General features: G+C 58.8%; 2 protein-coding genes across 13 annotated transcripts; one reads left to right on the top strand and one right to left on the bottom strand.

Annotated features, from left to right (window-relative positions):
* Positions 1-7,191: 7,191 nt before the first annotated feature.
* LETM1 (leucine zipper and EF-hand containing transmembrane protein 1) lies at positions 7,192-50,944 on the top strand. Of its 3 annotated transcripts, XM_066384782.1 has the most exons (15): positions 7,193-7,453; positions 12,072-12,132; positions 20,138-20,588; positions 33,444-33,587; positions 34,056-34,193; positions 34,845-35,048; positions 36,570-36,689; positions 40,694-40,825; positions 41,131-41,274; positions 41,888-42,019; positions 45,961-46,095; positions 48,587-48,777; positions 49,508-49,646; positions 50,246-50,416; positions 50,508-50,944. In XM_066384782.1, exons 1-14 carry the CDS (start codon positions 7,375-7,377, stop codon positions 50,393-50,395), a joined length of 2,220 nt encoding a protein of 739 aa, XP_066240879.1. In that variant the 5' UTR covers positions 7,193-7,374; the 3' UTR covers positions 50,396-50,416; positions 50,508-50,944. The 3 variants fall into 3 exon arrangements, with proteins under 3 accessions (XP_066240880.1, XP_066240879.1, XP_066240878.1); XM_066384783.1 differs by having other exon boundaries at positions 7,192-7,453; positions 41,891-42,019; positions 50,246-50,944; XM_066384781.1 differs by having other exon boundaries at positions 50,246-50,944.
* Positions 50,945-56,883: 5,939 nt separating this feature from the next.
* On the bottom strand, positions 56,884-75,368 carry FGFR3 (fibroblast growth factor receptor 3). Of its 10 annotated transcripts, none has more exons than XM_066383891.1 (18): positions 75,155-75,368; positions 74,569-74,779; positions 67,430-67,699; positions 67,060-67,113; positions 64,275-64,444; positions 64,067-64,190; positions 63,799-63,989; positions 61,869-62,013; positions 61,222-61,409; positions 60,868-61,016; positions 60,330-60,451; positions 60,093-60,203; positions 59,768-59,958; positions 59,534-59,656; positions 59,387-59,457; positions 59,023-59,160; positions 58,750-58,855; positions 56,884-58,650 (listed from the first exon to the last, which is right to left on the bottom strand). In XM_066383891.1, the coding sequence occupies exons 2-18, from the start codon at positions 74,675-74,677 to the stop codon at positions 58,504-58,506; spliced, it is 2,409 nt and encodes an 802-aa protein (XP_066239988.1). In that variant the 5' UTR covers positions 74,678-74,779; positions 75,155-75,368; the 3' UTR covers positions 56,884-58,503. The 10 variants fall into 10 exon arrangements, with proteins under 10 accessions (XP_066239988.1, XP_066239985.1, XP_066239984.1 ...); XM_066383888.1 differs by having other exon boundaries at positions 64,275-64,447; positions 75,155-75,367; XM_066383887.1 differs by lacking the exon at positions 61,869-62,013 and adding an exon at positions 62,681-62,831 and having other exon boundaries at positions 75,155-75,367.
* Positions 75,369-121,896: the final 46,528 nt, after the last annotated feature.

The following is a 121,896-nucleotide window of genomic DNA, read 5'->3' as shown; positions in this document are numbered from 1 at the left end:
CATGCAACGAAAAACTAATGATTGATGCTTCTCATCTCTCTGTTCCTGTCTGTCTGTCCCTGTCTATCCCTCTCTCTGACTCTCTATCTGTAAAAAAAAAATATATATATATATATATTCTAAAAAGCAGATCTGACTGAGGCTTCCACTGCAGGCTATAACAGAGAGGTCCAACCCAGCTCCGTCTCCCAGTGTAAGCAACTGTAACAGGGACAAAACTGATGAGGCAGTGTTTTCAGGGGTTGGGAACACAAAGTGACCCTAATGAAGGGAACTTTTTGAGGTTGACTTGACCACCCCAGCTCTCAATGTTTGGACAGTCTGATGGCATGGGGAGAAAGAGTCCACCAGGGCATGATGTACGGCTGAGCTGAGAGGGCCAGTGACAGAGCTGGCATTGGTGGGGAGGGCACTGAAGGAGTGTGCAGAGGGGAGTCCAACATGCCCGCCATCCTTGGCTTAGGACTGGGCTGGACATACTTAGGGTGAGGCCCTGGGTTCACCAGAGACAAGTAGTACCTGGGAGCTGTGGCCTGGTCTGCGTGGAGACCTTGTTCAGCCCCGCCCCCTGCCTCCCAGTCCCTGGCACAGTGTTGAGACTATGTATCCTTGCCCTGGGCCTGGGGCCAGCCATATCCTAGGGCAAAACATTCTCTACACCAGTGGTTTTTAACCTTTTCACACTTGGAGACCAGTGAAAATAGAATTATTTCAGGGTCTGCTGAAGCAGAAATCACTCTGAACATAAGTGAATTTGACTAAGATCATTGGGTCTATAATCTTCATACAACATCAGGATGGTTAACTCTTGCAGACTGGCACAGATTTTCTGGCAGATGGAACAGCAGTTGAAAAACACTGCTCTAGACATATTCTGTTATCTACTGCTGGGTATTGTGTAGTGGTTCAAAAGTGCAATAAATAGACCCTAGCCAGGTAACTCAGGCCAGTTAGAGTGCCATCCTGATAAGCTAAGGTTGTGGGGACCTGGTATTCCTGGTCAGGGCACATACAAGAATCAACCAATGAATGCATAAATAAGTGGAACAACAAATTGATGCTTCTCTCTCCCTTCCTATCTCTCTAAAATCAATAAATACATTTAAAACAAAAATTTTTTAAGAATGGTAAACATTGGCCCTGGCCGGTTAGCTCAGTGATAGAGTGTTGACCTGGCGTGTGGAAGTCCTGGGTTTGATTCCCGGGCCAGGGCACACAGGAAAAGCACCTATCTGCTTCTCCACCCTTTCCCCTCTCTTCTCTCTCTCTCTCTCTCTTTCTCTCTCTCTCTTCCCCTCCCACAGCCAAGGCTCCACTGGAGCAAAGTTGGCTCGGGCTCTGAGGACGGCTGCATGGCCTCCGCCTCAGGTGCTAGAATGGAGCAACACCCCAGAAGGGGAGAGCATCGTCCCCTGGTGGGCATGCCGGGTGGATCCCGGTCGGGTGCATGTGGGAGTTTGTCTCTCCCTCGCCACTTCTCACTTCAGAAAAAAAATTTTAAAAATGAATAAAAAATTAAAGAATGGTAGACATTGGTCATCATCACACACAATTTCTTTGGTCAGGAATTCCAGAGTGGGTGAGTGGAACAGATCTGGCTGGAGGTCTCCTGTGGGGTAGTGGACAAGATGTTACCCAGGGCCTGACCAGGCAGTGGCGCAGTGGATAGAGCATCGGACTGGGATGCTGAGGACCCAGGTTCGAGACCCCAAGGTCGCCAGCTTGAGCACGGGCTCATCTGGTTTGAGCAAAAGCTCAGCAGCTTGGACCCAAGGTTGCTGGCTCGAGCAAGGGGTTACTCGGTCTGCTGAAGGCCTGCGGTCAAGGCACATATGAGAAAGCCATCAACGAACAACTAACGTGTCGCAATGCGCAACGAAAAACTAATGATTGATGCTTCTCATCTCTCTCTCCGTTCCTGTCTGTCTATCCCTCTCTCTGACTCTCTCTCTGTCTCTGTAAAAAAAAAAAAAAAAAAAAAAGATGTTACCCAGGGATGCCATCACCTAAAGACTGGGGCTATGCATGGGCTACCAAGATGGTTTACTCAAGTGTCGCTGGTCTCTGCCAGCAATCCTCTCTATAGGCAGCTGGGATGTCCTCCTAACACAAATCGTACATGACCTTCCATAGTCACCCCATTTACACAATGGACAACAGTTGAGAGAAACAGAGTGTGATGTCTTGGCAGCAGGACCACCCCAGTTAGGGAGGTTAGAGAGTCAGATTAGAGGTGAGGTTAGGGGCCAAGTTAGGACATCGAGTTAGGGGCTCAGGTTAGGCAATCAGGCTAGGCTAGGGGATTGGGTCAGGAGTCAGCTTAGGGGGTCAGAGTGCCAGAAGCAGACCCAGCAGGGCTTTGAGCTGCATTTCAGCCATGTTCAGGTATAGAGCAGGTGGACTTGGATTAGGCCAGGCTGGGGGGTTTGCCCGAAAATATGATAAAGGAAAGGAAGAAATGCTTGCGATACATACATCTAAAGACCTGTATCCAGAATAAACAGAGAACTCCTAACAAATCAGTAAGGAAAAGGCAGATGGCCCATTAGAGTACTGGACAAAAACTAGCCTGCCATGAGTGCTTCGCAAGAGGTACAAATGATCAAGGATATATGAAGAACTGCTTCAAAATTCATAGGCACAAGAGGAAGGTAGAATAAACCACAATAAGCCCCACATCTTCCAGAATGACCTTCATGATAACCACAAAAACCAAGGACTGATGGGCATTCTGTGTGACGCACTCCTCTGCTGGTGGTGGGGTAGGCTCCTCGAACCACTCTGGAGAACTATTTGTCAGCTGCTCCCAATGTTGAACTTCAGCACACCCTGACCAGCAAGTCTACTCCTGTCAAAGGCATACATTTCTGACACAAATACCATGTGCAACAATGTTAACAGCAACATTATTCATAGTGGCCCAAAATAGCAGATCCCTCAACCACAACACTGATAAATTGTGGGTCTCTCAACCACAACACTGATAAATTGTGGTTATTCATATAATAGAATACTGCATAGCAAGGGAAAAACAACTCATGTCACCCACAACACTTGTGAATTTTTTTTTAATATACATAGCTTGTAAATTGATAAACATAATAATAAGTAAAAAGTAGGCAGATTTAAAAAGCATAGACTCGCCCTGGCCGGTTGGCTCAGCGGTAGAGCGTCGGCCTAGCGTGCGGAGGACCCGGGTTCGATTCCCGGCCAGGGCACACAGGAGAAGCGCCCATTTGCTTCTCCACCCCTCTGCCGCGCCTTCCTCTCTGTCTCTCTCTTCCCCTCCCGCAGCCAAGGCTCCATTGGAGCAAAGATGGCCCGGGCGCTGAGGATGGCTCTGTGGCCTCTGCCTCAGGCGCTAGAGTGGCTCTGGTTGCAACATGGCGACGCCCAGGATGGGCAGAGCATCGTCCCCTGGTGGGCAGAGCGTCGCCCCTGGTGGGCGTGCCGGGTGGATCCCGGTCGGGCGCATGCGGGAGTCTGTCTGACTGTCTCTCCCTGTTTCCAGCTTCAGAAAAATGAAAAAAAAAAAAAAAAGCATAGACTATTTGATTCTATTTAAATCAAGTGAGAAAAGGGCAAAACTGATTTTTTTTTTAATTTATTTTTATTTATTCATTTTAGAGAGGAGAGAGAGAGAGACAGAGAGAGAGAGGAGAGAGAGACAGGGGGGAGGAGCTGGAAGCATCAACTCCCATATGTGCCTTGACCAGGCAAGCCCAGGGTTTCAAACCGGCAACCTCAGCATTTCCAGGTCGACACTTTATCCACTGCGCCACCACAGGTCAGGCCGCAAAACTGATTTTTGGCAGTTGAAGCCAGAGTAGAGGCTACGTCTGAGGTGATGTCCTGGGGGCAGGCAGTCTTCTGCCTTGATTGGAGTAGGGGCTGCCTGGGTGTGGACATGGGAAAACAGTTTCTGACTATGGTGAGGACTTGGCCAGGTCATTTCACTTAAATGCAAAAAAGTAAAATTAAAACGTAATTTGAATTTAAAAATGAAACCGTTCATTTTACTTTATTATAGTGACAAGAGGGGAGACAGAGAGACAGACCCCCGCATGTGCTCCACCGGGATCTACCAGCAAGCTTCCCTGGGGGGGGGGATGCTCTGCCTATCTGGGGCCCTTGCTGATCATCTGAGCTATTTTTAGGGCCTGAGGCAGAGGCTCCGCAGGAGCCAGCCTCAGGGCCAGAGGCCAACTTGCTCAAACTAATTGAGCCATGGCTGCAGGAGAGGAAGAGAAAAAGACAGAAGAGAGAAGGGGAGACATGGAGAAGATGGTCGCTTCTCCTGTGTCCTGACCAGGAATCAAACTGGGGACATCCACATGCCGGATGATGCTTTACCACTGAGCCAACTGGCCAGAGCTGAACACTGTTCATTTTTATTTTATTATTTATTTATTTATTTTTAGAGAGGAGAGAGAATGAGAGAGAGAAGGGGGAGGGAGGAGCAGGAAGCATCAACTCCCATATGTGCCTTGACCAGGTAAGCCCAGGGTTTCTTTGTGTTTTTTTTTTAGCCCAGGGTTTTGAACCGGCCGACCTCAGTGTTCCAGGTTGAAGCTTTATCCACTGCGCCACCACAGGCACACTGTTCATTTTAAAGGTTAACAAAATCCTCTAATCTACCTAGGCTGCAGGAACTCACAGATGGCACTCAAAAGCTGTGGCTAGAGCACCCCTACCCCTCTATGAAGACCCTATTTTTCTTTTTTTAAAGATCTTTTAATTTGTGTATCTTTGATTGTTACTGATAATGAGCATCTGTTTAAATGTTTATTGAACACTTGTATAGCTTTGTGAAATTCAAGTTAGACCAGGGACCTTTCTATTTTTTATTTTAGATTATTTTTTATTTATTTATTCATTTTAGAGACAGGAGACAGAGAGAGACAGAGAGACAGAGACAGAGAGAGAAGGGAGGGAGGAGCAGAAAGCATCAACTCCCATATGTGCCTTGACCAGGGAAACCCGGGGTTTCGAACCGGCAACCTCAGTGTTTCAGGTTGATGCTTTTACCCACTGCGCCACCGCAGGTCAGGCACCCTATTTTTTACCTTTCCCTACCACTTCATGGGGCTGGGTCAGTGGAGAGTCATCCTAAGGGCAGCTGAGCAGTGTACAGCTTTCCTTCCATCTACAGCCTCAAGTAATACAGAGCGGGAGGGGGCTTTCCTCCCCCCTCCCCAACCAATGTTTTTCTTCTTTTTTTTTTTTTTTTGTATTTTTCCGAAGCTGGAAACCGGGAGAGACAGTCAGACAGACTCCCGCATGCGCCCGACCGGGATCCACCCGGCACGCCCACCAGGGGGCGACGCTCTGCCCACCAGGGGGCGATGCTCTGCCCCTCCCGGGGGTCTCTCTGTTGCGACCAGAGCCACTCTAGCGCCTGGGGCAGAGGCCAAGCAGCCAGACCCAGCACCCGGGCCATCCTTGCTCCAATGGAGCCTCGCTGCGGGAGGGAAAGAGACAGACAGAGAGGAGGGAGAGGGGGAGGGGTGGAGAAGCAGATGGGCGCTTCTCCTGTGTGCCCTGGCCGGTTGGCTCAGTGGTAGAGCGTCGGCCTGGCGTGCAGAAGTCCCGGGTTCAATTCCCGGCCAGGGCCCCAACCAATGTTTTTCAAAGTCCTGTAAACAGACATGCCAGTCCATCCACCCATGAAAGCCTCATGCTCTGCCCTGTCTGGGGCCAGCCGGCACCCCTCCACGTCCTCAGGGACCAGCTTTGATTCGTACCTGCCCCTCTGTCAGCTACTGGACCTAGGGCAAGCATACCTCTATACTTTTGGGCAGTTAAATGCCAGTCCTGTCTGACACTGAGTGCCTGCCCACTCTCGTTCAGGCCCCATATTCAGTACAGGGAAAAGGACTGTCCTTCCTTTATCACCCCTGCCCTCCTGGCGGGGGGGGGGGGGAGGGTCGGGGGGGGGCGAGGAGAGGATCGGTAGGAAAGGAACCTGGCTCTACCGGTTTGTTAGCAGTGAAGGCCTCCGTTTCTGGCATATGTGCTTAGATTAGATGAACTCAAAACTTGATGTCTATAGCGCTCACTGCCCAATGCCAACAATAGGTTATTTCGTGTCATTTTTCAAAGCGCTTCGCACTAACTGACTCCACCTTTTCCCAACTGGGATGGGGACACCAGGCTAATCCCGGTCCAGCACCTGGCAGCTCCGGTTCAGGAAAATCACCGCAGGCAGGCGACTTCTCTTCTTCCAGATGGTGACTGTGAAAGCTGGGGTAGCCTCCTGGGTGACGTGCCCGTCAACCGGCTTCTAAAGAACAGGGAGCCTGCTGGGATCAGGAGTTCCACGCTCCCGCAGCCAGAGCACAGACGTGCGCCGTGTGTGCACTGCAGGACCCTCATGACCGTGCGGTGTCCCGGGATTCTGTCGGCGGACAAGACTGACAGGTGGACGGGCGGGAAGGACGGAAAAGCCTTCTTGGGCACAGGGCCTGGGAGGAGCCAAGGCTGAGGGGTAGGAAGCTGTGCGGGAGTCCGAGGAAAGGGTCTCGTGCGACAGTGTTAGTTTAGGATGCAGACCCACGGGAGGGGCCTGCGGTGGAAGCCCGGGTTCCACGGCTCCCTGCGGGACCTCGTCGGTCCACACGCGACCGCTGCAAGGGGGACCTCATCTTAAGGAAGGGGAGAGTGGAGCTCAGAGGTCACGCTGCCGGGTCTCGCTCGTGAGCAGGCGCCGGAGATCCACGCGGCGGTCCGCGGGTTTGTCCGGTCCCCCCCACCGAAGACGGGGGATGGGCAGGCCAGGGCGGAACACACAACGCCCGCCGGGCGGCGGACACGGCGTGCGAGGTCGGCGCGGGCCGCCGCCGCCGCCGCCTTGGACCCAGGGGCTCCTGGGGACTGCGCGCGCTTGCCGAGGACGGAAGCGAGCCGCCCGCAGAAAGACGCGGCGGCTCCAGCACCGGGCGGGCCGTGTGCTCGCGTCCAAAAGCCCGCCACGCATGCGCCTGAGCCCGAGCCCCTCAACCTGCGCCGCCCGCACGCCGGGCGCAGGCGCAGCGAGAACCAGAAATCCGCAGGCACGCGGGGCCGGGCCGCGGGGCACGCCGGGACTGGTAGTCGGCCGCGGGGCACGCCGGGACCGTCCTCACCTGGCCGGCTGCGCGCCCGACGGGCCCAATGGGAGCGGCGCCCGGCCGCCACGCCCCGCCGGACGTCTGTGCCGGGACATGGCCGCCGCCGGTGCCGGGTCCTTGAGCTGAGAGCCCGCCGCCGGGAGCCAACCGCTGCCCACAACCGTCCGCGCGGGCAGGCCGAGGCGCCGCCGGTGGGCGAGGAGCCGCGGCTGAAGAGCAGCAGGAGGAGGCACGGCAGGAGGCAGGAGGCCGGCGGCCCGGGCGCATGGCGTCCATCTTACTGAGGAGCTGCCGCGGCCGGGGGCCCGCCCGCCTCCCGGGGCCCCGCGCCGCTGCCCGGAGGGGTGAGCGCTCCGCCGTCGGCGCAGGGAGGGCCGGGAGGGGGCCCGGGACGGGCGAGGCGGCTCCAGGCGGTGAGCGTGGCGCTCGGGCGCAGCCCGGGCTGGGGTCACGCCGGGCCGCAGCGGCCTTGGCCGGCCCTGCCCTGTGCCCTGCCCCTGCGCCGCGCCTGGCGGGCCGGCTGCCGGGCGTGGCGGGCGCCCGGGGCCGTGGGTGCCGCGCGAGCTCGGTACAGCCGGCACGGCGGCGGCCGGTGACTCGCGGCGCGGTGACCTTAGGCGCCCTGCCCGCCAGCGCGCCGTTGGCAGCGGGTTGGGAAAGTTTGGAAGGGAGCGCGCCGGCGGCCAGCCCAGCGACGCTCTCCGCGCCCCGCTCGTGGTTAAGCGCCGTGGAACGTGGCGTCCATCACGAGGACCGTGGTTGAGTCCTTGGGTCACTTCCCGGGCTCCTGGGGGCGAGGAGGACCTGCGGGCTTTGCAGGGCGTCCGTGGGGCCGACGTGGTGTCTCCCCTGGGCGTCTGCAGAGAGCGTCCCCACCCAGGCCTTGCTCTCTGCGTGGCCTCGGCCAGGTCCATTTGTATACATAGTCTCCGTGACCCCTATCTGTGACATGGGAGTTACACATAATGCTGGACTCTTAGGGGTCCACCTAGGTGGAGCGCCTCGCCATCTTACAATACATGAACCTTTCTTTTATTTTCTTTCTTCTTTTTTTTTTGTATTTTTCTGAAGTTGGAAACAGGGAGGCAGTCAGACAGACTCCTGCATGCGCCCCACTGGGATCCACCCGGCATGCCCACCAGGGGGCGATGCTCTGCCCCTCCGGGGCATCGCTCTATTGCGACCAGAGCCACTCTAGAGCCTGGGGCAGAGGCCAAGGAGCCATCCCCAGCACCCCGGCCAAGTTTGCTCCAATGGAGCCTCGGCTGTGGGAGGGGAAGAGAGAGACAGAGAGGAAGGAGAGGGGGAAGGGTGGAGAAGCAGATGGGTGCTTCTCCTGTGTGCCCTGGCCGGGAATCAACCCAGGACTCCTGCACGCCAGGCTGACGCTCTACCACTGAGCCAATCGGCCAGGGCCACAATACATGAACCTTTCTGAGTTTGTTTCTGATTTGTAAGAGTGGGGTCAAGACAAAACTTGCCCTGTAGACTGAGAGCTTCAGGTAAAATCATCTATTTTGAGGTGCCTTACAGTTTTGACCAAGGTACTCCAAGAAATGTGAATCTTGTAATTTTTAACAGTAAGGGCTGCTTGGCTGCGTAGACCTTTGGAGTGGTGGGAAGGGAATTGGCAGCAAGAACTCCCTTGAATGTCTGGTGTCCAGCCCAGCCAAAGTTTAGTTTTTCGCTTTACTGTGACGGTTATACTTTAGCTTCTTCACATTTCCATAGCATGTTTACAGTTTGAAGTTAACTGAATTTTTTTTTTTGTAGTTGCATCATGTCGGGAATACTAATGTTTCCTGTGGTGTGGTCTCTGTTACATGAACACAAGGGGGTGAGAGTGGGTCAGACAGTCTGCTTGCTGCAGGACCAACAGGGACTCCAGAGCCCTGAACCCTGAGAAAGGACACTCCCAGCTGTGTGCTGTGGCCCTTTTTTGGAGTACATTCCCAGTATTATTAATATCTGACATCAATATGATTCTTTGTTACAGTTACTAAACCAACATGGATACATTGTTATTAACTGAGGTCCAGGATGCATTTAGTTTCCCTTTATTCTGATACTTTTTTTTTCCTGTTACATACTTTCCTCTTATTCTACTTAATACTTTTTTTCTGATGTTCCAGGATCCAAGCCAGAATGCCATATTGCATTTAGTCCCTTTTCCTTTTAGTTCCCTTTTGACTGTGACAGTTCTGTGGAAGACTGGTCAGCTATATTGTAGTCTTCTCCTCCATGGGGATTTGTCCGATGTTTCCACATGCTTAGACTGAGGCTGTGTGTTTTGGGGAGGAGACCACAGAGGTAAAGTGTCCTCATCACATCCTATCTAGGGTGTCTGCTATCAGTGTGATTTATGGCAGTCATGAGACCTTGATCACTGGGCTGAGGTGGTGTCTGTCAGGTTCCTCCACCCTACAGTGACTCTCTTTGCACAACCTGTTCTTGGGAGAAAGTGTGTGCAGTGTGTACTCAGGAGTGAGCTGGGGCTTCCTCAAGGTGGGCTGATCAAAGGGCTGGGGCTTCCTCAAGGTAGGCTGCTCAGATTCACCAGGGCTGGATGTGCGAGCAGCAGCCTGTCAGGGGAGATTCCCAAGCGGGGGGACTCAGGGAGAAGCAGGCTGCAAGTCTTGGAGCTGTTGAATGAGGTGCCCATGTACCTGCTGGTGGGGTGTACCCACAGGTATTCAGGTCCCAAGGGCCCAAGGAGGAGCTGAAGGGGGGGTAGAGAGAATTCTGCCTGGAGCAGCTGGCGGGGAGAATTGAGAGCTGAGAGTGTGATCTCCTGGAAGGCAGGTGAGGAAAGGTATGGGATGTGAAGACGTGCATGTGGTCTCTGTCTCTCTCCCCAGTTCCTGCCAGAGCTCCAGAAGCCCTTGTAGTTTCCTGAGTGATCAGGATGTCTCATGATTTATAGTGAGCCCCTTTCTCTCTAACCTGAGTTTATGCTAGTGAGGTACCGGTGATAGCATCTGGACCTTTCAGCCCCACTCCCAACCCCCAGGTTGGAGTTAGAGACTGGAGATTGAGTTCAGTCATCAGTGGTCGAAGGTATGATCAGTCGTGTCGTTGTAATGAAGATAAAAACTCTTGAATAGGGAGGAGGGGGCTTCTGGGTTGGTGGTACTTACTGACCCCATAGAGATAGAAGCTCTTGCATTCAGGACTCTTCTGGACCTTGAGCTATGCAGCTCTTCACCTGGATGTTCATCTGTGTCCTTTGTAATGAACTGTAATAATGTGTAGATGCAGAGCACTTTCTTGAGTTCTGTGTCGTTCTAGCACAGGGTTCATAGGAACTCCTGCATTTGTAGTTGGCAGAGTGTGGGCAGCCTGGGGACTCTAACTGCAACTAACATGTGAAGTGGGGGCAGTGGAACATGTGGGATTGAGCCGTAAACTGTGGGTCTGCACTAACTCCTGGTAGGTCAGAACTGAATGGTCGACACCTAGCTGCTGTGGGAGAGTTGGTTGTTGGGAAAAAGACACACACACAAGAAGAGGGCTTCCAGAAGAGAGAGCTGCCCATGGACCCCCTCCTTGCTGTGAAGGGGAGGGAGGAGAGGACAGAACCCTGGAGCCCACCCTGGGGTTTCCTCAGAAGGACGCCTTAGAGTGCAGTGAGCATAGGAAGAGGGTGTGCAGGTTCATACCTCTGAGATATGGGGCACACCGGGAGCCCTGGGAGCGGTGGCAGCTGCTCTGCCTGCTGGGGTGCATGTGCAGGGTCAGAAGCCATTTCTGAGCCAACCTGAGGTGATGGGCTGGCCCAGGCAGGGGCGTGGTAATAGGCATGGGCCAGGGGGAGAGGCTTCTGTTAGGGAGACAATGGTGGCAGGGGGCTCCTTAGCTGGAGTGCTGTGTTCTTTACCATGTGCTTTTTAATTTTAACTGAAAACCTAACATTTGAAACATAAAAGGTTATTTTATGAATCATGGTGACTGAGCTTATGAACTCAGCTCCCAAATTAAAACTAGGCTGATAGCCATATACAAGGTCCTAAATTTAATGCTTGATGGGAATAGCCTTCTGCAAAAGAAAGTGAGATTTGCCTGTGTTGACGCTAGCCTCCTATTGAATTACATAAGTGACAACTGTAAGTCTGTGTCCCAGACGGTCCACTAGGAGCGGCTTGCATCTGCCTTGCCTGGTCTGCTCAGAGGGTGCCAGGAGTGGTCTGTCGCCCGCCCTGTCCATCTTCTCTGCCCTGCTGGCTCCCAGAATTGGCTGTCAGCAACCCAGACCTTTCTGGGCACTCCAGCTGCCTGAAAGCCTTCCTGTGCCAGTTCGCCTTCCCAGGCTCACTGCTTGGCACCCCGTCAGGGTCAGGATCAGTCTTGTCCTCACAGGCCGTCTCCCAGCACAGGGTTTGATCTCAGGTAGGCCCAAAGCTTAGGCATATGTATGAACCCTGAGTTTATGCTTATGGGTGCACTAGAATAAGTTAGAGAAAGGGACAAAAATACATCAAAATCCTAAAATTATGCTATATGCTCATCAATATTGTTTAAGCAAGAAATGGTTTACTCTTGGCATTTGTTTTTCTAGCAGTTCTTAGCCTTAGCGTGGGGCTGCCTGTGTTGGTTGTCATGTGCACCCTGGCCTCTGCCCACCAGAGCCAAGCTGGAGCAAGGGGGAAGTGGTCTCACCTGGGGGGACCTGCAGGCTGGACTCCCTGGGCCCTTGGCTGGCGGAGACTGGTGTCCTCATGTGGATGCAAGGAGCCATGGACTGACGCAGGCTCTCCTTTCCGCTAGGGCCACCCCAAGACACGTGTGTCCCTCCCTGAGGCTGGCCCTCCCCCTGACAGCACTCTGAAACCCTCCAGCTGGCCAGCAGGCCCCCAGCGACTCCCCTTACCAGAGGGAGGCTCTCTCTCTGACTCGGAAAGAGTGTCAGCCCAAAGTGCCTGGTTTGAGACTGATTCTCTTGTTTTTCCTTTGTTTTTGTCATAGGTAGTCTGGGCGATCACGCTTGTCTCAGTTGTGCCAAGACCGTGGGGTTGATAAGCCGCGTGTAAGTAAATGAACGTTGCTGTCTGTCGTGAGTGCCAAGTGAGGGACGGTGACTCTCCGTTTGGGGAGCTCACAGCTCCTACTTTGCAGTTCTTTGTTTTTGCTTCTTTTAAGTCTTTGTCTTTTTTTTCTTTATTTTTTGTATTTTTCTGAAGTTGGAAACAGGGAGGCAGTCAGACAGACTCCCACATGCGCCTGACTGGGATCCACCTGGCATGCCCACCAGGGGGCGATGCTCTGCCCATCTGGGGCGTCGCTCTGTTGCAACCAGAGCCATTCTAGCGCCTGGGGCAGAGGCCACAGAGCCATCCTCAGCGACCAGGCAATCTTTGCTCCAATGGAGCCTCAGCTGCGGGAGGGGAAGAGAGAGACAGAGAGGAAGGAGAGGGGGAGGGGTGGAGAAGCAGATGGGCGCTTCTCCTGTGTGCCCTGGCCAGGAATCGAACTTGGGACTCCCACACGCCAGGCCGTCGATCTACCACTGAGCCAACCGTGTCTTTTCATTTTGAAATATGTAACTATGCCCTGGCCAGACAGCTCAGTTGGTTGGAGCATCATCCTGAAGCACAGAAGTTGCCGGTTTGATCCTTAGTCAGGGCACATACAGGAACAGATCCATATTCCTGTTTCTCTATCTCTCCCTTCCTCTCTCCAAAATCAATTAAATATATATATAAAAAATTGGTGAATCTGTGAAAATAAATGAACACTCATAATCCCAGTGCCTGTCACAAATATTATCAGCATTTTGGTATATTTCTTTTTTTTTTTTGTCATTGGAAATACCTTCAATAACAGTTTTATTGTTTTCTGTCAGGTATTATTTAATATTTTTTCATCAATATTTTAAAACTCTTTCTTATAAGGTATATTTCTTCTGTTCCTTTTTCTTGTCTGTCTCTTTTTACAACACTCAGTGATAGCCACAGTCTGCATGTAGTGGCCTGTCATGTATTTGCAGAAAGACGTGGGCTGTGGCAGGCAGCATTGTTGGTGCTGGGCTCTGTCAGTGAACACCAGAACAGACCCTGCCTCTCACACACAGTCCTTCAGGGAGACTCATGTTGAGTACTGGCCGTGGGGCTCACCCCCGCCAAGTTCTGAGGACACATCTGGAATAAGGTGAAGTTAGCCCTTCCCTTTGGTGAGAGAGGTCCATGGTACTGCTCTGAGGCTGGAGGGCTTCCTGGAGGGAGTGGCATCCGCCCTCTGTGAGGTCCACTGCCCCGTACAGACTTGGATTTCTCTCAGGGCTGCTGTGCTCTCCCACTTGCCGTACTCTCTGCCCAGCATCCCTGAGTAGTGTCCTTCTGATGCCCCTCACCTGCCTGTGGTGGGATGCCCAGACCTCTGTCCTGGCACCTGCCAGACCAGAGTACTTTTCTCCTTTCCACCATCCTTGATTCTTTCTTTTCGAGGGTGTAGGACCTCCTATCTGAGTCTGCTGACTGGCCCCTCGCAGCCCCTTGCCATGGAGCTGTGGGGTCTCTTGGGTTTTCTTACTCATTTGCAATTGTTAATTTGTCACCCCATCTTGGGTATAAAGCTTTTCTGGAGGGTGCTTTTTGGAACAGATTTAATTGTCTAAAAACTACACAAGTCATACCTGAAAACTTGCTTGTTGTTAAAGCAAAACACACTCAAGCTTATTTCCCATTGCATTGTAAGGCTCTACACGGCACTCATGTGAGCAGCCGGCCCGAGGGGACTTCTACGCGGTGCAAGTATGTCTGGTGGAGTCTGGGAAGGGCAACTTTTGTTGGGACACACGAAGCCTGTTAGAAGCCCCTCTTAGCAGCAGCCTCTATGGCCCCTCTTTGTTGCCAGAGTGCTTTATTTTTTAATATTTATTTTATTGATTTTAGAGAGAGGGAGAGAGAAAGAAGCTGGATCATCAGTTTGTTCCTGTGTGTGCCTTGACCGGGATTGAACTGACAACCTCTGACCCACTGAGCCATCCAGCCAGAGCAGCTCCTGGCTCTTGACGTTGATCTCAGTTTGTTTTTTTTTTTTTTTTTTTTTTTTTTTTAACAGAGAGAGAGAGTCAGAGAGAGGGACAGACAGACAGGAACAGAGAGAGATGAGAAGCATCATTCATCAGTTTTTTTTTTTGTTTGTTTTTCATTTTTCTGAAGCTGGAAACAGGGAGAGACAGTCAGACAGACTCCCGCATGCGCCCAACCGGGATCCACCCGGCACGCCCACCAGGGGCGAAGCTCTGCCCACCAGGGGGCGATGCTCTGCCCATCCTGGGCGTCGCCATGTTGCGACCAGAGCCACTCTAGCGCCTGAGGCAGAGGCCACAGAGCCATCCCCAGCGCCCAGGCCATCTTTGCTGCAATGGAGCCTTGGCTGCGGGAGAGGAAGAGAGAGACAGAGAGGAAAGCGCGGCGGAGGGGTGGAGAAGCAAATGGGCACTTCTCCTATGTGCCCTGGCCGGGAATCGAACCCGGGTCCTCCGCACACTAGGCCGACGCTCTACCGCTGAGCCAACCGGCCAGGGCCCATTCATCAGTTTTTTGTTGTGGCACTTTAGTTGTTCATTGATTGCTTTCTCATGTGTGCCTTGACCGTAGGCCTTCAGCAGACCGAGTAACCCCTTGCTCAAGCCAGCGACCTTGGGTCCAAGCTGGTGAGCTTTGTTCAAACCAGATGAGCCCTCGCTCAAGCTGGCGACCTCGGGGTCTCGAACCTGGGTCCTCCGCATCCCAATCCAACGCTCTATCCACTGCGCCACCACCTGGTCAGGCTCAGATGGGTTTTTATAGTCATACACTGAGGTCATGAAATCTTTTTATGAAGTGGAGCCATTGATGTATGAGCATAGGACAGCTTTATTCTTGGCCTTTCTAGATCTCATTCTGAAGTGAACTTTGTAACCTGCAGGTGGCATTTCACACGCCTGGGGCCTTTGGGTGGCTGGAAGCAGCGCAGCCCAGTGACCCGAGGGGACGGTCCTGGTCTGGTTTTAGAGCACTATGGCTAAGATGGGCTAGGGGGCTGCTGTGTGCTTAGGTTCACCTGCAGTCAACAACCCCAGGTGTGGGGGCAGCAGCAGCACGATCAGGGACCCCAAAGTTTGCAGGACCAGTGTCCTGTCTCCCTGCATACAGTATCTGTTCTTTTTTTTTTTTTTACAGGGACAGAGAGAGAGTCAGAGAGAGGGATAGATAGGGACAGACAGGAATGGAGAGAGATGAGCATCAATCATTAGTTTTTCGTTGTGACACCTTAGTTGTTCATTGATTGCTTTCTCATATGTGCCTTGACCATGGGCCTTCAGCAGACTGAGTAACCTTTTGCTTGAGCCAGTGACCTTGAGTCCAAGCTGGTGAGCTTTGCTCAAACCAGATAAGCCTGCGCTCAAGCTGGTGACCTCGGGGTCCCGAACCTGGGTCCTCCACATCCCAGTCCGACGCTCTATCCACTGCGCCACCGCCTGGTCAGGTAGCATCTGTTCTTGATGGTCTGCCATTTGTGTCTGCCATTTGCCTTAGTGAGTTCTCCAGCCAGCTTTCCGGGGACAAGGCCCCCTAGTTGAACTTGAGAATTATTTCAGTTTTGAAATGGTCTTTTTGGGATTGTAACTGGAATGTCATTAAACCCATAAAATCATTAGGGAATATTACTTCTTTTTTTTTAAGATTTTATTTATTGAGTTTACATAGAGAGAAGGGGGGGGGCAAGAAGCATTAACTCATAGTTGCTTCACTTTAGTTGTTTATTGATTGTTTGTCGTATGTGCCTTGACCCAGCAAGCCCAGGGTTTGAATCAGCGACTTCAGCATTCCAAGTTGATGGCTTTATCCACTGCACCACCATAGGTCAGGTGGGAATATTAACTTTTATTTAAGTCACATAAAGTGTTCCCAGGTGTAAATTTTTTTTTTTTTTGTATTTTTCCGAAGTTGGAAACGGGGAGGCAGTCAGACAGACTCCCGCATGTGCCCGACCGGGATCCACCCGGCATGCCCACCAGGGGGCAGTGCTCTGCCCATCTTGGGGCATCGCTCTGCCACAACCAGAGTCATTCTAGCGCCTGAGGCAGAGGCCACAGAGCCATCCTCAGCGCCCGGGCAAACTTTGCTCCAGTGGAGCCTTGGCTGCGGGAGGGGAAGAGAGAGACAGAGAGGAAGGAGAGGGGGAGGGGTGGAGAAGCAGATGGGTGCTTCTCCTGTGTGCCCTGGCTGGGAATCGAACCCGGGACTCCTGCACGCCAGGCCGACGCTCTACCACTGAGCCAACCGACCAGGGCCCAGGTGTAAATTATTTATTAAGACCTTTTCTCTGCCTACCTGTGGTGGCACAGTGGATAGAGTGTTGACCTGGAATGCTGAGGTTGCCAGTGTGAAACCCTGGGCTCATCGGCTTGAGCACAGGCTGGCCAGCTTGAGCGTGGGGTCACTGGCTTGAGACCACTGGGTCAGGGTACATATGAGAAGCAATCAATGAACAACTAAAGTGACACAACTATGAGTTGATGCTTCTCATCTCTCTCTTTTTCCCCTTCCTTTCTGTTTTTCTCTCTCCCTCTCCCTTTCTCTTCATATGCATGTGCAAAAAAAACCCAAAAAACCTCATGTCAATCTCAGCATCCAAAAATTAATAACTTTTTCCAATGATTTAAGAGTGGGGGGGAGGAGGGGGAGAGAAATAAAAGCATTGGCTCATTGTTGCACTTAGTTTTTACATTTAGTTGTGCACTCATTGGTTGCTTGTATGTGCCCTGACTGGGGATCAAATCTGCGACCTCGGTGCACCAGGACTGCTCTATCCATTGTGCAACCCTACCAGGGCCCAACAGTTTATTTTTCATTTTGATCATACAGTATAAGAGATCTTGAGTCACACAGATAAGTAATTGCAAGTGGTGACCATTTGTATTAGTTGTTTTGTGATTTCAGTCTTCAGTTCAAATGGTCTAGAGTCTAGACCCCTGAAGTGTGGACAGTTTCTGGTCCAGGACAACATTAGTAGGACATTCCCTAGCTACTCTTGACCTTTTTTTTTAATCACAGAAGTGAAGGCAGAGAGGAAGCACCCCAAACTTTGTGTAAGCAGTCAGACAGGAAAGCAGTGGTTTTGAAACCTCACTTAGTGGAAAAGTCCGAGTGAGGGGAGGCTGTTTGTATCCTAACATCTTAGTGTGGCCGCTCACAAGATTGGGTACGGAACTGTTAACGTGTTGGTGATGGGTGCTTTCTGCACACGCTTCTGCTGGATGCTTCTGCTGGATGTCGCAGGGCCTCGTGGGCTCCAGGGGAGGCAGAGGTGCGGTGGGCAGGGGCTCCAGTTCCCCAGGTGAGGCAAGCGTGGTTTCACCTCTTTTCTCTGGGCAGAGAGGTGTTTTGCACTTCTAGAGTCATCCCTCCAAGTCACAGTGCTGCTGGCATCACATCGCCCTGCTGGTGTCGTGTCCCAGAAAAACGAGGGCATGTTAAGGCTTGGCATCCTCTGGCCCAGCTTGTGGCATTTTCACAGCTGTTTACAGTCAGGAGGTGTGGGGGCGGAGAGCAGTCTGGGTGCCCCCCTCCCTGTGCCTGCTGTCCAGGGCTGTGCTGCTGACACTGAGTGCTGCTCCTCGCCAGGTGCTGCTCGCTCTTCTTCCTGGAGGGATGGCAAGATGTGGGGTTGACAGACGCAGGAGTCGGCATCCTAAAGTAAAACAAGCAACTCATGGGGGTTCCCAGGCTTTTGAATGTGACTGGAAGGGCCTTCCTCTGGGGAGCATGTGTTCTTGTTGACATGTTCCTTTTGCCCAGAGGTTTTTTCCCCACCTGGAAGGTGATTAAAATGGGGAGGGGCATCAGGAGCAGGTTTGATGACTGGCTGGTGGGAGGCTGAGCCGCTGGCCCCTGCAGTGAGGGATTAGTGCTGCTCAGGACGCTGGGTGCTCTGGTGGGTTGGGGTAGAAAGGTCAGCCTTCTCAATGATGCCGTCTTTCCCGCCTGCCTCTGGAAAGGTGGCAGAGCCCAGATTGGTTTTGGTTAGATGGGAAATTTTTTAAATAACAAATTACAATTTTATGCTTTTGAAAATAGCTAACTCTCTTCTGGCTAGAGTATCATTAGCAATCTCTGATGCACTTGAAGGCAGCCGGTCCAGGGCCTCACAGCCCTTGCTGGGCACACTGTGCTTCTCAACTCGGTCTGTCTTCACATGTCTGTGCCTGTTAGCTGCCCTTTGTGACTGCTGATGTCGTGTCCTCTCATGGAAGCCACTCGCTGGATACTTGAGCTTAATGAAGCTAGGAGTGGTTGATCTCTCCATGTGCACACTGTCCTTGCTGAACCGAGAGGTCAGGGTGGGGCACAGAGGCCTAGGCCATGGCCAGAATCTCACAGCTGCAGGTCATCGAGGGGCGACCGGAGCCTTAGCAGCTCTGGGGTGCTCCTTGCAGCCTGTTCCTCGAGCACTGTGACTGTCAGGACAGGGAGGATTTGAGGGACCCTCCGTGGGACAAGACTGGCCCCTGTGAAAGTAGGAGCAGGGGCTCAGAACAGAAGAGAGGCGGCAGGGGTTGGTCAGTGGGGGGCCAGCGGTGCCCTGTGCCCTGTGTCAGCTGTACCTGCCCACCACAGGCTGTGAGCTTGTCTTTCAGCATCCCCACCTGTAAAAGGAGCAGCTGCACTAGCCGTTCCCCAGCTTTCTTAAGCCTGTTGGCACCTTCTCAGTTAGTTTGATGGGGCAGTAATAATAGCTTCCACTTCTGTGCTGGGTGTTGTGCGCCAGATCTTGTTCAGGGTATTTCATATATATTAGCACCACAGTTACAGAGGACGTTCCCAAAGCACAGAGAGGTTAAGTTACTTGCCTAAGGTCACACAACAATAAATACGGAGCTGAATTTGAACTGGGACAGGCAGCTCTAGAGTTCAGGTCCACACTGCCAGTGTCAAGCCAGGTGCGGAGAATTGACAAGTGGGAAGAAGCTGGGTGTGCCTCTGAAGTAAGGTGGAGGCTGCAGCCACCTAGAGGTAGATTTGTGCATGAGCAGGGCAAGGTTTCTGGGTACAGGGAGATGCGTATGACTGGAACTGAAAGAGGATTGTATGGGTCAGTTGTCCCAGTTCTGAGTTATGGATGGTGTCCATTTTCACTGCAGTCAGGAGAGGGTACGAACCCAGAGGTGTGCCAGGCTCGGCTAGGCACCGAGAGCTGTTGGCAGCACGGTCCATGCTTCACACTCAGGCTGTAGTGGCCCTCCTTAGAATTCTATTTTGGTGGGGACAAAGGATGCAGCTGCATGGGGTTCAGAAGAGCAGACTGGCCTGCTCTGGCTGCTGGTGGCCTGGGCAGCCCTGTGCGCCTCACCGTGTGGGCAGAGAGGGCTGTGAGGTGCTTACTTACAGAAGCCGGTGGCTTCCCACTGGGCCTGACAGGACTCCTGGTCCAGTGGAAGACAGAGTGTGTGGGATGGATTCGAGCGTGGCAGGGGCTAGCAGGACAGGACTGCAGGTCAGGGGCTTGAGCAGTCTCAGGGGGGCGGCCTGTGTGCTGGGTGGGGAGCAGGGGAGCAGTGCAGAGCGCAGTGAGCAGTGAGGCTTCAGGGTTACTTGTTGGTTTTTGCTGTTTTGCAAAGATGCCTTCGGGCAGCTGCTTCACAGGTCTGGGTCACTGTTGATTTGAGCATCCTCCCTGATTTTCAGGACTTGCTCAAGAATTGCATGTCTTTGTAGAAAGTCACCAGTTAGGGGAGAGGACCTACCTGCTCTGTAACCCACCCCCAAACTCTCAAAGTCTGTGTGAACCGGCCTGGGAGACCCACCCAGAGTTGGGTCTGTTTCCAGGTCAAGCTTCTGCTGGCTGCGTTTGTGTCCAACCTGCCCATTTGAGGCCCTCAGCCCCTGCTGCTCTGGGACGTGGGCCGGCTCCTTCACTGGATCCCGGAGTGTTTTACGGGCATCAGGAAGTGGTGGGGACTTTGTTTTATGTGCTGGGAAGATTGGGTGTGTGGTTGAGATAAGGTGGGAGGTTAGAAACATCGCTATTTTCTCTTTTTCCAGGCATGTTCCATTGGGTAGCTGCGCTGCCATCTACCCCACACACCTTCCCTTTGGACGCGATCCCCTGGGTTGCTGGACTCCGAGGCTAGAGCGCGCATGTGCGGTGTCCCGAGGGCCGTGGGCCCCGGCTGTGGCGGGTCTCCTGGTCACTGGGCCTCGATTCCTGCCCTCACGCTGCTGGCACTCCTCGCCCCCGCTGGGCGACGACTCCTTGGTGGAGAAGTCGCTCAAGTCCTTAAAAGACAAGAACAAGAAGCTGGAGGAGGGAGGCCCTGTGTACAGCCCCCCAGCGGAGGTGGCCGTGAAGAAGTCCCTGGGGCAGAGGGTCCTGGACGAGCTGAAGCACTACTACCACGGCTTCCGGCTGCTCTGGATCGACACCAAGATCGCGGCGCGCATGCTCTGGCGCATCCTCAACGGGCACAGCCTGACCCGCCGCGAGCGCAGGCAGGTAATGCGCCTTCCCCGTCTCAGAAGGCCCGCCCGCGGAGGTTTGCAGGACACGTGCGCGTGCTCTCTGGGTGCTTGCGGGTGGTCCCCGGTCTTCTGGCTCCTTTTTTTTTTTTTTTTTTTTTGTATTTTCTGAAGTTGGAAACGGGGAGGCAGTCAGACAGACTCCCGCTTGCGCCCGACCGGGATCCACCCAGCATGCCCACCAGGGGATGATGCTCTGCCCATCTTGGGGCGTCGCTCTGCCACAACCAGAGCCATTCTAGCGCCTGAGGCAGAGGCCACAGAGCCATCCTCAGCGCCCGGGCCAACTTTGCTCCCATGGAGTCTCGGCTGCGGGAGGGGAAGAGAAAGACAGAGAGGAAGGAGAGGTGAGGGGTGGAGAAGCAGATGGGTGCTTCTCCTGTGTGCCCTGGCCGGGAATCGAATCCGGGACTCCTGCACGCCAGGCCGGCGGTCTACCACTGAGCCAACCGGCCAGGGCTCTTCTGGCTTCTTTTACTGTTTACAGGACCCTGTCTGCTGAACTGTATGTGTTTGCGGGGGAACTGCCGTCTGTCTCATCGCTTTCCGTTTCGTTGGGGCTGTGCATTTGCCTTGGTTTGTTTTTATTACTGTTTGGGGTCTGCCTCCCTGACCCTGAGGTTCCACGTCTGTCATCAGTTGCAGAACCTTCCGGCTCACTGCTCACTGCGGTGGGCTCTGGGGAGTTTCTGGTTAGGCATTTAGTATACCACTCCTTAAAGAACTCTTTCTGGTTTCCAAGTGCTCGGACCTTCTGGTCTCTCTTACTTGGTCCATGAAATAACAAACTTGAACTGTTTTTCTTTATCCTTCCCTCTTTGCTTTTTTTTTTTAATTGGCTTTTTTAGAGAGAGGGAGGAAGGGAGGGGGAGAGAGAGAGAGAGAGAGAGAGAAACTAATATTAATTTGTTGTTCCACATATCTGCGTTTATTTGTTGATTCCTGTATGTGCCCTGACCAGGGATGGAACGCACGATCTTGGCATATCCAGATGATGGTCCAACCAAGATACCCAGCCAGGGCTTCTCTCTTTTCCTCTTTTCTGGGCCCCAGGGGACAAGGGACAGCTTCAAGCTCTCAGTGCCCTAAAATCCTCCAAGGAGAGGCACAGAAATGGCCCTTCTCCCAAAGTTGACTACCAGAAGATTCCTTCATGAAAAAATGGGACTTGACCACATCTTGGGAATTAGTTGTTACCTGTGAGGGTGACTGGCTTCTGATTTCATACTTGTTCTCAAGAAGTTCATTGAGAACATAGGTTGTATTTAACTGGCTAGAATTTTCTTTTGTGTGTGTGTGTGTGTGTGTGTATTTTTCTGAAGCTGGAAACGGGGAGAGACAGCCAGACAGACTCCCGCATGCGCCCGACTGGGATCCACCCGGCACGCCCACCAGGGGTGAAGCTCTGCCCACCAGGGGGCGACGCTCTGCCCCTCCGGGGCGTCGCTCTGCGGCGACCAGAGCCACTCGAGCACCTGGGGCAGAGGCCAAGGAGCCATCCCCAGCACCCGGGCCATCTTTGCTCCAATGGAGCCTCGGCTGCAGGAGGGGAAGAGAGAGACAGAGAGGAAGGAGGGGGTGGGGGTGGAGAAGCAAATGGGCGCCTCTCCTATGCGCCCTGGCCGGGAATCGAACCCGGGTCCCCCGCACGCCAGGCCGACGCTCTACTGCTGAGCCAACCGGCCAGGGCCTAGAATTTTCTAAAGGATGCTCTTTTAGAAGGGTGCAGATTGGTAATTTGTTTTTTTTGTTTGTTTGTTTGTTTTGTATTTTTCTGAAGCTAGAAACCGGGAGAGAGTCAGACAGACTCCTGCATGCGCCTGACCGGGATCCACCCGGCACGCCCACCAGGGGGCGACGCTGTGCCCACCAGGGGGCGATGCTCTGGCCCTCCGGGGCCTCGCTCTGTTGCGACCAGAGCCACTCCAGCGCCTGGGGCAGAGGCCAAGGAGCCATCCCCAGCGCCCAGGCCATCTTTGCTTCAATGGAGCCTCGCTGCGGGAGGGGAAGAGAGAGACAGAGAGGAAGGAGAGGGGAGGTGTGGAGAAGCAGATGGGCGCTTCTCTTGTGTGCCCTGGCCAGGAATCAAACCCGGGACTTCTGCACACCAGGCCGACGCTCTACCACTGAGCCAACCGGCCAGGGCCCAGATTGGTAATTTGAAGGAAGAACAGTTGGATTAGAATTTCAGAATCATCCTATCCATGTTCACTGATTATAATGCACCTTTTCATTTGGATAATTACAGAATAATACTTGATGACTCAGACTTCCTCTGCCTCTCCCTATACTGTTCTACTGTAAAAGTGACAGGCTTTTTGCTACTTCACTGAGGACAATATGAGCCAATAAGGAGACAAAAAGTTGGAGCACCTGTGAGTCCGGGGGCAAGGTCCCAGCATAGACGCGAGGCTGGTACTGGTGGCTTGGTTTGGGACTTAAAATGTACATTTGCACAAAATGCTAGCGGTCCTGATAACTATAGGGAAATGACTCGTTATTTTATTATTTTTTTAAAGATTTTATTTACTGATTTTATTTATTTTTTATTTTTTATTTTATTTTATTTTTATTTTTTTATTTATTCATTTTTAGAGAGGAGAGAGAGACAGAGAGGGAGAGAGAGGAGAGAGAGACAGAGAGGGAGAAGGGGGGAGGAGCTGGAAGCATCAACTCCCATATGTGCCTTGACCAGGCAAGCCCAGGGTTTCGAACCGGCGACCTCAGTATTTCCAGGTCGACGCTTTATCCACTGCACCACCACAGGTCAGGCCTATTTACTGATTTTAGAAAGAAGAGAAAGAGAAAGAGGGAAGGGGGAGGATTGGAAAGCTTCAATTTATAGTACATAGTTGGTTCTTTTTCTTTTTAATAAATAAATTTTTATTAATTTTAATGGGGTGACATCAATAAATCAGGGTACATATATTCAAAGAAAACATGTCCAGGTTATCTTGTCATTCAATTATGTTGCATACCCATCACCCAAAGTCAGATTGTCCTCCGTTACCTTCTATCTAGTTTTCTTTGTGCCTCTCCCCCTCCCCCCACCTCTCTCCCTCCCCCCCCCCATAACTACCACACTCTTGTCCATGTCTCTTAGTCTCGTTTTTTCTTTTTTTTTTTGTTTTTTGGGTTTTTTTTTTTGTATTTTTCTGAAGCTGGAAACGGGGAGAGACAGTCAGACAGACTCCCGCATGCGCCCGACCGGGATCCACCCGGCACGCCCACCAGGGCGACGCTCTGCCCCTCCCGGGCGTCGCTCTGTTGCGACCAGAGCCACTCTAGTGCCTGGGGCAGAGGCCAAGGAGCCATCCTCAGCGCCCAGGCCATCTTTGCTCCAATGGAGCTTTGGCTGCGGGAGGGGAAGAGAGAGACAGAGAGGAAGGAGAGGGGGAGGGGTGGAGAAGCAGATGGGCGCTTCTCCTGTGTGCCCTGGCCGGGAATCGAACCCGGGACTTCCGCACGCCAGGCCGACGCTCTACTACTGAGCCAACCGGCCAGGGCCAAGTCTCGTTTTTATGTCTCACCAATGTATGGAATCATGCAGTTCTTGTTTTTTTCTGATTTACTTATTTCACTTCGGATAATGTTATCAAGATCCCACCATTTTGTTGTAGATGATCCGATGTCATCATTTCTTATGGCTGAGTAGTATTCCATAGTGTGTATGTGCCACATCTTCTTTATCCAGTCTTCTCTATTTTTTTTTTTAAATTTTATTATTATTATTTTTTTTTATAGAGACAGAGAGAGGGATAGATAGGGACAGACAGACAGGAACGGAGAGAGATGAGAAGCATCAATCATCAGGGTTTTTTTGTTTTTTTTTTTTTTAATTTTATTTATTTATTTTTTATTTATTTTTTAAAGAGACAGAGAGTGAGTCAGAGAGAGGGATAGACAGGGACAGACAGACAGGAACGGAGAGAGATGAGAAGCATCAATCATCAGGGGTTTTTTTAAATTTTTTTTTGTTTTTCTTTTTTTTAAAAAAAAAACTGAAGCTGGAAACGGGGAGAGACAGTCAGACAGACTCCCGCATGCGCCCAACCGGGATCCACCTGGCACGCCCACCAGGGGCGATGCTCTGCCCACCAGGGGGCGATGCTCTGCCCCTCCGGGGCGTCACTCCGCAGCGACCAGAGCCACTCTAGCGCCTGGGGCAGAGGCCAAGGAGCCATCCCCAGCGCCCGGGCCATCCCTGCTCCAATGGAGCCTTGGCTGCGGGAGGGGAAGAGAGAGACAGAGAGGAAGGAGAGGGGGAGGGGTGGAGAAGCAGATGGGCGCTTCTCCTGTGTGACCTGGCTGGGAATCGAACCCTGGTCCCCCGCACGCCAGGCCGACGCTTCACCACTGAGCCAACCAGCCAGGGCCAATCATTAGTTTTTTATTGTGCATTGCAACACCTTTACATTTTTTTTTTTTTACATTTTTTTTTCTCACACACTCGCTCTACATTTTTTTTTTTTTTTTTACAGAGACAGAGAGAGAGTCAGAGAGAGGGATAGATAGGTACAGACAGACAGGAACGGAGAGAGATGAGAAGCATCAATCATCAGGGGTTTTTTTGTTTTTTAATTTTTATTTATTTATTTTTTACAGAGACAGAGAGTGAGTCAGAGAGAGGGATAGACAGGGACAGACCTTGGGTTCAAGCTGGTGGGCTTTTCCTCAAACCAGATGAGCCCGCGCTCAAGCTGGCAACCTCGGGGTCTCAAACCTGGGTCTTCCGCATCCCAGTCCGACGCTCTATCCACTGCGCCACCGCCTGGTCAGGCTCTATTTTTTTTGTTTTTTTACAGTGATTAAAGCCTTTAAGCAATCTCTTGACCAATACAGCAAGAATCCATAAAAGAGTAGTGTCCTTGGCCTGATATGTGGTAGTGCAGTGGATCAAGCGTCAACCTGGAAACGCTGAGGTTGCCGGTTCAAAAAATCCTGGGCTTGCCTGGTCAAGGCACTAATGGGAGTTGATGCTTCCTGCTCCTCCCCCTTCTCTCTCTCTCTCTCTCTTTCTCTCTTCTCTCTCTCTCTCTTACTTTCTCTACCCTCTCTATAATGAATAAATTTTTAAAAAATCTTAAAAAAAAAAGAGTAGTGTCCTTAACATGTTCACTAAGTCCAAGTTGGCACCAACACCATTCCAAATCCCTGCAAATGCAACCCAACCACAGTTCAGTCTGTTAGGAGCTGTCACAAGGAGAGGAGTCCAGGAAAAGTCCACATCCAGGAAAAGTCCGCATGGCACTGGAATTGTTGTCACCATTCTATACTTTGCAGCTTATGTCCAAGTCCCAATGACCGCTGCTTCTAGCTGGTAATGATTTAGGTAGAGTGGAAAAGCCATCTGCAGCATGCGTGGAGATCGAGCTTCTGGGTTTTTTTTGCCTGGAGAGATGAGACCAGGGTGCTTTTCCCTGGAGCTCTGCGACTGTGGCGTGGTAAAGAGAACCTTGGGATACACTAAGCTGGGTGGCAAAGGTAAATTCATGATAGAAGTTGGCAAAAGGGGGAAAGAGAGCTCTAAATTAGGAGTAGGTCCCAGCCCAAAATATGAGTGGGGCATTGAGGTAGGAGGAATAAAGGAAACACTATATATTAAACAAAGCAGCAGAAAATAGGACTATCAACACCCACAACAGTGATCTTCGAGGGAAGAATAAAAAACCTGACTATTCAGGCAAGACATAGTTAAGTGGCCCTTGTGCAAATGAGATCAGTTTACCTGCTTCTTTTTTTTTTTTTCATTTTTCTGAAGCTGGAAACAGGGAGAGACAGTCAGACAGACTCCCGCATGCGCCCGACCGGGATCCACCCGGCACACCCACCAGGGGCGGTGCTCTGCCCCCCAGGGGGCGATGCTCTGCCCATCCTGGGCGTCGCCATATTGCGACCAGAGCCACTCTAGCGCCTGAGGCAGAGGCCACAGAGCCATGCCCAGCGCCCGGGCCATCTTTGCTCCAATGGAGCCTTGGCTGCGGGAGGGGAAGAGAGAGACAGAGAGGAAAGCATGGCGGAGGGGTGGAGAAGCAAATGGGCGCTTCTCCTATGTGCCCTGGCCGGGAATCGAACCCGGGTCCTCCGCACGCTAGGCCGACGCTCTACCGCTGAGCCAATCTTCTCATTTTTCTGAAGCTGGAAATGGGGAGAGACAGTCAGACAGACTCCCGCATGCGCCCGACCGGGATCCACCCGGCACGCCCACCATGGGGCGACGCTCTGCCCACCAGGGGGCGATGCTCTGCCCATCCTGGGCGTCGCCATGTTGCGACCAGAGCCACTCTAGCGCCTGAGGCAGAGGCCACAGAGCCATCCCCAGCGCCCGGGCCATCTTTGCTCCAATGGAGCCCTGGCTGCGGGAGGGGAAGAGAGAGACAGAGAGGAAAGCGCGGCGGAGGGGTGGAGAAGCAAATGGGCGCTTCTCCTGTGTGCCCTGGCCGGGAATCGAACCCGGGTCCTCCGCACGCTAGGCCGACGCTCTACCGCTGAGCCAACCGGCCAGGGCTTACCTGCTTCTTGGAAGAAATACCCTAGGCTCGTCCACAGTGTTGTAGATGGGGCCGATGGCCCTGGGCACCTTCAGCCTTCAGTGGCAAACCCCAGCATTCTGAGCAAGGTTAGGTCATAGGTGGCTGGAGCAGGGCTGGAAGAGACTGAACCCTCCCTTAGAGGAGCAAGGGGAAAGCCTACCTTCCAGTGTCCCTTTTTCCTCACACAGAGGCATGTAAGTCTGGCAGGCTTTAGCTCAATGACCTTTCTTTCCACTATTGAAGCAGGACCCAGATGGCATCCTATGAGACCCCTTTGGGGCGTTGGAGCCTTTAAAAAGGGGCATAACCTAAAAGCTGGTAGTTCACCTGATCTCTATTGGGCTTTTTCTGCCTCTTGGTACCTTAAAAGCCATGCTCAGAAGATCTCGCTGAGGGGTTTGAGGATCCCCATCCGCCTATATAAACCTTTTCCATATATCTGGAGCTATTTGGAAAAAGACAAAACAGTGTTATTAGCTGGATCAAATAAAAGAGGGTAGAAGTTTGCAGGAGAAAAAGATTTGGCGTCTCCTGTTCATCAGCATTCAAAAGAAATTTAAATTTTTTTAAGTAAAAAGCATGATATGGTAGACCCAAAGGAGTTCCAGGATATGACTCCCCCCTTTTAAATTTTTTTAAATTGACTTTAAAATATTTGCTGGGTACACTTTAATAATACCTTGACTTTAAAGATTGTAAGAAATACCCATAATTCGAAAGGTTTGACAAAATACAGTAAATCCTTTTGCTACATATGCAGGAGCATTGTCAGTTTAATCAGTTTAGGAAATCCAATAATAGAAAATGCATACAGACAATGAGCTATAACATGCTTAGCAGCCTCTCCTGTCCTAGCAGAGGCTACCATAAATCCAGAATAAGTATCCACTGTAACGTGGACATAGGGCTGTTTGCCAAATGAAGGTATATGAGTAACATCCATTTGCCAAAGTTGTCCTGGTAGGAGTCCTTGAGGGTTAACTCCAAATGAAGGGACAGATTGTAGTATAGGACCCCTTGGACAGGATTTCCCAATCTGCCATGCTGCTTCCTGAGAAAGTTGAAACTGTTTACACAGGGCTGCAGTGTTCTGATGATGAATAGTATGAGACTGAATTGCTCGATCTGTCATGGTTGCTCCAAATAATTTTCTTTTGGGTAGCTTGATCAACAAGGGCAATCCCTTGTGCTAAAGCTCCAGGGAGCATGGAGTGAGCTCGAGTATGTCCTATAAAACATGGAGCTCTGTGTTGACATACAAGTCTTTGAAGAAGGAGGAACTGCTGAAATAGTTCATCAGCTGTTGTCCCTAAGACAGCAAGCAGTCTTTTTTTTTTTTTTTTTTTTTACAGAGGCAGAGATAGACAGGGACAGACAGACAGGAACGGAGAGAGATGAGAAGCATCAATCATCAGTTTCTCGTTGCGCGTTGCGACTTCTTAGTTGTTCATTGATTGCTTTCTCACATGTGCCTTGACCGCGGGCCTTCAGCAGACCGAGTAACCCCCTGCTGGAGCCAGCGACCTTGGGTCTAAGCTGGTGAGCTCTTTGCTCAAGCCAGATGAGCCCGCGCTCAAGCTGGCGACCTCGGGGTCTCGAACCTGGGTCCTTCCGCATCCCAGTCCGATGCTCTATCCACTGCGCCACCACCTGGTCAGGCCAGCAAGCAGTCTTTATAGTGGAAACACCATAGGTAAATATTTGCTGTCTGTATATAGATTAAAGGAGGAATATGGCAAATGCTGAAAAGCCATGATAATGGCATATAATTCTAGTCTTTGAGCTGATTTTAAGTTGACTGTTTCAGTATAAAGTTGTCCATTGATTTGCAAAAGCGATTTGCCATTTAGTGGAAGTTTCCCAGAGCCATTGTTGTTGATCCTTTGAAAAAAGGAACAACAATAATTTTGAGGCTCAAAACCTATAAGCTGTAAGGGTCGCCTATGCCCCTTGATAATCCAGGAGGCGACAAGATCAGAATATGGAAGTGTATTCCATGGGCTATTAGATGGTTCAATGTGCCCAAGCTGTAGCTGCTCTTGTACCAATTGAGCAGCTGCCCTAAGTTTCTCCTGAGAAAGGGGCCATTGGTCTACCCATACAGGATTATCTGATTTCCAAGTAATTGGGTCTGCACAATGCATTATTGGGGTAGCAGGAGCTACCAAGGACCCTATGCTAAATTTTGATATCCTAATTCACACCTTCTGGTATTGGGTGCCACTTCTATGGGGGTGAGAATTCCTCGCTGTTCTTTCCCTAGTCCCTTGGTGGGCAAAAATCCCCGATCAAGCATCTGAGTACTGACTAAACCATTAGAACTGACAAGCAACACTCCTGTATTTTTCAAAACATCTCCACCCCACAAATTAACTGGCCATGCCTGACCTGTGGTGGCGCAGTGGATAAAGCGTCGACCTGAAAATGCTGAGGTTGCCGGTTCGAAACCCTGGGCTTGCCTGGTCAAGGCACATATGGGAGTTGATGCTTCCTGCTCCTCCCCCTTTCTCTCTCTCTGTCTCTTCCTCTTCTCTCTCCAAAATGAATAAATAAAATCTAAAAAACTATTCTAAAAAAATAAAAAAATTAGTTTGTAATCCACTTTGGTTCTGGGAGGTAGATGTTGGTACGTCCATCTACTCCAGCGCCATCTTGTCTTCCCATAGTTGGTTCTCATATGTGCCTTGATAGGACAAGCTTGGGGTTTTGAACTGGCGACCTCAGCATTCTGGGTTGATGCTTCATCCACTGCGCCCCCACAGGTCAGGCGAGGCGTCACTTTTTAAATTATGATATTTTACAAAAGCAAAGATAAAACCACTCTAGAGATATTAAAAATATAAAGCTTATGTATTGTTTACATGGAAAATACATTTGAAATATGAATTTTTATGTAACTGTTGGATGCTTGCTCATGCTCTAGAGAAGGAAGTGTTTGGATTGCTGTGGAACAGAAGCTTTTGGGGAGTCGTTTGTGCCTTGACACTGGGACTGGGAATTCCAGTATTCAGTGCAAGGAGGGTCTCCGTCCCCCAGATGCTCCCTCGACACAGGAGACCTGGCTTCCGCACCGAAGTGCTTTATAGGGACAGGGCAAAGGTGTTAGAGCACACAGTACCGCTCAGTGAAGTCACAGCCTGCCCAAACTGTGTGCAACAAGTGGCTGTTGGCGGAGGGGGGGGGGGTAGACTGTCCCATCCTAAGCCGTAGTTCTTGCCTGAGTTAGCGAGTTTTCTTTCAGACACCGTAGGACAATGTGCAGCTGAAGGCTGACTTCCCGTAGAGAAGGTATAGTTGGAGGGTCATGGGAGCTCAGGTCTCTGCCTCCCACAGCACCACCTGTGCTGGTGGTCTCTCTCCAGGGCCCTCCCTTCAGGGTGGTCCCTGTGGAGCTTGCTCAAGGTGCTGCAGTGGAGGGTTGGCCCCACCCCATGCAGTGGTCTTCCTAGGACGAAGCACACTGTTGAACGTCACTGTGTAGCTTCTTTCTGAGTCCTCCGTGCAGAATCTGGTCTTTGTGACTTTGTGTGCGGCTTTGTTAAATGGCTCTCATCTGATCCTTGATCCTTCCTGCTGTTGAACCTTCTGCCTCTTTTTAATTTGGTGACCAGGCCTAGCAGCAGCAATGCTCTGTTAGCAGTGAGCATCCCTGGCCTCCAGCCCTGGGCTGCTAGCCACCTCATGAAGAGGAACCGGGGCCCCTTGAAAACAGAGCTGATCCAGGGCTGGGACATCAGGGCTCCAGGGTGAGCCCGTGCCGGAAAACGAGGGCATGAGACTGACCGTTGGGCTGGCCAGTGGGCAGTAAAACGGGACATTTTTTATTTCTACCAGCAATATTGTGTGCTTTCATATTATTTGACACTGTTATAGATGAAATTTTTGTATTGTGGTAAAATACACAATCTAAATTTTACTATTTTAACAGTTTTTTAAAATTGTCTGATTTTAGAGAAACCAAAGGGGAGGGAGGAGAGAAGCACTCATTTGTTGTTCCACTTAGCTGTCTGTTCATTGGTCGCTTCCTCTCTGCCCCCTGACTGGGGATCAAACCTACAACCTTGGTGTTTGGGGACAACACTCGAGCCAACTGAGCTAACCAGCCAGGGCCATTTTAACCATTATTACGTACATGGTTCTGTGGCATTGAAGTCCATTCCTGGTGTGTAACCATCATCACATCCATCTCCAGAACTCTTTCCATCTTTCCAGACGGACCCTCTGTCCCCATTAGACAGCAGCTCCCTCCCCAGCTCCTGGCCGTTGTCCTTTTTTTTGGCCTCTGAATCTGACCACTGTAGTGACCTGTAAGTGGAGCCGTACAGTGTTTTTCTTGCTGTGAATGGCTCGTTTCATCGAGGACATGTGCTCCGGGCTCATCCGCGTTGTAGCAGGTGCCAGTCTCCTTCCTGAAGAGGCTGAGTCCTGGTCCACTGTGCGCATGCACCACATTCCGGTCATCCATTGCCCCGTCCTAGACACTGAATGTTCCCATCTTATGGCTACTGGAGGGAAATGGAGTTTTTAAAATTTCAGTTTCTAACTGTTGATTGGTAGTACATAGAAATGCAATTGACTTTATGTATTGATTTTTTATCTTGCAGACTTACCAAACTCACTTATTAGTTCTGACATCTTTTTTGTAAATGTCTTTAGTTTTTATTAGCAGTGAATTTTGTCAAATGAGTTTTCTACATCTAATATCTAGATGATCATAGGGTTTTCTTTTATTTTTTAAAGTTTTCTTGGTTATTAAATGGCTGAGATTGTCAGAAAAGAGAAGAAAGTAAGACCCAGCAATACGCCTTAAATGTAAGGACACATGGGTTAAAGTAGAAGAACGGAGAAAGCTAAGTGGTGCTACCACTGGTTGAAAGAAAGCTGGTGTGGCCACATGAACATCAAGGAGGTCCCAGAGCAGGAATTACAGGTGGTAAAGGGGCCGGGCGTCCAGAGGACAGAGTGTGCTGAAGGTTATGCAGCTAACAAGCCAGACGTGAAGGAGCTTGTTGTCTGGTTCCATGGATGAGAAACGTCCCAAAAAGGCAAGTTTATAGAAATAGATCAAATCAGCATTGACTCGGGCCCAGAGTGGGCACGGAAGTGAGCTACAAACGGACACGGTCGACCTTTGTGGCATGGCAGAGCTGTTCTGAAACTGGATTTTGGTGGCGGTCTCATAATCTATAAATTTACCAAAAATCATTGAATTATATACACTTAAAACAGGTGAATGTCATGGTATGTAAATTAAATCTCAATGGACCTGTTAAAACATGTTAATGTAGAGATGTCAGAAACAGGCACCAAGTTGAAGTGTCTTTTTGTAGCCAAATCTGGGGGCCATTTGAGCATAAAAATAAAAACAGGAATAAATTGTAAACAAATGAAGATGTAGGAGTCCGTTTTGATAACAGTATAAAAACGAGTGTGTGAGAAAAGAAAGCCAGGTTGCTGGGTGGGAAGGTAGGCTTGAGTTTGGAAGTCCGGTTTGGGTTTGGGGGCATCAGGGCAGAGGCTGGCCTGGGGAGACCATAGACGAGGGGTCTGGGGAGAAAGAGGGTGCTGGTGTGTCTCTGCGAGTGTCTCCTCACATCTCTCATCCTGACCCCACCCCGGAAGGGCAGCCTGGGAAGTATCCCCCACTCCCAGCCATGGAGAGACATTTCCAGACATGACGTCGCTCTTCCAGAGGGCGGTGGATTAGTCTCAGTAGACACGTGGTGAGGACGCAGCGCGGAGGGCAGTATCTGTCCTCTGAGCCGCTGCAGTTTTAGTGGGAGCACTGGGTAGTAACGAGGGAGGAGAAGGCTTTGCTGCCTGGGACCCAGCCACCCTCGCTCCCTGTCCCCAGGGGTTCTGAAAGATGTCCTCAAGTTGCTGTTTCTTGAGTGGCATCAGCCATAGCATGTTTACACTGCTGAGGCACGAGTGTTTTCCTAATGGCTGCTGAGGAGTGCAGTCCTGATCTACCCATCTTAGGAAAGCCAGGCACACGCAGTGTTTGGGGGTGGGTGGTGTGGCCACAGCCTTCCCTGCAGCGACCATCAGTCCTCAGCTGTCGCTTGCCCGGCGAGGCTAGGCCAGCCCATGAGCAGGTCTGTGTCTGCCTCAGCTGTTCCTGGCAGCACCCAGTGGTGAGTGCCGCTCCGCACCCGGAGTCACCCAGCCTGCTTTCCTGACGGTCGCGGCAGAAAGCAATGGCCCTTGAGAGGTGTCTGCGGAGCCCGCTGGGGCCTGGAGCTCCCAGGTGTGTAGGACGTGCCACCAGTGACCTCTGACCACACTGCTCTTTGCAGTTTCTCCGGATCTGCGCCGACCTTTTCCGCCTGGTGCCCTTCCTGGTCTTTGTGGTGGTGCCCTTCATGGAGTTCCTGCTGCCCGTGGTTGTGAAACTCTTCCCCAACATGCTGCCGTCCACGTTCGAGACTCAGTCCATCAAGGTGACAGGGCAGTGCCTCAGACGTTCGATGCTTTGACATGTTGTGTTCCTTCACGATTGTCATGCTGCACTAGATGTTGGGGTTCGGGTCTGTTCCTCTTAAATGTGTTTGAAAACGTGGTTTCTCGACCCTTGTCTGCAAGCCTGGGCTGAAACCATTTGCGGGGGTGGGATCCGGATCAGCCCCCAGCTGTGCGAGCCCTGCCTGTTTTGGACAGGGCCTACGTGTGTATGAGACCAGGAACCGGGGGAGGAGGTTTCAGGGTGCTTCCCGTAGGGGTGCTTCCCGTAGGGGGTTCTGGGTGGAGAGTGCAGCCCTGTCTCTGCCCCGCAGGAGGGGGTTCTGGGTGGAGAGTGCAGCCCTGTCTCTGCCCCGCAGGAGGGGGTTCTGGGTGGAGAGTGCAGCCCTGTCTCTGCCCCGCAGGAGGGGGTTCTGGGTGGAGAGTGCAGCCCTGTCTCTGCCCCGCAGGAGGAGAGGCTGAAGAAGGAGCTGCGGGTCAAGCTGGAGCTCGCCAAGTTTCTTCAGGACACCATCGAGGAGATGGCCTTGAAGAACAAGGCAGCCAAGGGGAACGCCACCAAAGACTTCTCCGTGTTTTTCCAGAAGGTGCCCTGATGCTGCGGAGCCCCTGCGGCCTCAGCCCACTGGTCCCGAGTGCTGGTTAGAGCCTCGGGCCACCTGCGTACCTGGGGAGTGGTCCTCACTGCCATTGTCCCTTTTACACTGCAGCAACAGGGGGCGCCCCAGGCAGGCGGGGGCTGCCACGGCTTCATAGGGCTCCCTGGTGTTGGGTGAGCCTCTGTCCCAAGAACTCGAACCTGCTGGCACTCGGTTGCTTGTCTGTCTGTCACTTTGCAGCAGCCCCGGGGGAGGGAGAGTTTGGCAGATGAGGAACAAAACCCTGCAGTTGTGACAAGTTGGGGGGCTGGGGGAGGAGAGGATGGAGCACAGGCGGCTGCACAGCCACTCCCGCAGTCGGGGTGGGGTGGGGTGGGGTGGGGGGCATGGGCAGGGCCTCCTGCCCAGCAGCAGCACAGGCCACCTCGGGGGGTGCAGTCTGAGGCCACTCTGAGCGAGGGTCTGGAGGAGCAGGTGCTCCCACCTCTTCGTGCACCTCTAGTCTTGTCTTCGTCGTCTTCGTTTCCTTGTTTGGGGGAGACGCCCTGGGCCATGGAGGGGGTGGAGTGGTGTGTGTGGGCGCGCGCATGCTGGGAACAGGCCCTCACTGTGGGTAACCTCTTAGCATTGCTCCTGCAGATCCGAGAGACTGGGGAGAGGCCCAGCAATGAGGAAATCCTGCGTTTTTCCAAACTGTTTGAGGACGAGCTGACCCTGGATAACCTCACGCGGCCACAGCTGGTGGCGCTGTGCAAGCTGCTGGAGCTGCAGTCCATGGGCACCAACAACTTCCTGCGCTTCCAGCTCACCATGCGGCTGCGCTCCATCAAGGCTGATGACAAGGTGTGTCGGGTGGCCTCCTGGTGGGGCCTGGGCCATCCTGAGCAGCAGGTGGTTCAGTGCAGGCTTCTCTGTGAAGAGCATTTGCATGAGAGGCCCCTGGGTAGAAATGGCTGCTAGGCTGTTTTGTTTTGTTTTTGTTTTTTCCATTGATGGAGGAGGGGAGGGAAAGAGAAAGAGCATCAACTCCTTCCACTTAGTTCCATTTAGTCGTGCACTCATTGATTGCTTCTCGTACATGCCCCGACCAGGGGTCAAACGTACGAACGACCTGATGTGTCGGGACAACACTTTATCCAGTGAGCCATCTGGCCAGGACCAGCTGGGCTCTTTCATTTAAAATTTGAGGCCAGTTAGCCTCCAGGAGCCCTTCTTAGTAAGTTTACGTTTTCTCGGGGCTTACACACAGAAGGAAGACCCCCTGGAGACAGTAGAGAGGTCCCAGTGGGATTTATATAACCCCACGCAGGAAATGGGGACCAGAAAGTAAACAAAAAGCTGCTTTTTCGTAAGAACTCCAAACTGGGAACAGCCCAGATGTCCTTCAGTGGACAAATGGTTCAACCAGGACGTGCATGCCAGGCGGTGCTAGCACAAAAGCCAGTGACATACTGATGCATGTCACATCCTGCGTGGACGGAACGCCATGGGACCCTAGAGTTGCATGCTGTGCAGCTGCACTCACGCTCAGCGTCAGGTGACAGGGAAGTGAAGACCGGAGGTGAGGTCATCTGCTGGGTGTGCAGGCTGCCAGCCTCGGCTGGCCTGGTGTCACCTGGTGGTGGGTTTGTACTGCACTCTGAGCTGTCACCCTGGGAGAGCTCTGCTTTTGTTACCACTGCCTGTCTATTTTACCATCACCTCAAGATACAAAGCTCAATTAAGAAAGCAGGAGGGGTACTGTCTCCCTCAGGACCACTGTGAGGGGGAGGGGCCGGCTGAGGTGAGAGAGTGGGGACGGCTGAGCAGCCACTGCTGTCTCTTGTCTCCTCTCCTCACTCCTCGTTCCTTGCACAGCGTCCTGATGCCATGTTCGTGTCCTCTGTCTCAGCCTCCTTTCTGCTTGTCCCTCTTTTTCCTCAGGTCTGGGGGAGCTTTGGCCGAAGTTAAGAGACATCTTGGGAGCCTCAGGCTCACTCTGCTCTCTGCCATTCCCTTCCGTCAGGGAGACACGGAAAAGGCTCGGGTTGGGGGGCTGTGGGACAGGGACAGTACTGGGACCCAGCAGGCAAGGCAGTCTCTGCGCCCCTCCTGGCCGGGCCTGGGCGGAGGCACACTTCTTTGAAACTAGTCTTGGGGTTGGTCCTGGCTCTTATGTGCTTCCCCCAGTCCCCCTCCATTAGATGGTTCCTGTCCTTGCAAATCCAGAATGGGGTCTTGGTGGGGCTGGTTTATCTGTTACCTGGCAAAGCATGTTAGGGAAGTGGCCTATAATTCGACACTTAGTTCCCAGGTGTGTGGCCATAAATACCGTAGGCCTCCAGTGGCCTTTCAAAGCAATGATGAGTTGACTTTCTTTTCCAGCTGATTGCTGAGGAGGGTGTGGACAGCCTTAATGTCAAAGAGCTGCAGGCGGCGTGTCGGGCGCGGGGCATGCGGGCTCTGGGTGTCACGGAAGACCGCCTGCGGGACCAGCTGAAGCAGGTGCGTGGTTGCGGGGCCAGCTGGCCACGTGTGTGGTCTGAGGGCCTTTTCCTTCTGAACCACTCGTTTGGAGAGTCCTGCACGGAAACCTGCAGGGGGCAGCTCACTGCTGAGTGGTGGGCTCACGGATGTCGGCTGTCCTGTAGCTTAGAGGAGACAGCAAGTCCTGTAGATGCATGGGCAGCGGCAGCCCCCGTTTGTCGGGGACCTGGACAGGGCGTATCTGACCCGGTTCTGTGCCCGTGTCCACCTCCTGTGAGGGTGGCTTGTGGTTGATGTTAATGTTCTTTCTGTCTTTTCCTGGTCATCTGTTGACAGCTGAGGACTAGGTTAGAACTCCCTTTGAGCTTGGGCATGTCTCTTACCACAGTCAGGATTTCAGGGCCCCCTGCCCTCTGCAGCAGCTCAGATGGCATCAGACCTCAGAAAGGCGGCATTCTCGGGGATTTGCCTTTCCCATCAGAAGGTGCACAGTGTGCCAGGGGCCAGAGGGTCCTCCTCCCAACACCAGTGCTGCTGGCACCCTCCCCAGGGTCGTCTGAAGGTCTGCGTGGAGGCGCCCGTGTCATAGCAGGTCCTCTGACACAGATACGCGCTGTCACACAGTGTGTCCTCGCCCTTGTCTTCCCTGTGCTCCCTGCCAGGCCCTGCTCCGTCTGCCGAGTGTGCCGGCTGCCTGGCTGGCTCCTGCATTTGTGTGGCTCGAGGTGTGGTACCAGTGTCCTCACCTCTTCCTTCCTCAGCTGTCTCCTCAGCCTTCCTCCCTAGTCCTCAGTTCCTTCTTCTTTTTTTCCAAACGAGAGGAGAGGAAGCAGAGAGACAGACTCCCACATGCACCCGGACTGGGACCCACCCAGCAACCCCCATCCGGGGCCATGCTCGCAACCAAGCTACACTGCTCACAAAAATGAGGGGGCCAGGGGACACGCAGGTACCCCAGGACTCTCAGCCTTTGTACAGCGCATGTTCACCAATGAAATAAAAGTTGGTTTGCATCTTATTTGCATAATCAAATAACTTCCTTTGACTTGTCATTTGCTTTCTGATGTTCTTGTTTAATAAAAGAAAATCAAATGCTTTTTTTTTATTGCTTCATATTCATTTTGAGATATCCCCTAGTTTTTGTGAGCAGTCTATTTTGAGCACTTGAGGCAGAGGCTCCACAGAGCCTCCCTCAGAGCCCAGCGCTGAAGCGCTCAAATCCTTGGAGCCATGCTGCAGGAGAGGAAGAAAGGGAGGGGAGGTGGAGGGGTGGAGAAGCAGATAGGCGCCTCTCCTGTGTGCTCTGGGAATTGAACCGGGACTTCCACACGCAGGGCCAACGCTCTACCACTGAGCCAACCGGCCAGGGATCTTCAGTTCCTTCTTATCTCACCTTTTGTCCAGTTGTCAGGGTTCCTCTTGTCAGTCTGTAGTCAACCATTTTATACCTACCGCCCACTTTTTAAATTTTATTTATTTATATATTTATTACAGAGACAGAGAGTGAGTCAGAGAGAGGGATAGACAGGGACAGACAGACAGGAACAGAGAGAGATGAGAAGCATCAATCATTAGTTTTTCGTTGCGACACCTTAGTTGTTCATTGATTGCTTTCTCATATGTGCCTTGACCGTGGGCCTTCAGCAGACTGAGTGACTCCTTGCACCAGCTAGCAACCTTGGGTTCAAGCTGGTGGGTTTTTGCTCAAACCAGATGAGCCCGCGCTCAAGCTGGTGACCTCGGGATCTCGAACCTGGGTCCTCTGCATCCCCGTCCAACGCTCTATCCACTGCGCCACCACCTGGTCAGGCCCTACCGCCCACTTTTGTATCTCTGTTAGTAGTAAAATTTTCTAACCGCCCACTGGTTCCACAGTATTAGTGATTTATAAAGTAGGGAAGTAACTTTACTTTATAAAATTTATAAAGCAGCCTGACCAGGCAGTGGCGCAGTGGATAGAGCATCAGACTGGGATGCGGAGGACTCAGGTTCCAGACCCCAAGGTTGCCAGCTTGAGCGTGGGCTCATCTGGTTTGAGCAAAGCTCACCAGCTTGGACCCAAGGTCGCTGGCTTGAGCAAGGGGTTACTTGGTCTGCTATAGCCCCACAATCAAGGCACATATGAGAAAACAATCAATGAACAACTAAGGTGTCGCAATGAAAAACTGATGATTGATGCTTCTATCTCTCTCTGTTCCTGTCTCTCTGTCCCTGTCTATCCCTCTCTCTGTCTCTGTAAAAAAAAAGAAAAATATAGCCTGACCTGTGGTGGCGCAGTGGATAAAGTGTCGACCTAGAAATGCTGAGGTCGCCGGTTCGAAACCCTGGGCTTGCCTGGTCAAGGCACATATGGGAGTTGATGCTTCCAGCTCCTCCCCCCTTCTCTCTCTCTCTCTCTCTCTCTCTCTCTCTCCTCTCTCTCTCTCTCTCTCTCTCTCTGTCTCTCCCTCTCCTCTCTAAAAATGAATAAATAAAAATAAAAAATAAATAAAATAAATAAAATAAATATATGTATACACACATATATATAAAGCGGAGTTACAGCAAGTTAAATCATATAATAACAATTACTTACCAAGTACTTTATGTCGGATTTTCACTAAGTTTGGCAGAATAAATCTTTATAAAACAACTTATTATAGGTAAATCTATCTTTTTCTTTCTTTCTTTTTTTTTTTTTTTTTTTTGGTATTTTTCTGAAGCTGGAAACGGGGAGAGACAGTCAGACAGACTCCCGCATGCGCCCGACCGGGATCCACCCGGCATGCCCACCAGGGGCGACGCTCTGCCCACCAGGGGGCGACACTCTGCCCACCAGGGGGCGTCGCTCTGCCGCGACCAGAGCCACTCTAGCACCTGGGGCAGAGGCCAAGGAGCCATCCCCCAGCGCCCAGGCCATCTTTGCTCCAATGGAGCCTTGGCTGCGGGAGGGGAAGAGAGAGACAGAGAGGAAGGAGGGGGGGTGGAGAAGCAGATGGGCGCTTCTCCTATGTGCCCTGGCCGGGAATCGAACCTGGGTCCCCCACACGCCAGGCCGACGCTCTACCACTGAGCCAACCGGCCAGGGCCTCTTTCTTTTTCTTTTTTTGTATTTTTCTGAAGTTGGAAACGGGGAGGCAGTCAGACTCCCTGCATGCACCCGACCGGGATCCACCCGGCACACCCACCAGGGGGCAATGCTCTGCCCATCTGGGGCGTCGCTCTGTTGCAACCAGAGCCATTCCAGCACCTGAGGCAGAGGCCATGGAGCCATCCTCAGCGCCCGGGAAAACTTTGCTCCAATGGAGCCTTGGCTGCAGGAGGGGAAGAGAGAGACAGAGAGGAAGGAGAGGGGGAGGGGTGGAGAAGCAGATGGGCGCTTCTCCTGTGTGCCCTGGCCGGGAATCGAACCCAGGACTCCTGCACACCAGGCCAACGCTCTACCACTAAGCCAACCGGCCAGGGCTAAATCTATCTTTTTATTTATACTTTGGTTGCTCGCTACCACCCATCCTGAAAGCTGGAACACCCCCTAGTGGGTAGCAGGGACCAGGTTGACAAGCACTGGGTTAGAAGTTATCTCTGTCACTAACGTAGTCTAAAGCTGTGCTAGCCCGTAGTAGCTGTGGAAACTGTGGATGTTGAGTGAATTCACAAACACCCCTTTGGGTTTTTGTGCCATCTTGAAGTGAAGACTGCTGGCAGTGAGCCTGGTCTCACCCAGTGTCTCACACACCCTGAACTGGGCTGCTGGAGCAGTAATTCAGAGTCCTCTGGTGTCCCGTGTGCAGCAACTGGTAGACATCCAGTCACAGAACACAGTAAATGGACCTTTCAGAGCTCAAGGAGGATGCATCTCAGCGGCACAAGGACCCATCTACTCAAGTCCTGTGGTGGCTGCTGCCACCAGTTCCCTCCTCCTCCTCCCCCCCAACCGGATCAGAACAGGGACCAAAGTTCCAGGGCCAGAGCCACGTCCAGGTCACAGGTGTGGACAGGACAAGGCCAGCAGGTAAGTCTAGGTCTTGAACTCCCAATTCCAGTGGCTGGAGCTGCACCTGCACCAGGAGATCCCGACATCACTGCTCATCCTGTCCCGGGCCCTGTACCTCCCGGACACCCTGTCCCCTGCTGACCAGCTCAAGTCCACGCTGCAGACCCTCCCAGAGATTGTGGTACGTGTTGTGGGAGGTCCTTCTGCCACTCACTCTGTAAGGGGCCTCACACTTCTGAGGTCAGGGACAGCAGAGCCTCCCACCCCTTTGCCTCCCCCGTCTCTAGGGTCTGTCCTTTCTCTGAGTAGCGGTGGCTCCTGTGAGACATGCGGAAGGTGACCCTCAGGGTCCTCGTGGTGTTTCTCAGCAGTCGGGGGCTGAAGCGGTGTGTCCCGTGCCCTTCCGAAGGCAGAGATGGGGCAGGGCGTTGTGTGGGCGCACCTGGGCAGCCCCTGGGCTCACTCCCAGGTGTGCCTTCTCTGAAGGCCAAGGAAGCGCAGATGAAGGTGGCCGAGGTGGAGGGCGAGCAGGTGGACAACAAGGCGAAGCTGGAGGCCACGCTGCAGGAGGAGGCGGCCATCCGGCAGGAGCACCAGGAGAAGGAGCTACAGAGGCTCTCTCAGGCCACGGTAAGGGCTGGCGGGCGCTGGGTATAGCCAAGGGCGTTCGGCTCCGGCTTCTGCAGAAGCTGCCTCAGGGGCAGTGCCCAGGGCTCTGCAGGGCATGCCCAGAGGGGCCAGGGGACAGAGCTGGCTGGGGCTCCCTTGGTTTGGGTGCTGATCAGCCAGTGGGGTCATCTCAGCCCCTGGCCCGGGCTGTGGCTGTGTCCCTGTCCCAGCTCCTGACGTGTCCACAGGCGTTTATTCTGCACTTTCCAGAGAACTTCACGTAGTGGTCAGGGGAGGACTACAGAGGACAGGAGATGCTATGGCTACTTGTGGAGGCCTCAGGAACCCGGGGGCCTTGGAGCACAGCTGTATACAGCTGCTGGGCTCTGTAAATCTTCTGAACCACCCGTTTGGAGAGGTGCACAGGCACCTACAGAAGGCAGTTCCCCGCTGCTTAGTGGTGGGCTCTTACAGATCTCCACTGTCCTGCAGCGGCTGTGCTTCCCGTGCTGTGCTCTGGCCCGTGCTGGGCTCCCCGTGCTGTGCTCCCCGTGCTGGGCTCTGGCCCGTGGCACAGTAGTGCTGGTGTGGGCGCCCCGGGAAGGCTGCTGAGCTGGCCCTGCCTGTCTTCCAGAAGGAAGTGACTCCAGAAGTGGTGGAAGCTGCCCCAGGGAGGCCGGTGGCTGAGCTGCAGCCAGAAGTGCCTGACGTGATCCTGCCGTCAGAGGTCCTGAAGGACACTGCCCCTGTCCTGGAAGGCCTGAAGGTACTCAGCGCCTGCGCACACCAGGGGGGAGGCAGCACGGAGCTGAGCAGCAGTGAGCACGGGCCAGCTCGTCGGCAGGGCTCCCGGGGCAGTGGTGCTCCTGGGAGCCCTGGCATGAGAGCAGTGCCCGCGGCTCTGGAAGGGGACTGAGGCGGCTGTTCCGGGGTGCCCGGGCCCTTGGCACTCTGAGTGGCAAGGCGCCCACACAGAAGGCGGGTCTCCAGCCCCGTGTCTGCTGAGTGGGGCAGTGAGAGGAGCCTGTGTGGTCACTCTGCAGAGGCCCGTTTCTGTCACCTCTGGGGTCCTGGGCTTGGGCAGCATCAGCACCCCAACCTGTGGTGTGCTGACTCTGAGTGGCTCTGCTGCCCTGGCACAGCCTGCTCCCCAAGTGGGCCCCTTTGTCTGGAGCTCCCGGGGGCCCTGGAGCAGGGAGTGCCTGCATGCAGCAGCTTCCCGGTGCACTGTGGGGGGGATGTCCACCGCAGACGGCCCTGCTCAGGAGCTGAAGGGGGCGGGGGGCCGACCTGTGTTGGGGACTTCAGGCAAGGCCACGAAGGCCGTCTGGGAGGATGGGCTGTGTCCGGAGGGGGTGCTGAGGGCTGGGTGGATGAGGCCTGCTGGACAGCACAAGGTCATCGGGCAGGAGCAGCTGTGGCACAGAGGAGGGAGGAAAACCGAAGGGCGGGGGCGGGGGGGGGGCGGGAGATGGTGGGAGATCCAGACTGCTCACGACAAGACACAGCGCACCCGACTGGGGCTTTTGCAGTTGATGGGCTGTGACCTGCAGAGGCAGCATGTTGGGGACAGTGGAGTGGTGAGTGGCTTGGGCTCTCCAGAGCCTTCTGGGCTGCTTTTGGACATTGCTGTGGCTTGGAACAGGCCAGGGAGGCCTTCTGCTTCACTCAGCTGATGGACTTGAACCTGGGAGAGGTATGGGCCACTCCTGGGACATGGCTCAAGGGACAAATGGAAACAAACACATGGTTACGAGTGTATTGGGGCCAGAAGGAAGGGGGGGGAAGGCCCAGGAGCCTGAGCTGGAAGGAAGGGGGTCCTGGGAGGTCAGTGGAGCTGGACTCAAAAGGCGACCAGGGGCCCTGGCCGGTTGGCTCAGTGGTAGAGCGTTGGCCTGGCGTGCAGAAGTCCTGGGTTCGATTCCCGGCCAGGGCACACAGGAGAAGCACCCATCTGCTTCTCCACCCCTCCCCCTCTCCTTCCTCTCTGTCTCTCTCTTCCCCTCCCGCAGCCGAGGCTCCATTGGAGCAAAGATGGCCCGGGCGCTGGGGATGGCTCCTTGGCCTCTGCCTCAGGCGCTAGAGTGGCTCTGGAGGGACAGAGCATCGCCCCCTGGTGGGCAGAGCATCGCCCCCTGGTGGGCGTGCCGGGTGGATCCCGGTCGGGCACATGCAGGAGTCTGTCTGACTGTCTCTCCCTGTTTTTAGCTTCAGAAAAGTACAAAAAAAAAAAAAAAGCGACCAGGGAGGGTAGAGGGATTGAGATGCAGGTTCTTTTTTTTTTTTTTAAAGACACAGAAAGGGGAGGAGGAGAGAGGAGAAGCATTACCTTATAGTTGATTTACTTTAATTGTTTATTGGTTGCCTCTCATACGTACCTTGACAGGAGGGGGGTCTCAAGCTGAGCAAGTGACCCCTTGCTTGGGCAGTGACCTTCGGATCATGTCCGTGTTTCTGCACTCAAGCTGGTGGCCTTGCAGTTTCAGACTGGGGCCCTCCGCATCCTGGGTCAACGCTTGACCCATTGCACCACCACTGGTTAGGCAAGGGTCATTTTTAAGGGGGGGTGGCGGTGGGGCAGGGACAGGTGAGTAGGGGTGAGACTAGCTGGGCCCATGAAGCGGGATGTAGGAGAAGGGGCAGCTGGTTGTCCTCATTAAGACGGACGCATTCCATTTCTGTTGGTTCAAAAGACAGTAAGAGGCCCTGGCCAGTTGGCTCAGCGGTAGAGCATCGGTCTGTCATGTGGATGTCACAGGTTTGATTCCCAGCCATGGCACACAGGAGAAGTGCCCATCTGCTTCTCCACTCCTCCCCCTCTCCTTTCTCTCTGTCTCTCTCTTCCCCTTCCACAGCCGAGGCTCCATTGGAGCAAAGATGGCCCAGGTGCTGGGGATGGCTCTGTGGCCTCTGCCTCAGGCGCTAGAATGACTCTGGTTGCAACAGAGCAACACCCCAGATGGGCAGAGCATCACCCCCTGGTGGGCATGCCGGGTGGACCCCGGTCGGGCGCTTGCAGGAGTCTGTCTGCCTTTCCTCCTTTCACTTCAGGAAAAAAAAAAACAAAGAAAAGAAAGTAAACACTCAAGGGCAAGCTTAGGAAGTAAGGGTTGTCAAAGATGTGTTAGCAGGAAGTACAGACGTTTGAAAATGACAGTTGAAGAGCTAGAGCTCATTGAGAAGATGCTGTAAAGCAGGGAAACCACGCGCCCTGCCCCCGTGGGCCCTGCAGACATGGGCCTTGCCAGGGTAGAGAAGCCGAGTAGCGCTGCCCCAGTCAGGAAGTGCAGTTGGTGCCTGAAAAGCTTCCCACAGAGGGTGCCTCAGGCCCACCTGGCTTCCCAGGCAGAGGAAGCGGCGAGTCCACCTGTGCAGAGGAACCCTGTCCGGTGCTGCGGAGTCCTGGCAGGGAGCTGGGTGAGGGGCCCCCAGCTTTTTCTGAGATGAGCATCACCGGAGGCCAGAACTAGACGATGGGGAGCATGTTCTGGGAGCTCAGGGGTAAAATCTCAACAGCCTTAGCAGACCCAGTACAGCTATTCTGTAACAAGAAGCGGGCCTCATGATTTTGCGGGGGTTTTCAGGGAGAAAAAAACCTTGTCATTACCGTATCAGCACAACCATTCCCATGGGTGCAGAGCAAGCACAGGCGGCACCTGCAGTGGCTCACGGGCACAGCCATCGCCCTCACCACCTGTCCTTAGCGGAGGGCCTGGGGAGGACAGCAGGGTGAAGGGAAAGGAAAAGCGTGCAGACCAGAAAGGAGGAAGCAAAGCCATCTGAAAGCATGCATCTTTTGTAGTAATGAAGAATCAGAGATGGCCATCTCAAAGCATGCCGTTTACAGGAGTATGCAGAAGATGAACTATTTGGGGACAGATGTAAAAACAGATATGCTGCCCTGCCCAGATAGCTCGGTTAGTTAGAGCGTCATCCTGAAGCTCAGAGATTGCCGGTCGATCCTTGGTCAGGGCACATGCAGGAACAGATTGATGTTCTGGTCTCTCTCTCTCTTTTTCCCTAAAACCAGTAAAATGAACATAAACAAAGAGACAGTAGACACACAAGGCTTGTACCCAGTGCTGTGAAGTGCTGTGTAGGTGAGGCAGGGCCAGGTGAAGGGAGGTTTCTGCACCTGCAGGTGCCGGGACTCGGGAAGGTGCTTGGTCTCCATCTGCCCTGTAGTTTCAAGGTCAGCAAGATGCTAGCAAGCTCTCCCGTTGGCGTTCCCCAAGATCCTCTAATATTTACATGGAAATTCAAAGGATCTAGAACAGCCCAGACAGTGATGAGCCAATTTGGTGTCTGCACTGGATGGGAGACTACCCCGCAGTTAAGGGACACACACGGTATCTTGGCGTCAGGGAGTGAGAGAAGGCGGACGAAATTCTTTTTGTGTGAAACTCCAGCATGACTACCTTAAAAAAAAAACAACTCCAGCATGACTAGTCTCGAGACAAGGCAAGTCAGGGTAGGAGGGAGGGGTCACAGGGCACGAGGAAGCATTGGGTGACAGATACTTTTCTCTTGGGTGGTGACAGTCTCACGAGTGTCTACGTGTCAGGTGCACCCACAGGGGCACTCCTGTAGGGAAGAGCGAGGACGGGTCCTGTACAGGCTGCCTGAGACCCCGCCACATGCTGTGACCGGGATGCACACTGGATGATTCCCCTTCACCTGGGTGTTTCCTCTTTGTTTCCTCCCCAGGAAGAGGAAATAACCAAGGAGGAAATCGACATCCTCAGTGACGCCTGTTCAAAACTGAAGGAGCAGAAGTCGTCCCTGACGAAGGAGAAGGAGGAGCTGGAGCTGCTGAAGGGAGACGTGCAGGACTACAGCGAGGTGTGGGCGGGGCGTGGGCTGGGGGTGGGGCTATGGGTGTGGGGCGGGGCTTTGGACAGGGAGTGGTTGTGGGCTTGTGGGCGGGGCTGTGGGCATGGGCACGGTGGGGTTTGCTCCAGAGGCAGTGGTGGTTTCCACCAGCCCCATGGTCTCCAATTATACCGCCATCAAATATTTGATAAGCGAAAGAGTTGAGTATAACACCCAACGGTATTTGGAGAGAGAAAAGTAGATTCTGAGTAAGTTTCATTCAGTGATTCTGCCAGCCAGTGAAGCTGGTCACTTTTTCCTGGAAGCTGGCCGTTGGCTCTGCAGATGCCAAGCTTATGTTCTTATTTCTGAACACGTGAAGGTGTGAGGTGAAGAATCTGGTCAGTTGATAAGTGAAACCTTTTTGCTCCTCATTTCCCAAAAAAGACTTCTTTTCTCTAGTAGTGTTTACTGATTTTTTTAAGCCTTTGAGTAGTACGAACATTCATGTACATCCTTGTGCCTCTTGCGCATCCAGAGTATGATGATTTATTTTAAAAATGTGTAAGGCAACATTAAACAAAAGCAAACGTATGTTCTTCTTGTTCCCATAAATGGGTTATCAAACAAACATGATTTTAAGTTAATAAAACTGTAACTAATTTCGTTCTTTGGGGGAAAACACCACTCCTGGGTATCAACGACCATGAAAAAAACTTCACAACTCAAAGGATTGAGGAAAACAAGTCTTTTTTACTTATCAGTATTATTTCCTAACCTGTGTTGGAGAACTGTGTTTTTACAGCTCTGTTGGGAAAAAATGACTAATTTTAAAATTGGTAAAAGTAATTTGCCATTTTTTAAAACTCTCTCCTGGCAGCCCTCATGCTCTTGGGTTCTGACAGAAATCTGGGGTGTATCCTAGAATCTATGTAAACACAATTAAATTTTAAAAAAGTCAAAAAAATAATAAAAGCACGCTTAGACTTTGAAAAAGAAAAAAAAGAAATCTGGGGTGTATCATAAACAGCCTTTCCTGCTCCTCCCCACCCCACCCCCACCCTGTCCTGCCCGCTCTGCCCCTGGGAAGGGCTGGCGTGGGATTTAAGAGGACACTCGCCATCCTTGGTTCTGTCATCCAGTTACTTCCTCTTTCGGCAGAGGAGTTAAGTGGAGGTTCGGTGCAGACTGTTCCTCTGCTGCAGACAAGGTGGAGTTTGCAGAGGCCAGAGCCCTCTGTGTGCTGGAGGCTGACAGCCTCTGCTCTGCGCACAGGCCGCGCGCGTCCCCTTCGGGATGCTGACAGCACGGCGCTGCCCCGTGGCGGTGGCAGCCTCTGCTCTGCGCACAGGCCACACAGGCCGCGCGCGTCCCCTTCGGGATGCTGGCAACACGGCGCTGCCCCGTGGCGGCGGCAGCCTCTGCTCTGCGCACAGGCCACACAGGCCGCGCGCGTCCCCTTCGGGATGCTGACAGCACGGCGCTGCCCCGTGGCGGCGGCAGCCTCTGCTCTGCGCACAGGCCACACAGGCCGCGCGCGTCCCCTTCGGGATGCTGGCAGCACGGCGCTGCCCCGTGGCGGCGGCAGCCTCTGCTCTGCGCACAGGCCACACAGGCCGCGCGCGTCCCCTTCGGGATGCTGACAGCACGGCGCTGCCCCGTGGCGGCGGCAGCCTCTGCTCTGCGCACAGGCCACACAGGCCGCGCGCGTCCCCTTCGGGATGCTGACAGCACGGCGCTGCCCCGTGGCGGTGGCAGCCTCTGCTCTGCGCACAGGCCGCGCGCGTCCCCTTCGGGATACTGACAGCACGGCGCTGCCCCATGGCGGCGGCAGCCTCTGCTCTGCGCACAGGCCGCGCGCGTCCCCTTCGGGATGCTGACAGCACGGCGCTGCCCCTTGGCGGCAGCAGCCTCTGCTCTGCGCACAGGCCGCGCGCGTCCCCTTCGGGATGCTGGCAACACGGCGCTGCCCCGTGGCGGCGGCAGCCTCTGCTCTGCGCACAGGCCACACAGGCCGCGCGCGTCCCCTTCGGGATACTGACAGCACGGCGCTGCCCCGTGGCGGCGGCAGCCTCTGCTCTGCGCACAGGCCGCGCTCGTCCCCTTCGGGATGCTGGCAACACGGCGCTGCCCCGTGGCGGCGGCAGCCTCTGCTCTGCGCACAGGCCACACAGGCCGCGCGCGTCCCCTTCGGGATGCTGACAGCACGGCGCTGCCCCTTGGCGGCGGCAGCCTCTGCTCTGCGCACAGGCCGCGCGCGTCCCCTTCGGGATGCTGGCAACACGGCGCTGCCCCGTGGCGGCGGCAGCCTCTGCTCTGCGCACAGGCCACACAGGCCGCGCGCGTCCCCTTCGGGATGCTGACAGCACGGCGCTGCCCCGTGGCGGTGGCAGCCTCTGCTCTGCGCACAGGCCGCGCGCGTCCCCTTCGGGAGGCTGGTCTGGATGAATCGCTTTACAGGATAAACGTTACTGTAAGTTTTTTTAAGACAGCCTTTTTATGAACAATTTGATTTCATTAGGACTTGCAAGAGATTAAGAAGGAGCTTTCAAAGACTGGCAAAGAGATGGAGGTGGAGGAGTCCAAAGCCAGCAAGAGGCTGACCAAGAGGGTGCAGCAGATGATCGGGCAGATCGATGGGCTGCTTGCGCAGCTGGAGGCAGACCAGGAGGCCGGCAAGCTGGACCCGGCTGCCCCCAGCTTGCCCACAGGGTGAGTGCGGGTGCCAACGCCAGGGCCGAGGACAGGACGGCCCAGCACCACTGGCTCCAGCGTGTTTGCAGCCTCGGTGCCCAACTGTCCCTGCCCTTTGACCCAGCGGTTCCAGCCAGAAACCCAGCCTCATGTCAGTCTCCCTTCTCCATGAGCCTCCCTGGTAGTGCTCTGTCCTCTCCCTGTGTGCCCACATGGCGCCACTGTCCCTCAGCCACCTGTCCACCACAGCCCACCCTCCCTCCAGGCTGCTGGTCTGCTCACAGCGACTCTGGATGCCATGCCTCTCCCCTCTTCCCCCTGTACTTCCCCACCCTCCAGCCTCAGCTACACTCGGCCCCGTCTTCTTGAGCCCCCTGCACACACAGGCACTCAGTAATGATGCCCAGAATAAAACTGCCCCACCAGGTGGTGGTGGCTGACCCTTGGCACCCCCAGGACCATGCTCGGTGCTGTCCTTAGTTTGGAGGACGCCCCCAGACGAGGTCAGCGCCCCCCCCTGGGTTGACCTGCTGTGCTCTGTGAGCCTACCTGCCCTCACTGGTCAGAAGGCTGACCCCAGCGCACACAGACCTGAGGAGCACCCCCCAGGGAGCATGGAGCTTCAGGGAGGAGTGTACATGCTGAACCTGGGCGGAGGACTGGCTTCTGTGTCCCAGCTGGCTGGGCATCCCTGTAGGAAGGGGCAGGCTGGCCTAGGAGCCACTTGCATGCTCTTCTTCCCACCCAGGGAGACTGTTATCAGCGTCACCGAGCTCATCAGCGCCATGAAGCAGATCAAGGACATTCCAGAAAACAAGCTCAAGAGCCTAGTGTCGGCACTGGACGAGAACAAGGACGGCAAGATCAACATTGACGACCTTTTCAAGGTGGGTGTGGGGTCCTGGCCAGGGTTACTGGCCAGGTGTCAGGCTGAGCAGACCCCTGGGGAGGAGGTGTGCCAGGCAGTCCTAGGAGTCGGGTGTGGGGAGCCTCCTGAGGCCTGGGAGGTGTCACCAGGGGTGCCACTCGGGTCCCTGCTACTGGAGGTGGGGCAGCCCAGGAGTCCTGGAGAGGGAGCCCACCTCCGTGAGGAAGGCCATGCTCTGACCTTTCTGAGACGAGTGCTTTTACACATTGTCCTGACGGCTTCCAATCTGCCCAGCCAGCTACAAGAACATGGGCCAACTTGGCTCCGAGTGGGCGGGTGCTTTTCGGAGGCTGGGTGGGGGGTGTCAATCTGTGCCACTGCCCCTTCCCTGCCACCCGCCTTGGTGTGGACAGCAGCCCTATGTCTGCGCCCAGCACACCCTGCACTGTGGCCAGGGCAGGCCCCCAGCCCTGATAGGGACTTATGCCTGTAGCCTGGGGGTGGGGGTCTGGCACTCTGAGGACCAGGGCAGTGAAGGATCCCACAGGTCCCTGGTGGGACAGTGGAGCCATCTCATCCTAAACATCCCTGAGTCCCTGTCCTTCCCTGTGTGCGTAGGTGATCGAGCTGGTGGACAAAGAGGACGTTCACATCTCCACCAGCCAGGTGGCCGAGATCGTGGCGACACTGGAGAAAGAGGAGAAGGTGGAGGAGAAGGAGAAGGCCAAGGAGAAGGCCGAGAAGGAGGCCGCCGAGGTGAAGGGGTAGTCGCCGCCCTCCCGACGCGAGGTGATGCTTAGTGACACGTCTGATGTTTTGTCTGGAATAAATCAGAAACTTCCACCACAAAGTAATTTTTAATTTTCATCATTCCATGAAGAGTCAGTCGGTCTGGCATCCCGAGCCCCCCAGGGAATCGTGTCTGCGTCCCGGCCGACACAATCGGGCCTGCGCCTTGGCGGTGTCCGGGAGGAGAGAGGACCAGCGCGTGGACTCCCAGCAGGCCCCCCGCTCAGGAGAAGACTCTGGTCTGCGGACTTAGGTGCCTGGTGTGGGTGTCAGTGGAGTCGATGGTGCACCTTTCCAGGCCCCGTGTGACCGCTCCGTGGCCTCTGCAGGACCCCGCTGTGGCGGAGCGTCCGTGTGTCATGGCCTTCCTGTTCTGTGTGTCAACCCTTTCTTGATTTACCTTTGATTTTCACTTAATTCTTTAACCAACTAATAAGTACAGAATTGTCACCCACCAGCGTCGGCCTGACCGCGCTGAGCCCCGATGTAAAGCGTGGCATGTGTCACTAATGAAGCCCTGGAAACGGAGCATTTGAGTGATTATTGTGCTGCTGTGGCTCTGAGCGTGTTTCCTGATGCGGTTGTTGGCGCCTTGTGGGCCCTGGGTGATCAGAGCAGGCATCCCTGCGTGCGTCCAGCAGTGGGCCTGGCCCTGGGACCATGGGACGTCACCTGTTCAGTGCTGCAGCACCGGGCCTGCGTGTGCTCACAGCTCTTCCCTGGCCCAGCCCCTCCGGGAGGAACAGGCTGGTGGCCACACCTGATCCTGTGCTGAGTCTCCCCCTGGTGCGGGCCGTAGGCTCTGCGTACAGTCCTGTGTCTAGTGGTCTCAGTACCTGGCCCTCGGCCTGTGCATGGGGTGGGCAGAGCCAGGTGTGCTGTGGCCTCAACTTTGTCTGACTCACCCTGCAAAGGCAAAATGTTCTTTTAGAGGAATCCAGACATAGAAATTGGAAGACAGGAGTAGATTGGTCAGATTAGCTAAAAAGAGAGGGGGAGGACTCCAAAGTGATAGCTTCTACTTGAAAATTTTCCTATGCCACTGAAGCAGACACTTGATACAACATAGGAATAAAATTTATTTATTTTATTTTATTTTTTCATTTTTCTGAAGCTGGAAACGGGGAGGCAGTCAGACAGACTCCCGCATGCGCCCGACCAGGATCCACCCAGCATGCCCACCAGGGGGCGATGTTCTGCTCCTCTGGGGAGTAGCTCTGTTGCATCCAGAGCCATTCAAGTGCCTGAGGCAGAGGCCACAGAGCCATCCTCAGCGCCCAGGCAATCTTTGCTCCAATGGAGCCTTGGCTGTGGGAGGGGAAGAGAGAGACAGAGAGGAAGGAGAGGGGGAGGGGTGGAGAAGCAGATGGGCACTTCTCCTGTGTGCCCTGGCCGGGAATCGAACCCTGGACTCCTGCACGCCAGGCCGACGCTCTACCGCTGAGCCAACCAGTCAGGGCTGGAATAAAATTTTTTACTCTCAGATCTAAACCTTTGTATTGTACAGTGACAGCTGGGTTCTAAAGTTTGTTTTTTTAGTTGTTTGAGCAGTACACGCTGGAGGCTTCCTTAGTATTATGAGTTGTCTCGTGTTCTCGAGGCTGGTGTTCAGCTATAAAGCGCGCTTGTCTGTGAGCTTGGCCACTGTGTCTGTAGGTGGTGGTCTTTCTGGGGCCCTGTCGGCTGCACCCGGCTCCTGTCCCCGTCCTCGCTGCCCTGCCGGGTGCCCTGCATTCCCCTCTGCAGCCATCTCGCTCTGGAACCACCCTTCCAGGTTGTCCGCTACTTCGAAAAGAAACAGCTCACGCCAGTTCTCAGGGCTTCGTGCGCAAGCTGCTAGCAGGAGCCATTTAGTTTCTGCGGGCAGTGGTCTATGACAGCCCCTTCTGTTTGTGTTTGCTTTTTTTTTTCTTTGTATTTTTCTGAAGTGAGAATCAGGGAGGCAGAGAGACAGACTCCCCCATGCGCCCGACCGGGATGCACCCGGCATGCCCACCAGGGGGTGATGCTCTGCCCACTGGACATTGCTTTTTTGCAACCAGAGCCATTCCAGCGCCTGAGGCAGAGGCCAAGGAGCCATCCTCAGCGCCCAGGCCATCTTTGCTCCAATGGAGCCTTGGCTGCGAGAGGGGAAGAGAGAGACAGAGAGGAAGGAGAGGGGGAGGGGTGAAGCAGATGGGCGCTTTTCCTGTGTGCCCTGACCGGGAATCGAACCCGGGACTTCCACACGCTCACTGACGCTCTATGGCTGAGCCAACCAGCCAGGGCTGTGTTTGCTTTTACTCTCCCGAACTCATCGCTGCTGAAGCTCTTGTGCAGGTGCAGGGGTAGCAGATGGTGGGTCTAGAAGCCAGTCTCGCGGACCAGGTGTGGAAGAGGGGCTGTGTGTGGGCTGTCCGCGCGCTCAGCCTCCTGCCCTGTCGGGAGTCCGTGTCTGACTGTGACACGCACACTCAGCCCTGGCCCCCTCCCCCAGCCTTTTTGAGCAGAGGTTCCGGCAGGTGGCACCTGGGCTCTGCAGTCACTTTGCAGCATCAGAATCATTGTGGAGGGCCTGACCTGGGGTGGCGCAGTGGATAAAGTGTCAACCTGGGAACACTGAGGTCGCTGGTTCAAGACCCTGGGCTTGCCTGGCCAAGGCACATATAAGAGCTGATGCTTTCTGCTCCTCTCCCTTCTCTCTCTCTCTCTCTCTGTCTGTCTCTCTAAAAAAAAACTGAATAAAGTTAAAAATAAAATATTAACAACAACAAAAAAGAATCATTGCGGAGGACCTCCAGGCAGTGGTTCTCACAGCAGGCCTGGGCCCGGCAGTGTAACCCACTGGACCCTGGGCACTCACTGTTTCCATGTGTCCTTCAGGGTCCCTGGGTTTATACGTCTGAGCATCTTTTTTAGAAATAATGTTTTTATTGAAATACCGAATTGATGTTCCTGTAACAGCTCAAAGTAAGATTTTTAAACGAGGTGACACAAGAAGAGAGGTAGACAATGTCACAGACCACAGTGGTTGCAGGTCTGCCTTTGTGACAGCTGTGTGGCCCAGGGCCTGGTTCTGCCTTGTACCTGAAGGGGTTGGCGAGTGGGCCATGGGTTTGCACAAGCTCTGCCTTGGGTGCCCCCCTTGTTCTGCAACAGTGTACCCCGTCTGGTCCCTGTGCTGGCGATGAGACACCCTTCCTGGTGTATGGAGAGGATTGAATAAAGCATTATCTTGATGATCTGTTGCCACATGATGATTATTTGTCCAGGTTGGTGAGGTGGTCACTGCCTCACAGGCTTGTTTTCACCCATCCCTCAGGTGATGCCTTGGACTTGGGGGTCACCCAGGAGAGCACAGTTGGGGGCTTACCGGGGTGGATCCTGCATGTGGGAGTTAGTCTCTCTGCCTCCCCTCCCCTCACTAAAAAAAAAAAAAAAAAAGCAAAGAGCCCTTGCCATCTCGGTTAGGAACATCCACCGGAAACACCAAGGTTGTGGATTTGATCCCTAGTCAGGGCATAACCAATGAGTGCACGGCTGAGTGGAACAACAAATGAATGCTTCCCTTCCCCCTCCCTTCTCTCCTTTCCTCTCTCTGTCTCTATAAGTCAATAAAAATTAAACCCTGGCCAGATAGCTCCGTTGGTTAGAGCATCGTCCTGGACCACGGAGGTTGTCGGTTTGATTCCTTGGTTAGGGCACATACAGGAACATCTCGATGTTTCTGTCTCTCCCGGCCTTTCTCTCAAAAACAACAAAGACAGTGGGGAGAACTGATTGTAAACCAAAGACCGTAGCCAGTTTCCTACTGTAAAACTCGGGAATTAAAAGGAGTTAGGTATTGCCCTGTCTTCTCAGAAGGAAATCAGTCCACGAGGCAGCTCCGTGCAGAAATCTCAGCTGATGGGGCAGGGGAGCTGGTCCCGCCCACCCTGCCCTGCAGCCCGCTGCACGCTGGTCTTGGGGCCGGTCTGGGGGCAGGAGCTGGCGTGAGGGCGAAGGCCTCGCGCCAGGCACTGCCCTTTCCCCAGAAGAGCCACCGGCCTGTGCAGGAGACACAGGGCATCCCCGCAAGTGCCGGGAGAGGGAGGGAGGGAGAGAGAGGGTGGGCCGCTGCTGCCCCAGACCCGACGCTAAGGGGAGGCAGCTGGTGGCATCCTGATTTAAAACATTCTCAACTGCGGAGGGCGATTGGGGACAGACATTCAACTTGCAGTTTTACGTGTGGAAGCCACCTGAAGGCCACTCAGGCCAGAGGCCAGGTGAGCCCTCTTAGGCAGTGAGGGGAAGGGCGAGGGCGGGGCCGCGGAGAAGGAGCCAGACAGGTAGGGCAGGCTGAGGGCGGTCGCTGGGGGCGGAGCCTCTGGAGGAGGTGGGGCCTGGCAGGTGAGGGGCGGGGTCGTGGAGGTGGAGCTGGGAAGGTGGGGCGGGTGAAGGGGGTCGCTGGGGGCGGAGCCTCTGGAGGTGGGGCCTGGCAGGTGAGGGGCAGGGTCGTGGAGGTGGGGCCGGAAAGGTGGAGCGGATAAGGGAGGTGGCTGGGGGCGGAGCCTGGCAGGTGAGGAGCGGGGTCGTGGACGTGGAGCCAGCAAGGTGGGGCGGGGTGCAGGGGACAACTGAAGGCGGGGCCTCTGAAGGAGGTGGGGCTTGGCTGGTAAGGGGCGGGGCCGAGGAGCCAGACTGATAGGGCGGGGTGAGGAGGGTCACTGGGGGCGGAGCCTCGGGAAGTGGGTACTGGCAGTTAACAGGCGGGGCCGCGGAGGAGCCAGACTGGGGTGGACCCAGGACGGTAGCGCAGGGTGAGGGGGTGGAGCCTCGGGAGGGAATGGGGCGGAGCCAGGGCGGTAGGGCGGGGTGAGGGTGGCTGGGGCGGGGCCTCAGGAGGAGGTGGGGCCGCGGAGGTGGAGCCGGCTTGGTGGGAACAGGGTAAGCTGGGAGGACCCAGCAGCCTGTGCCCGCCTATCCTGTGTCCCGAGCGGGCGGTGAGGACGCAGTCCGGCTGACGATAGAGGGCGTCCCTGCTTCGCCATCGGCTCGCTTCCTAGCTCGGGCACTCGGCCTCCCTCACCATCCAGACACGTCGCCGCGAATCTCCAGTGCACTGGACACAAATATGGGGTCTCTAGCAGGTTGGGGGTTGAGGGTCGAGGCTTTGGGGGACAATGCCAGAGTGCTTCCCTGAGTGGGGTCAAAGTATTGGGCCACCCCTGGCACCTGGAACCAAGATAGATGTGTTGCACACAGCTAAAAGGGCAGTAACTTGCTTACAAGTTAAAGTTCACCCAGTCCAGGGGCTCCCCCGATGCGTCCCTCATGATAGCAAGATGTGAGGGGGGACAAGGAAGGAAGGATACCGGGTTACAACGCAGGGGTGTCTGGGCCAGCCAGACCTGGGTCATGCCGAGTTCCAGGATCTGTGAAGTCTGCCTGCCCCCAATTCACCCTAGGCTTCCCACGTGACCTTGGCACTGCAGCCTCCTGCAGAAGCCTTCCTAGACTTACTCCCCATCACTGCCATGTGGTACCACGCTGTGTCCTCTCCTGCCCAAAGTCACAGGACTTTTTTTTTTTTTGGTGGTAGAGACAGTGTCAGAGAGAGGGACAGATAGGGACAGACAGGGAGAGATGAGAAACATCAATTCCTTATTGCGGCTCTAGTTGTTCATGGATTTCTCGCAGACCGAGTGACCCCTTGATCGAGCCAGTGACCCTGGGCTCAAGCTGGCAACCTCAGGGTTTTGAACCTGGGTCCTCCACATCCCAGTCTGATGCTCTATCCACTGCACCACCACCTGGTCAGGCTCCAAGTCATAGGACTTGGAGAGTGCAGGAGCACAGGTGGAACCCAAGGAGTGGGCACCATTCCTGAGGGTGGTGGGCAGGAAGCCAGCCAGGAGCAGGAGTGTTGCCACCAGCACAGATAGCAGTCTCCCAGTCTGGTTGCATCAGGGCACTAGGGGAAAACTGCTTACATGTGGCTCCTTGTGGGCCCCACCTAGAAACCTCCCCCTGCCCAGCTGACTGGGTGAGCAGACGCCAGGGGTTGGGGTGAGAAGGGGAGGGGGCCTCAGAACCAGATGCAGGTGTCTAGATGCCCATGGTGGTCTTGCTGCTATCTCAAATGCATCCCCTGCCATTGGGGACCTAAGACCCCGGTAGCGAAAACCATCGCTGACACTGAGGTACTTCCCTGCCAAGTGTTAGGCCTCGTGTAGCTGGGACACATTGGACTACCCTCACCCTGGCTTTGCCCAAGGCTGGTCCTATCTGAGCCAGAGACCTGTACTGGAAACTCCTGGAGAGAATGTGACAGAGGCATTCAGCCCAGTCCTGGGGCCACCCAGCCTTGGCTGTTCCGGCAACAGCTGGTCACCCCCCCCCTCCCTTCAGAGCTACAGCTCTCAGAACCTGTCCCAGGTGGGCAGTGATGATGCGAAGCTGCTTGGAATTGCAGAAGGGCAGGAGATAAGGAAGCTTGGAGCAGGATCTGAACTGAATCACTGTTTATTTTGGGGGGAGCACATCTGCCAGTTTGGGGCGACACCTTTGGCCCTCACAAGGCTGGGGGGGGGGGGGGCTGAGAACAGACCACCCTGGGCCCCTGCCAGGCCTGCTGCCGACAAGCAGAGAGCAGACGCCCGAATTTGGGGCGTTAACAGTACAGAAAGTAACAAAACTGAATTCACGGCTTTCTCTCCCAAGCTTTGAAAGGTAGCAGTCCAGGCTATAAAAGTCTAGAAGCATTGCGTAAGAAGTGTTAAATCTACAGCAAATACATCTTGTAAAAACTCAATAAATTATATATATAGATAGATATAAACTTGTAACATCTAATAACATCTGAACCTGCCTGCCGTGCAAGGCTGGCCCCCCTGGAAATGTCTCCCTGCCCAGAGCACATGGCAATTAGAACTTGTATGAAAATACCAGCTTGCTTTGAAGTCCAAAAAAATAAATCTCCCAAAAGAAAAATCCTATAATAATCGAATTCCCCTGCAAAAGAAGGCCATAGGAAAAAAAATATATATCCTCACTGGAGGAGTCACCTCACACTCTTAATGACCCTTTGGGTGTGAGGGGCTGCTCTGGCCTTGGGGGTGTGGGCTGGGGGGGTGCCCAGCACCGGGCACACCCTGGGCAACCCCTCTCAACGAAGCATAAACATTCTCAGCTGTTAATAAGTTAAGACAAGCCACAGCCATGTGGCAGGCTAAACACTCCAGCTTTGTAGCGGGCGCAGAGACGGGTCTGGGGTCCATAAATATCTTTACAAATATACAGGTCCAGGGACAATTTTTAAAACAAAACTGTGGTGCCAGGAAAGCCCCTCCATCCTCTGGTGGTTTCTGTGTCTGTCTCAGCCACAGGGTGCCCCCCCACCCCTGCTAGGCCCCCAGGGCCCTGGGCCTCAGTTGCCCCAGCCTTTCTTCTTCCATATAGTTCTTTATATATGTGTGTGTATATCATACACAGCATCTATTTATGTACATGTACACTCATCTCTGGAATAAACCTTTCGGATAGAGGTTAAAGGCTCCCGCCTTCAGATACCCGTAATTTCAGTCTCTGAGGGACAGGGTGGCAGGTGGGGGGGGGCCTGGAGGTGGAGGCTGTGCTAACACTCACCCCCCCCCCCCAGGCGCAAGGTGCCACTTGTGTGGGAGGCACGCCACATGGGGGCTTCCCGGCAGGCTCAGCTTGGGCACTTGAGAGGAGGCTAGAGCCTGGAGCTGCTCCCTATGGGGCGACAGTGAGGGACAGGAAAGCCTGGGGAGGGCCCACAGGAGGAGCCCTCTTACATTCTACATTCCGTCCTCCTGGTGCTGCTGCTACAGGTAGTCAGGAGGTCATTGTACAGCAGGCGGCACCCCGGGGACCCCGTACCAGGGCTTTGGAGCCTCTCCCTCTCTCTCTCTCTCTCTCACACACACACACACACGCACGCACACACAGATGCAAAGTCATCCATCTGTCCATCCATCTGTGTCAGGTCTTAAGCCTGGGCTGCTGGGCCCCAGTGGTCGCCGGCACACCCAGGGCAACATGGTGGGCTGAGGCCTCCTCTCACATTGACATTGGCGGGGGCTTGGCCTGCAAGCTGTGGCCCTTCACGTCTGCAGGCTCCCGCTGCTGGGTGGGGCCGGGGGCAGCAGGTCATGGGCAAACACAGAGTCGTCCCCCGAGGAGCTGGAGCTGGGGGTGTCCTGGCCGCCCGGTGAGTACTGCTCAAAGGGCACCGACAGGTCCAGGTACTCCTGCAGGCGGGTGGTGACCGGGGCTGAGCCCTCTGTGTGCCCTCCGCACCCCCTTCCCTGGGGCCCATCCCACTGTGGGCGGGAGGGGCCAACACTCACGTCGGTGGACGTCACAGTGAGGATGCGGTCCAGGTCCTCCACCAGCTGCTTGAAGGTGGGTCTCTGCGAGGGCACGGCGTGCCAGCACTCTCGCATGATCATGTACCTTGGAGGGGGGCACTTGGTAAGGCACCAGCCCGGTGCCACCCATGCCCAGCCTGTGCCAGTGTCCCCACCTCCCCCTCCCCGGCTCAGGGCAGCGAGCAGAGGGCCCCGTAAGAACCACCGCCACAGACAGACGCCGGGAGGTTGGCCAAGGGCACGTGCACTCACAGGTCATGTGTGCAGTTGGCCGGCTTGTCCATGCGGTGACCTTCCTTCAGCAGCTTGAAAAGCTCCTCCACAGGGATGCCGGGGTACGGCGAGCCCCCCAGTGTGAAGATCTCCCAGAGCAGGACACCGAAGGACCAGCTGGGGACAGAGGGACACACAGCACATTGGGCTCCCGCCTGTTACGAACAGACCCCACTGATGTGAACACGTTGGGTTGAACCCAGGGTGAGGTGTCCAGGACAAGAGGCTGTTAGGGCTCCAGTTGGGAACCGTGGAAACTCCCTGGACCCACCTGGGGCTGGCCTGGGCCCCTCGCAGCACCCCACCCTACCCGCCCCCACCCGAGGTCTGGAGGGCCACGTACACATCGCTCTGATGGGTGTAGACTCGGTCAAATAAGGCCTCGGGCGCCATCCACTTCACGGGCAGCCGGCCCTGAGGAGAAGCGGGCATGTTGGCTACCAGGTGCCCTCCAGGCTGGAAGCCCCCACTCGCCCAGGGCTGGACTCACATTGGTGGTCTTTTTGTAGTAGTCAAGATTGTGCACGTCACGAGCCAAGCCGAAGTCTGCGATCTTCATCACCTTGTCTTCGGTCACCAGCACGTTGCGGGCTGCCAGATCCCTGTGGATGCACTGGGGGGGGGGGGGGGGCAGAGGCCGGGGCTGAGGCTCCCGCCTGGGCCTCCCACCCCGCTCTGTGCATGGCCCTGGCAGGACAGAGGCCCCTGCTCCCCCCCCCCTCACCTTCTGCGAGGCCAGGTACTCCATGCCCCGCGCCACCTGGTAGGCACAGGACACCAGGTCCTTGAAGGTGAGCTGCTCCTCGGGCAGCTTGCAGGTGTCGAAGGAGTAGTCTGTGCCCGGGGGCCGCCTGGCTCGCAGGTACTCCCGCAAGTTGCCCTTGGCCGCGTACTCCACAAGCACATACAGGGGCCCTGTGGGCAAGGCACTCAGCAGGGATGCCCTCCACCTGTCAGTCACCCGCTCTGCACGCACCCTCCACCTGTCAGTCACCCGCTCTGCACGCACCCACCGCCCTGCACGCACCCACCGCCCTGTGTGCACCCACCGCCCTGCGTGCAGGCGCCCAGCAGGTTGATGATGTTCTTGTGCTTCCCAATCATCTTCATCATCTCCATCTCTGACACCAGGTCGGAGAGGTCCTTGTCTGTGGCATCATCTGCACAGGGACAGAGAGCGTGTCGGGCAGGGACAGAGGGCGTGTTGGGCAGGGACAGAGGGCATGTCAGGCAGTGCAAGCCCCCAGCCGCCCAGCCCAGGCTACCCTGCCACTGGACTCCCTCACCTTTCAGCATCTTCACAGCCACAGTGACAGGCTTGGTGGCCCGGTCCTTGTCAATGCCGATGGCCTCCGCCATGACCACCTGGCCGAAGCAGCCCTCCCCAAGGGGCTTGCCCAGGGTCAGCCTGGCAACAGAAGCAGAGACAATGAGCACTCCTGTCACTCAAAGCCCTGCCCCCCAGGCACCTTTGGAGGCCCAGTGCCACCACCTCCCGGAAGACCTCCATACTTGCTCCCAAAATCCTGCTCATGAGGATAAAGAACATTGCCCCTCTAGCCTCTGGCCCTCTGTCATGCCCTCCAAACAGAGCACCTTGAAGTGGTGGGTCCTCACCCACTGTCCCAACCTCAGGAACCTCTTTCCCTGCTTGGCCTCCTCTACCAGGCTTACATTCAACAGTCACTTTGATTCCTGCCTGACTCTCTGAACCCATCATGTCTCTAAATGATGTCCTCCTGGCCTAGGGACCCCACCCTGGAGGTGCCCCCACCCTTGTCAGGCCAGGACCCCAGCATCGAGTGTCCCCTCACCACCACTGACCGGGCTCGGGGTAGCTCCCACTTGGGGTCTGCAGGCAGCTCAAGCTCAGAGACGTTGGCCAGGGTGGGGCCCTCCCCTGAGGACAGCCGGGCAATTCGCACCAGCGGCGTGTTGGAGTTCATGGAGGAGTTGGACTCCAAGGACACCTGCTTGGGTCGTCAGAGGCAGGTTGGTGCCACAGGGCCACACAATGCGGGGGTGGGGGTGGGGGTGCAGCCCCGGGGATGGCCACCCTCTGCTGAGATGGGAGTCACCGGGCCTCACACACAACAGTGTGTCCATGAGCTTAGAAGCCCAGAGGAGTGGGTCATGGGGGTCCAGGCAGCTAAGAATCTGGTATCTACTTTCTGTTACCTGTCGCTTCAGCGGGAAGCGGGAGACCTTGTGCACGGCGGGCGCCAGGCCCTTCTTGGGGGGACTGTGCAGGCGGCAGAGTGTCACGGCGGCCACCACCAGGATGAAGAGCAGGAAGCCCACCCCGTAGCTGAGGACGCCTGCGTACACGCTGCCAGCCTCGCCCGCCTCCACCAGCTCCTCCTCGGCTGCAAAGACACGGGCATTGGGGCCTGGCCCAGCCACAAGGGAGCCCCCACGGGCCCAAGGCCACCCGGAGCCGCAGGCACAGTGGGAGCAGGGAAGGATGCTCAGCCCCTGGTAGGGGTGCTGAGGCCCTGATGCCCGGCGTGGAGAGGGTCCTGTGGTCAGAAATGCCCAAGAGAAGGAGCCCAGCGGAGCCAGCAGCACCCACACCCGCCACCCAGGGAAATGCCAAAGCTGCCACATAGGCTTCTGGGGGCCCCATGGGGGTTGGGGGGGCTCCATGGAGGCCCCTTTGGGCCAGGCAAGGGCCAGCTGACCTTGATCCCATCCCAGGCACAGGGCCTGGTATGGAGCACAGTGGCCATGAGCCGCGGGGTCCCCCATCTGTCCCTGGCGGCTTTGGCATGTCCCAAGCCAGCGACCCGAGGACAGGTGCAGTGAGCAGCAGCAGGAGCCAGTACCTGGCAGCACCACCAGCCACGCAGAGTGATGGGAAAACCCGATAGAATTGCCCGCCAGACATGTGTACTCCCCCGCGTCCTCAAAGGTGACATTGCGCAAGGACAGAACCTCTAGCTCCTTGTCGGTGGTGTTAGCGCCCGCCGTCTACAAAGAGAGAACAGAGCGCGATAGGCAAGTGCCAGCACCCCCCACGGGCACCAGAGCCCGAGTCCACAAGGCGGCGACGATCCAGCCAGGCTGCAAAGAAAACGCTGCCACCGCCACCACCACGGCCACGGCCACGGCCACCGCGGCCAAGGGTCCTCCGCACTGTGCGTCCACACCGAGCCCGAAGCCAGTCCCTTCACCGGCGAGTCCTCTGTCCCAGGTGAGCGCCAGGCGTGTGGCCAGCAGCGCGGCCAGCAGCGTGCGGGGTTAGCGCGGACACTGGCGGGGGGTGGAGTGGGGGGACAGACAGGCGGGCAGACGGACGGACAGACAGATCAACAGGAAGTGAGCAGGCAGCAGAGCCAGGGGCCAGAGAGACAGGAGAAAAGCAGATGCCCAAAGACAGAGGGGCACAGCCCCTGCCGGGCAGGGGGCTTTCTGGGGGTGGTGGTGGCGCGGTTGCAGGCAGGGTCAGTGGGCCACGGGGCTCAAGGTGGGCGGTCACAGGAAGGCCAGAGGCACCAGAGTCGCAGAGCTGACTGCGTGTGGAGCGGAGCGAGCAGCAGGGTGGGGCGCGAGCAGGACGGGGCGTGCAGCGGGCGCATGGCCAGGGCGTCGGAGCTGGAGCTCGGCGTGCCAGGCAGGCGTGGGACAGAGTTGTTACCTGCTCGGGGCCCGTGAACACGCAGCCAAAAGGCCTTCTCAGACACGCCTATGAAATTGGAGGCTCGACAGAGGTACTCGCCCCCGTCGCGCTCGGACACATTGGCCAGGCGGAGGCGCGCGTCGGCCTCCACACTCTCACTGATCCAGGACTGCGGGGACAAGAGACCCGGCTCAGGCATGCCCGCGGCAGCCCAGCCGGGCACCGACTGGCTGCGCCGGAGTGGCCCTGGTCCAGGTCCAAACCCCGCAAGGTGGGCAGTCCCAGATCCCGAGGCTCCAAGGCAGAAGTGGGAGACCCCCCGCCAAGGATCGAATGGGGCTGTGCTAGCCAGGAAGGCTGCCTGGAGGAGGCGTGTAGGCGCCTTACGGAAGTCGATTGTGGTTTCACAGGACGCGCCCCTGTATCCACCCTCCCCCGCCGGGAGCACAGCCCTGGCAGGCACCCCAGAGAGGCCCTCAGGGGGCTGGTGCTCGGCCTGCTGTGAGCCATGGGCAGCTCACGTGCTGACCAGGGTGCAGAGACACCGCGCAGCGGGGCCCACTGGGTCTCTCCCAGTTGGGTCTGGCCTCCTGCTCTCAGCCTGAGCCCCTGCTCCCCACCCCCACCGGCCTGTCTTGTCTCTAAACAGATGTTTCTCTTTGGGCTGCTCGTGTCGCAATCGTCCCCACTCGGGTGGCCCCCACCCTGGGGCCATGGGAACAAAGCTGAGGCTGTCCTGCCCCAAGGCCGAGAGAGGCAGGCTGGGTGGCAAACTACTCCGCGCACACACACAGACGACGCCAAATCCCCCCCCAAATGCTCCGGCTCAGGGAGCACACTGGCAGCCCCCCAGCCCCAGAGGCTGCTGGGCAAACTCAGCTGCCGTCTGCTGGTGGGGGCTTCAGCTGAGCCCCCCTCTGCCATCTGGAAGCCTGCCTCCAGGGCAGAGACCCACCCTGAGAGCAGACCGGGGACACTGAGGACTCACGGGAGGGTGAGCTGGGACTCAGCCCCCACCTCCTGGGCAGGGCGGGGCCGAGCCACCACTGATGCAACAGCCCCGGAGCCCAACCACGGCCCCCCGGCCTACGACACCCCCTCGACCCCTGCTCCCTGCAGCCGGGGGCGGCGCCCACCTTGAGCACGGTGACGTAGGGCGTGCCGTCGGGCCCCACTTTGCTGCCGTTCACCTCCACGTGCTTGAGCCACTGAATGTGGGGCTGGGCGTCGCTGTACACTTTGCAGTGAAACTCCACGTCGCTGCCCAGCACCGCCGTCTGGTTGGCCGGCAGCCCCGCCTGCAGGATGGGCCGGTGCGGAGAGCGCTCTGGGGGCAGACGGGGGGGCTTAGGGGCGGCCCGGAGTGCCCCCCCTCGACACCCACCTGGCAGCCCCGGGCCTCACCCAGCACGTCCAGGGTGTAGGTCTGCCGGATGCTGCCGAACTTGTTCTGCACGACACACGTGTAGTTGCCGCGGTCCGAAGGCACCACACTCTCCATGACCAGGCTCCACTGCTGGTGGCGCAGCTGCGGACGGGCACGGCTTGGGTGAGTGGGCGGCAGACACGGCCCATCGGAGCCCCGAGGCCCAGCCCCACCCGGTGGGCCCACCTTGATGCCCCCGATGCGGTGTTCACCCCGGAACTCCTTGCCGTTCTTCAGCCAGGAGATGGACGGGGTGGGGTTGCCGGCGGCAGGGCAGCGGAAGCGAACGGTGTTGGCGGCAGGCACAGCGAGCAGCTTCTTGTCCATCCGCTCGGGCCGTGTCCAGTAAGGGGCCCCTGCTGGCAAGGGGCATAGGAAGACCACAACCAAGGTGAGAGGCGGAGGTCCACTGCCCACCCCTGCAGACTCAGTTTCCCTCTGCAGGGCGTTGGCCTTGCAAGGACACCTGCCTGGGCTGAGTGAGGCTCCCAACAGACTCGACACCCCCTCGTAGCATTCTGTTTTTTAGAGAGAGAGTGACAGGAAGAGAGACAGATGAGCAGCATGAACTCAGTCGCATCATTTTAATTGTTCATTGCTTGTGCGTGCCTTGATGGGGTTGGGGACTCAAGCCGAGCCAGGAACCCCGTGCTCAAGCCAGCAACCTTGGGCTTCAAGCCAGCAACCTTTGGACTCAAGCCAGCGACCACGGGGTCATGTTTATGACCCCATACTCAAGCCAATGATGAGTCCGCACTCAAGCCAGTAACCTTGGAGTTTCAAAAACTGGGGACCTCAGTGTCCCAGGTCGACACTCTATCCATTATGCCACCACAAGTCAGGCATCTTTCATCTTCCAGCATTCTCAAGGCCAAGCCACGTGTCCCCTCCCCTTCCTGTCCACTTCCCCCAGGGTGCCACACACTGGCCAGGGAGCCTTCAGGACAGAAAGTGTCTCCTAGGGGAACACCCACCCACCCGGCTGGCAGAGGAGCCAGGCCAGCCCAGGTCAGGCGGCTAGCTGATGGAGTGGCAGGCACCAGGAGGCGAGGTACAGCCTCCTGTAGAACCAGCCGGGTGCCTGCCAGAGTCTGCGAGACCCCAGGCCGCTCTCTGCCTCGCTCGCTCCCGGGCCTGGAGGGCGGGGGGGGGGCCCTAACACGGCAGACAGACTGGTTTTTCTCCTTCTCTGGGGCCAGGTGGGGGCTGCATTCCTGCTGGGGGGAGGCTAGGCAGGTGCCCCCAGGGAGGAAGGCACCCCTCCTGGAGAGCCTGCTTGCCCCCCACACACACCCACCGCACAGGAGGGCACTGAGGCTCAGACGGGGGGCAGTGTGGACAGACGCTGGGGTCTGGGAGGCGGAGGCCAGGGGAGACCCAGGCCCCGCGGGCTGTGAGACAGTGACCCCAGCGTCCCTGAGCCCAGCCTGAGATGACCAGGACATCCGGGGCACCAGAAGTATGCTGTCCGGAGAGGGGCAGAGGGGGTCACGGGGCAGGGAGTGCGGCTGTGACCCTCCTAGTGGACAAAGGTTAGAAGGGATCTGAGATCTGAGAAGGAAGCAGGAGCCGTTCCTGCCTCCGTCCTGGGACCCATCCCCGAGGCAGAGCCACCAGCAGAGCAACACGTGGCCTTCCCAAGCCCCACCAGCAGAGCAACACTGGCCTTCCCAAGCCCCACCAGCAGAGCAACGCATGGCCTTCCCAAGCCCCACCAGCAGAGCAACGCGTGGCCTTCCCAAGCCCCACCAGCAGAGCAACGCGTGGCCTTCCCAAGCCCCACCAGCAGAGCAACGCGTGGCCTTCCCAAGCCCCACCAGCAGAGCAACGCGTGGCCTTCCCAAGCCCCACCAGCAGAGCAACACTGGCCTTCCCAAGCCCCACCAGCAGAGCAACGCGTGGCCTTCCCAAGCCCCACCAGCAGAGCAACACTGGCCTTCCCAAGCCCCACCAGCAGAGCAACGCGTGCCCTTCCCAAGCCCCACCAGCAGAGCAACGCGTGGCCTTCCCAAGCCCCACCAGCAGAGCAACACTGGCCTTCCCAAGCCCCACCAGCAGAGCAACACTGGCCTTCCCAAGCCCCACCAGCAGAGCAACACTGGCCTTCCCAAGCCCCACCAGCAGAGCAACGCATGGCCTTCCCAAGCCCCACCAGCAGAGCAACGCGTGGCCTTCCCAAGCCCCACCAGCAGAGCAACACTGGCCTTCCCAAGCCCCACCAGCAGAGCAACACTGGCCTTCCCAAGCCCCACCAGCAGAGCAACACTGGCCTTCCCAAGCCCCACCTCTCTAGGGGGCCGCCCAGCTCCATCCCTGGCTGGCTCCTGCTCACCTCCTTGCCCGCTAGACCCCAGAGGGCCCCCGTCCCCCATCTCTTGGTATTTCAAACTCATCTCCAAAAAACCAGGCACCCACGCCCCCTATGCAACCCTCCACGGTTAGGCAAAGTCCACCTGCCATTGTCCCAAGCCGAAGTATCCAGGTGCTGTCACCCCAACTGGACTCACACCCACAGCCTGTCACCAGGAACGTGGGCAGCACCCCCTTTATAGTAAATGTGTCCAAATCTGGAATCCCTGATGCCCTTGGGCCACCGTCCTCTCCCAGCCGGGCCGTCTGGTCTCCCACTGCCCTGAAGCCCTCGGTCCCCTGGCCCCACAGCAGCCCGCGACACCCTGCCCTGGTGTACTAACCCCTGGGGTGCACCCCCCCACCCACCGGCCTCAGAATAATCTGCAACACTGTGCGCCCCCCCCCACAACCAACCTGCCACCCCGAGGCTCAGACACAGGCACCCAGTGCCAACTCACACGAAGGGGACCCCTCAACCATGACCAAGAAGTGGTCTCCAGGCCTGGTCTCTCATCTGCCCAAGGAGCAAGTACCCCAGACCTGGGGGCGGCCGGGCCTGTCAGCAGGGAAGCAGGTCCCGGACCCCGGCCACCCCCATGAGCCTGGAATCTGGTCTCACCTGTGTCTTCTGCCTCGTCCTCCCCATCTTCGTCATCTCCCGAGGATGGAGCATCTGCAGGGCAGGGAAGAGGGGACATGGAGGAGAGCCCCTGCCTGCCACCCACAAAGTGGGGGGGTGGTGGAGGAGGGGGGCCGTGCTCAGCACCCACACAAGCGAGAACGTGGAGGAGGACCCGTGTCCAGCACCACGTCCAAGCATGGTCAGCTCCTCCTTTCCTGTTTGTCTCTGGCCTGCCTAGGAGGCCCAGGGTGGGAGGAGTTGTCCCACACACAGTGTCACTGGGAGGTGCCCTCCTCTCCACTTAGACTTAAGTGACCACTCAGACGCGCTGCCCAAGCCCCAGCCCCCCCAGGAGGCAGGCGCCCACCTGTCACGCGCACGGTGAAGTGGCACAGAGCATGCTGCGTGAGCCTGTGCCGGCAGCTGTAGGCCCCGGAGTCCTCGTGGGAGGCGTTGAGCACCTGCAGCCGCTGCGGCCCCACCAGGACTCGGTCCGAGGGTGCCAGCCCTGCCCCGTCCTTAACCCAGACAGTGGGTCCTGTGGGACCACCTGCAGGCGAGTGGCAGCTCAGCTCCACGGTGTCCCCACTGCCAAAGACCAGCTGCTCCTGCTGGCTGGGCTCAGGTCCCGGGACCGCTGTGGGCAAGATGAACGACCGTGAGGCCGGTGCCCCCAAACCAAGAACACTGGGCGTTCAAAACGCCAGGAGACACAATGGCACCCCGTGGTTCACAGACACGCCCATGCGGGCTATGGGGAGGGGACCTGGAGCAGGGGACTGGGCAGGGGTCCAGGGTGAGTCTGGCTGATGGAAGGATTTGTACCCTGAGTCTGGGGTCCTGCAAACCGCCCTGTGAAGGGCTGGGGCAGCGTTTTCCTCCTCGGCCCCAGGGACAACTCTGCCGGTGTAGCGCTTACAAACCTAATACATAACGACCAGGTGTGGCTTCGCCCCAAAACTTGACTGATAGATACTAAAAATTTCAATCTCCAAGTATCATAAGTCTTCATGCTTGGGGTTTCCTCCACCATTTAGATACATAAAACCCATTCTTCACTTTGGAGTGAAGTGACCCAGGACCCCTGTTTCACGATGACAACACAGGTTTTGGGGTGGAGATGTCCGAGGAGAGGCCCCCAGAGTCAGACCTCAGAGCCCGCCTCACCACACCGGTGGCGGCCCAGTTCCCAGGAGGCCAAGAAGGCCTGAGACCCAGGGATACACCACTGGCCAGGCTGACCACCATCGCCTGTCCACTCTGCCAGGGACAGACAATGCCCAACACAGGCAGGCAGCCCGGGCTTAGGGCCCAGGACAGGGCTGGGTGGTCCCACTGCACAGGCCTCCTTTCCCACCCAGCTGGGTGGGCAGCTCTGTTACTTGTCATTCTGCCGACGCATGGCCTAGATTCGAGGGCCCAGCTGCCCCTCCGGCCATCCCGGTCCCTGGCTCCCCGGACAGGCCCAATTCTGCCCACCCACCTCAGGTGTCCTCAGAAGCCCTGTGCCCACTAGGAGGATGTCCGAAGTGTCCAGAGTCTGTGTGTCTCAGAATCCCACAGTCTGAGGGTACCTGGCTTGACCTCCAGCCCCCCAGTCCTGGCCACTGTGTCCTGTGGGGACCACCCAGGGCCAGGAGCTGACGGAGGCTGCCCACCAGAAGGCTGAAAGCAGGCTGGTGCGGTAGCCTCAGCCCCAGGCCCCAGCCCAAGGGCAATAGCAGTTGGTTCCGGTTTGGTCTGGGCAGCCAGGCAGGTCAAGCCATCAGCACAAGTATTCGTTTCAACCTGGTCCAGCCATGCCGGGCAGCCCTCCGCCATGGTGGGAGTGGGGGGTCGACCCCTGACCTGCCTACCATCATCCCAGGTGGGCGCCTGCATAGGCCAGGGACTCCCAGACCAGATCAGAGACCCTAGAAGAGTCTTCCTTACCCCCTACAAGATCCAATACACCAGGCCAACTCGGAGCCACAGGGACCCTGGGGAGACCCAGCAGCAGCTTGAGGGGTCGTGTCAGGAAGGGGGACGTGGACAGGCACAAGGGGGTGCTATGACCGCTAGGATCTGGAGATCCCTGGCGAGCAGGCTCCACTCAAGTAGCCCCAAAAAGGGTCTTTTTTTTCTTTTTACAGAGACAGAGAGAGAGTCAGAAAGAGGAATAGATAGGGACAGACAGACAGGAAGGGAGAGAGATGAGAAGCATCAATCATTAGTTTTTCGTTGCGCATTGCAACGCCTTAGTTGTTCACTGATTGCTTTCTCATATGTGCCTTGACCATGAGGCTACAGCAGACCGAGTAACCCCTTGCTGGAGCCAGCGACCTTGGGTCCAAGCTGGTGAGCTTTGTGCTCAAGCCGGCGACCTCGGGGCCTCGAACCTGGGTCCTCCACATCCCAGTCCGACGCTCTATCTACTGCGCCACCGCCTGGTCATGCTTTTTCTCTTTTAATGTTCATTGATTTTAAAGACAGAGAAAAAGAGACAGAGACAGGAACATCAATCTGTTCCTGTATGTGCCCTGACCAGGGACTGAACCAGCAACCTCTGAGCTTTGGGATGATGCTCTAACCAACAAAGCTACCCAGCCAGAGAAAAAGGGGTTTTTCTTTTCTTTTTTTTTACAGAGACAGAGAGTCAGACAGAGGGACAGACAGAGAAGAACGAAGAGAGGTAAGAATCATCAATCATTAGTTTTTTGTTGCGCGTTGCAACATCTTAGTTGTTCATTGATTGCTTTCTCATATGTGCCTTGACCGTGGGGCTACAGCAGACCGAGTAACCCCTTTCTCGAGCCATCAACCTTGGGTCCAAGCTGGTGGGCTTTTGCTCAAACCAGATGAGCTCGCGCTCAAGCTGGCGACCTCAGGGTCTCGAACCTGGGTCCTCTGCATCCCAGTCCAACGCTCTATCCACTGCGCCACCGCCTGGTCAGGTGAGAGGCTTTTCTTCATCAGGAAAAACCCACACAGGCACTGGGACCCATACACACTGGAGGACATAAGTCCCATGTGCCACAGCAGACACCATTGTGCCATGGTGGAGGGTGGGTATGGTAGAATGTCTGCCCCTGTGGGCTCCACAGTGCCTGTTCCTACCTGCGTACCCCCCACACAGGGCTGAGATTGACCAGGAGGCCACGTGCCAAGGGCAGCCCATCGTCAGAGTCCTCCCGACTCTACCATTCCCTGGCTCTGTGCCTCAGTTTCCCCCAACTCTGGCACTGGATAAAAATCCTATTGGCAGGCCAGGGAAGCCACCACAAGCAGTTAAAGCCCTGCTTTAACACATGGCAGTGGGGATAAAAGATCCTCCGTGCCTGGGTCCACTGCCCAGGGCTGATGGACACCAGGCCACGGTCATCGTCAACCTGCTTGGCACACTGTGCTCCCAGTTTGGAGTCACCAAGGCATGGGGGTAGGGGGTGGGGCAGAGATCAGTGACAGCCTATCAGATGGGCTTGGCGGTGACCCCAGGGAACAAGCAGCAAACTCAGACATGAAGCCAAAGGCACCCACGATTCCAGTTCCAGGTGCTCAGAGGAACACAGCCGTGGGTTCTGCGTCGGGGAAGCTCTCCACGGCTCTGCTCTCGGAGGTCTGCTATCGGGGCTCTGCTCTCGGGGGTCTGGGGCAGACGTGCTGCCAGGCACAGGCTTCCAAAGAGCCCGAAGGAGGAAGTATCTCAAAGGGACCCTGATGCCTCGGGCAAAGGTTCTGGCCTTCCCAGCCGGAAGCACTCTTCTAAAACGTTTCGTAACAAAATCAGGAAAAAAGGGGGGAGGGTGTCGGATCTGGAGGCTGGGCGGGCTAATGAGGATGTACAGGATTATCGAGCCTAAGCCTCCAACAACCCTTCCATTATCAGTCTTCTTGAAGAGGTAAGGAAATCGAGGCTCCAGGAAGGCACCCAGAGCAGGTGGGCAGCTGGCAGCCTAGACCTCAAGCAGGGCCTGGGGCTGGGAGCCCCCTCCCCTGCCCGCCAGAAGAGCCTCCATTTACAGCTCATTGACTTGTAAATCACTCAGTCCGGTGTGGTCTAATGGGAGACACCTCCCCCAAACCCAACCTGGGCAGACTGGTCGCCCCTTCCCAAGGAGGTCCCTCTTTTTTTCTCTGGGTTCAACTGTAAAATGGGATACATAGACAAAAAAAAAAAAAACAAGGAGCCACATTACTATAAACCTCATAAGCTCCAGGGAGGGCAGGCCCAGAGACAAAAGAACCAACACAGGGTGGTGGTCTGAACGTAGTAATTCCTAACTAAAAACAGGTCCCGACGGATAGTCGTGTCCTAGGCCTGTAGCTTCCGTGACAAAGCTCAGCCTTAACCTCTGTGCATCTGAGATAACATACCTTTGAAATATCACAGCGATCTCCTTTTCCGGGCCCCTCGAAGGCACCTCGGGAGGACCACACGGTTATCTTGTGGCCCGCATGCCATCTCTTATGTGCTGTAAATGTTCACTACTCTGCACCCACCCAAGGAAAAGTACAAGTGTCTCTTGACCGCAGCAGCCCTAGCCGGTTAGCTCAGTGGGTGAGAGCGTCGTGCCAAGACACCAAGGTTCCGTCTCTGGTCAGGGCACACACAGGGGAAGCAACCAACCTATGTACAACTAGATGGAACAAGAAATGGATGCTTCCTCTGTCTCTCTGAATATCAATCAATCAATCAATCAAAAAAAAAAAAAAAAAAAGACCTTTAAAAGTACAAGTCTCTTGCCCGTGGAGAGAATATCAATGGGACACTGAGGTCCTGGGTTTGAAACCCTGAGGTCACCAGCTTGAGCCCAAAGGTTGCTGGCTTAAGCAAGGGGTCACTGGCTCAGCTGAAGCCCCCCTGGGTCAAGGCATGTAAGAGAAGCAATCAATGAACAAACAACTGGGGAGCCACAACTATGAGTTTACACTTCTCATCTCTCTCCCTTCCTGTTTGTCTCTCTTGCTCCTTCCTTCTCTATTAAAAACAAAAAAACAAGTCTCTCTCTACACTTGACTCTTGATCCAAACTCAGAGATTTCGCTACTTTGAGTCTAAAGTATAAAGTAAACGGCAAAACTGCCCTTCTGCAGAGCCTTTTCTTTATCTGTTGCGATTTTGCTTCCCCTGCAATCGTCATTGGTTTGGCTAAAATAAACTCTCAACAAGACTTTTTCTAAGGCTGTACATTCTTAGGGCAACTGACCCTCAAGTGGGACTTGAGGCCCCGGGGGGGGAGGGGGCGCTGGTGGACTCAGTGCAGGCCACAAGTCCAGCCTGGGGCTCAGCCCAGGTTAATGAACCACCCAGAGGCCCTGGAGGCTCAAAGTCCAGCCCTGCAGAGGAAGAGGTGGAAGAGGTTACAGCCAGTGCCTTCCTGGAATATCTCAGCACCTGAGACCCCTGCTGTCTGGGTGGGCTCAGACTGCAGGGCGTCAGCCTCCAGCTGCTCCCACCAACCTCCCTTCCTGGTGGGGTATCTACCCTACCCAGAGTCCCCCATGGAGAACATGACCCCATGTGGAAAAGGAGGCTACCTTGCTGTGGCCCAGGGTGGGTGGTGGCAGCCCTCCAGGGGGCTCCCCATGGTCCTTGACCTCTGCCAGCTCTGGCTCCACAATATATGTTCTCCAGAAAATGCCAGCAGGGACCTCTGGAAATTTCACGAGGCCTTTGTATTTTTACTGCCCAACCCATCTCTTTAAGGAACCGGATTAAGTTTATTGACCTATCCACTCACTACCTGTTTCACCAGCTCGACTGCAAGGGTGGAGGGGGGGGGGGGGGAGCACGACGTTCAGACAGAGTGAAGGCCCTGGCCCCCTTCCCGCGTCCCTGAGGGACCTCCAGTCGTTCTGACCCAGGCCCGCATCCGGTGGGGGCAACATAGGCTGTGCGTCCCAGGACCGGGCCCCCAAGGCACTGCCAGTTCCCGGAAGGAAGGAGATGGAAGAGGCCACTACCCGACCCGGGCGCCGCAGGGAATCCAGGAGAGGGTCCGGAGCCCCTCCCCCGGGGCTAGTTGACATTCCCCGACCGTAGGGAGTAATATCTTTATCTGAATGCCAATACGAATGCTAATGCGGGGCTCCCTCCCGGAGCTCCCCCCCCCCCCCCTGCAGCCGCTTATTCTGAGCCCCTGGAAGAGAGGGCTGCCGGGGCAGGCACTAAAAGCGCGCGCTGACCTCCCGACGGCCTCTGTCACGCCGCTGAATGACACGCACATTCAAGCGCCGGGCCCACTTTCATTCATAAAAAAAAAAATGACATTGTTCCGGGAGGCTGCAGCCGCCTCCAGAGAAAGGGGCGCGGGGGCCGCAGGGAGGGGCGGGCCGCCATCTGCCTGCGTCCTGCCCGCGGCCGCCGCCTCGCTGGCACTGCGCGCCCGCAGCCGCTGCGCTCACACCTCCCCGCGAGGCTGCCGCGGCGCCCGCCATCAATGCGCGTCTGTGGCCGCGCCGAGTTACAAAGGAGCGGCTGTTCGGGTCCGCCCGGGTGGGGCGTGAGCTCACCGGGGGCGAAGGCCTCCCTCCGTGCGGCCGCCGGACTGGGGCAGGGTGCACGCAGCCCCCTCGCACGCGTCCCGGAGTTGGCTGTCCCCAAGGGGCGGATTCCCCGTGGCCTCTGCCTGGGCCACGCGTCCCTGCCCTGCCGCAGGAAGCCTGGCAGCGCGCGTGCGGGGCGAAGCACCAGGAGCGCCGAGCCGCGAGCTGCACCTCGAGGGCCGCGGCGCGTGTGCGAGGTGAGGCCTGCCTCCAAGACAAGCTCCGGCCCCTCCACTGTTTTAGTCCCGCGGGCCGGAACCTCCTCGAGACCGTCGACGTTCTGCCGGACATTGACCACCAGCCGGAGTACACGGCTCCACGTCCCTCGGATATTCGCCTTTCACCTCCCGGCGTCCCCGCTGGCGTTCGGAGCGTACCCCTCGGGGACAGACACCTTGTCCACAGGGCATGAAAGCAAGGTGGGCGGGCAGAGGCACCAGAAGGTACCGCCCCGTCATGCAGGCCACTGAGGGGCAAGGCTGACGCGCTCTCATACCCTCCCTCCAAAGTCCGGTCCCTCGCTTTGGCCGAAACTGGCCATGAACCCGAAGGGGGGTTGTGGGAACAGCACCAACAATAGAAACTTTCCGTCACTGCAGAACAACAATAGGGACGGTGGAAATGCAGCCTCCGCGCCCTCCCGACCGCACCAGGGGCGAACTGCACTCCTCTGGAGAAGCGCAGGGGCGGGGGCTGCGGACGCCACGGCAGTGCCCAGCTCCCGCCGCAGCCTCGCACTTGAGTGGTAGCCCTGCGGCTCCAGGCGCCCCACAAATTGCCGCGCCAACTCTGGCCGCGATCCCCGGGGAGGGAGGATGACAGAAACCCCGGACACTGGCTCCGCGGTGCCAGTCCACGGCGCGCCCTCGGGCCCACTTCCATCAGCGTCCCCTATCCACCCAGGCGCCCATTCCCGGGCCGCGATGCTTCTGCCTCCTAGAACCCCAGGCTCCTCCTCTGTACCCGTCCAGTCCTTCCTTACCTGTCACTCTCCGCACGACGCGCTGATCTGCGCCCGGGGGCCCCGAGGCGGCGCGGGTCCCGACCGCCAAGGCCACGCAGAAAGCGAGAGCCCAAGCCAGAGCGCCCATCGCGGGGGCGGGGGCTACGGCGTCCTCAGGCGATGCGCGCGGGCATGCTGCCCCCCATGGTCCGGCTCTGGCACCGGCGGGAGGAGGGCGCCGCTCGGGAGTCTGCGGGAGGTGGGCAGCTCATTACCCGGACGGGCCAAGCGCGCAGAGATGGAATCAGCGGTGGCCGGGTCGTGCACCCCGGTCCCTCCGACCCCTGTCCGCCCCGCCCGCCGCCGCCGCCCAGGGCTCCCGGGCCGCCTGGCGCCGGCCGCCTCCTCCCCGCCGCGGTCCCTCCCTCCTCCCCCTTCCCTCCCTGGCTGCTACAGAGCCCTCCCAGGGCGGCGGCGGCGGCGGCAAACTTTCCAGAGCGAGAAGCCTGCGTCCCGCCGGGCCCCGCTGCAGGGACCGCTCGGGATCCGAGCCGGCCGCGCGCTCTGGCTCCGCCGCGCGCTCGCCTCGACCCCTCCCGTGTCCGCCCGGCCCCCGCGCACCGACCTGGAGGCCGCCGGCGCCCTACTAGTTGCGCGCTGCCCTTTCTTCCGCTCGCTGCCCGCCGCCCTTGCCCCTGCGCTCCGTCTCTCCAGCCGTCGGCTAGCCAGTGCGTCCGTGCGCGGGGCCGAATAGGACCGCGCAGCGCCAGCTGCCCGCGCCACCGCCGCCGCCGCCACCACGCACTGAGTCCTGGCGGCCCGGCGCGCGGCAGGCAGTGGGGGCTGGCCCGTGCCTGCCCCGCCCCTGGTCCCGCCCGGCCTGGCCCGGCCACGCCCGCCTCGACGCTTTCGGGAGCAGGGGCACGCCCCTCCCCTGGGGCGGTCCGGAGGCGGGGCCGCAGCGAGGCTCTTCCCAGCCCGCCGAGGGGATTAGAGGGGGCGGGGCGGGGAGGGGGCGCCGCGCGGTCTCGGAGGGCGTGGGAGCCAAAGCTACGCGGGTGAGGTCCCGGATTGCCCTGCTGGGCGCACAGGGAGGCCAATCGCAGTCCTCTATTTGCAGAGCGTGCAGTCCAGGTTACCTCTCAGCTGCTAGTCCGGGGCTCAGGGTCGTCTCTGTGGGTGAAGCATGTCTGAGAGGCTTCAAAGTAGGAGCTGCTCAAACTAAATCCTGAGGTGTAAGTAGCCAATCCTCAGGTGCCGGAGTGCAGGAGCGCGGCATGTGGGGTGCTGTGTGCAAAGGCCTGGGATGAAGGACAGCTCTGCCTGTTTGCCTGGGAGAGCACTGCACCCCAGAAGTGCACTGCTGCATTTATTAAGTGACTGTGGCACACGTGTAGCTAAGCTGCCTGAGTTCCCTGCCAAGGGGGTCATTACTCCGTTCCTCCAGAGGACATAAGTTTGGAGACTGGGTGCTTTCCCTGCATCAGAATGGAGAGCAGTGGCTGAGGGACCCAACCCTAGAGCTCTGAGTAAGGACCACCAGGGGAGCTAGCTGGTCAGTGCCTGAGGTGTGCCACCTGGGGATGACCCAATGTGACCGTGGCTTCTGTGCCCACCTTCACAAGGAAGAGGACCCTTCTCTTATTTTCAGGCAAACCCAGGAGGATGGGGGACCTACAGGAGCCAGAGAGGGTATCACCTGGACAAGGGTTGGCTGCCCCAGCCAAGTGCCTCTGGCCTACCTGGCTGTGGATTCTGGGGCTCGATTTGCTTATCAGGAAAATGGGCGATGAATCCTCCTCTAAGACTGGCCGCACAGGCTATCCCAGGTCCAGGGGCGGCCTGTGCTGCAATAGGCCAGCTTGGAGACCGCCGAGCCTGAGGTCAGACTTCAAGGCCCTGGAAGGGCCTCACCCTCAGGGAGTCCTCTGGCCCGTGGCTCTGTGGCCCCCTGCCAGATCAGGCTGCCCTCACTGCCTGCTGTACTCACACCCATGTCTCCTGGGCTGTCCACACCCCTCCAGTGCACACAGCCCCAGGCCACCTCCACTTAGGTCCTCCCGCAGGATACAATCCCAGGGGCCATGGTGACACATTCTGTTCTCATCTATTAACCAGTTACTTCAGTAGTTACTTAGTATCTTGGGATGGGTGTGGGTTGCTGCTCCCTTTGGCTACCTTCCTCTGGGGGAGGGGCTGGATTGGGCTTGAACCCCCAATTCCTTTTTATTTTGTACAGATTTGAGAGAGGGACAGCGAGAGAAGGGAAAGGAGGGAAAGAGAGAGAGAGAGAAAAAAAAGTGATTTGGTGTTCTACTTAGTTATACATTCATTGGTGGCTTCTTGTATATGTGCCCTGACCAGGGATCAAACCCACAACCTTGGTGTATCTGGATGACACTCTAACCCACTGAGCTACCCGGCTAGAGCTTGAACCCCTGATTTCTTTGTGGAGGAAGCTGGCCGGCGGGGCAGGAGTCAGCCTGAGTAAGGCAGGGAGGAGGGGCCGGTCACTGGCCCCTGAGGGCTGGCCTTCCACAGGACCCCAGAAAGGCCTCATCATCTCATTGTCCTCCCCCAGGACGGTGCCCACAGCCCCTCCCTGGCTCCCTGAGAGGGTGTTCTGCATCCCATGGTATCTGAGAGATGAGCATCCATTCATCTTTGTTAAGTAGCTTTCTGTTTTCTGCCCCCCGGGACTGTGTCCTTGGCACGGAAGTGCCCATGGGGGGTTGAGGGCCTGTGCTAGCTGTTCTCCCGTTGTGCACCCCCCCGGCCACCCACTCCTCGTCCCACTTATCCCACCTGTTCCTCATCCCACCTGTTCCGTGTGCACAGGCCTGAGCCCGCATGGTGTCACAGACCCCCTTGCTCCCCCGCTTCTGTGTGGGTTTGGCCGGCAGGCAGGAGACGGACCCTTCCACCTTGGGTCTCTCCCTTGGGCCTGCAGAGGGGGTAAGCCCTGTCTTCCTCCAGTAACAGGCCTGGGCTGACCCCTGGCTACTTAACAGCTTGTATTCCCTTCTCAGGGCTACTGTAACAAATCCTCACATGCTGGGTGGCTGAAATTTAGTCTCTCAGTCCTAGAGGCGGGAGGTCTGACATCAGGGTGTCCCAGGGGCCCGGCTTCCTCTGGAGGCTGCAGAGGGCTCCTCCTGCCTCTTCTGGCCTCCGAGGTCTCCAGGCATCCTGGGCTTGTGGCCACGTGGCTCCGACCTCTGCCCCCCTAGTCACATGGCCTTCCATCGTGTATCAGAGCACTTGTCATCGAATGGGCCTTCCCTCAGCATTGGGGACAGGCCTGTTGTTTTTATGGCACCATCTTTACCTGTCTCCTAGATTTTGGTGACGCTTTCCATAAATGAGCCATCAGTAGCCACTATTTTGTCACAGCCCCTTTGATGGGTCATTTCCCCCAAGACCCTCTGCAGGGTCACCTGGCACCCTGAGAAAGTAGGCCCTCCCTAGGCCACGGGACAGGTGAGCCAAACGGACAGTGAGGAGGAGCTTGCTGAGAGCCAGTGCGGAAGTGCAAGGGTCCGAGGGGCAGCCAGCCCTGCTGCGGGGCACCCCTCGGGGGTCACACTTCTCTGCCCACTCCCCCCACGTGCCCACCCGTCTCCCAAGGCCCCCACCCACAGGGTTCCTGAGCGAAGGTGAGGATGTGAGGCCGACGGGGAGACGAGAGTCAGGGACTGAGGGCCACCTGGCCCAGCCCACCCTGGCCGGTGACTCAGGGAGCCGGCAGCCGGCTTGCTGGGGCCTGTGCGGGGAGCTCTGAAGGGCCTCTGTGGGAGGGAATCAGGGTGCAGTGCGGCCTGGGTGCAGCTGTGCCTGCGATTACCCTCCTCACCTCCCCTGCCAGGCCTGGGCTGATGCAGCAGAGGACCTGGCAGGGAGGTGCACTCGGCCGTGGGGACCTGCCTGCTGCGGCCTTGGGTCCGCATCCCACCTCTGTCCTCTTGGCGGGCAGCGGCGGCTGTCATTGCCTGTCAAGGCCGGTGCCAGGCCGGGAACCCAGGGCAGGGGAGCCCCCTGCTCAGCTCCCCTCTCGAGTGACAGGGGTGGGCCCCTGGGACCAGGGCCGGCTACCAGGGGATGGGGGAGGGAGACCTCTGGATGATGCACTGGGCTGGGCTGATGCCCTCCCCAATAAAGAAGAAAGAGCGGATCTGGGAGAAGCCGTGACTGTGTCAGATGGTGGGTGATTTCTGCCTTTTTATTTTATTCTTAGAACATTTGAGGAGGATTAATTTTTTTTTTTTTTTTTTTTTTTTTGTGACAGAGACAGAGAGAGTCAGAGAGAGGGACAGATAGGATGGGAGAGAGATGAGAAGCATCAATTCTTTGTTGCGGCACCTTAGTTGTTCATTGATTGCTTTCTCACACGTGCCTTGACCTTGGGCCTTCAGCAGACGAAGTGACCCCTTGCTCAAGCCAGCGACCTTGGGCTCAAGCTGGTGAGCCTTGCTCAAACCAGATGAGCCCGTGCTCAAGCTGGCGACCTCGGGGTCTCGAACCTGGGTCCTCCGCATCCCAGTCCGACTCTATCCACTGCACCACTGCCTGGTCAGGCAGGAGGACTAAAATTTTAAAAAGCACAATTGATTTGCCTTTTTTAAATTTTTTATTTATTTATTCATTTTGGAGAGGAGAGAGGAAAGAGAGAAGGAGGGAGGAGCAGGAAGCATCAACTCCCATATGTGCCCTGACCAGGCAAGCCCAGGGTTTTGAACTGGCAACCTCAGCGTTCCAGGTCGACACTTTATCAACTGCGTCACCATAGGTCAGGCAAATGATTTGCCTTTTTTATATAACAGAAATGCAATTTTAAAGAACATGGACAAGAAAAGCTATTCCAAAACCTATTGGCCAACCCTAGAGACTGTAGAATAGCCTTCCTTTTAGCTCTGAGCTTCCTGGCAGGCTAAGCAAAAAGGGCAATACCATGAATCATGTGCTGTTTGTCAAGGCCGCCTTCTTGTATGTGCTGTGACAGTCTGAGTCCAAACAATCTGGCCTTTCTGCCCCTTGGTTCACTCAGAGACCGCTGGACCTCACATCCTGACTGTAGGTTTGGAGAATGCAGTTCCTTCCAGATGAGCAAAGCAGGGAGCCAGGCGAGGGTTGTCTGTAGACGCAGGAGAGTGGGTAGCTGGGGTGGGCGAGGGAAGACGGAGGCTTGGGCTTATCCAGGGCTCCAACCCCGGCTGGAGGTGTGGGGGCCCCCTCCAGCTTCCACCGGAGCCTGGCATCATGGGCTGCTCTGCCGTGGAGAGAGAGTCAGGCCAGGGCTGGGCCCCAGAATGAAGGCGGTGTGTGTGGAGGTGGCCAGAGCCAGCCAGGGAGGGGTTAAAGGCTGCCATAGCTCCTGGGCTGGGCTGGCGGGGGCCAGGCCGGTAGCCGCTGAGCAGCTCAGAAATCTATTTTCCTAAGCACTTGGCATTTGCCTAAAACCTCAAGTGTATTTTCCCTAAGTTTTATTTTTTCTTTGACCCCAAACTCTGGTAAATTTAAGGGAAATTTAATTATGATGTTTTGGGTCCATTTACACTTAAACCTTCTCAGCATTTTTTCCAGGACCCTTTTGGAGTTCAGCACGTCTTGGGAGCCTTCTAAATGAGCGTTTTTATTATTATTATTTTTTGAAAAGGCTTCACTACCCCCCCCCCCTCCACCGCCCAGCACCAACCTTCCTGCCAAGAATAAACAAGCCCGACTCCGCAGGCTCCGGCTGAACTAGGAATCCAGGCCTGGGCGCTGGGGCCAGCCCCAGGCACACCCACCTCCCTCCGGCGGGCAGCCTCACCCTCCCGGGAATGCCCCCTTCTTTGAGTCCTGCTGGCCCATGGCCTGCTCCAAGAAGCCCCTGTGAGCGCACTGCCCTGGGCATCCGCCAGAGTCCCCTCGGGGCCTCGTCCACCCCGGCCCCTGCTGGGGCCGGTACAGGTCACCCACGGACAAATCTCAGCCACGCTCCCAGCCGTCGCGGGCCAGTTCAGAGTGGCCAGCTGCGTCTAGCGGGTGGTGGGGACCTCAAGCTCTGCTGGCTGGAGGCTGTCAGACACCACCCAGGCCAGGGCGGGGATTCCCCAAGACTTGGAGTCGGGGCAACCCGTGTCCTGTGGGACTGGGAACAGGAGGACCGAAGTGGGAGGTGATAGTGACTCTTGTCTTGACCGAGAACCCCCAGGGGGGCCAGTCCTCACCTCAGCCCCATCATCAGATCAGCCCTGTGTGACAGGGAAACAGGCACGGAACCTCAGGTGACAGGGTCCGCCCGGGTTCACAATGGCCAGGTGTGGCTGCCCTGCACAAGGGGGTTTTAGCAGAGCCTGGGAAGAGAAGGGTGTTCTGTGCACAATTTAGGGAGCCCAGAGCGCAGGCTAGACCCCCCCGCTCCAGCCTCAGGCAGGCTCCCTGCAGCCACCGGATGCTGGCACACAAGACCTCATGGGGCTAATTGGAGGAGGCAGCTGTTTGCAAGGTGAACTTGCCGAGGCTGGGCAGAGGTCGCTGGCTCTCAGGGCAGCCACTGTCAGGAGCCTCTCCGAGTGCACCCCTGACTGGGCCCACCATGAGCCATGGTTCTCACCCCCCTACATTAGCAGTGGCCAGGCTCTCTGCCCAGGAGAATGAAGCATGGGGACATGGCCTCCACTCCAGCTGCCCCAATGGCCAGCTTAGCCCCAGTGCTCTGGGCGACACCAACGATACTGTGGGCAGTCAGGCCAGAGGCCACAGCCGCACTCGGCCTGGGTGGGCTCGGGGGTGAAAGGTCAAAGCCTGGTATCCGAGGCAGATTCCTGAGCTGAGCCCAGCACCTCTGTGGCCCGGTCTTGGGGCCTCAGTTTCCCATCCGTAAAGGGACCTCTGCAGCACCTGCTTGGAGGAGAGTGGGAGAGGAAGAGGCCGCCTGAGAAAGTGCTCAAGGGGAGCATGGGGCCGGGAAGGCGGACCTGCCTGGGTCCCGGGCTTCCCCCAAGAAGGGGCCTGGCTCTGGGGATTCTAGGAGAGAACGCTTCGGCTGAGCTCTGCTGACCCAGGACCGTCGCCCACCCCACCCCCTGGCCCCCAGGAAGGAGAGACGGGGAGTGGCTGGTCCATGCAGGACCTCTCCCCAAACCTAGCTGTTGGGCCTTTAAGGAGAGAGGCTGTGGTTTGCACGGGGTCTGCCAGCCCCTGACTCCGGTGGGACGGGCAGGGTGATGGCCGAAGCCAGTGTTCCTGCAAGAAGCCTGCCCTCGTCCCATCTTCCCAGGAAGATGGGGCTCCCCCAGACCCTGAGCTGCTCACAACCCTGACCCAGTGGAGGCCCAGGAACAGGGCAAATGTGCCACCCTGCCGCCCCAGCTGGGCTCACGTCGGGCACCAGGAGAGATAACGTCTGTTTCACCCTAAGCGTTGCCTAACGTGGTCAACATTGCCCCATTGTACAGATGGGGAAATTGAGGCACGGCATGGTGAACCACTTACAAGGGCTGTATCCCTGTAACTGCTGAGGGTCCGCTCCACACTGCCCGGAGCACAGCTGTGATTGGCTCCAGCTGCCCGCAACCATGCACATGAGCGGTAGGAAATGAATGGATTGTGATACATGAGAATGTTTTACATTTTTAACACTATTATTTTTTTTATTAAAGATTTGTCTGCAAACCAGAGCAGCCATCAAAAGAGCCACATCTGGCTCGCGAGCCGTAGGTTCCCGACCCCTGCCCTGGCCCAATGGCTACTGCTGCCCGTGGTGGCCACTCCTTCCAGCCCTGTCTGGCCCCTGGGCCAGGCAGGTCTGTGGCCCCTAATAGAGATGTCTTTGCAGGACCCTCCCTCCCCAGCCACGCCCGCCTGCCTGCCTGCCTTCCCCGTGGCAGCGGCCGGAGGCTGCTGACAGCTTCATCGACCAGCTGGCCTCCTCTGCAGGGACTGAGAGGGTAGGGACGATGACCAGGCCGAGGAGGGCTGTCATGGAGAGAGTGCCCGCCCCATACAAAGCTGTGTCCGCACCTGTCCCCACCCTGGTCTACAACCCAGGTCGGAGGGGGAGGTCTACAACACTGGCTTCGGCCATCACCCTGCCCGCCCCACCGGAGTCAGGGGCTGGCAGACCCCATGCAAGCTGCCCAACGGGCCCCAGCCAAGAAGTGTGGCCTCTCAGGGGCCCCAGGCTCAAGGCGAAAGTAGGTGGGAGCTGGGCAGGGAGGCCAGGCCAGAGAGGGCTGGACGCAGTGAGGCCAGCGCTGGGGGTGGCCTTGGGGACCAGGGTGATGATCGGGCAGGGCAGCTCCCCAGGGGGACCGGCAGACAGAGCTCCCCTCTCTGCAGCTTGGCTGACCAGCATTGGCGGGGTCCCTGACTGGTCTTGGCTCAAGGCTCCCCTGCCCCCCCAGCTTCCAGCCTGCCCTGCCCTGAGGACGGGTCACCTTCTGGGCCAGGGTCTGTCCAGGGCTGTCATGGGAGGGGGGGTGGGGGATGGGGAGGGGTGAGGTGTCCCTGAGAAGGGCTTCTGGGTCTGGAGCCCAGTTCCCAAGCCGGGTTATCTCAGGATGGGTCTGTGCAGCCTCAGTGTGGATCAAAGGGGCCTGCTTATCAGACCAGGGCTCTTCCCACGCCACCAACACCTCCCCCTCCTCCCCCCCTCCCAGCAGTCTCTGCTCTGGAAGTGATCCTGCTGCCCCCTGCCCAGGGGACCCTCCCTCACACCTCCCCTCTGGGGCATCCTCCAGGCTTTCCCAGCCCTGGTGGCTCCGTGGCTGAGCGCCCAATCCACGGTCCTCCAGGCTGCACGACCGGCCTCGGGAAAAGGGGTTCAGGGAAACACCTGTGAGGTCCGTCTTGGTCTCAGGTGAGGTGTCTGTTCATCTGGAGGCAGAAGATGGGGGTGAGCAGGACAGCCTAGTGAGCACGACAGGAGGGGGCGGCACAGAACAGGGTACAGGTGGGCTCAGCCTGGGAGCAGGTACTGGGTGTGGGCCTGGAACCCTCCGAGGGGCACACAGGGACACACCTCTGAGCACGTGTATGTGTGTGCCCATGTCTGCATGTGTGCATACTTGTGTGCATGTGAGTGTCCTCAGGAAGCAGCCCAGCCCTCAGCACATCAGCCAGCCAGGTGCCCCCAGGAAACGGCCATGGGCCCAGGAGACCACGTTGCTGTCAGGAAACCCTGTGAGTGCCTGCGGCTGGTGCTGGTTGCTCGCCCGGGCACGGAGAGCCGGCCTGGAAAACTGGGTCAGAGCAAGGCTGGGCAAGCTCTCCGCCCAGCCAGAGCACACGCCCGGCCAGGGCAGGGGCTTCCGATCCCGCCACACCTTGGGCCCAGCCGAGCCTGGTGTCCGTGTGCGTGCTCACGCGATGGTGCCAGCGTGCAGGAGCAGGGTGGGGGCTCCCACGATGGTGCCGGCGTGCAGGAGCAGGGTGGGGGCTCCCACGATGGTGCCGGCGTGCAGGGGCAGGGTGGGGGCTCCCACGATGGTGCCGGCGTGCAGGGGCAGGGTGGGGGCTCCCACGATGGTGCCAGCGTGCAGGGGCAGGGTGGGGGCTCCCACGATGGTGCCGGCGTGCAGGGGCAGGGTGGGGGCTTCCACGATGGTGCCGGCATGCAGGAGCAGGGTGGGGGCTCCCACGATGGTGCAGGAGCAGGGTGGGGGCTCCCACGATGGTGCCGGCGTGCAGGAACAGGGTGGGGGCTCCCACGATGGTGCCGGCGTGCAGGAGCAGGGTGGGGGCTCCCACGATGGTGCCGGCGTGCAGGAGCAGGGTGGGGGCTCCCACGATGGTGCCGGCGTGCAGGAGCAGGGTGGGGGCTCCCACGATGGTGCCGGCGTGCAGGAGCAGGGTGGGGGCTCCCACGATGGTGCCGGCGTGCAGGGGCAGGGTGGGGGCTCCCACGATGGTGCCGGCGTGCAGGGGCAGGGTGGGGGCTCCCACGATGGTGCCGGCGTGCAGGGGCAGGGTGGGGGCTCCCACGATGGTGCCGGCGTGCAGGGGCAGGGTGGGGGCTTCCACGGTGGTGCCGGCGTGCAGGGGCAGGGTGGGGGCTCCCACGATGGTGCAGGAGCAGGGTGGGGGCTCCCACGATGGTGCCGGCGTGCAGGAGCAGGGTGGGGGCTCCCACGATGGTGCCGGCGTGCAGGAGCAGGGTGGACGGTGGTGCCGGCGTGCAGGAGCAGGGTGGGGGCTCCCACGGTGGTGCCGGCGTGCAGGAGCAGGGTGGGGGCTCCCACGATGGTGCCGGCGTGCAGGGGCAGGGTGGGGGCTCCCACGATGGTGCCGGCGTGCAGGAGCAGGGTGGGGGCTCCCACGGTGGTGCCGGCGTGCAGGGGCAGGGTGGGGGCTCCCACGATGGTGCCGGCGTGCAGGGGCAGGGTGGGGGCTCCCACGATGGTGCCGGCGTGCAGGGGCAGGGTGGGGGCTCCCACGATGGTGCCGGCGTGCAGGGGCAGGGTGGGGGCTCCCACGATGGTGCCGGCGTGCAGGAGCAGGGTAGGGGCTCCCGCTGACAGAGCCCTCCAGCCCCATCGACGCCTGACCCGGCCGAGGGCAACCTTTGGCCGGAGCAGACTCCAGGCTAGCCCAGGTCCCGGGCTAGCACACAAAGACTGTGTAGTAGCCCAGGGACCTGGCCAACCCTGGCCATGCTCAGGACAGAGCGCCCATCTCTGAGGATGAACAGGGCTGAGGAAAAATGACTGCTCTCAGGTACTCAGGTGAGGGATCTAGATTCAGCGGAGGACAGTGACCTGCCCTGGGGCACACAGCAAAGCAAGAGGGGGCCCTCCTCCTCTGCCCGCCTGTAGCCAGGCCTTCCTGCGGCCTGATGTGTCTCCCGGGTCTGCCCACCCAGGCCCCCACCCCTGACTCCTGTGACCTGTGTCTCCTGTGACCTGTGTCCTCACCGTCCACCCCGTCTTGGCTGCCTCAAAGGCAGGGGTCCTCAAACTTTTTACACAGGGGGCCAGTTCACTGTCCCTCAGACCGTTGGAGGGCCAGACTATAAAAAAACTATGAACAAATCCTTATGCACACTGCACATATCTTATTTTAAAGTAAGAAAACAAAATGGGAACAAATACAATATTTAAAATAAAGAACAAGTAAATTTAAATCAACAAGCTGACCAGTATTTCAATGGGAACTATGCTCCTGTCACCACCAATGAAAGAGGTGCCTCTTCCGGAAGTGCAGCGGGGGCCGGATAAATGGCCTCAGGGGGCTGCATGTGGCCCGCGGGCCGTAGTTTGGGGACCCCTGCTCAAAGGTCTACAGGGGTTCGGCTAGCTGGGCCCGCCCCCTGCAGCTTTGGGGCTCGCCCCGCCCCTGTGAGGCTCAAGGCTGATCCTGCTGGGGGAGGCATGGTTCAGGGCTCAGGAGCAGCCCCAAGGGGTCAAAGAGAGCAGACTACCTAGACCAGCTCAGTCCTGGGATCCAGCTCACTGGGGGGAGGAGGGAGGCTGAAGCTGGTCCAGGGGCGACTTCCTGTCCCCACGGCCAAGTGTCCCTGGGTAGCAGACCTCACCATGGCTGGCTGGCCAGGAGAGCGGAGCCATCCACACACCATACTGAGTGAGGGCACAGCCCCACAGTTCCTGGTCTGGCCCAACTTTCACACCCCCTTTGCTACATCCATCTCCCTGAGCAGCGAGGGAAGCAGCAGCATCTTCAAAACCAAGAGTCGGGCCTGACCAGGCGGTGGCGCAGTGGATAGAGCGTCCGACTGGGATGCAGAGGACCCAGGTTCGAGACCCCAAGGTAGCCAGCTTGAGTGCGGGCTCGTCTGGTTTGAGCAAAGCTCACCAGCTTGGACCCAAGGTCGCTGGCTTGAGCAAGGGGTTACTCGCTCTGCTGAAGGCCCGCGGTCAAGGCACATATGAGAAAGCAATCAATGAACAACTAAGGTGTTGCAATGTGCAACGGAAAACTAATGATTGATGCTTCTCATCTCTCCGTTCCTGTCTGTCTGTCCCTGTCTATCCCTCTCTCTGACTCTCTCTCTGTCTCTGTAAATAAATAAAGAAAAACATTAAAAAAAAACAAAACAGGAGTCGGGGGCGCCTTACAGACCCCCTTACTCCTATGCCCCCATTCCTGTCCTGACACGGTCCCATCCCCACCTACCCACTTCACTGCCAGGGGACCCTGCGTCCAGCCCCCCAAGACAAGGCAGCTGACGGGCCACCACCCAGCCTGGTGCGCAGGCTGATTCGGCCCAGGCTCACGGCCACTTTGCCGGCCCACCTCCCACCTCCTGGGAGACCCCTGTGCCACCTCCCACCTCCTGGGAGACCCCTGTGCCACCCAGCATTTGCTGGACCTGGGGGGGGGTGCTCAGAGGAGGACCCCCACCCCCCCACCCCCCGTGGCCTAGACACCGTGTTCTGCTTGTAAAGAGCTTAAAGGATTCGGAGCTGTTTGCTACTGTTGAGCTCACAGAACTGGTAGTGCCAGAATCGCGCTCGAGCTGGCTGGGCAGGTGCAGACTCGATGGGGGCCAGCCTGCTCCTTTCCCCTCCCTGGGGCCTCCCTGTTCCGGTCCTCCCCAGCCTGCCCCGCCCCCACCCCCTGGAGATGACCCTCAAGAAAAGGGAGCTGGGTTTGTGAGGCACCTGCCTCTCTCCAGCAGACCTCCCCCCCCCAACTCTCCCAACCCCGGGGCCTCCCCAGGGCTCCTACCCAGACCCTACCCTTCCTGTCTCAGGGATGGTGCCAGCCCAGAAGGTGTTGGGTACAGGGGTCCTAGCTCGGCTGCCACTGCTGAGTGGCCTCAGGCTTTCTGTTTGTACGACAGGGACAGTACAAGAGCCACTCAATGGGATCAGGTAACGGAGACTTGGGTCTCTATCAGAAGAGAAGGCCAGGGACACACAGCAGAGGTGCTGGCCTCAGACCCTTCCCATCTCTTGTCATTCACCCTGTTCTGTCCAGCCATCCTGGAGGGACCACCCCATGTCAGGGCTGTGGGAGACTACAAGTGGCAAAGCCCTTTGTAAATTGGAAGCTTAGCCAAAGGCCAAGTTTCCCCCTTGCCCCCCACTCCTCCATAATGGCCATGAAGCTGAGTATTTGCACTCATCTCAACCCGCCCACCTCACTTGCTTGGTTAAATTGCTAGAAGTAATTTACATGCCCTTCCTCTCACCCTTTGTTTGTTCTGATGTTGGTTGATTTCACTTATGCATGGTGGGGGGGATTCCTATTTATGCCTTAAATGGATTCCTGTTGATGCCTTAAGAGAATTCCTGTTTTTGTCTCCGAGTTATGACTTTGTATCGGAGACTTCCTTATTTGCATATGGCGATATAATAAAGCAAGCTGTTTTGCTCTGACTTGCCGTCAGCTTGCAGAGGCTTCCGGATCTCATCCGCTCGGCTCTCCCTCAGGGACCTGGAATTACTAGCCGTGCTGGTTCATGGCACTGTTCTGCTGGGGGGGGGGGTGTCTCAGCCAGTCCCCCACTCTTCCCCACCCCCGGATCTCTAGAGCTGCTCCCAAGAGCTCTCTCCTCAGTCCCGAACCACTGTGGCCCCCTTATCCAAGAAGAGGGCCCAGGGGTCGCTTCTTGGCCCTCTGGCTAAGATCAAGTGAAAGGGGTCCAGGGTGCCGGAATGCCTAGGGCCCGGCTGAGGCCCACCCCCTTGCACAAGCCAGCGTTTGTGGAGGTGCCCTGGGCTGGTGGAAGGGATTTCAAGGCTGGGATAGGAGGACTTGGGTCGCAAGCGTCAGGACCTGTGTCCCCAGGGTAGGGCTATGGGCGGCTGCACCGGCCAGAACAGCTGTGTGAGGCTGTCCTTAGCTGCCCACTGTGCCCCTGCTGCAGCGGCAGGGGACACAGCCTACAGGAGAGCTGACTGGGTGCAGGGGTGGCAGAGCACAGGGCTGCCTCTGCACAGGGGACTGGGGGCAGAGGTGGCAGAGCACAGGGCTGCCTCTGCACAGGGGACTGGGGGCAGAGGTGGCAGAGCACAGGGCTGCCTCTGCACAGGGGACTGGGGGCAGAGGTGGCAGAGCACAGGGCTGCCTCTGCACAGGGGACTGGGGGCAGAGGTGGCAGAGCACAGGGCTGCCTCTGCACAGGGGACTGGGGGCAGGGGTGGCAGAGCACAGGGCTGCCTCTGCACAGGGGACTGGGGGCAGAGGTGGCAGAGCACAGGGCTGCCTCTGCACAGGGGACTGGGGGCAGGGGTGGCAGAGCACAGGGCTGCCTCTGCACAGGGGACTGGGGGCAGGGGTGGCAGAGCACAGGGCTGCCTCTGCACAGGGGACTGGGGGCAGGGGTGGCAGAGCACAGGGCTGCCTCTGCACAGGGGACTGGGGGCAGGGGTGACAGAGCACAGGGCTGCCTCTGCACAGGGGACTGGGGGCAGGGGTGGCAGAGCACAGGGCTGCCTCTGCACAGGGGACTGGGGGCAGGGGTGGCAGAGCACAGGGCTGCCTCTGCACAGGGGACTGGGGGCAGAGGTGGCAGAGCACAGGGCTGCCTCTGCACAGGGGACTGGGGGCAGGGGTGGCAGAGCACAGGGCTGCCTCTGCACAGGGGGGTTCCCCAGCACCCCCAGGATAAGCACCAGTTCCCAGCTGAGGAGGCCGACATCTGGGCCGCGTGTGGCTCCCGGCTGCTGCCAGCTGGCGCCAGGGCCTGACAGCATGAACACATCTGTCCTGCCAGGTGGGCAGGATTAGTGGCCCTTGAGGAGCACAACGGCCCAATTGACAGTGGCCTGAGCACAGCCATGTTCACCCGGGATGCCTGCCAAGCCCTGGGCCCACCAAGCCCCCACAGCTCCCCAAAGCCCAGGTGCCCTCCAGGGACATCCAGGTAGAGGGCGGACGTCGGCCAGACACGTGGGGTGCCAGGTGCCAGGGCCTTGCCATCGGGCCCCTCCACGATCCCAGGACATCCAGGTAGAGGGCGGACGTCGGCCAGACACGTGGGGTGCCAGGTGCCAGGGCCTTGCCATCGGGCCCCTCCACGATCCCAGGACATCCAGGTAGAGGGTGGACGTCGGCCAGACACGTGGGGTGCCAGGTGCCAGGGCCTTGCCATCGGGCCCCTCCGTGATCCCAGGACATCCAGGTAGAGGGTGGACGTCGGCCAGACACGTGGGGTGCCAGGTGCCAGGGCCTTGCCATCGGGCCCCTCCATGATCCCAGGACATCCAGGTAGAGGGTGGACGTCGGCCAGACACGTGGGGTGCCAGGTGCCAGGGCCTTGCCATCAGGCCCCTCCGTGATCCCAGCACCTGCCATGGTCGCTCTGCCAGTGTCTTAGACATGGGTGGCCCCAGCTTGAACCTTTCAGGAACAGGGCGCTCACTCCTGCTCAGGACTCCCCTTCCACCTGGGAGGCAGCGGGGTGCAGGCGAGTCCCCGGTTCTTCGTGAGGAAGGCCACCTGCGTAGGCAGATGACCTGTGCCTCTGTGCACGTGGATGCCCTGGGGGACGGGACGAGCTCTAGGGCTTTGCATGAACGTCGGAGAGGCTCACTGCTGCCCTGTCCCAGGCCCCACTCTCCGATGGCCAGTCTCCGCCAGGGCCACCTCGCCACTCCACCCCCGGGCACATCCTGCTCTCAGCCTGGCTCTGCGTTCTGTGAATTAGGAGGCATTCCTTCATTCCACGGCTCTGCCCCGAGCGCCTCCCCGGTGCCAGGCACAGCTCCTGGCTGGGGCTCAGGTGAGAGCATCACAGCCTGCCTTCCAGACTGTGACCAGTTGTGGGCGAGGGTAGTAGGGGCTCTCTGTGGGCAGCGTCCAGGGAAGGCAGCCACACCAGGATGCTCCATGATGCCCAGAGGTGAGGAGAAGGGGCTCTAGGTAGAGGGACCAGCCCTGGGGCCTAGGGTCCAGGGGGGCAGGCACTATGGGGCTAGCAGGGCACTGTGGGTGGGCCCAGGCGGCCTGCACGCTGGCTTCTCCTCAGCAAGCTGGCACTGGAGGACCTGGAGCTGGGCAGGGGGTCTGACTGGGGGTCTCACGGCGAGGGCAGGGACTGGGGGCCGGAAGGGGTTTCTGGGCTCTGAGCAGCACGGGTGACAAGGAGGCTGGCTTCCGGAACCCTTGTGCAAAGGGCTGGGGCTGACCTGGTGCATCTGTGCCTGTCTGTGGCTGTGTGGCCCTGGCTCAGGTCCTGAGCATGAGGACAACAGAGTCAGGCCCTTCTGGGGAGCCCCAGGGGTGGCAGTCCAGGTGGGCAGTGTGGCCAGGGCCTGAGGGTATATCTGTCTGGAGCCCTCACCCTGCTTGTCCCTGGAGACCTCACCAAGCCCAGACGGGGCCCCAGTACCATCACACCTTACTTGTCTGGGGCTCCCTGACACCTGCCTGAGGGCGGTGGGCCGCAGTGCTCGCTCGGGATGTGTGCCAGACCTGGCAGGGTGCCCCCCGCTCTCTGCCCTCCCCCAGACTGCCCCCCCACCGCCAGTGCACCCAGGAGACAGGCTGGTGAGCTCATCTTCCCACACAGGACGGAAGAAGGTGTCTGCATAGGGACGCCCTGCCGCCGTGGGCACTATGCCAGCCTGCCTCCAGCCCCTGAGTTCTCTCCCAGGCTGGGGCCCCAGCAGCCAGATCTTTGTCCCTCCTGGTCACCCACCGTCCCCTGGGACTACCCCTCTGGGCTCAGGTTCCCAGCATCCTGTGTCGTGTCCCCCCCAGCCTGAGACAAGACCACTAAAACGACCTGGGTGGGGGGTACTGTGCTCAGCCACAGAGGGCAGTGAAGCCCAGGGTCTGTCCAGGGGACCCTTCCAGGTGGGGACAGACACTGATGGGCACCGTTCAGGCCACACCAGCAGAAGGCAGGTCCAGGGCGGGGGGAGACCTGGCTCCTGGTGCACCTTGGGCAGATGACCTGTGCATTTGTCCATGTTGATGCCCTTGGGGACAGGACAGGCTGTGGGTCCCGGGGAACATGGCCCTTCTGTGCTTTCTGGCATTAAAACCTTGATTCCTCTAATCCATACGGGTGCCCTGAGTGCCCAGCTCAGAACAGGTGCTGGACACCGGGCCCTCATGGGGCTGGCAGTGTGGGGGTGATAATGGGCAAGAAGTGGAAGAACTCAGGGGAGATGGTCAAGCAGGATGAGAGCAGGTCAGTGTGCCCCTGGGCAGGGTGCCCCTGGGCAGGGTGAGGGAGGTGGAGACCAGGGCTGGGAAAGTGGGGAGGCAGCCGTCTGCTGGCCCCGTGGCAGGGGGAGAAGATGCCCTGAGGTTTTACTGGTCACTGGGCAGCCCCCAGGGTTCTGGGCAGGGGCGTGCCATGGTCTGATTAAGATGCAGTCTCTCTCTGACTGGCAGGAGAGGGTGAGAGGGCTAACGCCCTGCGGTCATCAGCCAGTCAGTAGGGGACCCAGGCCCGCGCAGGGCCCAGGAGGGTGTGAGCAGCTGATGTCGGTGATCCTGAGAGGGGGAGACAGAGGAGGGGGATCCCGAGTGGAGGGGCGCTGACGGCTCAATCCTGCCCGTCACCGCTCAATGGGCCCTTGTCCCTGGCCATTGAGCACGGCATTCCCGGCCCCCTGGCAACGGGCTGGCCATGGCCATCTCCGGGGAGGCAGGAATGTGGCGGGCGGGGCTCGGGCTGAGGGTGGGGGCTCCTGTTCTCACGCCCGCTGGCCACTCTGGCCGACTCAATTGGAATTTAAATGCCAACCATTGTTGTCCCCAGAATGGCCAGGAGTCAGTGCTGCCCTGGGGACTGGGGCCAGGACTGGACTAGAGCAGACACCAGTTGAACAGGTCAGCCCCTTCTCTCCTATCAGCTTTTACCCTAGCTTCCTCTTCCAGGCAGCCCTCCTGGACCCCTTTAACCCACTCCACCGGCTGCTTGGGTCTAGCTGTCTGTCTGAAAGGGTCCCTGCCAGGGCATCTGTTTTCCTTGAGGGAAACTGCCGTCTGTCTGTCTTCCCAGACTGCCTGGGGAAAGATGCCCTTACCCTTCTGGGGACCACATTCTAGGGGCGTCAGGGGGCCAGGGCAGTAATGTGGAGAGAGAGACCCAGCAGAACCATGCTGTTGGGGTTGGTGTGTGATTCTGTAAACCCTGGAGTACTGTGGTGGTGACAGAGGAGGCTGGACAGGGACTCGGATGACCTGTAAGGAGTCCTCTGCCCAAGCAGACCACAGCGCAAGGCTCTGGGAAGGCCTGGCTCGGGCAGAGCGTCAGGCAACAAGTGCAGCTCTCAGGTCCCCGACAGGCTGGCAGCCTCGTGCACAGTGTCCCCAAACTCTGGATTCACAGCAGGGATTCCGGGATCAGGGATGTAGCTCTGACTTCCCACCCTGGAAGGTAACACATTGGAGGGGGGGGATGCCCCAAATCCTGCCTGCTCTTCACAGAGCTGGGGACCACCAGGAGGGTCACTCCTCTAGGTTAGGTGTTGTCTTCAGGACCAGGAAAGTCAACAGTCAAGGGTGGCACCTGGCTTGTAGGGATATGCCGGGAACCATCTCTGAGGCCCTGGGCCTTGCTCCCCGGAGTGCCCAGGACGTGTCTCAGGGTACACCAAACTGCAGACAAAGCCAGCCACCGAGCCTTCGCAGGAGCCCGCTGTGTGACGCTCCAGTTCCCGGGCCTCGTGCGCCCAGTCCCCTCCCAAACTCAGATCAAGTCCCCAGACTGGGTGGGCACGCCCCCTGGCACCCCAGCCATCCCCTGGTCCCAGCCGGCTGAGGGGAGGAGGCCGGCCCGGCCCCCCAGCCCTTCCCACCACCTCTTCCTCCCCGAGAGTTCATCCATTCATTTATTTGCTGAACTTCTGACGTCCTGAAAGGGGCCTTTGTCCAGGCAGACAATCGATGGCAGAAATGGGCTGGAGTTGTGTTTGAGGAAAGTCTAGTGTGTGCGTCTGTGGGGGTGGGGGACAGTGGTCCGTGCCGGAGGTGGGGCGCACCGCCAGCACGGAGCCTTCCCGGGGGGGAGACCTCGAGCACTCTTACCCCAAGCCTGGCCGTGAGACCCTCTGGGAGCAACAGACATGTCCCCCCACCTCCCCACGAGCAGGAGACACAAGCCCCGATCCCAGGCCCTCTGAGCTCCGTGAAGGAATAATGCAGAGCAAAATCCTATGTAGCTATGGTCACTGACATCATCTCCACAGCAGCCAAGCAAGGGTGGGGAAAGGCAGGTTTGAGTGAATGGCCAGAGGCCTGGCCCCTGACCACTAGACTGCATGACCCTGATATGCAAGGAACAGTGCTAAGACCCCAGGGAACAGCCCCTGCGAGGACCCTGAGGCTGGGGCCGCGGACCAGTTGTGAGGCACGATGAGCAAACAGAGGCTGTCACAGATGGAAGAGGCTGCCCCACTTTGATTGGGATGAGATGAGAGCCCTGGGGGGCGAGGGAGAGCTGGCCTAAAGGGAATAGAACCTGCTTAAGGTTCTCAACAGGTTGTGTGGGGCTGGAGGGGCCGTGAGGCCAGGGAGGAGTCGAGGGGAACAAGGACCTGAGGTGTAAGATTCTGGTTGTCTTGAAGGTAGAGGGAAGCAGATTTGCTGAGTGCTTAGCGGCAGGTGCAGAGAAACAGGGGCCTGGTTATGAGAAGGGGTAGGACGTGGTTTTAGACAGGACCTGCCTGCTACACTGTGCCTGCGTATGCTCAGGCCTGGGGCTGATGTTGGGTGAGGGTCTCGAAGGTCACTGGACAAGCTGGGACGCAAGGGGTCTTCTTCCTCAGAGGGCTTCCTGATGGAGGTGTCTGGCTGGAGGGAGAAGCAGGCGGAGTAGCACGGCTGATAAACTGCAGCTGGCCGCGTGTCCCCTCCGGCGCATGGCCGGGGCCATTGGCCCAGAGTGGGTACGGAGGGGGCCAGAAGGGCTCGCTGCCTGCCCCGGGGCTGTGAGCAATGCTGACCCAGCACTGGCCACCTCGTCCCAGGCACTGACCCGGGCGCTGGCCCTGGACACAAACGTGGACCATTCACAGGCAGCAGGGACTAGGAGTCAGGAGGTAGCAACATCAGCAGGCTGGCGTGGCAAACAGTGAGGGCAGCTGGCACTGGCCTGGGCTGTCTCTCCAGTGTCCACTTGTCAGTCTTGTCTGTGACAGGTTGACGGCCCAGCTGGTTCAGGGAGGCTGGACTCCCACGGTGACCTCAGCGACTGTGGCTGTGGTCTCTGGAGCTGGGATGGGAACGGGAGGGCCAAGGACAAGGAAAGCACCCCACTGCCAGGTTCCCGGCTGGACTCGCCCCTGTGGAAGGAGCTGTCTTGCTCGGGGTGCTGACCACCCCAGGCAGGGGCACAGCCCAGGACCCAGGCCCCCTTGGGCTGGTCTGCAGGTGGCCAGGAACCCCCAATATTAAGTCCCAGAGGAGCTGTTCCCTCGGGACACACGCCCCTGATGCCAAGGCAGATCAACCCTGGGGCGGTGGGGGGTCTCACCAGGCCCCTCATGCACCAGTGTGCCCTGGACCCAAACGTCTGGCGGTCCGCCCCCCGTCGGAGGATACTTCTTCAGTCTGATACAGCAATGTGTACGAGCCATTCGCTCCAGCAGACATCAGCCCTGCATCTGCCCCAGCTCCCAGCTCCCGCAGCGGCACAGCCAAGAGGCCCCCCGGCTTGGCCTGTAGGGCCGTGGGCGGGGGGGGGGGGGAGGCAGACATGTGTAGGGTCCCAGGCAGCCCCATCCTGATGTGACCTCTACTCCCCACAGCCCCCAGACCCCCCTCCCCCCAGGAGCCCTGGATTCATCCCTGGACTTGGCCAAAGGAGGCCCCTTCCTAAAATGAAAGCAGTGTGGTTTGGATGTGCTCAGGCCGGTCACTGGGGACAGAGCCCAGCAGGGGCAGGATTCTCAGGGATGCAGGAGCTGAACCGTGGGCCACGGATGGGTCCTGCTCTGCCCCTCTTCCGGCTTCATTCTGGGACCCAGGTGTCCTTCGGGCTTGGAAATGGCTGGCAGGAGCCCATGGGAACCACAGCTGGGTCTTGGGGCCACCCAGGGGCAGGTTGGGGAGAGCACAGGGCAGCAGGTGGGTGGACGGCAGGTGGGGATAAAGAGGAGGCAAGGGAGAGAGACGCCCTCGAGCAGAAGACACGCTGGGCAAAGGCCCACGGAGAGAGGCCCGGCCCGGACACGGAGAGAGGCCCGGCCCGGACACGGAGAGAGGCCCGGACACGGAGAGAGGCCGGCCCGGACACGGAGAGAGGCCCGGCCCGGACACGGAGAGAGGCCCGGACACGGAGAGAGGCCCGGCCCGGACACGGAGAGAGGCCGGCCCGGACACGGAGAGAGGCCCGGCCCGGACACGGAGAGAGGCCCGGCCCGGACACAGCCCAGGGAGGGCTGGTGCAGAGGAGGCTGGGTCACGACAGCTGTGGGGTGTGGGAGAACAGCCCGGCAGGTGAGGGGCACGGAGGCAGGAAATCGGGGGGGAGGCACACGTGGGCCAGCTGACCAGGCAGGTGGCTGGACCTGGTGACCAGTGGCCGGGCTGTGGACGCAGGGTGAGCCGAGACCCTCAGCAGCCTCGCCCCAGGGAAGGCTGTTCTGAAGGAGGAAGAACAGGCCAACCACCCCTCCGTGGGTTTCAGGGCCTTGCCCGTGCCCATCTCACCCTTGCCCGGGGCCATGGTGGTCAGAACATGGGCACGCCAGGCACAGAGCCCTGAGGCAGGGCCCTCTTTGGAAGCCCACCCATCACAGACAGTGAGGGCGGTGGGGGGAGTTTCAGGCCCAAGTTGGGGGCTCAGAAGAGGCTTCCCAGAACAGGCCACAGCTGGGCTGGGGTCTGGGGAAACAAGGACTGTGGTCCCTGAAAGGGTCCTGCCCAGGGGCACACGCAGCAGGGGTGCCCCTGGGTGGAAGCCACAGCTGGGCCGAAACAGGTGGGTGGTATGTGAGCTGGGCCAGCACGGTCACCCTGGGAGTCTGGGCCCCGGTGCCCAAGGGAGGCGGGTGTGAGAGCAGGAAGCCCATATACCAGCGCCCCGCCCTTCCCGGCCCCCCCACCCTGACCCAGATCTCGTTGCCATCTGAGCAGGAAGGGAGCTGGGATCTGAGATTGGGCACCCCTCGTCAGCCCAGGGACTGAGAGTGTGGTCCCCGAGAGCCTCCCCCTCCCCTACAACCCCCCCCCCCCCCGCTTACTCTGGAAGTGACTCCAGGCCCCCCTGGGCCCGGCCCCGGCCCATATCTGGGGCAGATCGATCTGGGAGAGGCCAGGACAAGGGTCCAGCTAATCTCTCATCTCAGGGGACAGCCTGCCAGGTTTGCAGCAGGTGGGGGTGGCGGGCGGGGTTGGGTTTCCCGTTGGCCCCTTCCCAGGCGCCGACACCTGCCCTGGGTGCGACGGGCCCATTCTGCGGCTGTCACAGATAGCACCTCCAGCGCTCACCGGCTGTCCAGGGAACAAGGGCTGGCACCAGGTTCTGGCCGGGCAGGGAGGTGGGTACAACAGGCCAGGGCCCAAGGGAGGGGCAGTTGGAAGTGAGAAGCCTGCGCGCCCCCCCTTCCCATCAGCTTCTCTCAGGGCTCAAAGGGCTCCCGGCTCATGAATGGCCTCCAGCACCGAAACCTGGATGACCTCGAGGGGACGGCAGGGAGGGAGGCTTCCTGGAGGGCGTGGGCAAGGGTGGAGAGGGCTCAGGGGTCCAAGGGGGTTCTCTCCTCTCCAGAGCACAAACGTGTTCTGCACCCAACTGGCCCCAAAACCCCATCAGATGAGGTAACCAGAGGTGGAGAGGAGTGCCTGAGGTAGGATGGCACCAGTTACCCCTGCCCACAGCCCACGTCTCGCCCTGTGAGCATACGACCATGAGCACTCTCCCACGGCCTCTGTGTTCTCCTGGTCACAGGGGCTGGCCTGTCCCTGGGTCCCCCACCTTCGGGGGGGTTTTGGTGTGTCTCAGTGCCCATGCCTCTGTGGCCTGGTGCTGGCTCGGGCTGGTCCCCCTGGTGCCCTGGCCCACCCTGGGCTCTCTGCCTGGCTCAGCTGTCCCAGGAAACTGGGTCACGGTGCAGCCTCCAGATCCCTCTGCACAGGCTCGCAGCCTCTCCACTGCCGCACACCACAAATATTCACCAAGCCCGACCCTGCGGTGAGTCGGGCCCTGGACCCTTCCCAGGGCCTGGGTCCTCTGCCCGCCCGGGGGCCACGTGCTCACGCACGTGCTGGCGTAACTGTGTGCATGGAGGCCCCAGCTGGGTAGAGTCCTGGATCAGACTTGCTGACCAGGTCCTGAGCCCCCCCAGGGCACCCCGTGGTCAGGCCAGCCGAGTCAGGGGTCCCCCCACGTGTTGCCAGACCAGGAAGCCGAGGCCGGTGGCCCCAGCCCACCCGTCGGCACTGCCACGCGCTCCCGTGCGGGTCTCTGCGGCCTGAGCTGGGGCCTCTGCCTGCCAACGCTCCCCTAGCCCCCCTTCAAGGTCTGAGGCCCCACAGCTGGGCCCACACTGGAGGAGGTGGGAGCGGGAACAGGGGCTGCACCACAAACCAGACCTGGAGGCCCCAGCGAAACCACGAGGCCCAGCACAGAGAGCCCCCATCTGGCAGGCTGGAGCAAAGAGGGGGCTCTGGGCCTGCATCCCAGCCCCTCGGGAGCGTGGGCCCGGGCCCCGAGTGTGTCAGTCCCAGCCACGCTCAGCTTGGCCTCCGGAGATGGGTGACTTCTCCACGCTCACGTGGCACACCAGGCTGGGCAGACAGAATGGGGTTGTGCGTCCTCACTGGTGATACCCCAACCCCAGCCACCCAGCCACCCACCACAGCCCCCCAGCACACAATCTGGCTGGGGACGCCCCACTCTGTCCCTCCACTGGGTGGGTCCTGTGTTCTGAACTCGGGTTCCCCATCTCCAGTGAGTGGGGGGCCCACTCTGAGCCAGGAAACTGCTCGGGGCCTGAAGCCCGTCCCTGGGTTAGGGGAAGTTTGCAAAACCCATGAAGCCTCCCAGGGGCCTTCCAGGGCCACCACTCCCGGTTTGAGCAGACATCCCCAGGGCAATCTCAGAAGTTTCTGGCCAGTTCCTTGGTCCTGCCATCCCAGCCTCTCCAGCTACCCCGAGCTGCAGAGCTTGGAGCACCAGGGCCTTGGTCCCTCTGGCCTCTTGGCTCCTGACCCCCAGGCCCCAAGCTGCTCCTTTGAGTGAAATGCATAGAGGGGGCACCCCTCAGGTCTATGACCCACAAGGTGTCAAACACCAGCCATGCACCTCCCCTGGCTGCTGTACCCAGGGCCGCTCGCCCTGTGAGAGGAAGCCTCTCCCTAGCCACTAACCCCACCACCAACCACCGAACCCCAGCCTTGCCCACCTCCTGCCCTGCATATGGGTGTCCTGAGCACCTCCCACCTTTCCTGCAGGCTGCCAGGGGTCTTTGCCCTGGGGAGCTACTTTCTGCACAGTCAGGCCTATTTCTCCCTCGTCCGGGGGGGGGGGGGGGAGTTACAGAACTGGACCCAGCAGACGGACACAGATGGCGGGCGGAAGTCCCTTGGGCCTCTCTTCCAGAGGAGTCCCAAGTCACCCCATTCAAGCCAACTCCGTCCCCCCCTAGCCACCCGTCCCCCCCCCCCAGCCACCCCGCCCCCGGCGCCCCCCTGGCGTGGAGCCCAGTGGCCCGCAGAGCTCATTAGCAGCCGCAGCCCTGTGGAGCTCGCTTTAATTGGGGCCTGTGGGACGTGAGAACCTGGGGACCCTGTGCCCGGACTGCAGGGGGAGGGGGCACCCGCCTGAGCCTCCCGTGGTGGCAGCCCCGGATTAGCGCGGCTCAATGGGCCCAGCGAGCGGTAATTAAAGCTGCCCGCCAACTGCAGCAGCGGTGTGTGTGTGTGGGGGGGGAGGTTCTGGCGTCCGCCCGATCGGGCCTGCAGCGTATGGCCGGCCGTGCCCACGAGTCCTGAGCGGCCACATCGGCCCGGCCCGGCCCGGCCAGTCCCCCATCTTCCTCTCTGGAGTGACCCAGGCCGTGGGTTGACCTCTCTGAGAATTAGGCTGACACGGCCTGCCAATCACAAGGTGTGTCAGTGGGAGTTCATGAGTGGATGGATTCTAGGTTCTGAGTGGGGTCATGGGTGTGACCAGCCACTCCAGGACCTTCTAGGACCTCTGCGGGCCTGCCTCAGCCTCAGGCCTCCCAAGGGCTTCCCAAAGGCCTCGGCTGGGCGGCTGGACACCAGGCCTGAAGGGGTCTAGCCTAGACTCCAGATCCTAACAGAGGCGCAGCCCCAAGTGTCTATGGGAGGCCTGTGGACAGTGGGGGTACTTGTGTTGGCCTGTCCATGGGGCTGGGCTGCTGGGGGGGTGTCCAGTGGGGCTAGCGGCCACAGGACACTTGTGACCTTTTGTTTCTCTTACTTCACTCATTCCTGGCTGTCCCAGGCTCTCACCTCGGACCCTTTGGGCCTGGAGGCACCTGAGGGCTGAGACAGAGGGGCCAGACTGACCCAAAGAGGGGTGCAGGTGACAGTGCAGAGCACAGAGCTTCCCCTTGGCCTGACACCCCTCCTGGGGCTGATTTCAGAAGAGCTCCCGGAGGCTGCGGAAGGCTCCTGGGTGGGCCCTGGTGTGGGCTGGGGGGCAGGGGTCCAGGCTGAGTAAGTCTGGGGGCCCACCAGGAAAAAAGCAGGAGGGGGGTAGGATGGGGGGCAGGCTTCAGAGCTCCTGCCGTCAGTGGGGAGTGGAGGGGTATGGGGGCTCTCCACCACAGAGAGGCTGGTGGAGGGGGCGGCTCCCTCGGCCATGCACCCCCACACCAAACCTGTCATTACTTGATTGGGTTTCCCGCTGCAAACCCCAGGCTCCGCGTGGTTTCTTCAGAGTCATAGGATCTGGCTGGGTCTGTCCTTGTCCTGGCCAAGGGGTGGGGGCCCTGGCGGGGGCTGCCTCTCTCCAGCTTTTCCAGAGGCCAAGAGGTCAGAGTCAATCACAACTTGTAGCCTCCAGCAAAGGTGGGACTCTTGGACTCAGTGTCATCCCAGGGCCTAGGACCCAGGAGCCCTCTGTCTTGGGGGGTCCCCCACAGCTAGGGTACCTGTTAAGCCTCAGAAGGCCCCACACCTGCCCACAGCCAGTCCTGAACCATGTGGGCACAGGGTCGGTGTACAAGGAGATGGGTTCAGGCGCCCAGGATGTGGGTTCAAGGCCACAGCAGCCCGGCTTTCTCTCAGGCAAGATCCTAGCAGCAGATGGGGCAGCCCTGGGGCCAGACAGGCCTGGAGGGGGGTGGGGGCACTCACAGGAGCCCACCCTGTGACACCAGCACCTGTTCGGACACCAGCACCTGCAGTGAGCGCCACGCGGGTCCTCTGGGCCTGCCCAGCCCCAGGCTCCCCAACACCCACCCATGTGGGTGCCAGGACACGGGGTGGCTGTCAATGTTTTACCACCATTCTTGAGAGGCCATTGTGACTCTGGGGTGGTAGCAAGAGGGGGGCCCACAGGCGGCCTGGGTCTGGTTTGGCCACATTTTTTCTCTTGGGAGACCGGCCTGTTGTTTCCTCTGGCGAAGATGTTTACTCTTCTCAAGCCGGGGGCCCTGGCTGGGCTGCATGTGCATGCGTGTGCATGTGTACATGTGTGCGCCCCTGTGCACGGGTCCCAGATGGCCAGGTGGGTTTGAGCCCGCACCAGCAATGAGTGGGAATGGAGGCTCAGAGAGGGGGAGGCCCCGTCCAGGCCAAGACCCCCCACCCCAGGTCCCCCCGCCCTCTGGGCAGATGTTGAGAACCCCTAGGGCCTAGGCCAACAGCTGCCCCCAAATAGACAAGTGAGTGGGTGGGAGTAGGCAAGAAGGCCCAGGGGGAGAAAGTTTTGAGGGGCAAAAACCTCTGCTTCACACCCACTGGCGGGGTGACCTTGATGGCTGGCTTCCCCAAGGTGCACCTCAGTTTTCTCATCAGTTAAACGGGGTCATAGCTATCCCTTCTTCTTGTAACTTAATCCAGGTCAGGTGTCTGGGCAGGAACTACGGGCTCAAGTTCCTGCTGGCGACAGGGATCTCTCTATCCTGCCTTCTCCTCTCTGGCATCCTGGGGAGCCACTGGTTCCAGGGCCCAGGAGTCATTTAGAAAGATAAGGTAAGATGCTTTCTTCTCTCTGGGAAGGGTGCTAAATCCCCTATGAGCTGTTAGAGCCAGGGGTTCTAGGATGAAAAGATGGACCCACGGCCTGGAGCTTACTCAGTTTGGGAGAACCCAGGCAGGGTGCTGTTTGGGTTGGTGGGAGGGGTTGAAAGCAAGGACCTGGGTTGAAAGTGGGGCCTGACCCCTGCTTTAGGGCTGTGTGGGTATGGGGGGGGGGGCGCCTTGAGCCAGGCCAGCTCTGCCCAGTGGGCAGCACCCGGCCCTTTCCTGGGTAGACCACCTCGGCTCTCCTTGGCGAGGCCTGCCTCCGTGGGGGGGTGCGTCCAGGTCCACGGTGCAGACCTCCTGCCTGCGGCCCCTCCGCTCCTCCAAACCAGGACAGAGCCCTGACCCCAGGCCTGACCCTGACTGGGGAAATTCCGGCCGCAGAGCAGCAGGGCAGCAGGGCAGCAGGACCAGTCCCTGCGGGGCCAGCAGGCGGGGCGGCTACGGAAGGGAAGCCCCAGGCGCCGCTCAAAGGGCCGCTAATGTTCGCTAATCCCGGCTTTTCAGACGGCCAGGCCGGGCTGTTGGCCCAACAACAGGCCTGTGAAAGGCGAGCGCGGGGCGTGGGGGGTCGCTGCCCCCCGCCGCCGCCCCGCCCCCGACCCCGCGGCCTCCCCTCCCGCGCCCGCCCGGACCCCAGGCCGCGGGACAGAGCGCAGGTGCCCCGGGCGCTGGCTCGTGCGCGCCCCGGAGGCAGAGGCGGAGTGAGTGCAGCGTCCCTCCCGTCGGGGCGGGGCCGCGGGCCGGGGGTGGGGGTGGGGGTGGGGAGCGGCTTGTGCCCCCTAGGCTGGCGGTGGTTCCCAGGCCCGGGAGGGGCGCGGGGGCTCACGTCGCAGACAGGCCTGGCCCCTCCAGAGCGTGACCCCAGCGCCACCCCTGGCCCGGCCCCAGCGCCTCGTTAGATATTTAATTAAGGAGCTGGGGGGGGGGGGGATTTGCATAATCTTGGAGCCGGCTGGGAAGCCTGACGGACTGGAGGGCTTGGCGGGAGTGGGGGTGGGGGGTAGTGGGGGGGAGCTGGCTGTACAACTATTTGGGGGTAGGGTCTCCCAGTTTAGGAGCCAGGAGGAGCCAGGAGGAGGCCAGCGGACCGAACGGACCCTTCTGTGGCACAGCCGGACCTGGAATTCCCCAGCCTAGCTAGCTGGAGAGTCCCTCCTCCTCCCCAGCTGCCTGGAGCTGTGGACTCAGCTGGGCCAAGGCCCCCCGGGTGTGGGGAGGGGCTCCAGGAGGGGCCAGGGGCACCCCCATCGGGCAAACAGTGAATGCAAACATTCCAGTTTCAGCCCAGCCCTGGGGAGCAACAGGCCCCGCCCCTGCCCGCCGGTCCTTGGGCGTCTGAGCCCACCCTGGTGGCCGAGGGTCAGGCAGGCCCTCAGGCATCCCCAGCCAGAACAGAAGGGTGGGGAGGCTGCCCACCCCCCGCCGGCCCGCAGCAGGGCATCTCTCCCCAGTCAGCGTTGGGTGGAGAGGATAGGGACCAGGCTCCAGCCTCCACACTCCATTTCTAGCTGGAGTTTCTGTGCTGACCACAAAGTGCTGGTGATGGTTCCACGACATGTCCTTGGACCCTGGACCCTTGAGCAGAGAGGCCTCTTGAGCCTTCCTTCCCCCGGGCCCTTTGGTCAATAAGATGGACGCTGGGTGTGGGGGTGGGGAGTAGTCTGACTTCCCCTTCCTCTCCCTCCGCATTCGGGAAGCCTCTGTCTGTCTATACAGCTGTCTAGACCCAAGGCTAAGGCCCTGGTTGTCGGGCTTGCTCTTTATAGCTGGGTCAAGGAAGGTGGCATCTCAGACACGGTCTTGGGAGGGTGGCGGGGCCCCTTCCAAGAGGCTCTTTGGGTCACAGGCACAGCACAAGCAGCGCCCCCCCCCCCCCCCCCCCCCAGTTCTTGGCACTCATCCGTCCTGCAGACGTGGTGACATTCTGCATGGCAGGGACTTCCACCTCCTGGGCGGTGGGCCGGAGGCTGGATGATCCCCAGCCTGGTCACCTTCTAGGCTCCCCCCCCCCTCCAGGCAACTGGTTCGACCCCCCCCCCCCCCTCTGCAGGGCCTATGCTGCCCTGCCTGGGGACCTGCCCCTCAATTCAAGTGCAACTCTGTATTTGCAGCGGCTCTTGTGACCTCTGTGTCAAAGCCAAAGTCCCTGTAGTATACCCACAAGGCCACCGTACCTGATACCCTGTGGTCCCACCACCTACACCCTCACCCAACCTAGACTCTCTGCTCCAACCAGCAGGGGCCCCACACTTCAGGGTCACTCAGGCCTGCCTCCGTCTTTGCCCAGGTGTCAGCCCAGGAGTGCCCTCCTGAGGCTACCTCTGCACCCCTGCTCTCTGTGCCCACCCACGTCACTCCCTGACTCTGACACGGGTGTCTTCTATAGGCTGCGGTCCGGCCCTGCTGGGACCCTCGCCCTAAGTTGGAGGGCAGATGTGAGTCGTTGGCGCCTCTCAGGATTGGCATCTGCAGGTGGCTGTGTGGCCCCTGGGAGCCCATGGCTTCCGCCAGGGAGCCTGAGTGTCTGAATCCCCACAGACGGAACTTCCAGGGAGCAGGGCACACAGCATGTGCTCAGACAGGCCCAGGGCTGCCCCAGGCTGCCCAGACCTGAATGGCGCAGTGCAGACCGCACCCAGGCCCACTGTGACGATGGCCTGCATGGCGTCTCCCCTCTGCCATCTCTCAGGACAGAGGATAGGGAGACAGTGCCCAAGAGGGGCTGTGGTCGTATGAGCCACAGTGCCCTGCCTCGGTCACATCAGGAAGGTGTGAGAGGTGACAGGAAGAGGTAGTAGCAACTTGAACTGGGCCAGACAGGTGGGCCTGGGCTTTGAGACTCTAGATTGTCCCTGGAGCTTTGCCTGGCCCAGGGACCCTGGGGACAAGGAGCCACTTGGGCAGCCCCTCCTTCCACTGGGCTGCAGTCCTGTCCAGCTTTGTGCCTGGGAGCCTGCACTCCCCTGGGGGGTCTGGAGCTGGGGGGACCAGAGGACCAGACAAGGAAGCCAGACAGAAGCAGGACTAGGTCCGCCCTAGGCCTGGCTTGGGGTGTGGTGTGGGTATCATAGCCTGGTGGGAGATGTGGGCAGAGGGGTTCTGAGATGGGTGGACTCCAGGGTAAACCACAATCCTGACTGCCTGGCCCCGTTTTCAGCTGAGGTCTCTGGAAAGCCCAGAGGGCACGGCCCACGCTGCTACACTTTAAGACAGACAGAGAAGGAGCCTGACAACCCTCTGCCCCACGCTAGCGCTTGCTCGACTGACTCTGTCCCGAGTGCCCCCCACCCCCACCCTAGAGCGAGTGATCCACCAGGCACCCATCCTGCCAGGGCCTGGGGTGTAGGGAGGAAGGAGGGAGGTGGGACCACTGTGACTTGCGGGGCTGGGAGTGCTTTGAGAGAGGCTCTGGAGGAGGCTAGGGGCACAGACGGCAGGCAGAGGACCCTGCTCAGGGGGGTGCCTTACAAGGGGCCAGACCGCAGCCTGTAGTAGATAGCCGTGTCAGAGTCAGGGAGTGACGTGGGTGGGCACAGAGAGCAGGGGTGCTAAGACGGAGGCAGGCCTGAATGACCCTGAAGTGTGGGGCCCCTGCTGGTTGGAGCAGCACATGAGGATTGGGGCTAGGGACCGCCAGGGGCCTCCTCCAGGTGGTGACTTGTGACAGGAGAAGCCCATACTCATAGCCCCTGGATCCCCGCCCACCTGCCACACAGGGTCTGCAGGACCCTAGAGCCCTTCTGTCCTCAGAAGAAGAAAGATAAACGCCCTAGTTTTCATTTATTTCTACTTAAATTATCTCAATATTATCCTAGGCAGCTCCGAAAGCCCCCTGGCCTCCCCTGAACTTGAAGCTGGAGCAGCCAGGAGGGGGTGGAAGCCCTGGGTGGAGGGGTACACCGAGGGCTGGCCTGTGGTGTGTGGCCCCTGCCGCCGCTGAATGAGGCTCCTCTGAGCAGGGCCTGACCCCACAGGGCCTGGATCCCTCTCTGCCTTCCTTCTCTGAACCTCAGGCTGGTCCCTTGTCCGGTTCAGACCCTGAAGGGAAGACACAGCCCTTGGCAGGGGTGGTGGTGGCTCACCCAGAACCCCCCTCCCCCCGCTCTGGGCTCAGGCCCCTCTGGGATCCGGGGGGGGGGGACAAGGGTGAGGCAGCCAGCGAGCCAGCGGCCGTGGGGCCTGACGTACCAGGTACAGGAGCGCGCCCGGCCCCCCTGGCTGGAGCTGGTCCCTGCTGAAGGGGCCTTTCTCTCAGGCTCCGGGGTGCGGCAGGAGCCCCCTGCCTGCCCGGTGCCCAGCCCTGCTGTTGGCGCCTCCCGGGCCCCCCCGGCGGCCACAACCCCGATGTTGCTTTAATAAAACAAAGTTTTTCTTTCGTGCGCGGCCTCCAGTGGTGAAAGGGCCGATTTACGGAGCCCCGCGCCCCCCTCTGGGCCGCCCCGCCCGCCCTGCGGTGGCGCTGGCCGCGGCCGGGGTAATTTATAGCTTCAACTTAGCGCACTCGCGCTGGGCCAGCCAGCGGCATGACTGGGGCCATTTATCCCGGGCCCCCCCGGCCGGCCGCAGAGGACCGCCTTTCTCCGGCGCTCACAGGCGCCATTCACAGCCTGGCCGCCGAGCGCCCGCCCAGGCCACGTTCCTTATTAAGACGTTGGAAACCCGGCGGAACCCCGCGGATGAAAACAGACCGGCTGTTTGTGCCTTGGCAGCGCGCGGCCACCCTCCCCCGGCGCCTCCCCCCTCCCCCGCCTCCTTCCCCCGCGTCCTGGGACAGCAAGGTCCCCCTCGGCGGGCGGGCCCGGCCACAGGTGGGCGACCTGGGCAGCCCCGGTGGGGGCGGCTTCATTTCTCTTCTGTTCAGTTTCCTCCCAGGAACGTGGATTGACAGATTCAATCACATCCAGGAAACGTTGTCCTGGTTGGGAGGCTCCCGGCTGGAGGCCTGCTTGCCTGCGGCCAGGAAATGGCCTCATTCACAGGGTGCTGCTGCTCATTGACAGGCCAGTGCCTGCAGGCCCCCCTCCCAGCTGCCCCCCAAGAATGAAGTGTGGGGGTGCCCCTACCAGGGACTGGGGGCCCTAGAGAAGGGGCATCACCCTGGCACTGGGCAGAACTCAGGTGCCCCCCCCAGGGAGAGAGGCTTGGTGGCGTGACTGCTCGAAGGGGACTCTTGCCTCCGACTCAGGATGAATGCCCTGAGGTCAGCACCCGCCGTGTGCATGCACCCTGGTGGCGTCGCAGGCCCAGGCCAGCTCTGTCTGGGGGGCTGGTACACACACAGCCCGTGGGCACATGCAGAGGCACATACGGACACGCACACGCAAGCGCACGCAAGGACGCCGCCGATGGGCCCTCTCCTCAGTGACTGCGCTTGGACACAGCTAATGGACATCTCGACGGGATGTCCCTTTGAGTCTGACCACCCTGTACACACGAGGGCACCTGCTAGCCTTTGGCTGCCCTCCGGCTGGCCTTGTCCACACACTCTGCAGACGGTGTGGTTCGGGGTTCCGAGAACAGGGAAACCCCGAGCTCTCTGCCTGCTGCCCAGGCTGCAAGGCCTCCTGGCCGGAGCCCAGCTGTGATTTTAGCACCACGTCCCCACTCCAGCCTGTTGCAGAGGCCAGCCGAGGGTAGGACTCAGGGGGCCACTCCCAGGGGTGGGCTCAGTCCCAGGAAGCCGGCTTTCCTGCACAGGGAGGGACCTGGCATCGGGGAGAGACGTGCTCCATCTGGACCTCAGGCTCTTCCTCGGGTAACGAGTGCGAGGAGCAGCTGGGAGCAGTGCCGGGGCGGAGTGCTCCTGGGGTGCCTCCTTTCACCGCCCCCCCCATGAGCAGTCCTGGCGCCCACCCTCACCCTTGGGGGCTCTCTTGGGCTGTCCAGTGTGGCCAAGACTGCAGATTTCTCTCTGCGGCCTCACTTCTGCCCTGGGGCCCGGAACACCTTCCCCTCCAGGAGAGTGAGGCTAGGGCACCCAGGGCTTTGCCAAGGGCACCAGGCAAGTCCAAGGCCACCACTGGCGACAGATCCAGGTCTAGGTCGGCACATCAAAGCAAAGGTGGGAGGCGGTGAGAGTCGGTGGGGGGAGTGTGATGGGTGGGGCAGTGGGGGTGGCCATGCCTCTGAGAACCTCGGGGTGCTGAGAGAAGAGAAAAACTGAATGCAGGGGCTGTCAGGATGCCCCCTCCCAGGCCTCCTTCCCTCAGGACCCCCACCCTGGGACCTGGGGTAGACCACTCCCATCACTGAGACAGCCACCCCACCCCAGCCTCCTCCTCACCACGTGCCCGTCTTACAAGTGGAGAAACTGAGGCAGCAGCGGTGGGGAGGCCCCTGGACGGTGTGGCATAAACGGGGAGCTGGTGTCTCCGGCATCTCATGCTCCAGCTCTGCAGCCCTCGCGGGCTCCGGGCTTGCTCTGCCCCACGAGGAAAAGCTGTGTGTCCCAGGGAGTAGGGGAGGGCAGGTTCCCACCCGGCAGGTGACACTGGCCGGCGGGCTGGACGAGGGGCGGGTGTGGCAGGCTTGTGTCCGGCTCCGCCTGGGCCCTCACCTCACTCGGTACCTTTGGAAGGGGACAGGGCACAGGTTTCCTGGGCAGGGGCATTGGGGGAGGCTCTTGGGAGAGGAGATTTTTTTTTTTTCCCCTGTTGTTTCCAGCCTCTTGGGTTTGGGGGGGGGGGGCGGGCCGGCAGTGGGCGTCCCCAGCATGAGGGCCCAACAGGGTTAACAAGCGGCCTCTCTGCCTGCCACGTTACAGTCGGGTCATTAAAACCCCATCTCCTGCCTGCGTCCCGGCCCTCCCGGGGCCTCCCGGGCCTTTGTCTCGCTCTCTAAGGCTGTGACAGGATCGCTGGATGGGGGTCCAGGAAGAGAGAGGGTCCTCAGCCTACAAAGACCCCCCTGGCCCTGGCGCCTCCTCTGCCAGGATGCCAGCCCAGAGCCCCCTCCCAGGATGCCCTCCTAGGGTGGGGGGGGGGCTGGCAGGGCCCTGCTGGGCAGGCGTCCCCCGAGTCCATGCTGGGGCGATCCGCCCGGCCTCACCCCACGGCCACCTCTGCGCTGTTCCCAGGCCCGTGGTGCGGCCCCAGCCCTCCTCGAATTTGCCCACGCTCTGCTGCTGGTTGCTAGGAGCTGGGTGGGGGTGGGGGTGTGCAGCAATTGCCGGCAGGGCCGGCGGGCGCACTGGGGACAAAGCCCGCCTGGGATTAAGTCATCTGCCTGACGGAGCCATGCAAGCCCCCAGCCAACCGAGGGCCACTCCTGCCCACACCCACAGCCACGGCGGCCCGGCTGCCTCGTGCTCCGGGCCTGCGCCTGAGAGCCCCCCACCGTGCTCAGGGGTGTCTTCCCACACCCACAGCCACGGCGGCCCGGCTGCCTCGTGCTCGGGCCTGGGCATGAGAACCCCCCACCGTGCTCAGGGGTGTCTTCCTTCCTCCTCATCCCCCGTCGTGTGGTCTCTACTCTCCAGGTGCCCCCGACACCTTGCCAGCCCTGCTCTGACCTGCAGGGGGCCACCGCCCAGGCCCCTTCTCCTCAGGGTACCGTCTCTTTCAGCGGCTTGGCAAACACCTAAAGACGCCAGTGTCTGAGCTGCACTATCCCCACCCCTCCCCCAGGTGTTGTTAGACCCTCTTGCCAGCCCCCCCACTTGTGGCCAGGGCCCTAGGAACGGGCTGGGTGTGTGTGTGGGTCCCCTGACTCAAGGGAGGGAAGCAGGGGGTCCCCGTGCCCCCAGCTGCCTCTCCTGCTGGTCCCAGGGCCCCCCCCAGGTCCGACAGGAGCCTCCCCGTCCCTTCCTGGGGACCTCAGGAAGGGCTGGTCTCTGCCAGTCCCAGGACAGGGCCATGTGGGACCTCCCTGCAGAGACAGTTCAAAGGAAGAGCCCGGACTCGGGGAGATCCTTGCGGGAGGAGTGTGTCCAGGACACGCGTCCTCCCTGAGTTCTCACCAGGGGGCCCTGCTGGCTCCACTGGGCACTTCAGGGGGGCCCTGGACAGAGCAGGACTGGGCCCACCCTTTGGCCTCTGAAGACTGGGGACCACTAGGGACCTTTTACTTATTTCAAAGTGAAGACTGAAGGGGGGGCTGGTGGTGGGGGCATGGGCCAGACCAGCTGTGGACCCCTCCTGTCAGTCCATCCCTGAAGAGGGTGGGACGCCCTCCGGGCAGGGGAGGCTGGGGCCTCAGGGGGGGCGGCTGGGGCCGGCCTGCCCGGATGGGTGGGATCACTGCCCACTTCAGCCAGGCTCCAGATGGGGTTTCAGGATGGGGCGGGGACTTCCTGGGATTTGTGGGCCATGAGGGCCTGGGGCAGGCAAAGGAGTTTATCTCGGCCTCCTCACACACGTTATCTCCGCCTGGGGAAGGAGGAGGGTGGGGTCCAGGCTCGGGCAGGGGCCCTAGGACCAGGCCCCGCTGAGGCAGGGGCGGACGCAAGAGCTTCCCTGTGGGACCCGGGCCAGCCTTTTTCTTTCTTTCCTTCTTCCTTTCCTTTCCTTTTCTTTCTTTCTTTCTTTCTTTCTTTCTTTCTTTCTTTCTTTCTTTCTTTCTTTCTTTCTCTCTCTCTCTCTCTCTCTTTTTCTTTCTTTTCTTTCTTTCTTTCTTTCTTTCTTTCTTTCTTCCTTTCTGTACATTTTTCCCCTTATTTATTAATTTTTAGAGAGAAAGAGAGGAAGAGAGAAAGAGAAACACTGATTTGTTGTTCCACTTATCTGTGCATTCATGGTTTGATTCCTGTATGTGTCCTAACCAAGGGATCAGACCCCAGCCCTTCTCTCTTTTGAAAACCCCAACCTTGCCAAAGGGGGTGAAGAGGCTCGTGGACTCATAGGCCCAGAATCCCCTCGAGAGGCCGGCAGCCAGGGTCCCAGGGACCCCTTCCGCCCAGGGAACCGCTCTGTGCCCTGGGAGAACACGTGGTGTGGACAAGATGCCCACAGAGAGGGTGCAAGTGAGGGAGCCCCGTTCCTGGCCCTCCTGTGTGCTCCTGCTGACTTGGGCGGGATGTGTGGGTGGCAGTCAGAACCCAGGATCTTGCCAGAACCCCACTGCCCAAACCAGGGGCTTTCGGCCCACAGGGCGGTTCCGAGGATCTAGGCCACATCTCAGCACAGGCAAAGAGTGATGCTGTTGAGTTGTGTTGGTTTAAATTTCTGCTTTCCCGGCTCCGTCCTGGTCAGCTGGGCCTGACCTGCGTGATAAGCAGGCCCAGGGAGAGCTTGCGGGCCCCAACATCGCCTCGAGCTCCACTATGTGTGCACGCAGCAGCCCCGTGCTCCCCACACAGTCACGGAGCGAGCAGCTCTGGCCCAGGTGCATTGTGGAGAGAAGCCCCATGTCTACTGTCCACTCTCAGGGTCCCAGCTCTGCCCAGCCCAGCCCCGTGCCAGGCTGTTACCCCCCCACACACACACCAACTCATTCTCCAGCCACTATTCACGGGCATTGCCATCCCCTCTAGTGTCTACCCGCTAACACCCATTCATCCTTTAGCGCCCTACTCAGGGTCACGGATTCTCAGGTCTTTCTTTCTCCTTGGCTCACCCCGTTCCTGGGCAGCTTTGATGTTGGCTGTCAGGGGCCAGGACGATGGACTAAGAGCTGGTAGGGGCTTGGTCTTTGTGTTCTCAGGTGTGAAAAGGGTCAATACCCCACCTGCAGGGCCAGGTACCATGCCAGCCTAAGGAATGTGGCAGTGACAAGACAGATCACCTGGGCCTGGCAAGGGCCACAGTGAGGTGGCCAATCGTCCTCCTTTAGGGAGGACAGTCCTTCTTTTGTAAGTTCCAAACTCCCTCGAAAAGTGTCCTCTTTTTTTTTTTTTTTTTTTTTACAGAGACAGAGAGAGGGATAGACAGGGACAGACAGACAGGAACAGAGAGATGAGAGGCATCAATCATTAGTTTTTCGTTGCCCATTGCAACACCTTAATTGCTCATTGATTGCTCTCCCATACGTGCCTTGACCGCGGGCCTTCAGCAGACCGAGTAACCCCTTGCTGGAGCCAGCGACCTTGGGCCCAAGCTGGCGACCTCAGGGTCTCGAACCTGGGTCCTCTGCATCCCAGTCCGATGCTCTATCCACTGCGCCACCGCCCGGTCAGGCCATGTCCTCCTTTTTGATATTGGAAGACTAATCTGTAAATGTCCGTATTTGATCAATGCAGAGTTGATCTATTAAGTGTGATGTGACATATTTGTATCTAAACGAGTACTTTGTTCTTCCAATTATTATTAAAAATTAATAGGTATGTAAGCATAATTATAATATAAAATATTATAAATGTTTTTATTATGCATTTATCATATTATAGTATATTATTGTTGCCATGAATAAAATGTTTCTTTTATTTACAATATTGTTTTCTTCCATTTATTTTTGTCCTCCTTTTCATTGTAAAAGAATTGGTTATCTTAGCCACAGTGACCCCCCCACCCTGTCAGCAGTGACAGGGGATGTCCCAACCCTCAGGTGCTATACCGGTGCCCACAGAATCCCCCATTGAGGAAGGCTGACCCAGGGGGTGGACACACCCAGTAGACACAGACTCGACAGACTCAGCCTGGCCTCTGCTGACCCCTGCAGCCTCATGGAGCTGGTCCCACCAGACTGGTGCCAGGGCCCAGGAGGGCCCAGATAGACGGGGACTGACATCTGAGGGGAGAAGGCTTGGCTGGTCCGGTGCCCTTGAGTTTCCTGTCCAGGGACGACCTCAGACAGCATCTCTCCTTCACCTCCAGGTGTGAAAGGCAACTCTGGGGTGGGAGCCAGCATGGGGTTGGTGGGGACACTCCGGCCACCCCCCTGCAGCCAGAGTCTGGTCAGGCAGTGGCGGCAGAGCTGGAGAAGGGTCTGGAGTGAGCGGTCAGCGGCAGGGGAGCTGTCAGGTATGCGGATGAAGATGTCAGCTCTTGTCCGTGTCCCCCCAGTGGGTGACGTGGGAGGGAGGGAGGTTTTCCCACCCTCTCAGGGCAAACTCCCTCCCTTGCGCCTGGCCCAGCGGGGCCTCTGAGGTGGAGTGGCCCGCCTCTGGTCACATCACACCCACTTGCATTCGTCAGAGCCGGTGGCAATGCGGTCCTTTCATTCATTGCAGCCCCTGCCCCACCCCCTGGCCTCAGAGGGAGCTCTGTGGGAGCACGGCCTCACCCAGCAGCACCTGGGGCCACACATATGTCAGAACATGTTAGCCGGACAACAGACGGAGCAGGGGAGCAGTGCAAGGGGTCAGTGACAGAGAGGTGGCCAGAGGAGTGGACGTAGGCGTCAGGTGAGTTGATAGGTCCGTGGACGGCCAAGTGGTGTGCAGGTGGCTAAGTGACCACTGCCGATGAAGGGATGGGAAGAGCCGACGGGCACATGGGGCTCACGTAGCGGGGGTGAGGTGGGGTGGGGTGGGGTGGGGTGGGGGTGGAAGTGGTGGGTGGGTGGAGAGGTGAGATTTTGGAGGACAGGGACATGAAAACAGAAGTTGGCATCTCCCAGAATACTGGGAGCCGGCTCCCAGAGTGGGTGTGTGTTTGAGATGCCAAGAAGGTGGTGACACTCTCCAGGGAAGCTGGGCGTGACCCGTCCGATCCCGCGTATCAGAGAGGGTGACCTGTGGAGCCCGCCTGCGCTAGACAGGCCTCAGGCCAGGAGGCAGCTGCTGGCCCTGGAGAAGCACCAGGAAGCCAGGGTCCCCCCGGGGTTGGCGGGCACACCTCGCCTCCCCGGCCGGGCGCAGAGCTGGGGGCTGGGGAGGTGAGTCACCGCCTTGGGGAGCCCCGTAGGAACCGGCACCCACGCCTGCCTTGGTGGGCCCAGCGAGGTGACGTCACGTCTGCTGTCGGTGCCCCGGGGCCTGGCGCAGAGCCCAGGGGCATCTTGGGCAGCGTGTGCCGACCAGGGCGGGGCCAGGTCTCACCTGGACCCTGCAGCCTCGGCTCACCGAGGGTCATCCTGGGAGTCATCAAGTGGGCGGGCCACGAGGAGGAAGGAGCCTTCCACCAGACTCCTTGGACAGCTTGTCACTACCTTGTGGCAGCCTGGCTTGAGACAAGCCCACCTCCTCCTCCAGGCCTCTGGTTCATGCTTTAGAGAAGTCAGCCCAGCCTGGGTCATCCCTAGGGTGCTTGCTGTGGCAGAAGGCAAGGGGCCATAGGGGGCCCCCCGCCCCAAAAGCAAGGCCAGGAGAGGCAAAGTAGCCCCTCTGGATGCCAGTGTTCCACAGGGTAATGCCAACCCCCACACCTCCCTACATGCTCTGGGAAGGACCCTTGGTTTGTGCCCATTTTACAGGTGGGGCACTGAGGACAAGTAGCGATTGGGCCGGGGACTGTCTACGGTACTGACTCCAAAGCCCCAGATGTGATGGGCTGGTGCCCCTGCCAAGGCCACGTCGGCAGGGCCAGGTGAGGGCCTGGCCGACCAAGGCCACCCTGAGGGTGAGGGCAGTCCCACCTGCAGACTCTAGCTGCTGCCCCCCCCTCTCTGCCATCATGTCCACCCACTTCCCCTGGCTCGCGGGGTTGGGGGGTCCCCAGGCCAACACACAGGCAGAAATGGGGTTCTCAGCCCCCCGAGTTACCCTCCCATCTCCTGATCACTGTGCAGGAGCCAGGGGCCGTGTCTGTCCTGTCCACTCAGACCGGGCTGCGCTGGGGTCAGGGGCGCGGCCGGCGGCAGAGAGGAGCGGTCCCGGCAGACGCCAGAACCAGGACAGTCCACGGGCAAATCGCATTAGCTGGCTGACTTCCGAAGCCCCGCCGCTGACCGCCCAGTGACCTTCCTCCGCCGCCCGGCCTGTGGGCGCACCCCCAGGGCCTGGGACTTCCTAGCAGGGAGCACCGGGGCCTCCAGCTCCCAGCAGTGCCCTCAGCCAGGCTGGGCTGCCCTGGTCCTCCTTGAGGCCCCCGGTTCTCACTCGGGGTCTGGGAAGGCTGCTGGGTCTCTGGGCGCTTCCCTGCCTGGAAGAGGCTGTCCAACTCGGGGTCCCACACGGCAGCCAGGACGTGGAAGCCTCTGGACCGGCCGCACGCGTCCAGCGTCCAGGATGGGCAGGCAGGCACTCAGTGGCTAGCGCTGGCTCGGCCCGTCCCCATGGAGATGGCTCTCCTGGGCAGTGTAGGTCAGGCCTCTCCTGACCTGGGGCCTGAACAGTGACCCACATCCCTGACACCGGGTCTGGGCTGGCCCACCTCAGGGTCTTCCGAGCTCAGAAGGGCCCCGGGGTCAGGCTACCATCCCCTGTGCTCAGGCGATGCCGATCAGCAGGACTGAGCCTCAGTTTCCCCATCTGTAAAATGGGAATCGTGGCTGATAACAGCCACCGTGGTCCTGATGTGAGCTGGGCAGTGAGCCCCGGGCCACAGGCTCCCTGTCGTCCTTCAGGGGGGCCTGGCCCCCCGCTTTCCTGCCCCAGGCCCAGCACAGCACGGCCGTCGACAGGGTCCTCATCTGGAAACAATTGTGCCTGTGGCCCTCAAAGATATAATTAAAATATATTGGGTTTTTATGCTCCTTCCTTGGCTGGGGCGGAATCCAGGCGGGTTATGAAACTGGATCGCGCTGACGTTGGCATGGGGCGCGTCCGACCCCCCGCCCGCTTCAAAGCACGCAGCGGGAGGACTCTGAGACCCGCCCAGACAGCAGCGCGTAGGCTCTGCTGTGCCCACTGCCCCTTGTCCCCAGTGGCCCTGTCTACGTGTGTGGGGGGGCATACTCTGCACCAGCGGCCCCCAGGCCTTGGGCCACTGTCCTGTCCCCAGAGGAGGCTGTCCTCCCCTGGCCAGAGTTACTGCCTGAGTGGTGAGCAGCGAGACAGCCGGCTTCACCCTGCTCCTCCTCCCCAGAAACGCCCTTCCCTCTGCCGGCTCTCTCTTCTGCAAGACCTTGCCTCCTCCCCTGTCACTGTCACCAAGTGGGAGTCTCCCTCTCTCAGACACCCTGACTGAGACGAGATGTGAGGGTCATCCTGGCCTCCCAAGGAGGGGCCCCTGGGTCAGGCTTGGGGTGTGAAGGGGGCTTGGTGGGGTGCCTGCCTGGCCGGGTCCAACCCCACCGCCAACCATAGGCTGCAGGGTTCTGATGAGAACTGCCTGCCCAAGGGGCGGGCTGCCTCTTCCTCCAGGGAGACTTCCTGCCCCTCCTCTCTCAGCTCATCCCACCCCGAGCTCACTGTCCTCAGAGGGGCCCAAGGTAGCCTACTCTACCCACCTCAAGCAGCAGCTTGGCCCCAGCAGTGGGATCTCAGGCTCTCCCCGCTGGGAAGAAGACACGGTCTGGGTCACACACCTCTGCAGTGTGGCCACTTCACCCTGCCCTCCCTGAGCCAGTGGCGGCTCGGAGACCCGTAGTCACTCCCTCGGGTCCTGGGGGTTGCTGTCCCATGGCTTCCCCCCATCTGCTCCCCCTCCTCCAGCTTGACTCTGGTACCCACACCCCAAACCCAGTGGATCCCCCAACCACCAGCGTCTTCCACAGGACAAACCCCAACGGTCACCGTCCTGGTCATCCACCCTTCAGAACCCTCCTCACGCCTCCCTGAGACCCATGTGGCTCCTGGACTTGGGTCCCAGGCCAGGGGGCCCACAGAGGTGCAGTGCTGTGCTGACCTCCTGACCCCCCCCCCTGAAGTTTCCATCCTGGTCCCTAACTATGGGACCATGCCGAGCCTTTGTCCTCAGGTCTGGAAAGAGGAAGTGTGCTAGCGTGCAGAGGACCCGGGTTCGATTCCCGGCCAGGGCACACAGGAGAAGCGCCCATTTGCTTCTCCACCCCTCCCCCTCTCCTTCCTCTCTGTCTCTCTCTTCCCCTCCCGCAGCCAAGGCTCCATTGGAGCAAAGATGGCCCGGGCGCTGGGGATGGCTCTGTGGCCTCTGCCTCAGGCGCTAGAGTGGCTCTGGTCGCAACATGGCGTGGCCCAGGATGGGCAGAGCATCGCCCCCTGGTGAGCAGAGTGTCGCCCCCTGGTGGGCGTGCCGGGTGGATCCCGGTCGGGCGCATGCGGGAGTCTGTCTGACTGTCTCTCCCTGTTTCCAGCTTCAGAAAAATGAAAAAAAAAAAAAAAAAAAAAGAGGAAGTGTGCGTGCCCTCGGCTGTGTGTGCGGGTGCTAGGACTGGCCCTGTGAGCTTCCCTGGGCCCAGCTGGGCCGGAGGCAGGAGCAGGGGGCACAGCCTCAGCAGGTATTGTCCCTGTCACCGCTGCTCAGGCGGAGGTAAGGGCAGCGAGGCCCTTGGCTTTGGAGTCTGGGGACTTCCGTGTGAAGACAGGGTGCAGAGTCTGGCCATGAAGGAGGGGGTAGCCAGGGAGAGAGAACGCTGCCCAGGGCCCCTCTCCCTTCGCCCTCTCTGTTGCCCGAGGTCAGTCCCTGCCTGGCCAGAGTCCTGGCCCACCAGCTTCCCCTCCGATCTGGCTTCCGGGAAGCCAGCCTCACCCAGCTGTTGGGGGAGGGTGTCAAGCTGGACTGGCGGGGCCCCTGGGGCCAGGCAAGCCCGGGCTCAGGGGACGAGGGCACATTCCTGCTTTCTGAGCCCATGGGGAGGGGGTTCCGAGAAGCGAAGGAGGCCAGTGGCCTGCGGGCAGAGCCCCCGGCGCTTCCTGCTTGGCGAGAGGAGGGCTCCAGAGCGCAGGACTCGTCAACAACACTGAGACGTCGCAGGCCTCCCGGAGTCTTCCTCTGTCCGGGGGCCCGGAGGCCTCGTTTCCCGGGGATCCTGACCCCACAGGGTGCAGCCCCTGTGTCTCCTGGCACAACGGGCACCTACCTACCACTGCATTCTTCCTTCAGTGCCACTCAGCCTGTGCTGGGCCCCTGTGCACTGTGCCGGCTGACCGCCCCGCTGCCCTTGGCTCCCCCAGTGGTCACCGTCCACTCCGCGCGGGGACAGGCCAGCTCAGGAGGCCTTGGGCTATCCCAGGAGGCGGAGGAGAGCGAATGGTCAGGCAGGGCAGGGAGCCACCAGGACGGTGAGACGGCTGTGGGAGCTCGTGGAAGTCACATCGCCTGTGGGGTAGGGTGGGGTGGGGTGTCGCTGCCGCCGGGGTGGGGGTGGGGTGGGGTGGGGTGGGGTGGGGCGGGGGGAAAATGAGATCACGCTCCTGGCAGACGAGCCAGCACCTGGCTCAAGGAGCGTTCCTGGAGGGGCGCGGCACACGGGCACGCCGGGGCGGGCACAGAGCCGGCCTGCACTCGCCTGGCCCCGCGTGGCCCTCCACAGGGTGGGGCCTTCCTGGGGCGGGGGCGGGGGGCCCGTGGCCAGCCCCTGGGCAGCTCAGAGCCTGGACCCACGTTGGAAGCCTCTTCTAAGAGAGAGGCCCCAGCCTGGCAGTGCCCACTTCCCCTCCAGAGGCCAGCTCAGGAACCCCTTCCTCCCGGAAGCCCCTCACCATGGGGCTGGCCCGCAGGGTGTGCCCACAGACGGGACGTGTGGGGGGGTGAGCAGGGTGGCCTGGTCTGGAGGTCAGAGCCTCGGCGGCCACAGAGGTGGATGACCAGGGTCTGGGGGCTGACGCCCACTGCTCTGGAGGCCGACTTGGGAGCTGGGTGTTCTCGAAGGCGCCTGCCTCCTGGCTGGGGTACCGTCTCGTCACGGTGACTAAGTGCTCAGGAGGGGCCGGCTAATGGTGGCGGGGGGTGGGGTGGGGTGGGGGAGGGCTGTGTGTCCTTGATTCATTCCTTGGATTCTGAGGCCTGGGTTCTCCAGATGTCAAGAGCAGGGGGGCACTTCCTGGGAGCAACCCTGACCCTTGGCTCAAAGGCCCCTCTCTACCTGACAAGGCTGGGCACACGGTCGTGAGCCTTCAGACGGAGGAAGCAAGCAAGACGAAGGGGCTGAGAGCGGATGGCATGTCGTTGGTGTGAACCAGAGCGTGTAGGGGGGAGGCAGGAAGGCCCAGCGAGTCCCTGCCATCTGGGCCCGTCCTGGCCCAGCTCTGCGGGTGAGCTGCCCCAGGGCTGGATGCAGGGACGTTTGGGCCGGCCTGGCCATGTGTTTCTGATTCCTTGGGGCCTCCCCAGAGTGGCACTTATGCAAGAGGCACCCCCCCCACCCCCCGCCTTGGGCCCACCCAGTGCCCCGCTGCCTCATCTGCCTGGATGGCCCACCCTGAGCCCTGGCTCCCACCCGTCTGGGGGGTGGGGTGTGCTCTGGCTGGAGGCCCTTTTCCAGGTCCAGAGGGGCCTGAGGGTTGTGGGCCCCCAACCTCTGCTGCGCAGACAGGGCGAGGGGCCCGCCCAGATCTCGGAGCAGGGGACAGAGCCACCGGGCACCCCGTGGGAATGTTGGGCCAGCCGCTCCCTGGGTGTGTGAGAGCCCCCTGGTCTGTGTTTGGTGCTCTGCTGCCCTGGCCTTGAACATGCCAGGCACTCTGGAGCCTCTGGCTGGCTGGCATGTCTGGGGAGTGAGCACCCCGGTCTAGGGAGCTTGACAGAGGTGGGTGACCCATCCTCCACGGTGTGAAGGGGTGAGCAGGGGACGCGGGCTGGAGGGGCACGTGGAGCCCCCAAGATACACCTATACCAACTTCTTTCTAAAAAAATTATTTATTTTAGAGAAGAGAGAGAGAGAAGGGGGGAGGAGCAGGAAGCATCAACTCCCCTATGTGCCTTGACCGAGCAAGTCCAGGGTTTCAAACTGGCAACCTCAGTGTTCCAGGTCAACGCTTTATCCACTGCGCCACCACAGGTCAGACTGCTATATCAACTTCTCCCCCCCTCCACTGTCACCTCTCGATGTGTTCTGAGTTCGATTGTTTATTCCTTCCCTGTCTGCACCCCCCGCCCCCCCCACAGTCCTCAGCCAGAAAGTTGGCTGCACTAGGGCAGGGACTGGGACTGGGCTAGTCCGTCCCCCGTTCTCCCCCCCCCCACTGTCCCCTAGGGCCTGGAACAGAGAAGGCTCTCAGCACGTATTTGTCATGTGAATGAATCAAGGACCAAGTGTGAGGAGCCATCTTAGAGCCTGAGGGTCCCCATGTTGTTGACTGATGGGGACAGTGGGCTTGGGGGGTGGGTGGGGGTCTATGCAGAGAGATGGCCCCGCCTCAGCCTCCCCCCACCCCCCCACTGCCTTCTGGGCCCAGAGGGCAGCAGTCCTTAGCTGATGAGACACCCCGGCAGAAGCCCTGGCCTGGAAGGCTCCCCGCAGTCCCTGCTGTGGCCACAGGGGAGGCGCCGCCCACTGGTGGGGTGCTCGGGTTCAGTCCACCACGCTGTCCTTGGCCGGCTCCCCGCGCTGCCCTGGAATCTCTCTGCCAGCCGGTACGCCGGGGAACCAGCGCCCTCTGGTGGGCCCCTCGGGCTTCTTGCTGTGACCTGTCTCCCCCCAACACGGCACAGGCCCCCTAAACCCCTCCTCCGGAGTCCCCCTCAGGGTTCAAGGGGCCCAGGTGCGGTGTCCAGCACACCAGGGGTGGCCCAGAACATTGCTGGACTGGGACTGGGAGGACGGGGCACGGACCTGGCCGTAGACCCTGTCCTGCAGCCTTACCCCGGGCTTGCCCAGAGCCTTAGCGAGCTTTGGTGCCACCTTGGGCCTGGTCCCTCTGGGTCCTGCACAAGCTTGGGGTGACGGCCATCCCTCAGTTCTCCTGCGTGGGCCGGTCTCCCAGCTGCACATAGGAGGCCTGGCTGGACCTGCCGACTTGCTCCCTCGCTGTGAGGTCAGAGGCCCCGGCTGGCCCACTGGCTCCCCCTGCAGGCCTCCCCGCTCAATAAAGCCAACTTGGCCCCAGCAGTCTGGGTTCTCAGAATTTGGGGTGGGGACCTGAGGGTTAGGAGAGCTGGGGCCAGGGGAGCACAGGGGTTCTCGGACCTAGGGTCTGGGGACTGGAGGCTGCTAGGAGCCAGGGACAGGGTGGGCACGCCTGTCCCCAGATAGTCCCCAAAGAAAACCTCGGCTGTGTCAAGACCTCGCTTTCTGGGGACGGGCAGCTGTCCCTGAGCGTGCACCAGCTTCCTGCCTGGCAGGGCAGCTGGGCCTCCTCTCTGGAACACCCTGAGCAGGGACACAGAGACAGGAGCCCAGAGCTCTCAGGGCACACGTGGGCGCAAGGGCCACCAGAGGGTCCTCCCTGTGCAGACTCAGCCACGTGGCTCACAGCCCCTGGCCACCGAGGGCCTGCGTGAAGGAAGACCCGGGGGCGATTCCAGCACGCCGTCAGCGCCAGGCGGACTTGGTCTTGGCGGGGTGGGAACGGGCAGGGCCACCCCACAGAGAGGGGCTGGAGCCCCGTGGGCTGCCGCTCAGGGAGGACAGGGAGGCAGTGGGTGGCCCCGGGCTTGGCCACCACCGGTCACTGTGGCTGTCTCAGTGAACACCTGCTACTGTAACAAAACACCACGGACAACAGATACTTATTTCTCACACTTCCGGAGGCTGGACGTCTGCAATCAGGGTGGCGGTCAGTTCGGTTTCCAGGAGGGCCGCTTCCTGGCCCGCAGCCGGTCACTGTCCCCCACAGCAGACCGGGCGCTCTGGTCTCCTGTGCTTAGCAGAGCACGAATCCCATCCTGGGGCCCCACCTCATGGCCTCATCTGACCCCATTCGCCTCCACACACCGTCCCACTGGGCCAGGGCTTCTATATGTGACTATTCAGGGACACAGAAATTCAGTCAAGGCTGGCGGGGGTCTCGGTTCAGGTCCCCAGAAGCCGAGGCCCGTGACACCAGTGGGCAGGGGGCAGCAACCCTCATCTCCTGTGCGCTGGGGAGGCAAGGGGGGGGGCCTGAGCCTGGGAGGCTGGCCATGGAGGGCCGGGTTCACAAGGGCCTCAGTGCTCAGGGATGGGGACCGGGAGGTGGCTCCTCAGGACGGCTTCCCTCCTCCCCATTTCCCCATGTTCCCACCCTGGCAGGAGGCCCTGTGACCCTTGTGTGTTGATGTGCAGGAAATGCAGGGTGCAGGAGTCCAGCTCGGGTCGTGTTTACCTGCGGAAGACCAGTGCCAGGGGCCCCCACCCGGCCTCATGGCCCCGAGTTAACTCAGACTCCAGGATAAACACCCATTCAGCCGCACAAGGCCCCTTTGTCCCGGAAAGGTTCTTGGCTCAGGACGCTGCCCGGCAGCCTGTGGCCTTAGCAAGGCCAGCCGCCCCTCATGGCCTTCTCCAGGCAGAGCCCTGGTCTGGCTCACAGGCCCCAGCAGGGGGACAGGGCACTGAGCAGTTCTCATAGTGGCCGGAGAGGCCGGACAAGCAGAGCTGGGTGAGGAGGGTGCCCCTTTGGGCCCCTTCGGAGCAGCCCTGACTGTGAACAGAAGGGAGCAGCCCTGAGGCCACATGGCCACCTGCCCTCTCGGCGGA

The sequence above is a fragment of the Saccopteryx leptura genome, chromosome 5 (assembly GCF_036850995.1).
Source record: "Saccopteryx leptura isolate mSacLep1 chromosome 5, mSacLep1_pri_phased_curated, whole genome shotgun sequence".
In the NCBI taxonomy this organism is placed as follows: Eukaryota; Metazoa; Chordata; class Mammalia; order Chiroptera; family Emballonuridae; genus Saccopteryx; species Saccopteryx leptura.
Note: the sequence above shows the minus strand (reverse complement) of the source record. Positions and strands in the feature narration are given on the sequence as shown.

Excerpts from the sequence above, each read along its gene's own strand:
- FGFR3 (XM_066383884.1), bottom strand. The coding sequence starts at position 74,677 with ATGGGCGCTCTGGCTTGGGCTCTCGCTTTCTGCGTGGCCTTGGCGGTC. Across the intron at positions 60,204-60,329 it reads GGCTGTGAAGATGCTGAAAG|ATGATGCCACAGACAAGGAC; the intron begins GTGAGGGAGTCC and ends GTCCCTGTGCAG. Across the intron at positions 59,657-59,767 it reads AGTACCTGGCCTCGCAGAAG|TGCATCCACAGGGATCTGGC; the intron begins GTGAGGGGGGGG and ends CCCCCCCCCCAG.
- LETM1 (XM_066384782.1), top strand. The coding sequence starts at position 7,375 with ATGGCGTCCATCTTACTGAGGAGCTGCCGCGGCCGGGGGCCCGCCCGC. Across the intron at positions 35,049-36,569 it reads CCATCAAGGCTGATGACAAG|CTGATTGCTGAGGAGGGTGT; the intron begins GTGTGTCGGGTG and ends TTTCTTTTCCAG. Across the intron at positions 46,096-48,586 it reads ACGTGCAGGACTACAGCGAG|GACTTGCAAGAGATTAAGAA; the intron begins GTGTGGGCGGGG and ends TGATTTCATTAG.